Source organism: Leptosomus discolor, chromosome 2 (assembly GCF_034619465.1).
Source record: "Leptosomus discolor isolate bLepDis1 chromosome 2, bLepDis1.hap2, whole genome shotgun sequence".
Taxonomy (NCBI): domain Eukaryota; kingdom Metazoa; phylum Chordata; class Aves; order Leptosomiformes; family Leptosomidae; genus Leptosomus; species Leptosomus discolor.
In genome coordinates, this window is record NC_141392.1 from 22,476,572 (window position 1) to 22,603,650 (window position 127,079).

Below are 127,079 nucleotides of genomic sequence, written 5' to 3' on the forward strand. Positions count from 1 at the left end.
ACCAAATGTCATTTGATACTAAGGCAAAAGCCTTCTGAAGATCTAAGACTATTACATCTGGACAGTTCCCTTTATCAACCAAATTTGTAATCTCATCACAGAGCAAAATCAAGTTTGTTTGACAAGCCCTACTTTCCAAAAAAAAACCCAGATTGATTTGCCTTGTTGTATTCCCTTCTTTAATTCTTCAGAGAATGGGTCCTTTATGGAAATTTCTACAACATTGTCCTGGGTTGATGTTATATATCTTTTTCACTATGCTAGTGTTTTTACAACATTGGCAAGACGTTAGTACCCTCCGAGGCTGCTGGGTGGGCTGTGCTGCTCTGGAAGACAGAAAATGTTATTTCTTAGAAGCCAGACTCCCAGCATGTGCCTCAGAGCAGGGAAGCAAGGGATCCCATGGGAGGCAGTTTGAAGGGCAAAGGAGCTTAGGGCAGGTGACAGATGTTGAAGGACAGCATCCTCCAGGTGCAAGAATGGGCTGTCCTGATATTAAGGACTGTCTTGGTTTGAAAGACAGGTGTCTGTGGAGGAAGGCAGGAGCCTCCCTTGAAATGCAAAGTGCAACCCCCTTCCCTCCAAATTATTATAATTTTGAAATTAACAGGTCTTCAGGCAAAGATATGGGGAATAGGAATAACAGTTCTTTACTAATATATATATATACATATATAAAACAGAAGGCAGGGAAAAACAAACAACCCACTGGTTTACACTGACAGAGTCAGAAATACAACCTGACACCCACCCTGTTAGGGTGGCAGTAGCAGTCCGATAAGATGCTGGCTGCAGTCCTCCTGAAGTGATGGATGTAGTTCTGTTGAAGCAGTGATCAGGTAAAAGAGTCTGGTCTTCCTCCGAAGGTCCAGTGGTAGGTAGGTAGCTCTTGTCCTCTGGAACTCCAGTGGGGGGAAAAACTCCTCTGGGAATCCAGTGGAAGAAGGCTGCTAGGGTGTTCGAGATCTCAGTTTTTATTTAGCATGGACTGCTTGGCTCCTTCCCCCCCCCCCCCCCCCCCCGGGCGGAGCATCTCACAATGAGATGGGGAGTCGTGAGGCAGTTCCTTGATGGGCCATTAACAGGAGATAGCCCAGGAGGAGTTATCGATGGGTCAGGCGATAAGGCATTGTTGTGCCCATTGACAGCAGATAGTCCAGAGAGGGGAGGCAGGGAGCACCGCCCCACCTGGTCTCAACAGCTCCTGAAGATGGTAATAGAATACTTTTTTTTTTTTCCTTTTGGCACATTTTACACTGTAACCTAGGACAGGACCTACAGGACACCTCCCACCAAGGCACTAGGAGCCAAGTGGGAGAGCAGGCAGTGCTCTTTCTCTGCATCTCCTGATGAGTCCCTAGGCAGTAACTCCCCTTATGACTCCCAGAGATGGTTGCACCCTGGCCCATGGGGCTGATGGCTTTCTTGCAACAGTCCTGTTTGGAACTAGGGAAGGATATCATTCAGTGTTCCTTACCTCCCACTCTTCTTCCTCTGTGAGCTGGAGGCAATATTTTGCCACGTAGCCTACAAACTGGCACTCAGAAAGACAAACAAACACATCAGGAGACTGGTTTAGCTAGGCAGGGCAATCATGATCTGACCTGTTTCATGCTTACCAAAAATGGAAAGGTACTGAACTGAAACCAGTTGTTTTGTGAGATGTGTTTTAATAGCACCGAGCACCCAGAGGCTTTGGGCTGGTCTGGGGATGATGGGTGGTTACTGCAGTATAGGCAACTCATGCAACTACTCTTCAGTTTGTAGCTGTCCTTAGTTTCCTGAGGTGGGTGAACCAGAAAGACGCAGATGAAGGTGCTCAGTTTGATGGTAACAAAGGCATTAAATGCAGCTTCTTGCCATCTTTACCTTTGTTACCTGCTCAGAATAAACCAAGCCCAACACATTAACAGTGACAGCGGGAAGCCAGCCTGAAGGAGCTTCTAAGAGCTGTCAATAAAGCTTACCTTTTGTAATGCCTCACAGGTAATCTGCTCCCTCCCTGCCTGCTGGATGGTAAGACAGCAGCGAGAAGATCACAACATGTTCAAAAGAAATACCCCAATCAGTGCAGACTGCCCACCTGTCTGGTGTAAGACAGCTTTGAAAAGCAGTATAGGGAGGCTTGGTAAGTCTACACACCTCTCTGCTATTGTGTAGACTTCTTTAAGTTCATCTGCGACCATGTCTTTTTTTCCCAGCCTTCCCTGGAAATCCCTTGTTAACCTGACTTGTTCCAATATGCTATTTTGTCCACTTGTGATGTTCTCCTTTTGGATTACTTCACAAGCTACATAAAAAGCTGGCGTTGGGATAACACCTCCCAGGGCTGAGCAGAGAGGTTGCCTTCCTCACTGTGCTGGCAGTGTTTAAAAAGGTGAAGAAGGCCGATGTGCTTGAATGCGGCAGCTCAGATACTGATGGTAGGCGCAGCTGCTTCAGTGGAGCAGCTTCTCACTGCGCTTATTGTCTAGCCAACTTACAGGGGTGGAAACACGTTAGAAGGAGAGGGCCCGTCATACCTCAGCCGTGCCACTTAGACGAGAGGAGTTTGTGCCCCAGAGCTGCCTCTTCTCACAGGTGAGGATTGATGGTGGGGGCTCATCCTACATCAGTTAGAGGCAGCTAGATGTGGTGTGATGGAGGTCAGTGCAGAGTCCTCCCCAGTTAGATCTATTCAGCAAACAGGAGATGTCACAAGGAGCTAAGAAGCAGCAAAACTTCCCACAGGGTGTAGGGAGAAGCTGAGAGAGAGGAAAGGTACTTGACTGCAGAGGACACTGTGTCTGCAGGGTGAGACATAACCTGACTACGGTTGATTGCTCTCCACCACTGATGAATATGGCCTAAATTGCTGTTAGTTTACATTGATGATGCTGAGCTCGGTTTTAAAGACCTGTACATCATAACAAGTGGCAGCAGTAAACAACAGAGCTAGAGGACACATAAGCAGAAACCATGCTACCAAGAACAGCTGAAACTGGGACAGCTCCGAGGCACAGCTTGCCTCGGACCAGCTGTGCTCCCCTCCTCCTGCAGGAGCTGCAATGGCATGATTTGAGGCTGCTACCTCAGCCCAGGACATTAAAACCCATTTTCATTCTTGCTTGTGGATTTTACCAAAAATCGCAGATCAGCAATGGCTCCAGCCAGCTAGCCCTGTCATGTACCCATCTTCGTCCAGGCTTCATCCAAACCATTCTGATTTCTATGGTTCTTCCCTGGCCTCGTGTGATCTCTCACCCAGCAGAAAGCTGCCCTGTGTGAAGAGTGGAGCTGCGGGGAGGGGAACAGACTGGTGTTTGTGGGTAACACCTCCAAAGCCACTTGCCTTCAACCTCATTCATCTTTTGGACACAGTAACTGCAACTTTAGCCACCTTCCCCAAGACTAATTTAGGAAAGGAGCTGCAGGTGAATTAAAATTCCTTGACTGGCTTTTTTTTACAACTCCTGCCAAATCACTAGTCATCTCTGTTGTTAACTGCTTCGTGCCTGTCTTCAGCCAGCTTTTGTGGTCAAGTACAACAGAGCTGGGTGTCACCACCACAGGGAACACAGCTTTTCTCCTTAGCTCTCAGGCAGTGGGGGGAGGCCTGCAGCAGCCAAGCTGTGTTTTGTATTGATATCCACATTTATGTAGATATTTAGACGTCTGTAGTATTTATATTGTATCTGCCACCATGTGTGAGCAAATCTGGAGACTGTCCTTGCTTAGGAATGTCCCTCTTCCCCCCCACACATCTGACACAGCTCTTTACACTGCTGCCAATGCACAGTAGCTAATGTCTTCTGTCTTAAGTGTTTCATCTGCTTTAGTGACTCTGACACAGGGTCTGTTCCTTGCTATGTTCATGCATGGCAGTTCTTACAACCAGGATAGAATCCCAGCAGGACTCCAGCTAGCCTGTGTTACTGAAGATATTCCCACCACCTCACCTGGTGCCTGAGCCAGCTCCATTTGGCCCTTGTCTTCTCACAATATTTATCAGCCAAACATCCTTTTCATGTAGCGGGAACTGCTCACACAGGTCTCACTGGAGATGCAAAATTGATATAAATTTCCTCTAGGTGAGGCCTAGCTAATTAGTAGTGTCTCTTGGCATTAGAAAGGCATAGTTTAACCAAAACAACCACAGTTCTGCTTGCTTTTTTGGCAGAAAAACTGAGAAACTGGGTAGTGGAGCAAGTCCTTGACTGACTTTGCACAACCAGACCTTTATGACCTTTCATCAAAGAAAGGTGGGGGAATATGAGTTTGTTTGCAATGTGTTTTATTGTTTTTTACAGTGGAATTGGTTTGACTGGAAGTTTTCACAGCATGTTTGTTTATGTGTTGCATATGAGCAGTAAAAGAGAGGAGGAAAATTTCGGAGTGATGTTTTACAGCAGAGTCTGAGTGACTTTGGAGTCTGTTTTCCAGGTTCCTGAGACTGAGTACTAGAGCCTCAGGGGGTCTAAGTGTCAAAGGAGGCTACTATACACTTCTGGAAGTGCCTGCAAGAATGTTTGCAGCCCAGCTGGGCACCTCATCCAGGTAGGCTCTTGGAGGAATTCTTATGACTCTAATGTGCTTAGGAAGTGCTAAAAATACTGCTGTGAAGGGAGCTGCACCTGTAAGTCCCTGCAGCGAGAGCTGGTTGCTCTTCACTACAGGAACTGAGACAGGGGTGTTGTGGGTGTTTTTTGAATCATCCTCCTGAGGGGAAGGAGGCTTCCATTTCAAACTTGTTATTTCTGAAAAGTGTATCTGTGACTGGTGCCTCCAAGCCGTGTCTACAATGCTGAGATACTAAATCATTGAATCCATCACTATTTTGCTTTTCCTGTCTATTTAGAGGTAGATGTGGTCTCTATTAAACACATACACAGCATGGAGCACTCAAATCTTGGTGGGCACCTCTGTCCACACTCCCCTCTACTGGTCTAAGTTACTCGAGGGTTTTGCAGATTTTCATGCAGCTTGAAGTTTTGCGACAAAATCATGGTGAACTGTATGATTTCAAGTATCTAAACGTTGAAGATATTATCTGATACTGAGAACAGGATTATTTGGCAGCTCCAAGGTTGGAGAAAGTTTGGTGGAAGTTAGGGAAATAAGTTATTTTGACATGCTTTTGAGAAGTGTAACTTGGGCACAATGGAACACCATGTAGGTGACAGAGAAGCAATAGGTAAGGATGCAAAACCTTCTATTTTATTTCTATTTAAAGGATCCATAAAAGGCAATTTTGACAGTTCCTTTGCCATACCCTGCTTATTTTGTGCAGCATTTGCTGTTCGTTCATCTTCACTTCAACCTTTATCCTCAATAACTCAATTTCCCTTTGTCTTTTTTTTTTTTCCCCTTTAAGAAATAAAGCATGAAGGAATCAAGATAAAACCAAACCTTTTTGTCTCAGGAACTTTTGCAGCCACAAATTTTGTAAAAACATAACTACTTAATACTCCTTTAGCATTTTGAAATTAAAAAACCCCACAACCTAACAAGAGAGTCCCACTTGTAGCTTGAAATTGTTAGAAAATTAAATGCCACTTTTGGAGATATGTTTTCATCCAGTTTAAACTGCTCCATCAGAGTAAGAGAGATGCTAATTAGCAGGAGATGAAAAGCTCTGTCTCTGCATAAAACCATGTAATGCTGTTAGCTGAATTTTTAAACTTTGTACTTGTTTCATTGGCTAAAAATGCGTACATACGTATATATATACACGTACATATATACACGTACATATATACACAGAAAGAGAGACTGTTTCAAGAGAATAAATTAAATTCTCTGTAGCCTTATCACACTCAAACAAAACCTATGTGTCCTAGGAGATAAGAAGATTGCCTCCTATGACTGGATTTTTATGAAATATGGGGATGAATAGCCATTATCTTAAAGAGAAAAAAACACTTAGGACAAGTGCATGGAAAAAACCTGGATCATTTCAAAATCCTCTGAAAGTATGGGCTGTTTTAGCTTTGGAATTTGCAGCATTAAGGATATAAGGATGCTCAGAAGCTCCCTGCAGTTTTCACCACAGAGCTGATGGCTGGAGAGTAAGACAGTTCTCCCTATGTCTGATACTATATGGTTTACTCAAAATTCCTAGAGCCTCACTATTACATGGCTGTCTTTTTAACTTCCTTGTTTGTTTTTCCTATACAATGATACCTTGGGTGCTTAAGTGACCAAATCCAAACCCACAGACAAAGTGACGTTTCTTATTTCTATTAGAGTGGCGCGTGTTGCTCAGAGGTGGGTGTGCGGTAGAGCACCCATCCTGTGGGCTTGAGGTTGGCTGTACAAAGGCGAGAGACAAAAGGCAGGGAAGAGAGTAGGAACCAGAGTGCGGTGATTGCTATGCAGGGTTTTTAGCAGCAGGCCTGAGCTTACTTTGTCAATGCTCAGCGCTGCCTGACTTGTGCTAGTGCCTCATCCAAATCAAGACAACTTCAAAAAACCCTCTAATACTTCAGGTTGGTGGTGGGAGTGTGAAACTGATACAAGCACCACTGAGGCTCTCTGGAGTCTTTAAAGGCACTGAGGTGCTTGTCCCAAGGACAAAGTGCAGGCTGTGCCCTTCGTCATACTCATCCCCTCTCCTTTTTTCTTTTTATCCTCCAGAAAGCATAGCCCACAAAGCCTCCTCTTCATCCCTTCCTCAGGCTGGATGGCGGGAATTACTGCTTTGGCTTCCTCCCCAAATATGCTTCTTGCTACCTCTGTCTCACACGAGGGAAGGCACAGCAAGTGGAGCCTGTACATCCCCCTTCCTGGGGTCAATGAGAGATGACAGCAAATGGATTCCAGGCCATGAGCTCTTTGGCTGAGTAGGAGAAATGACCATCTAAAGACTGCTCAGTAGCAAATGACTTTCCATCTAAGTGGAAGCTGCTCAGGAAATAGTCTGTTTTCATAACAGGAACATTATTGTTCTGTCCAAAGAAGATAAAATACTGTTATTTAAAAAAAAAAAAACAAAACAAAACACCAGCCTCTGAAAACCAGTTGATGCACACTTGCACGGAGCAAACTATTTCTTGCCAGCACTTGTATCCTACAGGTATCATGGTTTGAGTGTTTGAGTATCCAAGCTCCACGCTGGTGCATTCAAAGCTTTCTTGCTGATGCAACCCACCTCAGCAGCAGTGGATAAAATCAACAACCACAAAGGAAGAAAGAAAAAAATAAATTCTGAAGAAAGGAACAAGGTATAGAAAAAGGCAGGAGATGCTGATATTTCAGGTCCTGCCTGTGTTTGAGCTTTTGAAAATTGTAAGGACTCAGTTGACACTCTACAAACAAAAGTACATTTCCCTTCACTCAATTTTAAAATTCTCCAGAGGTAACAAATGTTGCAAAAAGACAGTTCTTGGTATTAGTTCTATTGTACATGGTGAATGTATACTACACTCCCACGCTTGTGCAGAAAAATTGAACAGTCAGAGCAGAATCTAGTTATACATTCCAGATACATCTACTGCTTGGTTCAATGTATTCATTACCTGGTATTGTTCCGTAACCACTTTCATCAATAGACATGAACCACACAATATACAATAAAGGTAAATTGGTATTCATATGGTTATGCAGATTTGATAACTCCCTAAGCAAACCATCAATGGAAGTCTTCTGGAAGGGAGGAGTTTCCACATTTTTCAGCAGACTGGGTGCAGATGGTGTCAGAGTATTGCAAAGGAAACCCCATTCTCAGGAGAAGCTGGGAACCTGCTTTAGCTGTTGCTGTGACCCGTGGGTTTGGGTACAAAAAGCGTGGTTAGAAAGGGAGCCACTGAACTGTCCCATTCACCTGTGGATGATGGCTGTTCAGACAGCTTGCCCCATGGGCAGGTTGCAGTGCAAACCTGCAAAGAGCAGCCTTGCCCTAGGAGGTGTGGCAGACTACCTGCAAACCAGTGTGCAAGAGGGTCCCACCCTTGTGTGTTCGGTGTCTGATTCCACCGAGCCAGCCTGAGCACCTGTCCCAGGTGATCCGTGCAGCTGGGAAGCCTTTTGTAGCCACCGGCCTTTGCTGCAGTGCTGGGCCTGAGCCGGGGTCGGAAAAAAGGCCTAAATCTTTGGGTAACCTCAAGTCTGGTGGCCTCCTGGGGAAGAAACAATTACCATGAGAGATTTGGTGCTTATAAAGAACAGTGCCTGCCTGGAGTTTTGTTGTCAAAAACTTTTGCAAAAATGTAGGCTCTGAAGGAGCACCAAAATTGTGGAATAGTTTGCATTGGAAAGCTTTAAAGGCCATCTAGTCCAACCCCCTGAAATGAGCAGGGACATCTTTAGCCAGATCAGGTTGCCCAGAGCCCCGTCCAACCTGACCATGAATGTTTCTGGGGGTGGGGCATCTACCAGCTTTCTGGGCAACTTGTGCCAGTGTTTCACCACCCTCATTGTAAAAAATTTCTTCCTTATATCTAGTCTACATAAACCCTCTTTTAGTTTAAAACCATTACTCCTTGTCCTATCACAACAGGTCCTGCTAAAATGATTGCCCTCATCTTTCTTATAGGCCCCCTTTAAGTACTAAAAGGCTGCAATAAGGTCTCCCCAGAGCCTTCTCTTCTCCAGGCTGAGAAACCCCAACTCTCTCAGCCTGTCCTCACAGGAGAGGGGCTCCAGTCCTCTGATCATTTTTGTGGCCCTCCTCTGGACCCATTCCAACAGGTCCGTGTCTTTCTTGTACTGAGGACTCCAGAGCTGGACGCAGTACTCCAGGTGAGGTCTCACCAGAATGGAGCAGAGGGGGAGAAACACCTCCCTTGACCTGCTGGCCACACTTCTTTTGTTGCAGCCCAGGATATGGTTGGCCTTCTGGGCTGGGAGCGCACACTGCCGGCTCATATCCAGCTTTTTGTCCACCAGTACCCCCAAGTCCTTCTCAGCAGGGCTGCTCTCAATCCCTTCATCCCTGTATTGATCCCAGGGACTGCCCCAACCCAGGTGCAGGACCTTGCGCTTGGCATTGTTGAGCCTCATGAGGCTCGCACAGACCCAATTCTCAAGCTTGTCCAGTCCTTCTGGATGGCATCCCAGCCCTCAGGCATGTTGACTGCAGCACTCAGCTTGCTAGTGAATCATAGGAGAGGCATGCTGGGGGAAGACTGCTGCCCCTGCCTGGTTTTGGTTGCAAGGTGCATGCAGGAATTGTGGGCTGGCTGGTGTTACATGTTTCAAAGGTGGTATCTGGCCACAGCACCACTTTGATGGCATAGCAGAAGGTCCATGGTAACTTTTGGTAGACTGATGATAGACTGATGATAGCTATCTGTTGAGACAGACAAGCTGTTGGATGCTTATTTGGCCTTTCTTGGTCTAGAGCGGCAGCAAGCTGTAAGCCAAGACAGCTTGGGAACAATTGCTCTGAGTTTGTGCATCAGGTTTTGCCATGAGAAACATCTCATTAGACTTGTCTCATCCCTGCCTTAGCATCCAGGGCCCGCCTCTGCCCCAAGCATCACTGAACGGACAGGCAGCCTTGTGCCAGTGTCTGCATTTAGCCCATACCCAGGGCTAAACTATAACAGATGCTCTATCACCTGGACAACCCCTCACTAGCCAGAAAAGGGGAATCAGGAAAAGGAGACCAGACCTGTGGGTTGAAGTGAGCTGTGCTGTAGGTGTGTCTGGACCCCTCCTATGCACATTATAGCCTGTCTCCTAGCCCATCCCTGCTCCAGACAGGGCTCCCTGGAGGGACCCTTATCCTGATTCATCCCCTCACTGTGTCTGGGGCTGTTGATGGACCACCCCTGGCTCTGCTCAGTACGCTGAGACCTTGTGGGACTGTGCCCTGTTGGTGAGGCCATGGCCAGCGCTGGAGTCCCCCCCCCGGCTCCCCTGCTTGTGCTGCTCCCTGGCACCCACAAAGCCTGAAGCACAATGCCTGATGCACAAAGCCTGGCTGTCTTCCTGACACCAGTGGAGTGTCTCCCTCCAAGTGACCGGCTTGCCTGCCCCATTCTCTGCTCTGGGTCTGAAATGAGCTGAAGTGCCACTGGTGCGAGGGTATCTACAGCCCTGATTTACTGCTGAGGTAAAGAGACAAAATGACTGTCCAAGGGTTTCATGTGGATGTGACAGCAGAGCTAAAGATAAAAATAGATCTATAATTTCTGATATAATTACAAGAAATATCTGAATAGACCCCACAGAACATGAGATCATCCTTTCACCTTTGGCTAATGACAAAGGTAAGATATTATATTTCTTGGCAGAAGAGTTGACAAGACAGGAGTATACAGTTTTGATGGGTAGAGATACGTCTTCTTTTGCTGGGGCGTGAGCTGTGACAAACACCTGGAAGCTCTGAGATGGTTTACCCTGGAGGGTGGTGCAAGTATACAGACTTGACAAGAGTATTAACCTGATCCCAGGTTTTGGTGGCATCACGGGCTAGCACATGCCAAATTCATGTCAAAGTTCTGCAAATTCTTGTACAGTTTTGAACTACAACATTTTGCAACTCCAGCATTGTGTGTTGCATTTTGTGATGTTGAAGTAGGATGTACTAGGCAATGGAGAGGTCACACAGGGCAGAAAAACAGAATAGAAAAAAGGCTGCTGCCCCAGAACTGTCATTTAAGTCTGAGGCTGAAGCAGAATCAAGTTGTCATGGAGTCTGAACAGGCAGCTTTCCATCAGAGAATAATGTCCTTTCTGGAGAAGGCCCACAGGCCTGCTCTTAGATGAGTTTTGCCTGACATGGCTCTGTTCTCAGACTGCTTCAGGAGGGGAGTCTCCTTTTTTATACCAGTATCACTCCTCTCCCCATGTGCTGTTGCTTCTTGATCACAGCCCAGAGTCCTGTCTTGATATCTCTTCAGCCTTATACAGCAGCAGGATCCAGGCTCTCTGAAATCTGTCTGAACTTCAGGAGAGGTTGTACCAACTTTGGCCGTGTTTTCCAGTTTTCCCAAAAACTCCAGCTCCATCTGTTCTTCTCTCTTCTATCCCGATCTGTGCATCCCTGAATCCAGTGCCTGAGCCCAGCTCCTGCATCCCATTCCTGTCTCCTGCTGTGTCCAGCCTGGGACTGCCCCAGTGCCAGCCCTGCAGCGTCAGTGGTGATGTATCGTCATCAGGGTGGGGAGAGTTGCGTTCAGTATTGGTTTGGTATTGGTTTTATATATATTTGTATATATTTCATTATTTTCTTGGGTTTGTTATTATCTTATCTTTTATTGTTGTTTCATTAAAGCTGCTTTAGTTTTCTTTCCCAAACTATAATTGTCTCTCCCTTGGTCTCTCTCTCTCCCTTCCCCTTCTGGGTGGGGAGAGGCGTTAATAAAGAGCATCTGTCATTCGTTAGTGGCCGGCCCAGCCTCGACCCTTGACAGCCTTTGAAATAGTCCAATAGCTAGCAGAATAAGCTGCCTTTTTTGAAAACTGACAATGAAGTGTAGGAGCCCACACCATCAACTGAGTGACACTATTTCTACAGTATACTGTGCAATATGTCTTGGGTGCCATCTAAAACTGGGTACATTTCACAGGAGGCGTAGAGATGGGGGAAAGGAATGGATGCCTACCAGCTTTTATTCTTCTCATTCTGGATTCACATGTCCTCATCACACTTTCTGTCTTTATTTTCTCCTATATCTAGTCTTCTCACTACCCCCTGAAGTGCCATTCCTAGTCTCAGCTCTCATGACTGTTGTGGTAAAAGCATTACAGTCCATCCTGCCATGAATTGGGTCTGCTACAGCTTGGAGGAAGTCACAAGCGGGCCTTGTGCCTGCAGCTTCAGTGATGGAAGGGGACGGGCAGGGGCAGAGGAGCTAGCTGAGCACTCAGCTGCAGTGGTAACTTGCAGTCTGTAATGGGCTATGGTCATGAGAAGAGAGCTACAGAAAGCAAAAGTGATGCCAGCTTCACAATCCAAGCAGGGAAACAACAGGGAAAAGTATCACTCACTGAGTCAAATAATTTTATGACATTACAAAGTAATCAGAAAAGTGGGTCTCTGGCAAACAGTGTTTCTTAGGTAGGCTCGATGCATGCTGCATAGCTTCTCTTTGGAGTTTGTTTGTATTATTTCCTTTGTCTTGCCAGTACATCAGTGACTTTCAGCTTCTGCAGGAGCATTTCCACAGTTCTGTGGGAAGAAATCTGTATATATTTACATTTCCTTCATGGCAAAACAAACCAGGAGTCTGTCTTGCTCTGAAGAAGAGGCAACTGTTATTTTATTTCTCTTCATTAATACTGACAAGAACAAGAAGGACAGATCTGCAGCACTAACATAGCAACCATGAAAACTCCTGTCTTTTTCATTGTAATCCTTGTCAAAGAAATGGATTAATGCAATGCCATTTTCTGTTCTCGTTACAATTGTCAGAAGAATAAGTTTTTAATCCATCATGCATACTGCTAAGAGATAGTGGAGTGGCTGAGGACTCCTATTTGCTGTGGTCTGTAACTCGCCAGGCCACTGACCACCTTCAGTTGCCTCGCTGCGAGGAGAAAGGAGCCGGACAGAGCTCATGAGTGTTAAACAGCGACGTGTTAAACACACGGCACTGGGATGATGGTGGATTTGAGTCTAATTCAGGGCTGTCCCCAGCCCTGGAAGACAAAATCTTTCTCTCTTTCCCCTGTGGGGTGTATCCTTAAAGTTGTACTGGAGCAACTGTGGGGGCACAGTGCTGCCCTGAGTCACTGCAGTGCTGAGATGGGGTGGTCTTTTGGAGATGGATTCCCAGCTGTCCTGGCAGCACCCAAGGCCGGGAAATGTGGTGGAGCCCTGTAAAACCGTGGCTACTAGGAGAACATGAGCAGGGAATAAAGTGTTTACCATCTGTTCCGTAAAGAATTTGTGGACTGCTGTCTGAGATGCCAACACCACATGGTGTTGAGCTGTGGAATCCCTTATAGAGAGATATAAAGGCACCTCAAAGTTGACAGCTAGAAGAGAAAGACCAGTGCTCCGTTTTATTTCCTGGGTTCACATGTAGAAAGCCCATGCTTAACTGTGAACTCGACTGCAGGATCCTCCTCTCATCGCTGTCAGGTCCATTAGCAGTCCCTTGGCTTTGTTGCCGGCTCTTCTGGTTCCCTACCGGCACAAACTAGAAAGGAAACAGTGCAGTTCTCACCTCTTCAAGGCCTGACATAACCAGTAAAATGGGACAAACCTTTCTTCTTGTTGCCTGTGTTGAGGAGAATATATTTTTAGTGACACCAAAGGCTTTTGTGACTCTGTGATATTATTTTCCCTATTTTTTTAAATTTAAAGTAAATATTAATCAAAGCATTCAAAACCATTCTAGGTTTTATGGCATCAAAATACACCAAAAATAATTTCTAGTGGAGCTGGAATCCAGTTTTAATCTAAAAACCTTCCTTCATTCCAGACCAGACACAAAATTGCAATTTCAGTTGAAACCAAGTATTGTGGCTCACCTCAATTTATTTCCCAATACTTTTCATTCAGTGGTACCTATAGGAGGTCAAAAGAAGAGGGAGCCTTTGTGTAAGAGGATGCGGTTGGACCATCAGGTGGTGGGAGAGAAGGAGACCAAAGAGCACCTCAGCATAGCAGAGATGGACAGGTCCCTGCTGGGCCCCGGTGGAGCGCAGGCTCAAGTGCTGCGGGAGCTGGCAGATGGGCTTGTGCAGCCACTCCAAAAGGGAGCTGGGCCTGAGGGCTGGGAGAGAGTGACCAGCCCGTGGGCTGGTTGGGGGATGAAGTCAGATCAAGGGATATTTGGACATATAGATCAGTCTGGTCTTTCTTGTTAGGGGCACTGTACCTGCCTGATGCTAATGCCTCTGTCATCCAAGATTGCTTTCCCCTTTCTCTCCTTCTTCAATATTTTCCTTTTGATTGAGACTCCCTGCCATCAGACTTCCAATAGCATGCATTTCTTCCAATACACTGCTTGTCATGCTTCTTTTTGAAGCTCCTGTTAAGGATGTGACACTGTTCTGAACTTCTTTTTTTCTTTTGGGGGTGGGGGTTAATCATCAGAATTCAGATATCTGCTATTAAAATCTGTCAGACAACAAATGAATCTAGGTAATGAGATAAGACTGTCACTTTGTAGGAAATCAATGTCACGATGTTTCAGAAGCAAAATCCATTTACAATTACATTACAAGAAAGAATATATCTGGACCACTTATTTCAGTGTTGGTAATGCAAAACATTGCCCTCCTGAGACATGCAGCATCAAACACCAGGTATACAGCATGTGCAGAAGATGAATATGAGCACACATTTTAGGTTTGGAAGATACAGTGCTAGACTGCACTTCCCAAGAATTTTGGATGAAGACTTCCTGGGTTTTGTAGCTTACCAGTCACATTCAAAGTTTTAACTGGAAATGGTCCATGTTTCATCTGGACTTCTTACTTTGTCCCGTAACTACAGCAAGTTGCCAACTCCACTGTTCTGCAGAAATCTGCAGTTCTTGCAACAAATCCTCCATGAAAGCCGTTACGGTACCAGGCTGAAATACATTCCCCCAGCGAGGAACAGGATTTTCCAAAGCTGATTCTAAAAAGCACCATGTTAGGAGAAGCTGAATCCAGTGGGCTTAAAGACCCAAGGAGTTTCTCCTTACCAGTCTATTTGCCACTTTCCCAATTTGTGGGTGTCTCCACACAGCAAAACATACATCCCAAAGATGCAGACACACACAAAACGCAAGCAACTGGCCACACAGACTGGCACAAAGAACAGTGCCTTTACTGGCCCCCAGAAAACCATCAGCAGTACTCACATGAGCAACAAGAGAGCCCCACCTGTTCCCCCCTTCCCCTCCAGCTGATCAGGACTGAAGGCCACCAGTGGACACACACAGTTCCTCACTCTCCTCATCCACAGGCACATATGTATCAGCAGAAAACTCCAACCCCAGACGCTTACTCCATCCAGACTTCATGCCAAGATCATGAGTCTCACTTACCCCGTGTCCAGCCTTGGGTTTTCTAGTCTTCTACTCACTGACTAGTGGAGCTTGAAGTTTGCCAGTGAGACATGTACATATTCACATGCACTGAGACAGAGAAAGAAAAAAAATACGAATCAGGTTTAACATGAGGCCAGGCCACGCTGAAGTGCAGACGCAGGGCTCAGCCAGAAAAGCACACTGATCAGCAGCCTGTGTACACACAGCTGGACCCTTTTATCCCCTCTCCCACCCATTCTCCCATGTTTGTTCCTCCCCAGCTCACTCTGATCTCTCCTTTTCCTGCCTCTGGCCCTTCCCTTAAACATCCCATAATATTTTGCACATTCCTCTGATCTCTTTTTAAATGTCTGATAACAAGCTTTACACAATCCCACAAGCCTCCTGAAATGTCCCATTACAGGTTTGCTCTTTCCATGAGACCAACCCATGATAATCTTCTTCCCCCTTTTTTTGTGTTATCAGGCTCATGGCTGGGAATTTGGCACTAGGTTGGCCTTGGTCAAAAACCGTATTGGGAGTGTTAAAAATGTAGTAACAGTGATGGGAGAGTGCCTGGAAGCATTGCCTTGCACTGTTTCATTTATTATTCTGCCTATGTGGTCTCTGTACCTACAGCAGCCTGGGAGTTTCACCTCTCAGTCGAGCTGGAAGACAGCAGGTGTGGATGGCCACCAGAGAACTTCCCGGCACCACCAAAGGCAGCAGGCATGTTCCTGTGCCACTGTAAAACAGTGTAGCCCTGCTGAAATCATGGAGCAAGCTCTGGAGAAAACTGATGTGTCTTCAATAACCTCCACAGCATCTGGGCACCAAGCTGATCTGTGGTCTGGCTTGCCCTCTTGCCAAAGCTGCAGGGCAGAGGTAGTCCGGGTGGTGGTGGTCACCCATAGCCACCCAGCTTGCCTGTCCCTGCAGAAGGCCAAAGCATGTGTCATCAGCCACAAGGAGCAGGGTTCACAATCCTACAGCCAGTGAAAGGGCATGGTACAGCTCATTATTCCTAGGACACACTACTTTTTCCCTGCAGCACAATCTTTCTGACTAGTAGCGTGATTTTGGCTGGAGTCCCTCATCCCAGGGGCTGATGCGAGATGTTGTGCAATCTGGGATTCAATAGGTGGGTTTAGACAGGCTGAGCAAAGGCCGAAGTTGTGGCTCTTGACCTGCTGGGCACCAGCTGCCTCTGTCACCCAAACAGACTCAGTGTGCCGAGTGGAAAAAGTGTTTCTCTCCTTCCTGCCCTCAGGTGACAACCATCCTTCCCAAAAGTGACAACCATCTCAGGACATCCCCAGCTTCACAGCCCCTGGGTATCTATGGGTCAACAAGCACACTCCTCCAGCAAAGCTATCTTGACCTCAGTACAGACCATGGAGAATATGAACCTCAGAGGCGTCCTCAGGGGGGGCAAAAGTCCCAAATGCTGATGCTAAATCTCTGTCCTGACAATAAACCACAGTTCATCCACTTCTCCAGCAGCCTGTCTTGCTTTTCCAACCTTACAGTACAGCTTGCTCTTTCCCACATCCATCGAATTTAACTGCTTGAAATTCAGACACAGCTGACAGGAGGAGATGCTGTGCACATGGATCCCAGGCTTCCAGTTAATAACATAAATTGTTGCCGCCTCTCTGTCTTGCTGAGCAATCATGGTCAGAAAGCTATGAAAGGGATATAACTCTCCGCAAGCATACCCTTTGCAGAACCTGCCATTTAGGTTGTCCTGGTCTCCTAGTAGCTGTGGCAAAATAGTAGTAGATGGCTTATTTCAGCGCCATATGAGATGTTCTCAGTATCTTTTGTGCCAGCGTGTGATTTTTGCAAGTCACCTTTAAAGTTAAGCCTTAAGAATTGGATTTCTATTCTCCACCCACCTGCAAACCTACAGCTGTGAAACAGGCTGCAAAAAAATGCAAAAGCTTTGTTGGTTATTAGCCACGCTATCATGGGAGTCTAACAGCCTGGGTGAGGAACTGTTTGCCACTTCAGAGAGCAAGCACAACATTATTGCAATGGGCAGTAATTGCAGCAGCACCGAGCATGAGTCTGACCACCCCCTGCACTACTGCTGGCAATGAGGGAAGCTGCATCTTCAGGTGCTGATGCAGACAAAGTCCTGGCAAATGGCAGGGTGCAGGGAAGCATCTCATCTTTTCCCCAGCCTGATCTAGCGTATGCTGCCGGGCTGAAGCCTGGAGGAAAGGATTGCCATTTCACAGAAGGGAAGCTGAGGAAAGAGGAGGTGGGTCAGCCTCTACCCCTTGAGGTACTCACATTATTTTATCTTAGGGCATATTCACCAAGCACCCACCGTGCTCTGCCAAGCCAAGGTGACAGTGTATATTGGGTGCAGAGCAGCTGGGACCACTTGTGGTCTCTCCTGGGTGAGAGTGGCCCTGCACATTTGAGGCTTAAAATCAACTTCTTCCTGACAGTCCTAGTTATCTGGAGCCTCCTATTAAAGAGGCTTTGCTTTTAGCAGCTCTTGGAAAAGATTCTGTTGATTTGTTTTCTGTGAGCTACAGTGATCAGCACAAAGACCATACAACATTCAGAAGGAGTATAAAGTGGGTCTTCTTTGTGCCACATAGACTCATTGATTTAGCATAAGCACTAAGAAATATAGCTACTCCTCTGCAGCGACATTTTGGACCCATGCTTTGGCTTAATCTTTTTGGAGAATGTGCAGAATCATTAAAAAAAAAAAATAAAACAGACACAAACCCCATGATCAGTGCAAAGAGTTCAGTATCTTTGATGTAGGACGGACTCAAGGGAACTCAGCAAGATTAACCAATTCAGGGAGAAGACCCAGATCAGTTGTCACCATTCATGTCACTGTTGGAGGACCTAGCACATCCTCCCTGTTTCAGCAAATTGCTCTCAATGCCAACAGCCCATGTTCAGCACACCCTGTGTACCTTCTTAGCTCCAAATGGTGCTGTCTATTTTTCTACAAACATTCACAGCTTTCACACTTTCTTTGCCCAGGGCTTTGCACAGCAGCTGAATTTAGATCAGCTGACTGCCACCATCAGTAAGTCAAACTAACCACTGCTGTCCCCCTGGACTTCCCTGCTGTGAGCCTGAGGGCTGCAAGGGAGTCTCTTTGGGCCAGATGCTGATGTTTTTATTCACGGCCATTTCCTCTCCCCACAGCTTGCTGCAGGCACAGTGTAATACCCACTTCTGCTTCTGCATCTCCAAAAGCATGACTTGCTTACAGCCCAAATGAAACTTTGGGGTCTGCTTGTGCAGGAAAGTCTCACAGAAAGCTGAGTAAAGCCCTGCACAGGCTCATGCAAGCAAGCCGCCTTTCTCTTGGAAGGTAACTTGTAAAGATAACAGGATTTGCCTCTCTCTGTGAAACAACATGTGTCCCCAGTGCTGAATCTGCCTGCATTTAACTTCCCAGAACTGTGTCAGCATGCCCTCTGTTGTCAGAAGCGGTGTATTTGTCATCTGCAGATGCAGAACCATTTAGTTGTTAATGGAAACAATTTCTGCTTCCATGATGCTGATGTTCATCCAGCCATGTGCAGCCCGAGGCTCTCACAAAGCAACGCTCCTTCATGACTGCCCCAACAGAGCAGCACCCATGTGAACAGAAACACCCTCGGGAGTTTCCCAGCTACGCTTAATTAGTGCAGAGCAATGACCCAGAATTGCTTGCTGGGCTGAAGGTCTGCAGGGTCAGAGACCCACCCCTGTCTAAACAGTGTTTGCAATAGTGTCTCCATGCTCAGCTCCTGTCTGAACATCTCCTGGCCATCCTCTTACCCCAGGAATGTCTAGATGAATGGCTCTGTGTCACCCTCACTTCACCAGTGTGACTTCCAAATGCAATGTGAAAGCTGGAGATGCGCTAGATGTGAGTCAGGAGGCTGGTTTCCTTTCCCATGACCTCTCCAGAAAGAGAAAGGCAGGCACCTTTCAAGAACAAGCCACAGGAAGGGCATGAGTCTGGAGGCACACGTCCTCTCTCCACTAGTGATACCAGGATGCTCAGGGCAAGGCTTTATAAATAAGCACTAGAACAGGTCTGGGTTTAACATTTTACCATCAGTCACATCACTGGGGTTGTGGTCCCCTTCTGTTCCAGGAATTAAGTGTCTTTTTAGACCCACCATCCTAATGAGATGGAGTTGTCTAAGGACAATCATTATAGCCAGTTTCTCAGCCAGTGGAAACAGCAGCAATTCTCTGTGTGCCCCACTTCACCCTTGCTAAAGGGCTCATTTATGGCCCAAGCGAGTTGGAAGAGACTTCACATTCTCTTCCCCTTGGTTAAGTACTCCTCTTGAAAAGCAGGGTTAAGTGTTTACGAGCAGCATAAGACTTAAACTATTTCTCATATTCTACTACACTTTATGGCTTCCTGGACACAGCCAGAGACAGCAATAAAAGTAAGGACCCTACAGGAAGCATTCCTGCCAGCAGCAGAGACCATACATAGAATATTGTGCACGTACAGACACACACACTCACGCGGAGTCCAGCTGGTAAATTGCTAGTGCTGTCCCCGTGCTTTGGCATGGGACAAGTGACAGTCCCAGAAAACCCAACACATGGGGCTCACAGGATCCTGGGTGTCCCTCTGCACGAACCACTGCCAGAGAACAAAGAGGTGGAGCGTGGGGGAACGTGATTTGCAGATAAACACTTCTCTGAATTTCAGTGACGCCAGTGTGTACCCAACCACTGACATTTTAAGAGGCTCTATATAACTAGTGAGTAAAAATAACTTCTTTTAGGTCTATTACCATGAAAAATGGGAAGGGACTTTATTGACTGGTAATTAAAATCTTATCCCTTTTGGTAGCATATGGCAACCAAGGAACAGGCATTTTTGTTAAGAGTATAGAAGCCAAACTGCGCTAGCAATAACTGTGTTTTATCTTCCTGGGAATGCACAATAAAAGATTCAGATCTTATAGCTGAACTTTGTAAAAGGCTCCAGTAATCAAAATTCAGCACGGAATCTTATCAAACATTAATTTTAAAGCTGCTAATATTTAAAGACCTGCTTTTGTGTGTGTCATTTTTAGTCTGAGATGTTTTACTTGTCTCATTTTAATGATCTGATAGTGAAATAGAGATGAAAATGGAGATGAAAATTACCCAGAGTTTCTCTTGAACTTTGCTCAATGTGACTATCAAAAAGATGCTCTGTGCTGCATATGCATGTGGGTCGGAGTGATTTTTTGGGGTTTATTGTTCGCAGTATGGATAGATCAAAAGTTGAGAAAGAAAACTGCAGAAGGGATGGAAAAATTACAATAATAACTAGTGTTCCCAGTGCTATGCTCAGTTTGAATCAGGAAACTGTACATCAGTAAAAGCCTACTCCAAAGGCCATCCGTGACTATGCAAAGGCTCCTGCAGCATTGGAAGAGAAGGGGAAGGTCACAAACTGGGTTGAAGCCACTGCTTGTTGACGAGGCTTGGCCTTTCAGGATCTGAGTCTCATACCAGCTGTGCTTTTCAAGGCATCATTCAGCTGATCAGATGTCCTAAACCTTCACAGAGAGAAGGGTTTCATCCTGCTTTCCATCACCTACAGCTCCTCATGGCCTTATTGAGGAATGAATTCTGCCATGTTTAGCAAAAAAGAGAGTTCTCTGCAGCCATCTAATTTAAATGCTCCCAAATCCATTTTTACCTTTATTAAGCAAGCCTTTCCTAGGACACTGCCAGAAGAGTCCAGATCTTGCATTCATAAAGCTAAGCTATTGCTACCAATAAAAATAAATAGATGGCAATTACTAAGGAATTACATTTAGACCAAAAATGACTGAATTTATTACCCTGTGAATGTGTGCAGCATAAAATGCAGCAATACAGAAGTTGTAGGAGAAGAGGTGAGCAAAGAAACTTATCTTTCTTTTTAATGATGTAGCCAGGAACAAGTCAAGCTCAAATAATAACAGAAATCTGAAGCCATAAGTGAAGAGCGCCTCTAAGTACAGAGCTTGTGCACAGATTACAGAGCAGTTCAGCACGCAGTACAATGCAAATAGATCAGAGAAAACCATGCATTAAATGAGGACACCAGGCTGGGAAAGACTGTGGGGAGAGATGCCATCTGCTAAACTTTATGCTGTCCAGCCAACAGGCTTTAGGCAAAATCTACTGATGCTCTTTCCACTGGCGTACCCAGGCTTTGGCCGCGAAGCCTCGTTGCAAGTCAAAGCTCTTTGCATTGCCTGTTGAGTGTAATTCATGTGGGACACCCTTGAAGGGTGGACAAGATTATCAAGCACAAAAGTTCTTCCAGGGATATCTGGGTCCCTCCACTTCAGGAGGCAAAATCAACTGTCCTGGTGTAAAAGTGCTCTTGCACGTTTATCACTGTGTTTTTGCCTGTGGGCACTGTACTGTAACCAGTAATGTGAACCAAGCAGTGGCATGCTCCTGCATAGTACAGCCAAGACCATTTCCAGATCAGTAACTCCAGCTACTGACACTGGGTGGGTTCTTTTAATACAATGTTGCTAAAATACTGTAGAAATAATAATAAAAATTTTTAAAAAGAGCATCTAAAAGCTGGGAAATTTCAAATGACAGTTCCCACAAGTTATCTCTGAATTTGTACTTTCTGAAAATCTCACCTGGCTACTGTGGAAATATAAGGTAAATATTTCTCTAAAATGAAAATAGTTTCCTGGTTAGCAGTGGCAGTGCAATAGCTTACAAAAGACACTCTGAAAGAAAAATGAAGAACTGTCCTAAAACAAAGATTGCAGAGATTATCTCACATCTGCCCCTTTGACTGCCCTTGTGTCCTTCCACCTTATTCAATGGCCACATGACGCCATTTGCTGGAAAATGGTGACTTTCAATGAATTTAGCAAGCTCTGGCTCTGGCCCCCAGTTGGGAGTGGGAGATGCCTTTATCTTCACTGCCCAGCAGGTTCAAGAACAGTTTTCATTTTGTCCAGAACAAAAATTATTTTCCTGAAATATGGAGTTCAGGGGAGGAATTGGACAACCCATTAGTCACACTGCTCTGCTAACACTGTTGACAGCCTCCTCTGCCCTTGCTCCCACCCAGCTCATCCAGGGATGAGGCCCTGGGGGAGGCTGGTGTGCAGGTCTTCAGTGGATTTGTTAAATGTCCGCTGCTCAGCTTCCTCACCTTCTTGGTCCTGTTGGTCCTTTCTCTTCTAGATATATCTAACCCAAAATGGGCTCTGTCCTACGAGCACCACTGAAGAGATGCAGCACTCCCCACACATATACACAGGCTGACTGCTTGGTCCCCTTGTATTTAATGCCCTTGCATGAAGTCCCAAAATTCTCCTGCCATGGTGTCTGCAGGTTGTTAAAGACCTGTCCCCTTAATTTAAAGACTCTCAGTCCCTTGGCAATCAGTTTCAATGGTTGATTACTCTCACTTTTAAAAATCTACATCGTATTTCCGGGTTGACTTTTGCTGACTTCAATTTCCAGACACTGGGTATTACATTGTTTCCAATTAAGAAGCCCTCTAAAACCTCCTTTCCCTGGCAGTCATTTCGTCAGACTTCCTTTTGACACAGTAAATAGCCTTGCAGTCTTATTTAGGCACCACAACACAGCGGAGTCCCAGTCCTGGCCCTGCTCCTCCTTTAACTCCAGGAAAATATATGGCTCCCATTTGGCAAGGACTAGAGCAGAAAAGGCCACATGGAATACAAATTAACAACAAAACATGCTTTGTAATCAGGCTGTTACTTCTCTAAAAGCCCCTATTCTTACCTGATTATTGTGGGTTGTACAGAAATCATCTGTAAGGGAACACCTCCCACTGTTGCAATGTGAACACAGTGGGATGGGCATGAAAGTTCCCTACTGGCCTTTTCAGAGACATCCTGGGGTTTTGTGGGTTTTTTGGTTTGGTTTGGTCTGGTTGTTTTAAGAGGGAGAGAGACTTGCACGTGCTGTGAACACGGGTATGTTTCAGAAAGCAGGTGAGAACTGTGGTTTCCAAGAAGGCAGCCTGTATTGCCATGCGCCAGCCGAAGGTGATGCAAAGGTGCTTGGGTAGTCCAGTACTTTCCCTCCAGTCCCCAGGGCAGAACTGTACATCTTGCTCTCCCACAGGCGGGACACAAAGTGTGCATTTGAGGGGAGCATTCATACTCCTCTGACTACAATGCTGTTAAAGTCGCGTGCTGGGGATCTTTGTTCTGATGCCTTGTACATAGCCAAAGCCTTGAAGAAAGGCCTTATTCAAGGACTGTGGAGCTCTGGAACTGGAAAGGTATGACAACTTCTTCACATACCTAATGAAAAGTCTATATTTGGCTTAGGCTACATACAGACCAGCTTAAGCTGCTCTCCCCAAAAGTACCTCAAGCCACCTTGCTAACTTGACATAGTATAAACCCAGATATCTCTACCTCCTCCTGAACAGGACAACTTGAGACCCTGTTCCTAGTACTCCCCATTACACTGTGTTGAAGTGAGGTTTGAGGCCAGGGTCTGCAGCAGTGTGATCAGGATGTGTTTACAGACAAGGACCAACACGCATAGCAACCAAAAAAATCCTTGCTAGGAGTGCCATACACTGTTGAGTCAACCTGCAATGGTAATGCAGGCTCCAGATTTTCTTCCCTATGGGCTTATCTGCACCAACTCTATCCACATTCAAATTCTCTGGCTTTCCAAAGACTGTCAGAAAGACCTGCTGACCACATCCTGCAGGGTCAGGAGGATGGAAAGCTCTATTAGAGGCTTGTTTGTGTGGGCTTTCATGGCATCCCCACAGCCTGTGTCAGGGAGCAGCAAGAGTGGGGCTGTTCACTGAGAGAAGGGGAGCTGGGACCCCACGGTGATAGCAAGACAGGGCAGTGTCCTCACCAACCAGGGTGCAGTCTCACAGTGAGTAGGGCAGGTCCACTGACATTACCCAAGTCTAGTGATCCCCAGACAGGGCCGTGGTGAAGAGGCAGACTGACGGTCAAGCTGGGAACTCACATGAGCAAAGCAACACGATGGTCAGCAAGGTACAGGGCCAGGCATAGGCATATCTACAGCACAGCTCAGGCAAGAACCAGACCAAGGACCTGACTTTATGCAGGTCCGCAGCCAAGGAAATGAGATGCCAATGAGACTTTTTACTGTTCTTTCTCACATCTTGTTTTCCCAGTCTGACCCCAAGTTACAGCAGCACCAGATCACATCTGGCCTTAAGCATGGCAGCCAGACCCCTTGGAGGGCTAGGGGATGAGGCTGCAGATACCCCAAGCCATGATGAGGCCAAACAGCCAAATCCTGCTAAGACAGGCACCATGCAGCTCCACTGCTCCCCCTTCCGTAGGCGAGCTTGTGCACCAAACCTTTCAGGCCCTTATTGCACTGAGTGCCAGACATATACACTTATCGGACACAGCATTTCTCTAACCCTTTTCTTGCTGCTCTCCAGTGATCCAGCAAGGCATTCTTAGGAGAGCTGGCCTCCTTGCAAGAACACTGAGCTCAGAAGGCCCCCAGTTACACTCCAATTCTTCCTCCAGCGGTGACATCCTCTCTGCCCTGTGGATGCAACCTTCTGTGTGCAAAACTCCCTGTGTGCAAAACTATCCCTGCTTCCCCTGCTCCGCTGCAGCGCAACAGCTCACGCCCCTGCTCCTCCCTGAAGGATCAGAGCACTCGGAAAGAGGCAGAGCTGGGGAGAGCCCCTGGCTCTGACTTTCTTAGGGGAGAAAGAACAGGCTGGAGACACGGGCATAGAAAACATTCATCCTGTTTGCTCAGAGCACTATTGCAAACATTGCTTTCAGGCACAGTTGATCCTGGTTTGGTTTCCCAGCTGAGTGTGGAGAATTGCCTTTCCTCCTGCTTTGTTTTTTTGCAGTAGTTAGAACACATTGGCAGCACTTGCTGCTTGTCAGGTCACAGCTCACCTGATTCCAGGGTCAGGCTGGCCCCGGTGCCCACTTGGTTCCCCCTTTCCAGGGAATGCCCATTTCCACCAGGTTTATAATTCCTCCTAGCTTGGAGCCAGTGTTTGCCCAGTCTTTGTATTTCTCTAGGTCCCTTTTTTTCTTGTGTGGCCCTTGCTGGTGACAGTAACCCGCAGCTCTACCTTCCCTGACTCAGGAGGGAAGGGTCATTGTCAGTCTTCCCAACACAAGTGGTTGATGGCTTGGCTTCCCCCGGTTCTAGAGGACCTGAGTCAGGGATAGGGCCTACTGTCATGCCCCAGCACACATTTATTCCAGCCCAAGAGATATCCCTGACACACTGTCACACAGACACTTATATGCTGCCTGGGTATTGCTTGGGAGAAAGTTTTCAAGCCTGATCCCACATCAGGGCAATCAGCAGTTGTTGTTGATGTGTTCACGCTGTCTGCAACTGCTAATAACAGAGCTCAGGCCTCTGGACGGGGTTTTGTGTGTGATAGGACTGACACACAAGGCATCCCAGTAGTTTGACAGCTGGCTGCTCAATTCCCAAAAGCTCCTCAGTAATAGCTGCAGTTTCTGCACAACAAAAAGAAACAAATTCAGAACAAAGCAAAAAAATTTTCTGTTCACAAACACATACAAGAGCCCTTCATGAACTCACTTTTAGTACTCAGTTTCTTCTTCCATGTAGACTGATCTACAGAAGACAGACAATAAAATAGAATTAAATAGGTGCTGACTTACAGGTCACAGGCCCTGTAAATCCAGAGAAAGTCCTCCTAGTTACTGACTCTGGCTTTCTTGCAGGTCTGCAGGGTTTAGCAGTGTGGTCCCAGAGCTGAGGTCAGTCAGACACACCTAGATGTTAGAGATTATTTACCATTTTATGCTAATTAGATCTAAAGGAAGCTCTAGGATGGAAACTGCATTTGCATCAACAGGTGGTTCAGGTTCGGCTCAGCACCGAGTACTTTCCTGAACGATGCAGCTCCCATTCCATGCCTGGGAGTCCAGAGGGAAGGAAATGAACTTCTTTGCTTCTGGCTGAATCTCAAAAGGGTCTAGTCTTCTGTGCCAAAGTCTGCCTGCTCCAAGGTCAACACATGCCATCTTTCATCAACCCCAAGAGGGATCTCTGTCCCCAGTGCAGTATGGGGGCATGCAGGGTCCTGGACCCTCAGCCCCATTCAGAGCAGGAGTGCAGCTTACAGACTCAGTTCCATTCTACTCCACCTTTTACTTCTTACTCTGCTGTTTTACAAAGAAAAATACATTCACACAAGGGAGAAAAGATAAATATTCCCAGCTCTTCAGTGACACAACTGCTTCCCTGAGTTTTCATGCAAATGTCTTGGTTCCCTGGCTTTCTGAATAATGTCTTCCTATGAGTAAGTAGCCTTTGACAAGAGAGCATGTGTTCAAGTTAATTGACAAGGCCTCTCATTAGGCAAAGTCATGCACATTCTGTAGGATGAGGGTACCTGTGCAAAAGACATTTCTGTTTCCACAGGTCAAAGCTACTCTTGACTAAGCCTCCCCAATGCTTGTAAACCCACCCTGTAAATCTCCATGTTTGGGGTTTTTCTTTCTCTCCAACATATTACTGGACAAATTGTTAGCTATACCCTGCTGCCCTGCCAGTGGCAGATCCCTTATCTCTACTGTCCCTCAGCTTCACAGGGTATTAATTACGGACAACTCCTTTCTTCTCTCAGGATCTTCACCTCAGAGGCCTTTCACCTTAATGTGTACTGATCGCATCATAAGACAACACTCATTCAGTGCCTCAAACCCAGCTGGCACTCCCCTCACCACTTATCTTCAGTGCCAGGAGCCACAGCCATGACATTACCCTGAACCTGAGTTCCCTCTAAACAGCGTAAGTCCCACTTGCTGCCCACCCATCCCCTCTGTCAGCTGAGCACTGCTGGCACGAGCATGGTGAGAAAGAGACGGGGACCAAACCAGCAGTGTAACGCCGAGAGAAACTGCTGACTGGTAGAAGCGCCCCACGGCTGTCCCCGTCTCCTCTGGCTCCTTAGCATGCTGGGGTAGAGATGCTGGGCTGCCCAGCAGCAGGGAGAAAAGCAACCTCCCCAAGAGTCCAGGGGATTTTTCTCACACCTCAGTGTTCACTTGAAATTCTCCAGCTCCTTCCATCTTGCACAGAAACTCTGCCAGGTCTCAATCTCATTTTGCCTTGTTGCATTACTCATCCTGGCAATGGGTCTTCTCAGGCAGCTTGCGACAAAGTAATTATGTTCTGCAGTGAAAAGCTGTTTCTGACAGAGAAAGCCGCTCACTGATCTCCGCTGAAATTCTTATAGGCTGACATCCCACTGTCTCAGAAAGGTCAGCAGTCTGAAGAAAGAGAGAGATATGGGAAGACCTGATCACCACAGCTGCTTAGGAAGTTGAAGGGGGTGAGCTTCAAGGACGTCTGTTCACCTCCCGCAGCTTTGCTCCCACTGCCAGAGATGTCTCCTCACTTTTTAGCACCTTTCACCCTCAGACACAGCCCAGCAAAGCCAATTTGAAGGACCATAGGGCAACATCCCCACCACCGACACATGGGTTCCCACCACATTGGTCTTATACAGAAGAGACATCCTCGAGCCAGGGCAGGGGTGCTAGTCATAGACCTGGGAGAAAGCCATGGCGCTTGCCTGCACCCAGGGCACATACTGCAAAATGAGGTAGAACTAGGTGTGCTGGGAAACTGAGACAGCCCCAGAGGGAGATCAAAGCTAATACACAGCTTTACCCCTCCAGAGGGAGATCAAAGCTAATACACAGCTTTACCCCTTCCCACATGTGCTGCTCTTTCTCCACTAGCCTGCACACAGTGTGTCTTACCACAGCTCCCTTGATGCACTGTGGCAGCCCCACTTAATGGCAGCACAATCCAAAGCACTCCGGTTTTCTCTGATTTTATATTTCTGGTGGAAAACAAAAAGAAAAAAAAAGGTACCTGAAAAAGCTCATTTCACGGGAACATATTTTGGTATTGCAAAAAAACATTTTCCACAGAAAATGCCCAACTAGTGTCTCCAGCATGGCTAAATTCATTCTGCCAGTCTGCCACAGTGAGCAGCACTTGCTCCTTCCAAGAAAAGCGCAAAAAAACCCATAGGACCTGGAGACGAGTTAACCAAGCATCACATTGTTCCCTAACCACCACTGCTAAGCTCTAAGCTCACACAGTGCCCTGAAGCATGGAGACTACTGTCATTTCTGGATTCTTTTAAAACACTTAAGCACAGCTATTCCAGCCTTGTTAACTACCTGGTTTGCTTCATAGGCACTAACGAAGCAGGTGCCGTTCATAACTGGCATCCCAGGTGGAGCTGGTTTTGAGAACTCCCTTTTGTCTGCAGACAAGGGCCTTGAACATTTAGCTTAGTGCCAATGATCAAAAACTTGCTCAAACTCTTCTCCAACTCCCACTTCGATAGGCAGGACGACAGAGACAGTGTGAGCACCCCCCCAGTGCTCTTTCCCAAGGAAGGATGTTAATGTTGATTCACACACACCCCCTATACGCCCCAAACACCACGAGTGCAGAAACAACAGTTTTGCCATGTGAGCCATGCTTTTTTTCTTTTCTTTTTTTCTCAAGGCAGATTTCTCTCCATTACAGCTCTGTTGTGTTGTAAGGACAATCTTTTCTCTATTAAGCTGATTATCTGCTGTTAAAAGGAAAAAAGCTGAATGCAGGAAAATTCAGGCATTACCTTTCAGGAGAAGTGGAAGGGCAGGGATGTGAATTGCTGTGAAAGGGCTCTTGTTACATTCGGAAAGATAATTAAGCCCTGATTGATTCTTTACTTTTGTTGTGATAGAACAGGCTTAACTACCTTTTTCAGTGATGGATTTCAGTAGATAACCCTTGTGGGTCTTTTCTGCCTCTGTCAGAACTGCAGGGAGATGCAGAGTGGCTGGGAAGGGAGTGGGACTTCATTTGCTGCCCCAAGCCTGGGCACCCACATGTACCTCTCACGTGAGAGGGGTAGTGCAAAGCTATCCCTCTGCCTAGGATATCAATGTAATCGACCCTGCTCTGGTTGGCTTAAATTAGATTCAGGACACAATTTTCTGCTGTCTGTGGGGGAACACCTCCAACACCATCCTCCTAGCCCAGGGAGCATTTTGCAAGTGTCAGTGTTGCCAGCTGCATATGAAATCGTAGCTCAGCCCTCCCTCAAATCAGCTTATGGTTGCTCCTCATGGATCTAAAGCATCAGGTAAGGGCTGGCAGTGGCGGTAAAAGGGAACACAGCACAGCAGAGGCAGACTGGGGCTGTCAGATCCAAGTCACAGCAGTGCTGAGTACGTGGGTACCTGCCAGATAGAGACGCTCCATGGAGTTGTGAATGGGATTTCTAAACACAGCTAGAAAGCACAGATTTGTCTTCCTTCATACTGGGAGACCTGCATCGCGTGCTGCATTGCAGGCGCAGGCACACATTGCAGCACCAATATGCCTCACTCCGTCTTGTGCTTACTTTTTCGTGGCTTGTGCCAAGACTGAGCCTGCATATAGGAAACAGTGTGCATCTGAAAAGCAATCATTGACAGCTGCCAGCCTGAGACAGCCTCTCACTGCAACCCCTACTTTGGCCATCTGCATAGCTTTTTAGCAGCTCTGACCCTCTGCAGCTTCCCCACGTCCTTGCCCACAGGACACCGTGGCAAATACTTTCAAGGCATCCAGAGGCATGAGGTCAGTCAATTTTCCCCACAGAGAAGTGATCACGTTTAAAAATATGCAGAGTCAGTGCAGCACATGCTGCCTTTGGTGAACCCCTCTGCCCTAAGGGCAATTGTTCCTGCCAATCATCTTTTTGAGTGGGGTGTACAGCAGAGTACAGGGACCCTGCATTTCAACATCACTTCCCAACACCCTCTTCTTTTAAACCAGAGCACAACATTTGCTGTTCTTTTGTCAAATGCATCTGCCCTGTCTAGAGAGAATTCTTAAATATGAAGGTGAGCAGTAAGGATGCTAGCAGATGGGAAGTGAGTGCAAATAGAGTGGGGAACCCAGTAGAGGCCTGGACAAAGGACCGACTGGTCCCGAGTCCCCAAAACATGCTGCATCGTTTCCACAGGTCCAGGGCAGGATGGGTGAGTACACAATGCATTCATTTGCAAGGCATCTGGGAAGAGAAATACCAAATTGTCTGAAGCCACTCCTGCACCATATCCTTAGAGAACAAGAAGGAGCTTTCAGAGCCTCTCAGCCACTGCCTTAACACAGGTTTAGGGGCAAGACACAATAAATCCACATTTGTGCTTATGTGCATTCCCATGCAGAAGCACCTAGATGCAAAAATCAAAGCAGATCATGTTTCCCCTTTTTTCCAGCATTACCCAGCCCTGTTGAGGAGGTTATCATCACATAACCTCTCCCCTCTGCCACTGACACAATCCCTTCCTTCTTTGCAGAAGGCCTTTTTGCAGTGGCCCACTGCTTCCAGGGTGACATGAGGGGAGGAAAAGCAGCTGTAATCAGTGAACGTTGTAGAGACTTGCTAACTAATTTCAATTGCCCACTGTGGTAGCTGGTGACTGACAGAAAGAGTTCACAAGTCCATTTGGTGGGCATTTTCCACGGACCTCTTGTGCAACCCTAGTCCATTGCAGGGATCTCCAGCACTACTGGAACACAAGCAATTAGCCACACGAAGTGTCTGCCTAAGCCTATGGCTCTGCCCAGGCACTCTCCAATGTGATAAGAAAAAGATCTATTTAACTAGGCTGGTCTCCTTCAAACAGGCCCCCAGCCTGTGGCTGAGCCAGTGCTTCTCTCGGTCACCTCTCAAGCCTTAATTCATTTGCTAAGAGGTTTGCAGGGGCTCGCACAGATGTCTGACTTCACCCAGCACCATCTGCGGTGGGGAGGTAACAGAGAGGAGTGAGAAGCTACTGCATGCAGACCGTTGTTTGAGAAAGCAAAGTGCCATAGAGGCAAGAGCTGAACTGGCAGCGCTTCATCATTACTCATCTTTGGTTATGATCTTGTCACAAAGTCGGATCTACCTGGTGCCAGGTGCTGTAGAGAGCCCTGATGAGAGATGGCCATTAGCAAAACAACCAAAACAGAAAGTCAGTGGGGAAACTGAGGCAGGGAACATCTGCAGGGTCACCAGCCTCTCCTGGTTAGTAGTTCCCAGTGAAAATGTGGTCCCCAATTGGGACTGAGAACAAAGTGGTTTGAAATACTTTCAGGGTAGTTTAGGAGAACACTAATCCTCCCTTCTAGGCTGTGCTCCAAGAGAATGATCAAAGCTAAAGGGACCTTTGCTCTGGGCATCTGTATATCATGTTCCTACTAGAAAAGGAAGATTTGTTCTTACTAAGGTAGTCAGGCTCTAGCTGATTCAAGCAGCAAACTTTGGATGCTGCAGGATGAACAGCATCAGGATCTTAGCAAAACCTGTGTCTCCTTTCTCATTGCAGTGGTTGTAGAGAGGAGCAGGTTCGCCCTGGAAGTGGATTACTTCAAATCTTCAAATGGAGAGGGAGGGGTTGAGAGGTTTGTTTATCTCAAAATTCATAGAACAGCCCTAAGGTAAAATATGGAGGGGTCTTTACATACCCACCCCTTATAAATACCCCACAGTACAATCTATAGGCAATCTCTGCACACCAGCTAACAGAGCTCCTGACAGACTAAATAATGCCACAGTTGTGGTCCCCACCTCTGCCCTAACCCAGCCATTAATTTGGGTCCTCTTCTCTTCTCCTCTCTCGAAATGTGTGGTAACCAGATTATCCTCAAGCCTTCCAGCTCACATTCATATTTGATTGAAATTCATCAGTTCAAAAGTTACTGCTGGCAGAAAAACAGATGCTACTTCTGCAGTGGAGGCACAGGTGGGATGTGGGTGAGCTACAGAGCACCTGGCAGAAGAGACAAGGGAGCATAAGGAGACGAATTCCCCAGGTGAGGCCAACACACCAGTGCCAAACCTCCATTTCTCCTCTACATTCTAGTGCTACCAAGTACAGAGACCCATAATCCCAACTGTGGCCACCACTGCTGACTTAATGGTATGTAGGGACATGTGCTCTGAAACATTTTCTTCCTTCACTTGTACCTCATCAAACTTATTCAGCCACATTCCTGTGGCTTGTCCAGGTGACCCTGTACTGTAAAGCTGCCACTATAGGAGCTGCATGGTTTTCCACTTAGAAAAGACAAGCTGGCAAGGGGTTCCTGGGAAGGCAGAGAAGCACCTGAGTACTCACCTGAATTTTTTTATCCTGGTCCTTCTTCCTTAGACTGTCATTTCTCTGCACCCGACATATTTCATCAGCAAGTGCAGGTGTCCAGTGTGGAAGAAGACATCATGCCCACTTCTTTCACCTTTAAGGCTTAAAGTCTGCTGTTGCCACTCTGACAATAACACACATTTTCCCATGTACTAGTTTATCAAAAGCTGAAATGTGGCAATTTCTCTATTCAACCTGAGAGCCAAAAAAAATCATCCTCTTGCTCAGATCCTTCATTAAAGCAAAGCCAACTAAATCAGCTGCCCTGGGGATCAGACAAAGGCCTGGAAAATGTGAAAAAGACTAAAGGATAAAAAATCCCCACAACTATTGACACTGGTAAATGTGTCTTAATTAAAACTTTTGAAAGCACAATTCAAACACACTCTGGTCATCCTCCAAGTCCCTGCAAAAGTTAATGAGATGAATTTTTCTTACAGTCCCCATTGATCCATGAAGCATAAAACAGGAGTCAGAACTAAAAATGAAATATTGTGGGTGCAGGGGTAGATGCTGATTGCATTTACAGGAGTATAATTCCAACATGACCCCTTGCAGACCCCGCTGGCATTATTCCAGGAAGCCATGGTGGCAACTGCTGGGTTGCACTGTGTGGCCAAAGGTCTGCCTCAAACAATAGGAGCTAAAGGTGATGCTGAAGAAGTCCACCTCATGCACCAAATGTCATGAAAATCAGGTACTGTGGTTTTTGCGTCTTCAACAGAGAAGAGGATATCATTACATCTTTGATTTATGGATAATAAGAGTTGGGCGTTTTTTATTTTAATCCAAAAAGTTCCCACAGTTGCATACTGTTTCCAAAACCTCTAGTAACCCAAACAAAAAGTGAGAGAATGAACAGACTCTGCAAATTCCCTTGCAGAAAAGAGAGCAGACTTGGTATCCCACAACTTGCAATAAACATCCCCTACTCACACAAAAAAACCCCACAAGGGTTCTTCCTGTGTGCAAGTCTTTTAAGATCTATTTAACCCAGCCTAATGCAGAAAGATCACAAGCTTGATTTAGACTGGATCAGGGCTAGCTCTTTGCTCAAAGCAAATTCTCTGTTTACCCTGGGATAATCAGTGAGCCTTTCCTTGCCCACTTACTCCATCCTTTCCCTGTTCAGGATTTCTGCTCACACAGGAACTGCCACATAGTGGGAAATTTAGAGAGTGGAAACCGCCCCGCGGAGTACCCCGTGTGCCCAGTGCTGGCGTGGAGAAGGTGGTCTACACGTGCATTCCAGGGAAAGTGGGTGAAACTCCCATCAGTGACCCTAAGGGGGCTTCATCAAGAAGAGGCTCTGACTCATTTTCTAGGTTGGATGTCAGGAGAGACATCATGCTGCTCCATCTCCTCCCGCAGATGGATTTGGGGCACAGAGCAGCATCCCAGGAGATAGCACCTGGTTGGAATGAGCCATGGTAAAGGGACAACAGTCCCAGTCTCCAGTCACAGGTTCCTCCAAGGCATAACAATTCACAAAGAAAAATAAAAACTATTTGCATATTGTGGGCTTGGAGGAATTTGCTATTGTTTGTCAGTTATTGGGGGGAGTATTTTCGTGGGGGTTTTTAACATAATAGTACCTAGCACTATTAATACTACTGCTCATTAGTAAGTACTCTGTTACTTCCCAGGAGAAAAGAACTGGAGAAACTTCCTCAACAGATCATAAAAGGGACATTAGAAAAAGGAAAAGTTGATTTGGAAGAGCTGTAAATGAGAAATTTTATGGAAAGAAGGGGAGAGGCAGGAAAAACATGCCCTCCGCAGACACATGCTGCTTTGTTTAAGTCACTGTCTGGCTTTATAAACCCTGTTAAGAGTAAAACAGTGTTTTTCAGGAAAGAGCAGGTCCTAGAGCAGGTCCTGAGCTCCCCAGGAGAAAGTCTGTGGCAGCACAGCTGCCACTGCAGCAGGACAGCACAAGGCAGCACAAGCCAGGTTTGCATCAGACCACAAGTGCAGGTGCCTTGACAGCCAGAGCACGCTCCCCGCTGCCCCGGGGCACCAGCCACCAGCCACCCAAGAGCTGGTCCATCACAGGCAACCTCCTAGGCAAGAAGACAGCCCGAGGCATTGCTAGTTTTGGATGAGATTGAAATGCAGCTGCTGCTCCTGGGCTCTGTCCCCACTCCACTGGGGACAACTCTGCTCTGCGTGAGGTTTGCACTTGCCTTTGGCTTCTGTGCAGAGGAAGGGGCTCCACACACGGGCATCCCAATCTCCCCAGCACTCAGGTCAGAGGTACTGCAGCAGCAGCTGCTCGGGATGCTCTGTGGGTGCCTGGACCAGGCAGGTTGGGCTCCGGCACAGTGAATTACCTCCTGGTGCCCTCTAGTGCCAACAGCTAAGCAAGGTGGTCTTGCAACTCCGGCACTCGCAGCTTTTCTCCCACCCGACTCTGTGCACAACACCCTCTCTGCCTTCACTAAGCCATCGTCCCCGCTCAGACCAAACCCTGTCAAAGGGCTGCTAGTAGTGTCCCAAGGCGCTTGTTATAAGCAAGGAAAGAATCCCCTCAAATCCCTCACACTGGGCCCTTTTCAACTCAAATCAGAAGGTTGTGGGCTCACCAGTAAGCAAAGAGAGAAGAGACTGAGGTCCTACAGGAAGCTTGAACCCTTTTGGTGCATTATGTAGCAGGGTGACAAACAGGCTCTCGCAACACACAGGAGATGTGTTGGGATCTGGTGACAAGGGTCCCAACCACCCTTTCTTGTATGTTGGAGGACCTGACTGTAGGCTTATAAAGGCACTCCCCCAGAGACTCTCAGTGAGGTAGGAACTGTAGTGCTCAGTTCTTGAGGAGAAACAGAGGGCTGAAGATACCCAATTCAATCCCTACCTGTGCCACAGGTGAAGGACAGGCCACTGTGTGAGCTCAAGGAAAAAAAAAAGGGGGGGGGGAACCCCAATATGGTCCCTCTCATTCTCTCTCAATGTTTTCCAATGGTTTTGGAGTCTGATTCAGAAGCTCTGTGCAAGCAGGACTGATGATAAATGTCACTCACCATGCTTGCCCCCTTCCTTCTTGGCGGGACGTTTCAATAGAAGATTTACGTAATCCTTCCTGACAAGGAAACACTAAGATTACTTTCCTCCAGCTTCTTATGCACCACCCACACCGCCCTGCATTAGGATTTTCCTTCAGGCAGTAAGATGTCTTTGCTCAGAAAGGAGCACAGTTCATTGCTGGGGCAAGTGAAAGGCAACCATCACCTTCCTGCTCACCTGAAACAAATGCACATACACAGACTGAGATCCACTATGCTCAGCCCTTCAGCAAGACATCAGTTCACCTCCCAGTCTCCTGAATCTGGCAGCTGGTTATTTCAGGTGCATCACAAGGTCTGGCAACCAAGCCCTTACTGCAGACTTGCAAGCTTCTCAGCATGGGCCAACACTGCCTGGAGAGGACCTCTCTGGAAACAAAGTACTGACCCTGGGGAATCCAACCCCAGAGCTGAAAAGCTGTGTAAGCTATAGAGAGCCAAACTACCCTCTCCCTGTGTTGCTCTTTAGATAGCATCTAGAAAAAACCTCACCTCCTCCGAGCCTAACGCAGCCCTTTCCTGTTGTCAAAATACCTTTTGTAAATGTGGAGCACAGTGTTCTTCTCTGCCACTGAAACCAAAATCCTCCTCCTACTGGCTCTGCTTCACACGGCCCCCTTGGGTAGGTACCCCTAAAGTTTCCTCGTCTCCCTCACCCAAACCCCAAATCTCCACATCAGGGGAAGCAAGACACTGGGCCCATCTTCTCTGTCAGGCTTCTCCCCACACAGATACCCATATACAAGTCAAGAACTACATCCCAGGGCTCACTGCCCATTTCTTAGGCATTAAATTTCCCCATGAATCTTAAAGCACATGACTGTTCCTCTCCTCGCCTCCACACCACTTCCCAGTCTTACATCAGACATATCTGCCCATGCTTCTGCACAACCCCTGAGGATCCCAAAGCAAAAGTCCCCTATCTGATGCAGGACTGGTGTTGCTATCACCAAGCCAGAGCTTTGGGGATGGGCTTTGAGGTATGTGGTCATCATCAGGAGATGAAATCTGCATCAGAGCTGCGATGATTCAGGGGGTTTTAGGATGATCTTTTTCCTTTCCTCGCAGCCAATAAGAGCACTCAGAGAGGCACTTCTTCCCCTGCAGGAAGCGGGGCGGTCACTTCTCTTGCTGAAGGGCTCCTCTTCTGAAGCGGTAGAGATGGCAGCGAACTTCGCCTGCAGCTTCGCTGCACTTTGCTGTTTAGCACTCTGGAGCTTCACCAGGACTTCAGGTGGTAAGAGTGGAAAATATTTCCTTTTTCCCTTGTGCTTTAGGACCTATGAGTACTGGTTTCTAACGCACTAGTAACAGCCCTTCTCCAACTGCTGCCCATGCTGGCTCAGCACTGCAGGGTTCAGACTGCAGTTGAAAATCCAACTGCTTAAAAGACTTTCTCCCCTTGTAGTGAACCAGGTTATCCAGGGACATCATCCAAGGATTTTAAAGTCAACTTATGATTTTAACTTATCTGTCAGTGTTTAAACTCTGCATGACCTTGATTATTAAAACTAAAGACTGTAACAACTTGACTGCTAAGTACAGATGGGCACTTGAGTGCTGATTAGCTGACTTTTAATGAAACATTACTGTGTGTCATTTCTTTCTTTGCTGAGCAAGGAAACTCTTGATTGCAGCTGGCCTTAAATTTTTAGAACGGGAGCTGCAGACAGGAGTGTTTTCTCTCTGAAGGTTTTAATTCTACTTCAGTTTTACTGTGGCTCCTATACACAGAAAGCACTAATGCACTCAGGCACAGCATTTGGTTAGCTAGTAGCTTTTTGTCTCAGCTGCGGTTTCCTTTGGGGGTTGCAGAGGCATGCAGGAACTCTGCTGCGTTTAAAATGTAAAGATAAAGCCTAGCCTTGCTTCTAGTAATGGAGAGGAGGTTTTGAAAGCAACTCATGGGAAAAAAAAAAAAAGGCAACCTGTTGCAATCTGCCTATTTGCTTCACTGCCAGCTGGGAAAGAGCATCCAAGGATTGCTCTCTCATACTGCAGGAAGGTGGTCCCCAAATTATTCCTCTATGAGGAAAGCGCAAGAGAAAGCCTTTTAATACAACATTCAACTCTTCTCTACGAGAACAGCCCTCTCTTGCTTAATAACAGGCAGTTGCCTGTTAACTCAGAGCAAGAAAAGAATCTACCCTACTACCGACCCACAGAAGGCGGAGGAGGGCAGCCAGATTTTTCCCCTCTCTCTTCACATTTCCAAACCCAGAAGCAAGGACAGGGTCTGAAATACAAATACTCCGGCCCTAAGCATCTCCCTGTAGATAAGTAAGAATTATTTTCCCAGGTCATGAGATCACATCCTCAGGGCCTCTGAGCATTGTAGGTGCCTGGCCAAGTCATGCAGTGCCTCTGCTCCCACCCAGGCCTGGACAACAAGCATTTCACAAATACTGGTATGCCTAGAGCCCCACACTGTTATCTGATCCTCTGGGCCATTCTGCTTTTCTCCTGGAGTAGGGCCATCACCCTACACACATTCAACTTTTTATGGTAATGGCCCTCAAGGGCCAAGCTAGGGAATAAGCCATCAGAAAAGGTTGTGTTGAAGAAAATCAGAACTACAGGTGCCTCATACCAGAGAGTTTCTGGGTTCTGGAAATACAGTGGTGCAAACTATTCCAAACAACAAAAGTGATTTCAGACTAGTGCAAACGCCATACAGTGACCACCTTGAACGGGAACCAAAGCACATGACGAAAAACAAATCCTAGCCTTGAGGAATCTGGATGAAGTTCTTCCACAAGGGCTCAGTATACTTCATACCCGCTTTGCTCTGGTATGAATCATACTCAACACCAAGTTGCAATGGGTGAAGGAGGTAAAACGCCTGGTACCCCTTGGTGAAAGCTGGGGTGAAAATATGCCAGCCTACCACCTGCCTGTAACACGTGGTGTATTACCAGCCTGCTATCTGTCTACAACACATGGTCCAGCTTGCTAGACTGTGAGCCCACCTCTCCAGATGTTGCATTTCAGCAGCCTTGCCACATGTGACACTGCTGGATCTACCAGTCACTTCAGACTCTGACTCTTGCTTTGAGCAACACATTTCATAGTTTTCTTCCCATGCACGCAGTCTGATTTCAGCCTGCCTCACTCACCCTGCCACCCCATGCCTAAAAAAAGATGTCACCATGACTCAAGAGCTGTTGAGGGCTATTAAGCTGCAAAGGGATCTTGTGCTAAGACTGAAAAAGCCTGTGGTTATCTCCTCCTACTACAAGGGACAGTATCTGCTATCAACACCCCCAACACTGCCACAACTGACTTTCCAACAGGTGTAAGAGCATAGATTCAAGCAAAGTACTGTAGAGCAGCCGGAAGAGCCCAAGCCAGTGAACTGCTCTCAGCCTGGCCGTCTGTCTCAGTTGCCAGGTAAGCTCAGGAAAAGGTGGTTCCTATAAGCTATTTAGGTGGCATTGATGGCACAGGAAAAATTACGGCATCCCTTAGAAAGAGGACAGCTGGCCTTATGCACAAGGCCCAAATCAAGGCCCTGCTCTGCCTGAGGCTTCCCTTCTGACTTCAGGCAGGTCTTAGCATAGCCCTCTTAAATCACCTGTGGGTCCCACCACCTTAACCCCCAAGCAGAGTCCCTGTTCAGGACAAGAGGACAAACAGATGCTTTGGAAAGTCTTACCCATGAGCTGAGCACTGGATAATATGTGTTGCCTGAGAGATGCCTTCAGTCCTAGGCCGCATGGTCATGACTTTCTGCAGCTCTTGAATCCCACCCTTAGTGCAGTGGGAAAATATCATTCCATAGAGAACAGCCTCAGGACCTACAAGTGGATTCTGGGCTGTTAGGTGAAAAAACACTGCCAGGTTGCCTAGAACTGACTGCACACCTAGTCCCAACATAGTTCAGAGATGTGCGACAGGAAAGCTTGTCACCTCCACAGCAAGCACAAAGCCACTTGCAGAACATCTGCTCCCCTCAGACACATGGCCTGGGTCTCCCAGCTCTCACCTACAAGAAAACATGGGGGTCATGAAAGCAGCTGGGGTATCAGCCAGGTAGAGATGTGAATTTGAACATCCTTGGTTTGAGGAAGGACATGGAACTGAGTCTCTCCTTTGCAGGTCAACACTTTAATCCCCGAGCAGTGTTACAAGGGGGTGCAGCAATTACCACCTTGTGGGAGAGGATGTGAGAGTAACTAGGACACACATAAGCAACCCGAGAGCTGAATTTTTGCAGCCTCCTATGGTGATGATGGCATGTAATGCTGGCTTTGGTTTTGTTGTTTGTTGCTCTTTTGGGTTTTCTGGGGTTTTTTTTTTGTTTGGTGGTGTTTTTTTTTTTTTTAAAAATAAGACTCTGGATTAACAGGTTGCCCCTCTCTCTTCTACTCCAGTTTCTCAGTACAAACTAGCTTAAATACACAGTCTATGCTCTGTGCTCACTCAGCTGTTAGAGATCTAGCTGTCACAAAAAGCTGGAGGTGACAAAAAGCTTGACTTTTACAGCAAAATTAGTGTAAGCTCTGCATGCACATTTGTGTGCACACGCATACACAGGCTCACTGCCTACACACATACATGAACTCCAAGGGCTACCTCCTCCACTGGGAGGTCTTGGCATCAGCAGTGGCTGCACGGCAACTTGTGCAGGTTAAGGATTTTTTCCTCTTGTTTGTATTTCAGAAGCGGGAAAATGGAGAGGAAGGCAAATGTAAGGGCAAATGTAAGGGGGGGGGGGGGGGGGGGGCAGATAATGACATCAGCTGTAAGCTTTGAGCTTCTTTTAAATTACCGAAAAAAACAAATAGGGCATGAGGAAATTACCTACACAACCAAGTAAGAATATACAGTAATAAGGGCTGTGTGGAAAGGAGTGCTCCAACTTGAAAGCTCGTGGGTTCCCACTCCACAATCTCCATTTCCTACACACCTTGCTCCTCCACTCCATGGCTATGATAACAAGATGGTCTTTGGCATTTGGGTCAAGGGCAAGAGCACTTCAGCACCCACAGCAGTCCATTCTGCAGGACAGTGTGGAGCTAGTCCAAGTTCTGCCCCAGGCCCTTCCCTACCCAGCTGGAGAACAGGGACACCCTCTTCTTTATCAGCATGTAGAAGGAAGGTATCTCCCCCTCACCTTTATCTTGCCACCTAAATCCCCCTAAAATAAAAACCTCAGCTGCCATCAAAGCATTAAGGGTGGGTGGGAAAGACTTATGTCTGCAAGTTTTTTGGCGTGCCAACTAAGAGCAGCAGGGCTCTGCCAGCCAGTGTTTGATATGTTATCAAAATTAGACTGCACTCTGAGCAACAGTATCTAGCTTTATAACTGGATTCAAAGTTGGGCCTTCTATGAGCCAGTAGTCATACCAGAGACGTTCTAAATAATAATCATGATACCCTGGCTTCTTCTAAGTCAATCTGAGCTCTGCTACCACTTCTAGCAGTGTCTTTTTATGTCACTTCATTCCACAGGATTGTTTCACCATTTCAAACATACAAAGGAAAATTACTTTGTAATGGATGAGAGCAGAGCCCTTTTGAAGCACAAGTGTATTGGACAAGAAAGAAGGTTTAGCATTGGTTCAGAGGGCTGAAGCTCCCACCGTTTCAGGCACCTGATGTGCTTCGCATTCATGTTTTGTGTTGTTTCAGCTACATATGTGCCGCCACCTCATTCAACCATGAAACCTGGCTTCCCTGTCCCAATGAACACCGACAACCCTGGCGTTCGCAAGGCAGCTCGCTTTGGGGTTTACAAATATAACAACAGTTCCAATGACCTCTTTCTGTTTAAGGAATCACAAATAAACAAAGCCATGGTGCAGGTAAGTGGTATCACCACTTCTGGTGATCCTCCAAACCTTTTACCAATTGACCCTCCTACAGAGTACCCAAGACATGGGAGCCCTGATCCTCCTCAGGACTGTTATGCATGCCTAAAGATTAACAGCACATGTCCCTCTATCCCATTCAACTGCTTCACAGGAGGGCGCTGCCTCCCCCCCTAGTAATTCAACACAAAACACTTCAATCCACAACACCACACACAGTTCACGTATGTAGCACTTGATTCCTAGCCAAAACGTTGGCATCCTCTTCCCCTGCCCTTAATCTAAAAGGGGAAACTGCTTTCTCTAGGTTGTCAGAGGGCTGAAATACATGCTCCATGTGGAAATTGGACGCACCATCTGTGAGAAGAGGAAGCACTTCAACCTGGACAGCTGTCACTTCCAGAGGAAAAAAACCCTGCAACAGGTATGTGTCCAATTCCTTTGGGGTACACAGTAACTGCAGGTGATTCTTGGCTATCTCTATCTGTATAGTCACCTTCAGACCAGCTCTGCCATGTCCCCATAATGTACAAGCCTCCTCTGCACAAAGCCAGCTGGGGTGAGGCAGGGTTATCAGTATAAGCAGCGTAGTACCTGTCATGCATCAAGGGCCAGCTCCCATCTGCAAGGAGTTGAACCAGACACAGCCATCTAGGCCACATTCCTTGGTAACCAAAAGTGTGCAGAAATAGAGTAGGTGCTAAATAGAGAGATTTGGGGGGGGGCGGGCAGCGGTGGCGTGGGGTGGGCAGCAGCAGCGTGGGGAGTAATCCTTTCCCACTAAGACACGATTACTTAGCAAACAGTACTTTTCCTAGGATAAAAGGAGCAGACAAAAAGATGCTTTTCTCGCCTGCCCCATCATAGCCCACAATGCTGAGACCAACCAGCAGCCACATGAACTTTGTCACCAATTTCCCTTTTATTTTCAGATGCTGAGATGCTACTTTGAGGTCTGGATAATGCCTTGGTTAAATAAAGCATATGTCCCTGTTGCTCTCTGTCACTGACTCAAGTTTCCTCGACAGCTGGACTTACAGGGGATCTACTACCACGAGTTTTAATTTGCCTGGACTGTTGAGGCCAAAACTGAAGTGCAGAATGACTGTACAGAATTGCCACAGAGCTTTTCTCTCAAAGCACATTGTTTTCTCCCCAAGAAAGATGCTCAGAAGTGACAAAGAAAAGACCTGCCTTGACTGAATTTATTGCTATCCAGCTGTGTATCTGTTTTTCCAGTTTCCCAGTTGTGTATCTGTTTTTCTCATCTGCAGATGAGAGCATGTTGTCATTCATTCAATACAGAGCCACCCACACTCTGGCCAAATTTCCGAGCAGTGTGAACACACCCAGGAAGTTATGTTTGACTTGCTTTATTCTGTGATGAATCTTCACGCAGCTATGATGTAAACAAATCTAAACCACAGCACACGTGATTACAACACTGAAGGCAGCTTTACAACAATGGGATAGTTTGCCTGGAGACAGACAGACAGACAGACACACACACACACACACACACAAAAGGTCTTAAGTCTCCAGTGCTAGAGAAAAGGTTAGACGTAACTGTCAGGAACCTGTGAGGTAGAGTTATTCTTTCTTCAAGACAAGAGCCTGGATGAAGCTGTCTTGAAACACACCCAGAGCCCAGAAACAACACGGTCTTAACTAGTGCTTCTACTTTAATCAGAAGCTACTCTGTACTATGAAAGGGCATCATTGCATACGCCAAGACGAATAAACCAAATCATATTCCCAAAGCATATTTTTGCTGAGGTTAAACAACATAGTTTCACTCAGGTTAGTATAAGACATTCCAATTTCTGGCTGATCACAGCTTATATTCAAGTTTAGTAGAATGATGGTCTTCTCTAGGTGGGCATCTACCAGTCCTTCAGCCTTCACTCTGCATGGGCAGATTATTGGACCAAGGCCCTCATTTGGAAGGATTTGGGTAACTGCTCCCTTAAAACAGCAAAAAAAAGTCAGCCATACAAGACCAGCACTTATAAACAGATAGGGCCCTGACCTAAACTACAAAGAACACTTTCTTTCCATAAACAACCCTTTTCTTCTGATAGTTGTTGCCTTTCTGCAGCAATATTGCAACTCCTATGAGCAGTGACACCCCCACTTTCAGTCTTTATAATCACCTTTCAGTCAAGAAAGGCCAGTGAAGGGCTCCAGGCCAAGGTCCAGGGATCTTAAGACAGATGTACCTATTAACAGCATAGCTGAGGTCTCTGCTGCAAGTAATATCAAAGCAAAGGTTTGCAGGCTGGGCAAGCCTCAAGTTCTGCTTCAGAAACATCACTTGTGATGAGCAGGTGGCCCAGCAGCAGCTCAAATTCAGCACCCAGTGCTGGAGAGGCAGCTGTGCTGCATCTTATCTTTGCTGGAAAAATAAAGAAGTGCTCAAAAGAAACCTCCAGAAGGGCATGGATGGCTGTAGTGCGGTGCTACATTTATCCATCACACAAGCCACCACTGATAGTCTGATGCCAAAGACAAGGAAAAAGTAAGCCAACTATGGTGGCTTGAGTTGTCCACAAAGCAGGAAAGCCAAGCCACAGCTAAGTTTTTAAGAGGGCAAGAGGAGCCAGGAGGAGCTGCTCTCCAAATCTCAAAGGGGTTAGCAATAGTCTCAATCTCTTTTCCACTTCAGCTGGGTGCTTCACACAATGCCAAGGGCTTTCCACCAGGCTGTCAGCTCCAGACAGCCTGGGCCCAGAACAGGCCAGACAGATTCATGTTTCTTCCTTCAGCCAGAAAGACTGCCTGGTGCTCAGAAACAGACATCATCAGCCTTTGCACATGCTACAGTGGGGGTGAGAAGGCAGCACACAGTCAGATTAGGTCTGTGCAGATTCACACAGGCAGTAAGCACACCACAGTCTCCCACATGTGACCCTCGAAGCCCCTGGCATAAAGGGCTTCATCTCAAGTCTCCTCACCAAGTCAATACCCCATTTGTCAAAGAAACAGAAGTTAAAGCCAGGTGAACCCAGCATCAAGCAGGCTGACAAACCAAACATGCTCTTGCTACTCCCTGAAGAAAAATGCAGCAAGATTATTCAGACCTCTCTATCCAAACGGGCTTGTTTGGAAGCATGTTTTACATAAAACTGTTGCCAGCATTTACTGCAACACATATGAGCTCACTGCAACCAACACAGCAGGAAAGGAGAAAAGCACCTTCTGAGAAAGACAGATTAGCCTTATGTTTATAGCTGCAGCAAAGTGTTTACTGTAACATCACAATAAGAAAGGCACACTGGAATAGCAGTATCCATCATCCCCCCAGGCAGATAAAAAGAGTTATCATGAGCACCAAGGAAAGGAGCTGAGCTAAGCCAGCTGAGCCCTTTGTACCACTCCAGAGCACTTTGCTCAGGAAGGATTTGGGCAATTAAAGAGTCTTGCATCAGAAGGACACTGCTAGCACTGACCTAAAGTATCATTCAATCACAGTGACATGCAGCAGTCAAAAAGCCGATGTCTCTGCCCTCTGCATCTTTGCTAGAATTTACAACAAGGTTAACTGTTCACCAATTCACTCCAGGGAGTTCACACCCTCACAGAGCTTGCTGAGGCTCTTATATCTATTCCAGGCTACAAAGGCAATCAAATAAAAATATATTAAGGATAGGAGGGAAAGTTGTTCCTGCCAGCCCCAGATGCTGGAGAAAAAGGAATAATGCCAGCAGTGACATTAAGAGCTTCTGGGACAACCAAAGCTGGTGCTTCAGAGGTATGGGTTTGTGCAGGAGTGCTACAAACAAGCTGAAGGAGTGGCTACCTTCAGCTTCAGATCTCTCTCCGGTATGCTGGAAGCACTGGGCTCAATGCATGACATACTTGGCTCATCTGCTTGTAAGGGTACTTAGTCTCATCTGAACAAGAGTTCCTTCACAGTCTGCCACAGAGGGACTTGCTACACAGTGAGGAGACCTCCATGCACACACTGCTATTCAAACCAAGCTAGCCTGAGTTTTACCAGACCTTCACAGGGCCCAGTGATCCTCAGATCTGCATTTGCTCAAAAGTTTTACTATGCAATATTTCCTGTCACACTCCCACTTTTTAAATTGCATAGGAAACAAACAGCCTGCCACCAAAATATAAAGCATTGCTGACTGACAGACTTCCCGCTTCGCATTCTCTTCACATCAGCAGCTCCACATTAAGGACCTGAAAGGCCTTTCTATACCAGTTGTACCCCATTTCACAATCTGACTGACTTCCAGGACCCGCTGACAGCTGGGGGAAGTCATGCATGCAGCTGCACAGAACAAAGACAAGGTTTAACTGGCAGCAGCTAGACACAGAGACAGTGCTTCTGCTTGCTGGGAAGAAAAAAAGTTGTATATAGCTAACTACAATCACTTAATGATAAATTTTTCAGTCCCTACCTCAAAGCAAGCAGCAAAACCAATCTGCCCCATGTGCTAATTCTTTTACAGCACTCCGTTTTCTAAACAAGCTATATGAGAAGGTCCAAGTGCCAGCATCATCAGATCTCTGCTGTGATCACCAAGCAGACAGACCCAGAAGTTTAGGAGGTCATTATCTCATCAGCAAAGGTTACTGCCACAAAGCAGACTCAGATTCAAAGGAATCAGATTTACACCAAGGCTTTGCTATCACTTTCATCAGCTGTTTACACTGAGATACCAATCCTTGCATAAAAGTGTCAGGGGCATACATGAGCTATCTTCCATCAGCTCTACTATAGGAGAAGTTTGCTCCAGAAAAGGGACAGGGCAGTTAGCTGTGGAATAGCATTTTAAATAGCTTCAGCAAAACCTTCTTGATACTTGTGCCCTATAGAAACATCTGTTCCACCAAAGGAGCAAAACAAATCATGTCTTTAAAAACGCACAGCCATGATGTACTCCAGCTCAGTTCCTTTTCCTTACACTGTTTTACTGCAGGGCTTTACACTAAAGCAAAGATTTCCTCAAGCTCTTCAGGAGACAGGGCGCTGTTCTCACATATGCCACAGTCTGTCCCAAAAGAAGCTTGTGTAAGGCACAGGATGCACCCTCAGGCTCCTCTGGGAGTTGTGCAGAGAGGGTGTCCTCACTTCTTTAGGGAACCACAGCCCCTTTCTCCTGCCACCAAGAAACAACCTTGCCCTCACAAGATCGTCAGACACTGCTGGAAATGCTCCTGCCTCTTCCAGTGGGGCAATGTGTCCACAGTAAAGAAGAGCCAGCCTCAGAGCTGCAAAGGTGTCACGCTCCTGCACTGATACCATCAAGAGAAAAGACATAGCTGGGTTTTTTCCAAGCCTGACTTGTTCCAGCTTTCCCCATTGCTCAAGGCAGATGTGTCACCATCCATCTGAAACTGTAACATGCCATTGACTCACGCTTCTGTGGAAGTGGAATGAGCCTGTAAAAGCAGCCTTCACAAGAGCACCAAGAGGAGTTTATGCCAGTTTGTTCATTAAGCATTCGTTTGTAAGATGCCAGGCATCTTAATGCTGCTGCATTACTCTGGGAAGACTGAGGATTTGAGGAACTGTCCAGGACTAAAAGCACCTGAGCGTCTACGAAAATACTGTTCTTAAGCACCCCTTATACTGAGTAATGAAAGAGCTGTGTGTCAGTCAACCTGTTTCATCTGGCTTCTACAGCAGACCACCTCACTTCTGCATACAAAGGTTGGACTACCAGGATCCAGCACACCACCAAGAACAGGAGACACCACCATCTGAGCTCAGGAAAGGCACTCCTTTCAGCCTCTGCAGACTTCGGGTCTCCTTGGAGTATGCAGACCCATGTCATAAGATCCTTAAACTGCACGATGACACCTCTACCTGGTACGGCAGTTCCACCCTGGTCCCCCATCAATGTTGCATACTGGCCTCCTTTCAATTTTAGTGGCCATGGAGGCATCAGTAGTCTTGGGCCAGACATCCTTCTCACCAGGAAGTGTCAAACATACTGACATCCTAGACCTTGGTGCCTCACATGCCACCATCCCACTCTGGTTCAGGCTGAGCTTTAACTTACAGGGCCAAGCACAGCGCTGAGAAACATTGCAGACAAGTTTCAGGTCTATCAAAGTACAGGAGACAGCCAGATCACCTCCCTCTGAGAAAAAGACTGACCCATATTTATCTCCATAAAGCTCCAGCTAAAATGAAGCCTTAACTTTCTTATGACAAATGAAATACCAACGGCCTGGTTAAGCAGCCTGTAACCATGCAAAGTTTGCTGTTAGAATGATACTAAGTTGTGCCACCTACCATAGTTTACATTTGGTGCTCTACAGACCTCAGTGGTCTTTATGTATATTTTTTTAAAAAAAAAAAAAAAATTATTTTTTTTAAGGGGACTACTGACTGACTGGACCTGTACCCAGTGAACTCACTCTGTTTGTAGAGGCTGGACAGACAGGCTTTATTCATTCTGAGAAATAAAATTAAGAACTGCACACTCTGTCCAAAGGCTTAACCTTTAGACAAACTCATTTAGACTGACAGCTATTCAGCTACTTTCCAACAAAACACAGACAAGAACAATGAAAGATTTCTATCGCCCGAGGCAGACACAATGACAGGCAGGGCAAGACACCAGAAACTATAAAGACTTTTATGGACACAAATTCCTGCTTGCCTCTGAACCCTCCTCCCAGAATTCACCTCCTGCCCTCAGGACAGAGCCTGCTTTTTGTCTGCCTGCAGTTATTCCTAATGCGGCTGTAGCTAGAGGCCCACTCTTCACAACTGGAGAGGTCTGGCCAGCAAAGAACTCCCACCACCAGCCAGAAAGGAGAAGTAGTGACTGAACTCCCATGAGATGCCAGGACCAAGAAAGAACCCAAGTGCCCAAGACATCAGCTCAGCTTCCTCCATGCTACAGTGCTAGCATTCACCACTGACTGGCTAGATTTTACAGACAAGTTGCTCCCCATAGAAAGACTCTTGTGCCAACAGCTCCAACATCTTCATGGCATCCAGCCTCCTTTCCTGACTGTGGCACTTGGCAGAACAACCCTCTCTGATCTCAATCGCACAGGATTAAGAGAAGAGATCAGAAGGCAACAGCTCCAGTGCATAAGGGCATTAGCTATCTTCAGGTTAGGGGAAGCTGCTTCTGGGCTTCAGTTCTGCCATGATTAACCACTTCTAGTCTTCTTGCACCTGCCCCTGAGATACTTATGCCTGGCCACTGTCTGACAGTTTGGACTAGACCACTCAAAAGTCACACCAGACAAAGTCACACACTGCTAGATACCACTCAGATTTGGCGTTCCCTCTTCCCCTTCCCCAAGAAAAGCAAGTTATTCACATGACCTCTGGGTCTGCTGTACTTGCAACAGAGCTCAGAGAGAACTAAAAACTTTTTGGTGGGACTACGAGATCATCAGTGTACTAAGTCTCCAGCTGTGGCCAGGAAGGAGTGAAGGGGTGGAAGAGTAGAAGAAGGATCAGAACAAAAAAAACTCCCAAGAGACAACACTTCATACATCTTATCCCTCTTGAGCATCAGCAGCACTACAACTTATTTTCTTTCCCAATTCATAACTTCAGGGACAGTGTCTTAAAAGGGAATTAGTCACACAAAAGCCATCACATTTGGCATGCCAAAACAGCCACAGTCTACTTCACTATAAAAGACAGCGCAAGTTATTCAGATATTTTGACAAATGAGTCAGTAGAAGTAACTATACAATAACAGGTAAAGCTGTGCTTGCCCCAAGGCTGCCAAGGCACCAGCATGAAACAAGCCCCACAGACTTGCTTTTGCAAACCAAATTTAAGATCCCATTGAGTTCAACTCTCATATCCCACCAGAATGGGACAAATAGCTGCAAGGGCTGGCAGAGCAATGCTAAGCAGCTGCTGTTTAAACAGTCTGCCCTGTGCTGAGCTTTCCCAGAACGAGACATTGCAAGCGTGTCCCATTCCCAGCCCTTCTTCAGAGTTCCCCCAGCAACAAGTCTGTTCCCTCCCTACCCCAGACAGGTCACACCTCTCCAGCCTTTCAAACTTATCACAGTATCACTCCATCTCTGTCCACAAACTATTAAGAAGGGCTCAGCTGTACCAAAGGTCAGAGCCCACAGTAACTCATTTACTAGGCTTCTTCTGCCTCTTACTGAGCTCCCTCCCAAATCCAGGTAAAGCACCAGGTCAAGCAAAAGGGCTTGCAACCCCTGGCCTGTAGAGGAACAAGTCAGACTGATCCAGCAACCATCAGCTACTTGTCACAGGACTGCTGCAGCCTGGTAGTAACACAGATTAAGCTGACAGAAGCACTGACAGAAAAGAATCACTTTCATTTGTATATCCTTCCATTAGTAAAGACAAGCGCAGAAGGCTAGTGAAAGCAGATGACATTTTTAACATCCTCTTCCCCTTATCTTGTGCTTGTCATTATATATCAAGCAAATCTTGATCATTTCCTTTTCAAAGGTGAGGAAACTGAGCAATAGCATAAGCTTATGTTTGACTATCACCCAGTGGCAGAAAAAGAGAGCACAGCAAAGTCTTCAATCCCAAAGCACAAATCAATCCACTAAATCACACAGCTGCAGAAGTAACCCCTGTAGTTCAAGACACAAAACTGTTCATTTAAAATATTAACAGCACAGCCTCTCCTTTGTAGCAATTGATAGTAAATCCACAGAATGCTTTTCTAAGCAGAGTATCTGTTATCAAAAGAAGCAAATCATTTCCTCTGGAGATGTCCGAAAGCATCCATTCCAAGATTTTCCACTAAAGTCTTCCTCATCCACAATTACTAGATTTTACAGGGGCCCTTTCAGTCCACAGCCATCTTCAGACACCCACCTTCCCCAAAATTTTTGAAGATTCTTGAAGATTCCTGCAGATGGCCCTCTTCCCTCCCACATTTCTCAGGAATGGCCACCTACATAATGGAGACTTACAGGACCTAGTAAACACAGAGGAAATACTGCAGGTGACCCTTTTTTAACACTGAGGAAATACTAGAAGTGATCCTTTTTAAACCCACTGGAACTAGTCTTTAACAACATAGAAAATGCAACTTCCATTCATCATCTGACTACAATGCTATATAAAGAAACACAGGAGGCCACAGATAATGATCAAATTTGATTCTGCATGTTGATTAACAGTTAATTGTAGCATCTGATGTTGTTTACACAGGCTGGAATCGAAGAAACCCAAACAGTGTAACTAGATTTCTAGGCATGTTCTGGATGTTGCTGCCTCTACCACAGCACCACAGTATGACATTCGAACACGCGCTGTAATCACTCCTAAACAGGAGGTTCTAAAACAGAAATAAACACATGCAGGACATCCTCTTCAATCCAAATCATACACAGTTAGATTCCATACATCATAAATCCTTCCAGTGTAAGGAGACATACCATTGCATTAAAGTTGACAGATGATGTCTGTTTAAGATGACTCCAAATAGGGCTGGGCATGGAAAAGCAATGGATTTTCTTTAAGGAGCACATAACCAGATGACGATGCCCCACCATACTCCTCAGATATTAATAATTATGCATGCCAACTCCAAAGCAAGAGCAGTCAAACCAAGGAAGAGGACAGGTACAGCAAGCTGCACGTTTTCCTATAGCAACAGAACAGTGCTACTGCACGTTAAACAGACTGTCTTTTGCTTTTTGTCCTTGGTCACACACTGCCTCAAGCACATGCTTCCTTCATACATCTGGAGTATTATAGAAACATGGCACTTTATCATGGACGGATGGTTAAACATGCTGAAGATTAAGTCTGCAAATAAACGGAGACCGGAAGGAGCCCAGGTAAAGATATCCATTGTGCTCATGTGCCTCGCTAACATAAGCTACTGTCACTCCACTGGGATCATGAAAGCTTCTTCTGTAGGCTCCTGTCTCGCTAAGTTCAACAACAAGGCTATATTTGGGCACAAACTTTGTGACGGTTTCCTGACTCAGCAACTAAAAGAAAAAGAAAAGAAAAAAATCAAATTAACAACAAAAGGTTTTGTTCTCCACAGTTAAATTTCAGACACTTATACAGTCAAAGATCATTCCACACTCCTTGGAAGAAGCAGCTAAGAACATAAGCACTCATTTTGAGTAAACACTATTACACAGGCTTAACACAGTAACATCTGAAAAGCCAACTTTTTTTAAAAAAAAAAAAAAAAAAGAGAGACCAGACCAGCAGAAGCATATCTCCTCCAGCACTTCCAGTACTAAGCTGAAAGGATGTCCAGGCAGGAGACATCAGCTTGTTCTGGTGCAGTTGATGACAAGCAGCAGACATCATGCTCTGCTCCCCACAGCATCAGTTTGTTAAGGCTCCTGCACTGCAGGTCTTACAGCGACAGCACAGAGTTTGTTTAGCTGAAATGGCACTTCCATCCTAAACACTGCCTGTTGATTTTCTTTTTTTTTTTTAAGTACAGAAGTCTTTTCAAGTCTCTGCATTGTTTAAAAAGCATCATGCTGTTTCTTTAGCATCAGATATCCCTTACAAAATATATAATTCTTGTTCATCCTCATCCTAAAGGGAGGTGTGACATAACAACAGGCATGTTGAGTCAGAAAAAAGTGTCACCTAGCAGCATACATAACGTACACGCTGTCTCCTAGGATGCCTAGGGCAGTCATTAGAACAGGTCAGACTTCCCAAATGCTCTCCGGACACCTGGCAAAAAGTAGTTTAGGTACTTCAGGTATAAAGGTGAAGTCTTCTTGTATCCAAATGTAGATCCTGTGTTGCTGCATGGCTAGGGCAGAGATAGTCTCTTTTTCTTCCCTGACATCAAGATGGAAGGCAACTTAACAGATGTGTACCTGCTACTCAGAGAAGCAAATGTTAGTTTTATTACCTATGAATATATAAGGACTGTTCTACCTGGGAACAACCACAACAGTTTTAACCATGGTACTAAAAAAAAATTTTTTTTAATTCTTCCTGTGAAGAGGAAGAAATAGGACAAACAAATATTTATCACTTCTGTTCTTATACTAAATGTGATTTTTTTAAAAAAATCTTTTTTTTTTTTTTTTTTTTTACCTTAAATATCATCCTTTTAATCCATGGTTTTTCAGACAAGAAATCCAACAAAGAAAATCCAGGATTGGGCCGGACAGCTGACATAGCTACCCAATATCCTCCAGAGCTGCTTAACCTGATATTATCTGGAAGACCAGGCATATTTTCAACAAATGTATCTGCTCCACCTTTCATCAGCCCAGATACATAATACCTGAAAGTTATAGATGGCAGGATTAGGACATCTTAACTCAAGCAGTCTATGTAATAAATAAAAGTCCCAAAAAGAATTTACTTAAAATAAAAAGAATTTATTTTTTTCCTTATTTTGGTACATAGCACAGCCACATTCCTCTCCCCAGAAAAAGTCAGCTTACTCCACTACGCTCAAGGAGCCCCTGATGGAAAGATTATGCAGTCTAGTTGTTTACAGTGAAAGAAAATTAAAAAAAAAAAAAAATCAAGTATTGAGGAAGACCACCTCCTTTAGCATTGATAACTAGGCATGAATAAAGTGTAGGGTTTCTTTTGTCATTCAACTCATTTATTTAAACAATCTCTAAACAGAGAGCAATAATAATTTCAAATTTCAGCAAAGTCATACTCACCTCCTGATTCTAGCCATGGTTGTCTCCTGCACCAGGACAAAGTCTTCTGCAGGAGAGAGCTGGACACCGTTGGGAAACCTCAACCCCACCATTAGGACTTTCACTTCTTTTGTTATTGTGTCATATTCAAGCAGGCTAAAACCAAAGCATTATATATGGTTTTGAGTGAAGACAAACAACATTTATTCATCTTTGTTTCATTCTCCAGGCACTGTATCTTCTCTCACATGCACTTTACCCAAGTTAGAAAGGCAGTAGTGGGAGAAATACTAAGCCACTTGAGATTGGCAGCATTCAGCAAGGATTTAGGCTGAACATAATGCTAACACCTTCCCTTTTAAAACAGACGTTCCATGCAAGTCTTCTTGAATGAAAAAGAGGAATCTCATTTATTTTGCTGCAGGTCTCATTAGCAACATCCACACATTCTCTCACCTTCTTCTGGGCAGCGCAGTGTTTGCACAGGTGGTTCATAAAGAGAAAAAACTTGAAGATCAAGGAAGTGGTGAAGTCCATTCCTACAGCTGAGCTTACAATACGTGAAATGCCTTGGGGAACAAATACTTACCGCCCATCATCTGTGCCTTCCAGAATCAAGAATAAGTAGTCTCGTCTTTGCCACTTGCTACTGGAGTCAGTGAAGTAGATTTTCCTCCCATCCTGGGTCACTGTAAGATCATTCACAAATGACAACTTCTGACCTTCAATTAGTGTTTTGGTTGACACAAGCATTTTCATTTCACCTGGTTACAAAAAGAAGGAAAAAAAAAAAAAAGACACACAAGACAAGCTTTTGTATGTCTTGCCTTGGAAATGAGTTGGATACTAACATGAAATTAGCAGGCACTTCACATTTTTTTCCATTCATGTCTCTGTTAAATAATAAGGTTTTTGGTTGTAACAGAACAACTCAATGCTGAACGTGAATGACCAGGAGAAAATAATCCTCAGAAAAATTGAAACAGTAGATGGTTCCCTATTGATAAGTGCCCAACTTTTCATGTTTCTGAAGCTCATAGAAAACCAAGTGCAAACTCCAGTCCCAACCTTGTAGAAGGATGCAGACAGATCAATCACTACTCCCTCCTTCCCCATAAATCTGTAGGAACAAAGAGTAGTACTTTCTAAACATTAAAACATCTGCAGGTTCACTAAACTGCCCTGCCAGTCAGCTCTGCCACATTATCAGGCAAAATGAGGCCAAACCTCTAAAAATTAACCAAAATCTATTGAAGTCATCTTTGGGCAAGGGGTTTGGGTTTGTATGTTCGCTTGGTTTTGTCATCACTGAGTTAATATGGCAGTTGTCTGCCATCAAAAGGGGCGGACATTGATCATACCCTCCCAGAGCCACACAGTCTGAGCCCTTCAGTTACATCTCACCTAGCATTTGGCTAGCCTCCCTCTCTCCACCTGAAGCCAATTTGGAGATGTAAACTATTAGAAAATCAACCCTACATGAAAGCAAGTATTGCCTTCTGACAGCACAGCTCCTAAAACTGAGATCTGGCTACTCACTACAATGCCACAGTGCCTTTCTCAGCACTTGAACTTCAACCAAAATACATCTTTCCTCACTTTCCATAGATTGGGGTTACAGGGAACTTAAGAGCTCTTCACTAGTACACAGGGAGATCAAGGCAGAAACAAAAGTATAGCAAACTTGACGAAGTTTACATGACAGCAATTTCCCCCCCGCTTTATGAAAACTGAAACAGCTACATGGAGCTTTATTCATGGATTCCAAGGTACCAATTTTGACAACCTAAAGCATATATCACCAGAAGATAAGTCACTGGTAGCTCTGATCCAGACAGTCAGATAGAGAGGAGGTGATTGCTACAAGAAAATAAATACCAAGTTCTTGCATGGGATATTTCATTCGGACAGCTCCAAACCACTTTACAAAGGCAGCAGGCATTGTTTTGCCTGCAGTGTCTGGCAAAACCGCAAATGAAGCCCAGATTTGTCAGTGGAAGAGAACTTCTGAGCAGAGAAGTCATACCTGTACCAGGATTAACTTCATAGAGTCCATAATAAGCATCTGCCACAAAAAGGGTGTTATTTGGCCCCACTCTGATGCCAAGTGGTCTTCCACACGTTGGCTCATCTTCACGCGTTCCTTAGGAAACAATTTTAAAATGGTTTTCCAAATGGAAATAAATACAAGGCATTCAGGCTACCTACATAGGTCAAACTGTAGCTTAACAAAACTCCACAGCCAACACCACATACATTCATTAAAGAAATTATCTTTACTTTCCTAGGTGTTAGTGAAATAGATATCCCCATGTTTTCACCAGTCTAGAGATCATCATATATTTGCCAGGCTGGTAGCCAGCTAACAGCTGCCCTGAGTAAGGCTGAATGTCAGAAAATGGAATTCAAGTAAATACTTCTCATCAGAAAGAATCAGTTTTACTACAGGTTTCTTTTTCTTTTCTTTTTTAAATAAAAAATAAAATACATGCACATCTTGGACCTTCCTGTAAAGGTCCAATGCTGTCATGAAACAGCCGGTTTCTCAAGACACAGATACTGAACCATTTTATACAAGGAGGAAGGGGAATACTGCAAATCTGGAAAATTTGTCTGCTTTAGCCCTGACGAACTAAGAACTTCAAAACATCTGTAGTTTGAAAGATCAGCATGAGAAACTTCTGGAGAAGGTAGTCAGCTACAGCCTTTCCACTTCCCTCCCCAACTCCAGGAGGGCAAGACAGAAGTCTAGGCTCTCCAGTACCTCTTTGGCCCCAAAGAAATAGGGCAGCATAATCTTCCCACCTCTCCCAAGCTGTACAAGTCCAATGGAAGTGAGCAGTGGAAAGGTGATTCTTCATATCCATCCCAACCCACATTCACACCTAAGCAGCAGCTGGAAGTCCAGCTTCCTATCAGCTGGCAGCAGACTTCGTTAGCTGTCAACACCAAGGCTGTCCTACCTGTTAGGCAGCCAAAAGAGTGCTTCCAAATCAGTCCAGAGCCTAATCATGGGAACATCCACATAAAATTACATAGCTAAAATGATAAACGTGTCAATGTGAGCTACATAAAGACAGCAACAGTTCCTGCCCATAATTTCTGTCTAACTGGCAACCAGCTCAGGGCTGCAGAACCTCACGTGACCTTCTACATTGTTATCACAAACAAAGCCACCCACAGCCCCAAACACCAGCTAGGCTTCTCAGATTGCCCAGGCAGTACCAAGATGGGCAGCGTTAAGCTTCCCCACAGAAATAGTTCTATTTATTAACAGGCCACTACCAGTTTTTCTCACTTAGTTCCAGAAATCTCATTAAATGAAGCAAATAAATGGTTCAGAAAGAGGTGTGGAATTCAGCAAGAAATAACCACAATTTAGCAGTGAGAAAACAGAAATACCATGACCAATGGAAGATCTCTGCTAAAGCAGGTGCAGCCACTACGACCCCCCAGTGTACTTACAAACCGAGGCAGCAAATTAGTACAACAAGATGTAAGGCAAAATTCTGTAGATGGGTAAGGTGATATTTGTTTTCAAAAATCTCTAAATCAGTTGATCTTTCCCACTCACACATTATCTCAAAGTTCATTCACTCACACTCGTTTAGGAGTCCTCAGTTTTTATGGGGTGGCCCTTCACCTCAGAATCGTACTGATTTCAGCTTCCATAAATATTAGGCCAGGTTCTGCCCATTTTTTTCTTGTTTAGGATACGTGGTTTTTCTAGATGGACTAACAGGAAAAGGAATCTTATTTGTGATGCACTTCAACTTCATCTCCTCCCAGTGGTAAGACACAGTATCTTCTACCAACAAGTCATCCATGCTTCAGCCTTACGAGAGTGCAGGCCTTGTAGTCATGACATAAAAAACGCACATTCCTAAATTTTACTGCTGGAAACAGCATCCTTTGTTATCAAGAGCACCCCTTCCCATTCTTTTGGCCCTTGGTTCTGCTGCTCCTTCCAGTGCTTATATACATATTTCCACTCATACTTCATTCATACAAATATACTACTATTTCTGTTACAAATCTCTACAGAGGAAGATATGCACTTGCATGAGCAATCCAGACAGAACACCAGTTTAATCAACATAAGCCCTGACCCAGATGTTTTCAGGTACACTATGGTCAGGAGCTGTCACTCACCACAAGCACCATGGCCAATTCTGGCTATTGTTTGTATTTCCCCATCTTCAATTTTAACAATCTTCCCATCAGCTGTCCCAGTAAACAGCACATCTGCAAAAACAACCAGTGTGATTAGCTCAATCACAAAACTGTAGTGGCAAACATCCTTTTACATGATCCTTCTGCTATCATGAAGCAGAATTCACATTTAAGATTATAGTGAAGTAACAGTCGTCTTCAGTCGTAGCAAAAGAATAAAGAGGGAAGAGGAAAGATGAAAGCACAAGTATTTGGTTAGATTTCTTCCACACAAAAAGAAGAGAAAGGATTTAAGCCTTACGAGTTATGATGGTAGGATATGAAGCTTTTCACCCATAAGTGGTCCAAATCCTTGGTTAAAGGTGGACATAACCTAATGGCTAATCATTGGATTAATCCCTCTGGGAAAGTTTCTACATCATCATAAAAAGTGATCAGATGCTGTATCCATCTTACCACTCTTCAACAAAAGACTGACTAGATAAAACTTCTCAATCTGATACAGTCCACACAGGCAGCTGGACATCTGCCAATGCTCATGTTGTATCAGTTCTGGAGAAGAATTACAAAAACCATAGCAACTGAACAACCACACAAATCAAAAGCATTGCCAAATTCCTATATTCATGCCGAGGCATGTGATAGCGTAAGACAGAGTCAATGAATACAAACAACACACAAACTTCTCCATACAACCAAATTACATGAAAGACCGTTGGATTAGTAGAGGCCATTGCTTGGACTTTTCCATCTCCAGTTTAATTTAAATTTTAAGTTTGCTAACTAAAAAGGAATTAGAAGACTTCAACATTTATTCCTATAAAATTTATTCCCAGTCAGGTTGATTATTTCATCCATAGGTCAGTTGTCCCTTCCAGGAAGTTTTCCTTAAAGAGTTTCCAATAAGATTGACAAAGCTAGGTGACAGAAAAGAATTAGTGGCTTCAGGTAATCACTTTACACATTGTTAACAGAGATAGGTATAAAAAGCATAACCTGAAGAAGAATTTAACAGTAGTTTCTTGCTGGGTAAAATAATTTTTTAAAATACTTTATTAGTCGATATAGCAGAGGGGAAATAAGTTATATGGCTATTGAGCACCTCTTGTACTGAAGGATGTTTCAGTAAGGGCCTTGCTTGCAACTCCCACACACTTTCCTTTTCACATTAACAGAGTCAAGGACTCATGTCAAGACTAGTTTTTAGCCTTACCCCCCCTTCAGGAGGCACAGGGAACAACCCCTGCACAAAGCTGTTTTCTTACTAAGTGGGTATTATGCCATCACAAGTCTAGCCACCTCATTAAGAAACTGCTTGGAGGTGGCATGGGTTTGTGATTTGGGGAGAACACACACGCCAGAAAAGACAAGTGTAAGATGGCACCTGTAATGCATGCGGCAGCTTTAAAATGTAAACATGCTATTTATCAATTTGAGATTTTTTTTTCTGTCATATATAAAAAAAATTAACACCATAAAAATCATCTCCCTCAGAGGCAGTGAGCATTAATAGAATGGGTAGTCCAGTGTAAGTGTTAATTCCCAGTTCAGAGCTAGCCAAACGAAAAATGGGACCCCTTCCTCCAAACATAAGTAGCCCCTGACTACATTGCTGATGCAGTCCTGGAAGACAGAAATTTTTAATCTGGCAACAAGATTTATTTTATACTGGGGAAAGAGAAGGGCAGCAGTATATATTAGCCAGGTTTTGCTGTATAACACTTTTTTTTAAAAAAAGAAAAAAAAAAAAAAAGCCCTGCATATTCAAAATAACTTCCAGAATTTGTTACCCAAGAGATATATTGCTGAACAAACCCTTATCAATGGAGCAACATTTCAAGACCACTCTTTAAAAGCTTATTTTGTCAGTGCTTACCCCCAATATTGACAATGGACTCTGGCCCAACCAGCTGATTCTCCCATAACCGCTCAGCTTTTTGTAACTTGGTATTGGGCTCTAGCACACCCGTCAGGAGGGGAGGTTCCTTCAAACTGCAACAGAACACAGACCTCATGACCCTTTGCACAAATCTGCAAACACTCTCAAGCAACATGTTGGAGCATTTCTCTCCTAGTTTGCCAGCTCCTGCAAACCTGACCTACACTTTGCATACAGCATATTTCAAAAAAGAAAACACAGAAGACAAGCTAAAAAATTGACTCCTGTTCATCAAGGATCATAATTTTCTGGTTCTGTTAATCAGAACTGTTGCAGTTATGTGTTCCTAAGACTTATCTGGAAATCTATACAGCTTCGTGTCCAACAACATGTTCCCAGTTCACCTAGCTTATGCAAAGGCAAAGGATTTCTGCATTGCCACAATACAAAAGAATAACTGCTTTCTTACTCAGCTGAATGAGATGTTTGTGCAAAAATATTTTTGCTAAGTAGATCCATGCAAATTCCTAAGCAAAAAGGTTTTAAAATTTAAGAGCCTGGCATTTTTCAATACACTGAGATCTGACACTGTACAGCATTTTCATCACAGAGAAAAAAATAATTTTTAATTACTAATTAGCATACAACTAGAGAAAAAAGTGTTCTGGTAGTTTGAGCACTAGGACACACATGTATTCGTATCCATACTGAAACATATATTCTCGTTCATGACTTGAATGCATTCCCATAGAGAAATCCAACTCAAAGGAGCAAACTGCATATAAACCTAGAGGGTATTGAACTGAAATCTCAACATGACAAAATAAGGTCCAATCTTGCAAGCCCTTATTTACATAAATAGCCAGGCTCAAGCCAACTGGAGTTCCAACCATCTACAGAGATACAGGGAAGGGAAGTAGCAAGATATTTACAGAGCTACAACTTAAATACCAGGTTTCCAAAGCACCGGGCTTCGTAACCAGCCTTAACTGTGCTGACAAATTCAAATATGTTTCAGCCTCTTAGAAACACACAAAGCCACCTCAGTCTCCATGAGTTAAGCTATTGCTGCATATATGCCCAGGGTGGTAAGCTCATTAGGTGTTAATTCACAAGAGTATGCAAAAGCTCCCTAGGCCAAGTTTTGAAAGAATTTTTAATTTTTTTTTTTTTAAATAACTCCTTATATCACCATAAGCAAATGGCTTCTACCTGTAGAATATTAGAAAGACAAGGTTTCACTTAAAAACTTGCCCAGGTTCACAGAATCCAGGACCTATTTGTCACCAATCATGTTGCAACTCTACTGCTTATATGGTGAAAGTCATTACCATTTCTAGAGCTTTAGCGACTGGGGGAAAAGGTGTCAACTGAAATTGCAAACTATAAAAGCCATGACAATTGAGGAAAACAGGTTTACAACACAAATGATTCAGAAGGAAACAAAAACAACATACTTTTATCTGTCTGGTTACAGATACCAAACTTTCCTTTAAGTATGTATTACTGCAGTGGCAAAGCCAACTGAATGACTAGCTCCTGACCACAGATTTACAGCAGAGTTGTCTTCACGATGCTAACACAAATTCTTTTTCCATCCCTTCTTCCAGGCATTAGAGAGTTTCAGATGAGGATAACAGGCTTCAGACAAGGAACTCATTTGCTGGGAACTTTGGACAGTTGTGTTTGCAAGCAGAAAATAAATATTGTCCAAGGCAGGCTCACAGAGAAAGAGCTTAAATAAACCAGTTGCAGGAATTTCACATGGAGTTTCACAGATCACATCTGCTTTTTTCTCCCCCATCTTATTCCTCATTATTCCCAGTGGCTTACAGGAAAAACATCACTATTGGCAAGTGAGATTTCTATGTGTTCTTTCACTGAAGGGATTGATTCAGACAGCATCTACCTCCTTGAGCTTTTTCAAAGTATTTCATAAACATCACACAGAATCATCCTATCTATTGTAAAGACTGCAACCACTTCTGGCAATGAAGCTAAGCAACTAATTAAGAAGGTACAGCAATATAAGCCAGTGATTTGGGCAGGAAGAAGAGTTGTCCTAGTCTTGCAAAAGGGACTTTAAGAAATCTAAGCATGCAGAACACTGTAACCCTGTACTAGAATTAGACCAGGACCATGTAACAGGAAAAGCATTACAGACTTATCCTACTGGCTTTCAGAATTACTGTTCAGCTGCAATGTATTTCAGGGAATTAGGTTTTGTTAAACCCAACCACAGTAGAAAGCATTTCATTTATGATTTGCAATGAGGCAGCTTATGTCCAATAGCTTATTGGGAAGACTTGTAAGTACCACATTAACAGTTTCTCTCAACTCTAAAGATATTTATAGTGTTGCTGTTCCTTTCCATTAAGGAATTACTGAGTTGATCATAAATATTTATCAGACTGAACATTTTCATTTACTTCAAAGTGCCAAGAGCACTAAACAGCCTGACTCCACCCTATGCTAGCAGCCAAAAGCATTTCACACACAACTTCTCCCAACACAGATCACACCTTCTCACGTAGTTGATTAACTGTTACACTACGCATTTGATACAGACCTCTATTCAGATGTTTATGAATTCAGATAGGGCAGAAATCACCTAGCTGCACAGTTTTACGAGATCCTCTGGATGGTCGCATCCAGAGGGTAGTGGTCAATGGCCCAATGTCCAGAGGGAGATGGGTGACAAGTAGTGTCCCTCACGGTTCTGTGCTGGGACCAGTGCTGTTTAATATCTTCATCAATTATATAGACAGTGGGATCGAGTGCACCCTCAGCAAGTTTGTAGATGACACCAAGCTGAGTGGTACGGTTGACACACCTGAGGGACGGGATGCCATCCAGAGGGACCTGGACAAGCTGGAGAGGTGGGCCCTGTGAATTTCATGAGGTTCAACAAGGCCAAGTACAAGGTCCTGCACCTGGGCTGGGGTAATCCTCATAATCAACACAAACTGGGGGATGATTTGATAGAGAGCAGCCCTGCCAAGAAGGACTTGGGGGTACCAATGGATAAGAAGCTGGATATGAGCCAACAATGCGTGCTTGCAGCCCAGAAGGCCAATCACATCCTGGACTGTATGAAAAGAAGTGTGGCCAGCAGATCAAGAGAGGTGATTCTGCCCCTCTGCTCTGGTGAGACCCCACCTGGAGTACTGTGTCCAGCTCTCGAGCCCTCAATACAAGAAGGATATGGACCTGTTGGAGCAGGTCCAGAAGAGGGCCACAAAAATAATCAGGAGGCTGGAGCACCTCCCTTACGAGGACAAGCTGAGAGAGATGGGGTTGTTCAGCCCGGAGAAGAGAAGGCTCCAGGGACACCTTATAGTGGCCTTCCAGTACTTAAAGGGAGCCTACAAGAAAGCTGCGGAGGGACTGTTTACGATAGGATATGTAGCGATAGGATAAGAGGCAATGGTTTTAAACTAGAAACAGGTAGATTTAGATCGGATATTAGGAAGAAGTTCTTTACTGTAAGGGTGGTAAAGCACTGGAACAGTTTGCCCAGAGAGGTGGTGGAGGCCCCATCCCTGGAGACATTCAAGATCAGGCTTGATGGGGCTCTGGGCAACCTGATCTGGCTAAAGATGTCCCTGTTCACTGCAGGGGGGTCAGACTACATGACCTTTAAAGGTCCCTTCCAGCCCAATGTATTCTATGATTCTATGATCACCATATGGTTCTGCTGGTACAAAGCACCAAATCAACCCAGTCAGGTTATCCATTTCAATCTCCATCCTCAGATAACAGCTTCTCTTTGACAGAACTATAATAGCAGGGGTACAGCTTGGTCCTTAGTGAAAATGCAGTTCTTGTCTCACAGAAGGCAAGAGTGCATGTAAGTAATCACAAGCTCCACTGACAGCCTGGACAGCAGAAAATCATTTTCTAGATTAATGATCAAAGAAAGTAATTCAGCTCCTTCAATGATCAGTAATGACACAAAACTGCACAAGGTGGCTGAGAAACAGACTGGGTATGCGAAGCAAGTCATGGCAATGGATAACACTGCAATCATTCCCCAATTTCTTAATCCAGTTAGAACAACTTCACATGGTTGACTCTTGTTTGCCAAAAGAAAAAAAAACCCACACCAAAAAAAACCCAACAACAGAACACACACAAGAAGTTACGCTTCAATCACATTAATTTCAAAAAAAGCGCAACAATTTACCTTATAGGCTGAGGGTCTATAGGACAATCCAGTAGAACAGTTACTCCAAGCAGAGGCACAGTTAGAGATGCAGCCAAAGTCAAGAAGGTAACACGGAACACCTTGCTACTGTAAGTACTGCCAAAAGCAGAAAAAAAAATAGGATTAACATCCTAAGCTGTTTTAAGATACAATAGTCTTTAAAAGTTCTTTAACAGCCTATTTTCTTCACAAAACAAGCCAGATACTTTTGCCCAACCATCACCTTGAACAACTTTAAGGTTCATTTTGAACTCACTAGGATAAGAGAAAGGGATATTTATCCAGTCTCAGCATACTGCCATCATAAGAGGCAGAGTATTCTCATACACAGGTTTCAATGCTACAAGTTACAGCTAACTAAAAAAAAAAATAATAATAAATGAATGCTTGCTTAACAGTGTTCACCATCGGTTTGAAACTCAAGCCCCAGCACACAAAAGAAATATCTACTATTTACCTATCAAAACACAGAACAAAAAAGTAAAAAATGTTCTTCCACAGGAGAAAAACAGATTTCATTCTCAACAAGTTTAGAGGCATCAATCAGGCATTTACAGAGGAAAGCACAGAGCCACACTCAACAAATCCTAGCCTTGAACTGCAAAAGCAGCTCCCACAATTTTAGCTACTCTGAACCATTCACTAGCAGAGCCATCCAGTCTCCTTGCAGTATCTGTTAAATAAAAGGCAAACAGTGCCTGATGGCTCTGTATTAATCCTTGGCCCACTTCCACTGTTTTGTCCTTCATTAGCCAACCATCCAGACAGTATGAAATATGAACTTCTGCCCAGAGAACAAATATCACAACTGGGGAGCTAATGACATGTACTTGCAGTACTGGTATCAGCATCAAGGTAACTTTTGGGATTATCAGCTGGAACAGCAAGGACAGAACTAGGCCTGGATTTGGTCACTGCTTGCATGCACAATGCACAGAAGCTGGAATATTCATAATCCATCACAGCTCTTTCCTGATGGCACAACTGCTGCCAGCCCCTCTTCAGGCAGCAGACATAGGCGGTTAAGATGGAAGCCTGCCCCAGTTTCCCCAGCCCTGCACAGTACCCAACGGGCCATAGCAAGCTGCCATGAAAATCACCAGCTGCGCCGAGGTGACTGTTCCAAGGCTGCTGACAGCCTGCCATGACAAGAGGTGCCACTACTGCCACAGACAGTTCAGCTTGCTCCAAGAAGTTTTGTTAGCACTGCTGCTGTTGGTCACCAAACTTTCCCCAGCTCCCCCAAGGCACTCACCACCTGAGCCTACTTCCTTTCCACCAGCATGCCCAAGTATTCCTGCTCTCAGATATATATAAAAAAAATTAATTTTATGTCTCTCACTCAAGAGCGCAGCATTCCCATCATGAAATCCAGCAGTGTTACAGTACTACACCTGTCTCCATCTGAGCTGGACCAGGCTGGGAAGCTGCTTCAAACAAGCTTTCTCATCTGCACTGACCTCTTCATGCTTCCCAACAGCCAGACCGCCCTCGTAATTAATCAGAAGAATTCAGCACTTCCTGCTCTAACAGTAGGTGTTTCGAGGAAGCAACAACCTCCCAGTCTGTTTCCCCTTGGATTTGGCACCGAGAGTAGGTGATAGAGATATGAGGCAATCTCCCCAAGTTTACACAAAGACTTCAGCTGTCAGCCTCATCCTTCCACTGAAGGCTCAATACTGTAACATTTAAAGTACTGTCAGCAGACATCTCAGCATCTTTGCGACAGCTGAGAACAGCTCTTACGGAAGGAAGCAGATAAAGATGAATGAGAACTCATCTGCTACAGCCAATTTAATTAAAGCTCCTGAAAGCATGATTTAAGTAAAGGTCATATTTCTGATCCTCATCCAAACTTGCCAGGAAAAAGGCAGGCAGAATGGGGTGATAAGCAAACTCACACTTCAAGCCCGCAAACTGCATGACCTACTTTAGACACTGCTGAAACCACAAGAATTTAAATAAAACCCAAAAACTTAAAAAAATAAATTAAAAAGTCAGCTGCTCAGAATCCTTATAAAAGTAAACAAACAAAACATACCAAATATAGAATATTGACAACTTCAAGTTACTGATTGGTCACTGGAAAGAATCACTGAGTTAATGGTTCACCAACACTGATAAGCAAAACCGAAATCCTTAGCTAATTGTGTCTCTGATAATTAATCCTATATGGACTTCAGCCACAAATCTCAGTAATGCAACTTACCAGGACTCCAGCTATAACAGCAGCAATTTAGCTGTCACTAAGAACTAAAAAGAGAAGCCATTGCACCAGCTTTTGAAGACAGACAGTAGACTGGCAAGACAATACCATGAGCCATCCTAGCCCAGGAGTCCAGGTTGTCTCATCCTCTTGGCAGAGGAACTATTGGGGGGCCAGAAGGGAACGCAACTGTCGTGAAGAGTTTCTGCTATGGCTCCCAGCCAGAAAAAGGGCAGCCTCCAGAATTTCTTCCACTGGTTTCATGCAGGAGAGTCTCATGAGAACAGAACCTGTAGATACCGTGGATCATTGCCAGAGCCCTAGAAATTCAACTGATTTGAGCAAAGTTACTAAGAGAGGCTGAAGCCAGGAAGAGCAGCTTCTCAAGCTGAGAGATACTGATGCTCCCCTTCAAAAACAGGGGCTACGCATACAAGCCACCGTACACAGTCTTTCATTCTGATGACCCTGAAGAAGAGAGATAAGAATCTGCAAGGTGCTTGGATCAGAAGAGACATAACAGCTAGTGAACCAAAGCATTACAAGTTATCAACTACTTTGTTCAGTGGAAGGTAAAACAAATGCCACCACTTCCTTATTGCAGTTACTGCCTTTAGTTACAGTGAAGCTAATTTTTTATAAAAAAAAAATCCTGAACAGAAAATTGTAAATAGAATCTTCTTTAACTCAGCCACAAACAAACAGACCGTTTATAAGGTGATTCTATCTTGGAAATATATAGACTACAAACTGGAGATTATTATTTCCAAATATAAACAGACTAACCAAAATTATATGGGACTTAATCACACCCACAATAAATCTGTGCAAGCCACAATGGGATTAACTGTTATTTCTTGACTAGCAAGAGATAAACAGTACTTAAACTCACTGGAAACAAAAAGAAAACCACACAAAACACAACAGCCACAAATTAAACCTTTTTTTTCTGTTAAAAGTTCTTCCTGCGGCTCGGCAGAAGCAGGTGTGCAGGCCCTGCCCAAAACCGTCTTCCTCTCCCTCTCAGCCACCTCCAGCAGGAGCTGGAGCACTAGCAGTAGGGAGAAGCACCTACTGCAAAGCCGGGGTGCTAGGAGGCCGGGGGTCCCGCAGGCTGACACCCACGGGTGCCCCAGCATCAACCTGTGCTGCCCCGAAGCGAGGGGAACGGAGGCCTCGCTCCCCACGCCCGCGGCAGCCTCCTCAGCCACGGGGCAGTCATCCAGCCCCTTCCACCCGCTCTCACCCAGGACAGCCTCTCCCAGGGCTCTCTGACGCAGACCAGGGCCTCCCGCAGCCGGCTCACGCCAGGCCGGTGGAGCCTCTGCCCTCCCAGCACACTTCCAGCCGGATTTCCCTCAGGCCGGGCCCAACTCCAGGAGATCCAGGCCGGGACGGAGCCCCAGCAAACCCACCACGAACCGTCCTCGGCTCCCCGGCCAGACCGGGCCCTTCCCTCGGGTCAAGCCGAACACCCCCTCACACCGCCCAGGGCCGGCCCGCACTCTCGGCACCCCTCGCCCACCGCAGCCCGGCCCTCCGCAGAGGCCAGGCCTGTCCCACCCCCACGGTCACGGCAGGCCCCCGTCAAGAGGGACGGCGCCGGGTCCCACCTGCCCTCCTTGGCCTCTTGCGCCGGGCTGTCCTCGGTGATGACCTGCGGGCGGAACGGCCGGCGCTGCCGAAGGCCCTCCGCCTCATTCATGCTGCCGCCGCCGCGCACCGGCGCTCCCGGCCCCGCCCTCTCCACACGCCCCCCACGGCCCCGCCCCCGAGGCCGCGCCCCCTCGGGCGCCAGGCCACGCCTCCGCTCTTCCCTCAGGCGTGAGCCGCCCCCTTGCCGCGGCGGGCGCCCCGGTTCCTCGGGCACCGCTGGGACTGTCCCCGCCGCGGTGGGCAGTACGTGCTAATAGCTGTCCTGCTGCTACGGGGGTCTCAGCGAGCTCCACCGCGGCCTCTTGGGCGGCCTGGGGCTCCCGTGGGCAGGGCCGGGTGCCGCAGCCGTCCCTCCCCCGGGCGCGGCGAGCCCCAGGACCCGCAAGATGGCGCCAGGAAACCGCGAGGGAGGGAGCGAGGGAGGGAGGGGGTGCTTTTCACCGGAGAGGCGGGGGAAATAGTCTCCGGTGGGACGGGAAGGCAGAGGGCCGCCGGGGGCGCTCTGGGACGGGGAAGACAAAACCCTCACTGGCTCCGGGAGGCGGTTGTACGGGGGTGCGAGCCGGCGGAGCTGCCTGTCCCCCTCAGCGACTTGTGCGATCACGGGGTGACTTAACCCGGATGCGAGCGGTGGCACTCGCGCCCCCAGTCTTGGTCAGCCCGGGGTCTCCCAGAACGTCACCTTTGCTATTCTCTTGATCTTCTGGGTAACGCAATGTGCTAAGATTTTTCTGGCTTCTTTGCCTTGCTCAGGAGTAGCGGCGTTACAAGAAGGACCCTTTTCTCTCTGGGTTGAATTCAGGCGAGAGGTCCAGCAGCTGCAAAAGAGCTAAGCAGCACTGTTCCCTAAAGGCACCAGCTTTCCTGAACAACCATTTCACCCCGGGACCTTGTGAGAAGTATTCCACAACCTCTCCTCCCAGCTCTGCCGTGAGGCTACTGTCGTTCCTGGGGGTGCAGTGGGCTAAGGCACAGAGGAGTAAAGTAGCATCCCCAAGGTGCAATAGGTAAAAAAAGAAATTTAGTTGAGTCTTCTGCATGCCAGGTGCAGGATGAGCAATAAAAAGCACTGGGTTTCCACAATCCCAGCCTCAACAGACCAGAAAGCCAAAGTAAGCTTTGTCACTGCGGACACCAGCTACAGAGGAAAAGAAGCAATAGTGAAAAAGCTGCTGTGGCAGATCTTTCATTACCAATGTTTGTAGGCTGGTAATTTTGCAGAGCCGTGAACATTTCCACTCCAAAATGTGGTTACATCTCCAAATCCTTCTATCCAGGACAAAGCAGGGCTAGGCTCACTGCCATGAAATACATGCTGCACCTCTAGACTCAGCCAGAAAACAATTCCCTGTCCAGAACATTTTCAATCTGAAAAGGAATCCTCTGTTCCTGCTTAGTTTAAAGACACAAACTTGTTGCTGAAATCAGTTTCTGTGGCTTTAACTGGCCGCAGAGACAGCCCCTGAATCCAACTCTGTTAGGCTGCAAAACAATCTCCATTTCACCAATAAATTCTCAGTAAATAAATCAGGGCAGCTGCAGTAGCAAAACACAGGGGCACCTGCCTTTCTATTTGGCCCTTTCTGTGACTTGTCAGAGCCACTTGCCAGAGGGTTGCAAGAGCTGAGTGGCACTGGAAACTTTCCAGGAGCAGCTGCTGGAGGTAGCAGGAGAAGTGGCTAATGAGGATGTTCAGTGCCCATCCCTGCATTACAATATAGTGTTATCTGTGTGGTACGCAGAGGGTGAAACACGATCTTCCTCACTTATTAAAGGCACCCTGCAGAGGGTGTATTCCTGGCACTTACAAATGATCCACGGCACCTGGAAACAAATTTCTTCTCATCTGCTCTGTTCTGGGACAGCTACACATTCAGTTTCTGTACACAAGGCTGTCTCTCATGCTTCCCACACGCATCCTGTTTTCACTCCTTTTCTACTTGCGCACACCATGCACAAGACAAGATTAGTAGCTGAACCGTCCATATCACCTAATGGTAATTAATTGTTCCTACTAATTGTTCTCCATTTGCATCACACAGGAAAATGAGTGTAGAGTAGTGTGACCTCGTGGTTTATCCAAGACATACAGCTTACTGACATGCAAATGCCAGTTCTTCAACTTTTTGAGTTGTTTTGCAGTGGTAGTTTTCTGCAGTAACTCATTTCCTGTGAGCTACTGTTCAGAGGAAAGCAGCAAAGCAAAACAGCAGTTTGGACCACAAGATGACTCATCCTGATCTCAAACGCCTTTGCTGATCTTTGGTCAGTGCTGACAGACTAAAATAATCAGGATGGGCGGAAGCAAGTCCAAAGAACTGAAAAAGTCCCAAACGCTTTAGGGGATGGAAGACCGAACACCTATGATGCAAAGCCAACCCATCACACAGACAAAGATATTTCCTTTAATGAAAATACAAATACAGAGATCATTGAAGAAACTGGTTTTGGTCAAGGACAATAAATGTTTTTAAAGCGTGATTACAAGAAAACAAAATTAAATTAAATGCTTAACATTAGACTGTACAACACACACCTCATCTCTAGAAAGACAGACTTTCCCTTTCTAAAATTAAGAAAATTATGGTCTGCGTCTCCAGTGGGGAAAAAGGCACCACAACTGGGTCTCACTGGCAAAATTGAGTGGGGGAAAAAAAGCAAGCACATTTGTCCTTTGCAACAAACAGCAATAGGTAAAGTTGACTCTGGATCTCTTTTAATGAAGCTACAAAGGCAATCTGGCAAATAGCCCATACATTACTTATGGACACACCAAGGTTTAGAAGAATTCAGCAGTTCTGCTTTTCTAAACGAAGCAACCACCCCCAAGTTTGTCCCACGATCCCACTGTAAAGTATTCCATATATCATTATATGCATACATACATCATTACCTCCTTCACTGATTAGTGAAGATCAGCTCTTAAGACTGCAGGCCCGGGGTCCTTCACAAGCTACCTCCTTCCTGGCATTTCAAGAACTGAGGACACCAGTGCCAGTTCTGCAGGCCAAACCCCTCCCTGAACCGCAAGTGTCGGGGCGGGGAACGGGACTGCTGTGTGAGAAGCAGAAAGCACCATCACCACGCAGTAGTCTTGATGATCATGATGTCCAGGGAATAACAAAAATGCAAAGCTTGACTCAGGCTTGCACTGAAGATGCAACTACTGCAGTTGTTAGAGATCATGAGGAAAAAGAAGAAAGGGGGACTTCTCTGGCTGGAAAATGTCATCTGTTTGGCAAAGCTTTCTATGAGAAGCCTACCCAGTGAAGCACAGTATTCTTCTTTTTGTAAGAAGAACCAGTTCCAAGCCCTGCCTAGCTCTGTTTCTAGGAGTGCTATTAGATGAGCCGAGCGCGCGGCACTAGCTGCAAGAGCTGATGCTGGTAAACTTGCGTATGTGCAGTTTTACCCAGAGAAGTTGGGGCTGAGGCTGCCCAGCAGGACCTGTGTCCACTGCAGAACACCACGCAGGCACCACAGCAGCACCACACACTCTTTGAATACCCCAAGGGGAACTCTGAGCAGATGGACGTCCCAAGGACCACAGCTCAGCTGTGGAAATGTGCAAGGAAGAAAGAGAGCAGCCATTGTGGTACTGGATGGCAGGCACGTGCCACTCTCATCTTGCACATGCTGGTGACGTGATTTTAGTGAAGGTGCTTGTAAGGCTTCAGAAGTTCACAGTATGAGGCTTGTTTGTAACTACAGTCTATCCACACCATAGCTGACATGGCTGTGAATTTATTGGGGTACTGCAGCTACTTGGTCAGTCTGTAACCTCCCTGGCAGCTGTGGTCCCTAAGCCCAAGCAAGTGGAGACAACAGCGATGCCCATTCCCCTGAGTAGAGGCACTGTGTGACAAACATCTCAATGCATCAAAGCACATTGCTCCTCACATAGCTAGTCTTTGTGAGACAGTTCAGCTGAATTAGACCATGTGTCTGTGACCACTGGGTCACACCTTAGTATGGCAATTTCAGGTCAACAGGACAAGGAAATTCTATATCCGTAATACAGGAAATGCTTTCTTGACTAACAGGAAAGTGTGTAATCTTGTTCAAAAGTAATTTTTCTTCCTCCACACTGTATTTCAGACTGCATGGAGACAACTTGTTTAAACAAGGGAGCGTACTTTTTCTGTCAAAAGCATTAACTTCTGGCTGCTTCCCACTTGAAAATCATTTAAGGAAGTGTTTTGGGTTTTTTTTTTCTTCTGCAATGGCAACAGAGTATATATGTATTGTCTGTCTCCTAAAATATTAACATTCTGTCAACTCTATCAAACCTTCTGATCTTCGACTTCCCACAAAGTCCACAAGGTGTCTACTTACCTTAAGCAAAAAAGGATTTCAGTCAGAAGGATGGGAACTTTAATGAAGCATGATATTCCCTACTGTATTACCCAGTCCCTAGAGACATTTAAAATACATTTAAAAAAAAAAAAAAAAAGCAAATGCAGCCAGTGTACTCAGAGGAACTCTGGGATCGGTCTTTGACAACACATCATACTACAAGCAGCCTGCTTCCTCATTTGGTACCAGAATCTCTGCTGGCCAAAAAACTCACCATACCGCTCCCAGTCCTACAGGATCATCTAGCCATTTCCTTCCTTCTTTTCCTGACTCCAGCTAGGTGCACAATTGTCTTTCCAGTACACAGTCCCACTGGAAAAGGCAGTGCTGCTCCAGCTAAGTTCAGCAATAAGTCATTCCTCTAAAATTAGGGCAAAAATGGGCAATTTGCCAATTACTCAGGGGTTTAGCAGACCAAAACACACAGCTCCATTAAACCAAGCAGACTGCCATCAGAGAAAGACAGAGGGTGGACTGCAAGGTTTGATGGAGTGGCCCCAGCCACAGTGCTGGAATGGTGGTTAGCAGTCACTTATCTTAGGCAGGTCAAGATGGAGAAGCTCTGCCTGAGCCCTTGTGGCACACACTCCCGGGACCAGCACTGTACACACTACACTGGCGTACACCTTGAGCTTCTGCATGCAGGGAGAGGGGGAAAGAGTCCTCTACCATGCCTCCCTGGCATGCTCTGTGGTCCCTCCAACCACTCTGAACCCTTCAGCCAGCTTAAACCAAATTTAGCAGTGGCAGAAGTCTCAAAGGCATTCAGCACCTCCAGGCTTTTCCATGACCTTCACTGGCATAGTAGAGCACAGGAGACCTACTAGCAAATTCTTCTGAACAGCCCATATATAAGGAGTGCTTCAATCAAAATGTGTTCATGACAAAACGAGTCCAGAAATAAAACACTGAATACATTAGTTGCAATTTTGAAAGCATACGAAAGGCAAAGGTCATTGTTCCCTGCTATTCTGAGGTTGCTGGTCTGGAATGCTACCATTGCTTTCCAGAAGGCATCCAAGAGGCACTTCCTGCTTCTTTGCGGATAGTGCAATTTGTGGGTACCCACCTGACAACGCTTTGGAAGACCAGCACGGCAGCATGTGGAAGGAGTAGATGTGGTAGGGCGCCACTTGAAATTATAAGCTTTAAGTCATAATTAAGTCATTCTGACAGGAGAACCAATTTACCTCCATACCAAGTGGCTGTCTTCGTTGGAACAAACAAGATTACAGGCCATTTGGGAGTGGGCTTAAATAACCATTCCTTGGTCAGAAATCACACAGCCCAGCAAGTCACAATGAACCCTCCAGCACATTTCCCTCAGCTTCAAACCTCTCTTGACCACTTCAGGAGTTCGTTTCCCAGTGCTTCTCTGACAGACAGCAAGCAAACATGGTCCCTTTTCACAGCGACTTCAAGAAACAAAGGCACTACATAAAACACCAACTGGCAACAAAGATCTACCAGTTGTAGACCACCACTCCTAATATGAAGTGAACCACAATGGACAACATTGATCCAGTTGTTATCACCAATAACAAAGAGGACAGTTATTTTAAAAGCACAGCTGGTGATCCCAGTTTCTCAAGGCAGAATAAAAACATGTGGGACCAGACCCCTCCTACGCAACTGGCAATGCACTGACGACATGTAGGAGCCCAGCGTTAGGCTTTGTGGCTCAGTTTTGCAGCTGGAAGTGCTAGTGCTGGGTTGCCTAGGTGGGACACGAAAGGACACAGGCTCACCACCTCTGGCAAGCCCCAGGACATACAGTGGTAGAAACAAATCCTTAAGAGGAAAGCCAAAGGAGGTATTGGAACAACAGGGTAAAAACAAGAAAGAATTATCAGACTAGCCATGTCTTTCTCATTTCCCTAATAACACATGTGAAACATCTACTAGAACACCCAGCATTGCTGAAAAGGCACCACAGTTGCAGTGAAATACAACTACTTAAACTCAGATATCCAAGCTGAAGGAAAAACTGAAGAAGTGTATTCAAAGGCTTCTTTTAAAACAGCAAAAGTATTGTATAAAAACATTTCTCTGTACAGTAACATTAAAACGAGAAACATTAACGTCTGCATCTTGCTTCAGCTAGTATTAAATTTCATCATAGCTAATGGAAAGTACCAATGGCTGCTCTACAACAGCCCTAAAAGCAATGAAAGGCAGCTCACTGACTCTGCAAAATTGAAGATTGCTCCTAGCTCTGTGCATCTCAAAATACGTCGTGGAGTGGAAAATCTTGTTCCCCTTGAAGGGAACACAGGTTTTAAAAAAAAAACACCAAGAGAGACCTATGTCGTTTGGCTGGTTATTTGAGACCTTCCACGTTTCCAGAGGAGAGAGATTCCAGAGCTGCCTGTTATGAGCAACTCTTCTCCTTGTATTTCTGGTAAGCATCCAGTATCTCCTTGACAACAGCTGGATCATCAAGTGTGGTGACATCTCCCATGTTGCTTGATTGTTCAATGACTACTTTCCTCAGCAGCCTTCTCATGATCTTCCCTGATCGGGTTTTAGGAAGACGTTTCACCACCTGCAGAGAAAGGAACGACACACCTGTATTAGAACCTGGTCCCGCTGGAAACCACAAGGAAATCTGGCTGAACTGTCCTAAGCCTAGCACACTATCTCATGGCCACAGCTCCTTTGAGGCTCCCAGGAAATACTAGACCATTGAGCACACTAGTTTATGTCCAAGGAAAGGAGTATCACTAGCATCAATTCCTTGTGCTACAAATTTTATCCTTAAGTGGACTTTCTTCCCAGTTTACCCATTGCTGTATATCTCCAGGCTGGGTGCTGCAGGATGCACAGGTCTTTGGAGAATCATGTCCTGAATAAGCTGTTAACTATTGAACTAGAAAGCTAGTTACACTTGGAAACTCCGGCACTGATGATGGCACAGATTTCAGAGCATTACCAGAACAGACCGACATATTCCCCTTTATAGGGCCGGAACACAAAGCACACAATACTGCACACCAGCTACAGGGTCTCCTGCTCAAGGGATAACTCCCATCTCCTGATGTTTCTCTCTGCCTGATTATGTCAGCCTATCTGCCTTCCTTCATAACCAGAAGAATGATAAATGTCTTGGCTACGCTTCCTGCAAAGGACTTAGCAGCACATTCAAAGGCTTTAGCATAAACTTGAGCCTGGTAAAGAGTTCTCAGGCACTGAACAGAGATGCTAGCAGGTCTCACATTTTGCTAACATGATCAGGCCAGTAGGCTGCAAAACCCCAAAGCATTAACTAACATGCAAGGAAAGAGTTGTAGGACTTCTCTTCAGGACTAACCCCAAACACAGCGAAACAGAGGTGCTTCCTTGCAAACCTGCAAGTTCTGGAAGCTGCTCCAATCCACTGGGGATGTCCTGGGCTGTTCCAAGTGAATGAGCCACCCTTGCCTGCTCCTGTTGTCTTCTGTAACCCATGTCTTGGCATCCACCTTTCAAGTATGTGGCTAAACCAGAGCCCCTCAAAGAAGTGGTCTGGTCACTGCCTCCAAGCAGAGAGTGGAATGGATGCAGGCAGGCCTTGGGGAGCAGCTAAGGGGCAGTTTTGTGCACTCTCCCAAACACACAAGGGAGCTGCTGAAAGGTGAGGAGGCTTGAAACAGAGCCTGGAGTTCATCAGTGCTCCCAGGGCCAGGCTGAACAGCTGTCAGTTATGCAACAGAAACATACACTGCTCTGAGATCTGGGGTTGATGCTAATTATCAATGCAAAATAGCTGGGCAGTGGGAAGCGTCACTCTGCCTCTCAGTGACGCATTTCTCTACAGTTGGTGGGTTTTTATCTGATTCATTGCACAGGTCCACAGAGAGCGCTGCTACACTGCTTCCGCAAGGGGTCAGCTGAGGGCAAGAGCTGTACGGAGCACTAATGCTGCTGCATGGTGAACAGGAACATCAAGCACATCTTGACGTACAGGGTGGGTCTGGGGCTCCCCTTTGCCAGAGCTCTTGCTAAGCACAGTGCTCTCAACACTCTCTGTGCATCCCATTTAAAGGGTTGTTCAGTCCTTGGCCCAAATGGAGCAGCCTCACGGTAGCTGTAAAACATGCTCTGTCAACAGCCCCACTGAGAAGCTGCTCTGCAGGCTGGAGCAGCTGTAATATCACAGCCACCCTCTGGGTCACCGCTGATCCCCAGGCAAGGAGAAGGAGCACATGCAGACCACTACATCTGCCCTCCCCTACCTAGGGATCTCTCCAGCTAGTTTTCTTCCTCCTGTGCCCTGCCAGAGAGGGACCACAGCAGCACAGCAGGTAGGAAGATGAGGCTTGCTCAACGTGACCATTCCTGCTCCTGGTACCAGTTACAGTCTCCCACTTACCAGAATGTGGTCAGGCACAGCATATTTTGCTATCTTGGAAGCCACTATGGTTTTGAGCTCTTCTTTGACACGGTCTATATGAGCTGTCTCCTCCTTTAGCACTATGAAAGCAAAGGCGCCTGGAAGACAAATGAGTGGAAGCCACAAACCTCATATTAGATCCTGGCTGGCAAGACCATGGATGCTCATTCGAATGCCAAGGCAGGTTTCAAATCATTCCTATGTGCCATTTAGGGACTGCCAAAAAAGCCATAGATCCTGCTTACAAAAGGGAGTCAGACTCCAGCCCTCAAAAGATGGCCCAGCCTTGTCTTGGTGTCGATGTACCAGACTGATCTCGGTGACAATGACAACTCAACATAAATTACCAAAGTGTCACTGGGATCAAAATCTGGCCAAAGCAAATCAACTGTTCCCATTCTGTTCAAAGGACATCTCTGAGAACAATCCTTTTAAAGGAAGCTCTACCACAAACATAAACACTATGTGCAAAAACAGTTTAGGGAGTAATACCCGTACCCAGCTTAGGAACATGCAGTTGCTTTCATGGCTGTCTTTGCTTCTCGGGGCTGCAATGCCAGTCATCCTAAGGATAACTGCCCTCCCATTCCCCAGGCACCTCCTAACATGCAGCCCAGGTTAGAAATTAAGGGAAGTGTGCATAAGTGTCACGTCAGGACACTGCTTTTCACATACCTTCTCCTTTGATCTTGTGTGGATATCCAATCACAGCTGTCTCGGGGACCTCAGGGTGATCAGCCTTCACAAAAAGTGAAATAAAAATACACAGAGCATAACAACTGCTTCAAGCCCCGCAGAGTTTGTGCCAGTTGCTCTAGGAACAAAACACCTTGCCATATCTCACCCTTCCCTTGGCAGATCCTGCTGAAAGCACAACAGGAAAGCTGGATCCTGCCTTCCTACTGCATGGTCAGCTGGTGGCCACAGCCATGGCCACACCTCTGGGAGCAGCATTTACTCACTGGATTGGCCCTGCTTTCAAACACACAAACTTACATACACTGCTAAGCCCACTGCGCACCAAGCTGAATTCGCACCAGTTAGAAACCAGTTTTCTCTTTCTTTTTCTGTGCTCTTGTGTGTGCATGGCTATGGTCCCAAGTGGTGACTGGCCATGGCCAAATCACAAGCAAAACCAGTCCTGCATTGCTCTGTGCCACAAGGAACTGCTGCCAGCAGAGCAAAAGTGAAGCTGCCAACATCACAGTCCACATTTGACTGGTGTTTATAAGTGCCCAAAGTACACCAGAAGGCAGAAAGAATCAGGCTTCTTCTCCTTCTCAGAAGGGGCGAAGGGTTGTTTTGCCGAATGCATATTTTTATTATTATACTACACAACAGCGATTTATTTTGTCACACTTCATAGTTTAATTTAACATTCTTCTGCAGTAAGAAGACAATTTGGGTTTATAGACCAGAAGAAATCATATATCTGAATCCCACACCAAAGGCCGGATTATGCTATCTTAAATTAGATTAAAATATGAAAGAAAACATCACAGAGGAATCTAAGCATATAAATATATTTGCATATACCCATGCATACACATGCATAGAGTAGGAGAGGAACTGGATCCTGTATCTATGACCAGAAACCCACACAGACAAAAAAATTACTCACAGAGGAGAAAGTAGGATCCTGTGTGCCATGTGAACACAGCTCAGGTTTATCAAATGTTACATTTACGTGCCATTTGCAGGCAAGGCACATAGTATAGAAATAAATATTCAGGCCAAGGTTTGAAGATAAACGCTCTCAGGACTTTTCGGTTTTAGTTCCCTGAGATAATATTATTTTCTCTCAAAATGACAAGCTAGCTTTGCAGCTGACACGAATCAAGGTTGCTTCATATTTAGCACTGCTGACTTCTCAGGCATATTCAGCTAGTTTGGATGAGCAAGAACCACGGATTTGGGAAGTAGAGGTTAGCTGTTAGCAGAGGGGAAGGAACAAACAGGAGAGACAATCCCTTATGGAGACTCCACTAATATCCAAAATTACAACTGCAACAGCACAACATCACTGAGATGAAACGCAGCTCTGACAGCTCAACTGCAGGGACTGCCCACAGTATGACTCCTCCTTGATAAGGGAGCTGTTTCCTTCTGCACATTTGCTATTCATTATCCATCATCTGTGTGTATGCAGGGGCAGGGGCCTGAAGGCAAGAGACCCTGCACTTATTTAAATTCATAAAGCTTCTTTGAAAGGGCCACCCTGCCCCACAGATACACCCTGTCAAGGGACCTCTACCTGCTTGGAACTTACCATTGCATCTTCTATCTCTGCCGTCCCGAGCCTGTGTCCGCTGATGTTAATGACATCATCCATGCGCCCCGTTATCTGGTAATAGCCTCTCTTGGTCCTGTAAGCACCATCCCCTGTGAAGTAGTAACCTACAGCAGAGACATGGGTGGTCAGCACCAGGACGTGTGCCAGCCGATTGCTTTGGGCTCTGACGCAGAACAGACTATGCTCTAGGATGGTGAGTAGGGTAGAGTGGATGAGGCAGCTCGCAGGGCCTTGTAAGCTTAAAGCTGGGTGACCTGCCACACAGCATTTCCCACTTCCCTCTGCCATCCCCAACCTTTGTCTGCTCTGCCCGGGCTGTGCTGGCTCCTAGTAAGCACCTGAGCAGCACCAAGACAGTGGAGCTCAGATCTCTGCCAAGATGGGCAAAATCACGGTAGGCAATGAGCAGCAACCAGTGGCTGATGTCCTTGCAGTAAAACCAGGTCGAGCAACACAACACAACAGTGATGCTTTGCTGGATTTACAAAATCAAGGGCGGCTCTCTGATCGCCCTAGGCTTTACACGCTTACAGCAACTGTGTGTTTAGGCCTGGTGTGTACTAAGATAAAACCACTTCAAATGCCACTTGCCATCATGCCGTAGGCTATTGGTCAAACTCAGGTCTGCTGCCAGCTACACCTCAGCACTCCTGGAAAACTATAACTGCTCAGCTGAAAGGGAGCAGTTCTATTACATTTTGTACATGGGAACATTGCCAGTTTTTTTAATCGCTTACACTGGGACAGCTCCCTCCTTGCTAACTAATCTTTATTCAGATCCCAGATAACAGTCCCTCTCCAGCATGTGAGCATAGCAGAAACACCGCTATCAGATTAGCTGAAAAAAACCCAAACAACAAAACACTATAAGCATGGTGTTTGGAGGGTCTAAAACATTTGATGGAACTGAAAAAGACCCAGTGGTTCCAGGAAACTCCAGTGTCACTGAGGACACATCTTGTGACACAGATTGTTGGCTCTTTATCAATGCCATGTCCGCATCTAAATTGCTCCTGTGGCACTTCTGAGCAGCAGCAGGCAACTAGTTCTGTGAAATCTGAAGGTGGTTCTTGCCAGGACCCATTATTGGCTAATTTATGGACTTTCAGTCATGCCTCCTGCCCTTCCAAATCAATTAAAAAACTATCAACTAAATATCAACAAGATTTCATATGCAAACGCGTAGTAAATAATGAGGGACTATGGGCTCATTCAATTTCTTCCACCAGTTTCCCATTCTTATTTTCCAAGGCATTTTGTACATTTTGCAGGATTGTCTCTCTAATTCTTGTCTACCTCGTATCTTTCAAATCCCTTTCAGTTGCTCCCCTAAGTGAAGACAGTGGTCTTCTCCACCCTCCTACAAAAAATATTTCCCTGCCACTTCTAATTACTTGCCAGATACAACTTGACCATCTTTTAAAAAAGAGGGATCTAACACAGCCTCTGACAGCAGGGGCGAGATTCAGTGATGCAGGTGGTACTTTCCCATCCAATATGCCTATTTCCAAGTGAGACACAAATGGTGCCAAAGAAAAGGTATTTGGACTTTAAAATTTGGGCATCAAAATTTTCTAAAAAATACGTTCCCTTTTGACACTAGAAAGGTCAACACTATCTAAGACCATGCATGCTTGCAATACATGACACACAACCTCAAGCAACCAAGAGCTAGCTGGTACAGAAATACCACAAAGTGCTGCTGAAAACATTCAGTGTGCTTATACTGCAGTGCAAACTGCCTTCCCATGGCACTTTCCTTACCTGGGTAGGCTTTGAAATAGGCATCAACAAATCGCTGGTGATCTCCATAGATTGTTCTTGCCATGCCAGGCCATGGCTGGGCAATGCAGAGTGCACCGGACACATCATTGCCCTCTATAACCTTTCCCTGCAGGTTCAAGCATAGGAAGGATGATCAGGTGAACAAAGTAGGAATAGTAAGGGCTTCTGTGTCATTGATCTGGCAAGAATCACCCTGTTGCTCACTGCAGACTGTCAGCGGAGGGCCACAGGTGGAGAAAATGAATCCACTCATGGAGCTACTATGCACTGTCTGTATCATGCCTTCCTCACCCCTTGAGGCCAGCAGCACAGCAGAAAAGACTAAAAGAAAAGCGAGTCCTGTGATTCTCTGGAGGGCAATGCCAGCAAAGATGACAGCAAAGATGTGCTGAGCAGCCAGAGGATGCATGGAGTGAGGCTAGCAGGGAAATGCCTGGACCCCTGCCTTCCACTTTCACTTTTGTTAACTGCTGCATTCCCTTACCAAACTGTATAGGAGGAGATTACATGCTTTACTGTTTAACAGAGCGCTGGAGGGCAGGTGGGGATCGCTCCACACAGCTTCACAGACCAGCACCAGTTTCCTCATAGACACACGCATGCCTCATGCCTTGCATTTCCCTTGGAAAACTCCACCAGTCCCGTTGGCTGCTCCAGTCTTGCCACGTCACTGGATGTTGCATTCATTGCTCCAACTGTTCAGCTCCCTGGTTCCCGGGAGCTGTGTGACTTCTGACTTCTCTCATAAACGGAGGCAGCAGCTCTTAATCAGAAGCAGTGTAAGACCATAAAAGTCGTGCTGAAAATGTAAACACTCCTCTAGAGATTTGCAGCCAGCTTGCAATGCCCAGTTGGCAATCTGTACAGACGTTTGAGATACACTCAATATATAAACTGGTCACCTATTCTACCATTATAATGGAGAAACAAACATCCTTCCAGATCCTGTTCCTCTGCCATCAGAAAGGTGATTAAGGTGGAAACACACACCAGCTTTTCTTTTGGGCACCCAGCACAGCCTTAACTCACATTCTCATCCATCAGCACAGGTACAATCCCAAAAAAAGGTCTCATTGCCATAGCCGGAACAATCTCAGCTTTCTCCTCCGAAGGCCGTGGGGCAATGCAGATGCCACCTGTTTCTGGAAGAATAATGAAAAACAAAATATGTGGGGTCCACGCAAAGCTGGGTGAAAGCAGATGCCAGTTCTTAGTTAGATAAGAGAATAGCAAAGCCATCTTGCAAGAAAAAGCCACCGGGAAGGAATTACGCAGCACCAAGTAGGACAGCTATCTGAAAGCAGCACAGACCTGATAAATCAAGAGCTCTTTGTGAATACAAAACAGGTTTAAACATAGAACAAAGTCTGGGAAGCCAGGATGACACCACCAAGGCCTGTTCTGTCTACAGGGCACATTGCAGCAGGCAGAGAATGGAGACCTACAGGCAGGTGCCCCCTTGGTGAGCCTGGATCAAGAGCTACTCCTACTCCCTGTTTGCACAGTGCCTCATTCAGTGCTGGCTGCAAAAATCACTGCCCCCTGTGTACACTGGTGACAAACCACAGAGTGTGGCCAAGCAGCTGCCTCAGGGCAACGGCAGCTCCTCATGCCCCAGAGCATCAGGATGGCTGACAGTCCGGCTTAGCTCTTCAAAGGCTCAGAGGAGAGCAGTACACGGTTCTACAGCAGCTGGCTTTGCACAGGACAGCCTGCGGAACCTGCAGCTGCAGAACGCTGTCTGTTGCGTTCAACAACCTTCCCACAGCCCCATCCATGGCAAATCACTCAGGCACAGTGAAGACCCCATTGATTCAGCCCACATGCTCTGTTCCCTACATCTAGCCCTAAGCCAGCTCACAGATAAACCCATTCCTCCAGCTACCAACCAGCAACAAATACAGGCAGCTCTAACACACGCTTACACCCTTGCAGGTCCTTCTCACACTAACAGGGCTACCTGGTGGCAGGGGCACTACTCACCAGCCCATTTCTTACCCCAGAAGTGATTCCACAAGGGAAGTATAAGAATGTCAGGGGATTTATCTCCTGGTGCTGTTTTTACAGCTGGCTAAGGTTAGCATGAAAAGCACTTCAGGAGTCTGAGTTACTATTATTACAGAGCATGAGATTAACCCAGCCCTTACAGGCAGGTTGAGCTTATCTTCTCTTCAAAATTGAACCTTTTCATCATCCTTTTTAATTCCTGCTGGGATGAACATTAAATCAGAATCCAACCTTAATCAGATCTTTCTATTCTAAAACTAATCCAGAAACACAAAAGAGAAACAAAAACAAAGCAGCATTAGGCTTTTAGAAATACAGGTCTATAAATAAAGATATGTTCTGCCACTTGTGGAGCGCATTCCTCTGCCAGCTTTGCTGAGGTTGTGAAACCTGAAAACAGAGATTGGAAAGGCTGAATTTGACCCTGAATTTGCATCCAGCTGCCCTGACGTAGCTATGAGGGTCTCTCTGAGGAACCCTAAGCTTCAGACCTGCAGAAAATAGTTTCGCATGTGGCTTAGACCATATAAAATTATTTCACATTTCACTGATGGGCATGCATTCACTTCACATGTTTCTGTTTATTTTGAAAAGCTCATCTTGATTTTTTTCAGAAAAAGAAAAAAGCACCCCAGACACCTGCTGTTCTCTGTTTGCACAGACAAAACCAGTATCAGAGCAGGTAACCTGATTAAACTGATAGTTGCTCTTCCTAAGCCAGTACTCATTCTGAATACAGCACTGCAAGCTGTTTTGACATGGGTTTTGCCACATCCTACACATCCTGCAGCCAGCTACACAGAAGGCAGTAAAGTCACATTCTAGAAGGAGCTGCATGGTGGCCAGGGTGCTTTAAAAATTATCTGCATGTTCAAGTCCTATTTTAAACCGGTTTAAAAGCATCAATTTTAGGCACTGACAGATGACAGCTAGCAAGGCTTCGAGGCTCTACCTTGCCCTTATGAAGTCTGTCTCTTTAGAGGCAGAGCTGGCAGAAGAGAAAACGTGCTTCCACATTACCTGTGCCCATACTGTCACCATAGTGCAAATCAACCCAGACTTTAAGCAAGGATAGCAGAGTCTGAGCAGGGAGGATGATGCAGCGAAACAGGCTCCCCTCTGCCATGGGTAAATCATGTCTGGCAGCAGGGTAGAGTATGTACTCCCTGCTAGTGTTGTCTTCACCACCTTAGATAGATTGGACTGACTCCTTTGGGGGCAATCCATGTCAGAAACACTAGCCCAGTCTAAATTGCTGTAAGATGATGACAACAACAAAAGCTTTCAGGACCTATTCAGAGCTGTCTTTCAAACCCAGCTTTTGTTCACAGCTGCATAAAACAGCTGCACCTTTTATAAAACCAACGACAAAAGTAAAAACACCTAGTGTCTGTTCTGCACTGTGAAGAACTACACCTGAAACTCAAACACAGCTTTGATTCTATTACTGTCAATCACAGCACAGCACTACCTAACATTTTAACAGTAAGAGCCATAGCAATTTTTCATCTCTCTCTTCTGCACACACCAAACTGCTTAAATTGCTTCTTGTAATTGCTGTCTCACTCATTTGCTCATCCAAAGACTTCCAAGTGGATTCTTAAATCACCATTTGCTGATCTTTACGCCTACCAGGTTTTATTAGCTGGCAACACGTTGCTGCTTTGGAGAGCAACATACCGTAGAGGACACTGCATACAACAGCGCAATTAACAAGCTACACTGAAATTGCATACAAGAGATGACACTGCAGGACCACAATCAGCATCCATCAAACTGTTTCTGTGATCTCTTTCCACGCTCCCTTTACATTCAAATGGCATATATAATGTTTCCAAGATTAATTTGGCTTCCTTTTTATTGGAAGCATCAACTGTGGAGAAAGATTGATTCTACTTTCTAACAAAATCAATTTAATGAATATTTACCATTATATTATGCTTCCAGGAGCTGGTAACTGTTTACCTGCAAAACTATGCCTGGTTCACAGTAAGATCAAGCGCTCTGCACTTACAGACCATCCAGCAAATGTTCTTTAACCTCTCACCTAGCAGTTGTTACTCCAAAAACCCAGAAGAAATACAGTTTAATATAAGATCTAACCCTGTACTTCGGAGGAAATAGAAGACACTGCATGCACCAGTTAACTGAAGACAAACAAACAAAAAATGTTAGGGCAAAAAATGATTCTTCTCCACTCTGACACTGTACAGTAATCAACTGCTTCTCCAGGATGTTTTATTTCAAAGCAGTAAGGAGGAAACCATATAGCACCTAGCCAGTCAGCTTTCCGTCTGCTCAGCATGTGAGAGCCCAGATGGTTTAAGAGATCAGTACTTGAAGTAGATTGTAGTTAACATTGCTGCACCGAATTCTAGGTCGTTTTATTTCAAATCTGAAAATAAAAAGAGTCTGCAAGTCTGGTCTGGATTAAATGGAACTTGGTTGTGTGCCAGAAGCTAATTCATCACATCGAGATAGGCCACAGGGATCTGGAAGAGAGAGCCTGCTAGCAGGAATACAGATGAAATCAGGAGCAGCTAGACTGGAAAGGGAATGAATATTCTGCCCAATGGCAGCTAGAAATTTAAGGGTAGGGATGGCTTTTTTTCAGGAGAGGTAGAATGCCAGCAGCTTTGTTGCATCCTTTAAGTCCACAGCTCCATGGCAAACTGTGGTTCACAACTTGAGAAGGACATATTGCAAGACAACTTTAGCAACTCCTGAATGTTGCTGCCCAGAAGAGAGGACCAGGTACTGAGGAAGGAGCCGGGAAGGAGCTGAAGGACTCCAAGCACAGAGCTCCCACCAGGCAGCACCGCCCCAGCCAAAGTGCAGCGCTGTGGCCCCTCTCCACTGCCAGCCCAGGAGGGCAGGCGGCAGGGACCAGCTCTGCTCCAACTGGACAGGGATCTTTGAGAGGCAGTCACTCTGCCCAGCAGGTTGTAAATGGAAAAACAGCCTTAACTGATGCACATAGCTGGGCCAAGCACGTTGCCGAAACAGAAGCACATTCGTTTTTGAGGCATCAAATGTCCAGGACCAAAGCAACCACAGCACACTACTTCACTCCTGGGAGAAGCTGCTCCCAGGCAGCCCTGCTGGTTGACAGCCACTGTCCCCTACCCACCTGATGCACAGCCAGCAAGCCTCCACCCACTCCTTTCCAATCCACCAGAGCAGCTGCACTACATCCCTCTGACTACACAGCTCAGTTTTCCATCCTCCTCTGACCATTCCCAGGCAGGGAAACAAAGCACACCTAAGTACAGGTTGTGGCTATATGGTGCTATAAATGCCTTTTCATGATAAGACCATATCAAGGTGAGTACAGTTGGATAAATTATTGAAAATGAGGTTTCCAATTCAAGTTGCCTACTCCCAGCTTTGTCCAGAAATGCAATCTCTGCCTCCTGTTTCTAGAATGATTGGAGATTTTCTGGCATTCAAAATATTGAAGAATATTGAGAGGGGAAAAGAAAAAAATACCAACATTGCTATTGCTTTTACATGCTGTTACACTGCTATTACGTGCTGAAACTCCCCAGTGACTTTCAAAAGCTGATCGAAATGCCAGTAGTATTTTTCTGACAGACTCGTTGGATCAAATTGAAATGTACCAATCCCTCTCTACCCACCAGCAACATGTCAACGGCCAGGGCCCTCCACGCTCCCCGAGGATGCCTTTTACCTGTCTGCCACCATGTGTCCACGAGGGTGCAGCGCCCTTCTCCCACCACGTGGTAGAACCACTGCCAAGCTTCGTTGTTGATGGGCTCTCCCACTAGACCAAAATAAGAAAGGAAGCAGCCTGAGACCCAGGGGCTTGCCTTGCAGGCAGTTCGTTCTCCTTTCTGGTGCACCACATGCTGAATGCATGATCTTTAAGCAGAATGCTTACAGCACTGCTTCTGGGATGTGCAAAGGACTGCAATGCAGTCATGTAACTGAGAACTGACTTTTTCCAGAAAGACCAAAAGGCAAGCAACAAATATCACTGAGAGTAACTAATCAATGCAGGTCACATATAAGAACCTCTAGAATCCTAAATAACACAGGAAAATGCTGCTTGGGTCACCTAAGCCAGTAAATTTCAAAGTGATGTCATTTACCATTGGACAAATCTTTTTAGCAAAGAATATGATCCTGCAAAATAAGCTAGGAAAGCTCATCACACTAAGGTTCAATGGCTGCAACTTCAGTTTGTTTCTTCTTCTGCTGAGAAAAGATCTGAATAGCCAGGCAGGGAGCCTGCTTTATCATCTATTTTAACCACATCCCACCTGGTCAGCCGGGCTCCTCTGGTACCATCATTTCACCAGCTAGAAACCCCTGTCTATTTCAGATGAAGATTTCATGACCCTTACCTGATCCCAAGGTCTTCAAGGAAGATCTGTCATATTTCTTCACCCACTCTTCTCCGTAATTCAGCAGCAAGCGTATCGCTGTAGGTGCTCCATAAAACTGATTAATTTTCAACCTTTGTACCATTTCCCAGTAACGACCTGCAAAATCACAAACAGGCTTTTTAATCTGTCTAGCACTGACATACTTCTGCAAATGCTCAGCAGGAAGGTTAACAGCCAAAGCTAAAGCTGTGACTAATGTAAGCACAGAGCAATACCAATGGCAAATTTTTTTCTTTTTCCCCACCCTGGAAGCACAGATGCTCCTGAATGTCATAGACACATGTTACAAAGAAATGGAGCTTACCTCCCCTGAGCCGGGAGGTCACACTGGACAGGTTTCTAAATCTCCTTTGTCACACTGCCGTGTCTAGTCAAACCTTTGCCCACCACTTCCTCACCTGGGTCAGGGTACACTGGAGTGCTTTCAAACAGGACAGAGGTGGCTCCATTGCAGAGTGGTCCATACACAACATAGCTATGTCCCGTGATCCAACCAATGTCAGCCACACAGCCAAAAATATCGCCTTGCTGGTAGTCAAATACATACTGCGAAGATAAATGTAAGGCCAGCTGACTTTCTGTTGGCAGGTGCAATGAGCTTAAAGGTAAGCTGCTGGACTGACATCCAAGCGGGTGTAAGAAAGCACGCAGGGCAAGTGGAGCCAGGCACATAGGACACAGCTGCATAAAAGCCAGCCCAAGGTGAGGAAACAAGCCAGAGGGACCAGTACCAGGGTCCCCAGGCTCCTACTGCTTTTGTAAACATCCAGGGAGCATGGCTCTATCACCAGCTGCTGAGATTGGAGCAACAAAGCTATGACCAAAGCCCAGAGTCCTGGATACCTAAGGCTGCTTACTCCAGGCAGTCCACGTAGCAGAGCTGACCCTGAACTGCAGAGAAGCCTCAGAGGCTCAGACCCCTCACGAATATCAACAGGTTTCCATGAGAAAGCTGGAGAAACTGATAGTTGCCCACAAAACATTTTCTGAGAATTGTTCTTAGCTGCTCAGCTTCTCTATCAGTGTATTGCTTTTCAGATGCTACCCTCTCCCTGCTCATCAAATTCAAGATAAAGACTTTGGAGAACTCATTATCTTGTCTTGGTTATGGAAAATGCTTCCCACTGTAAATCTAACTCGTCTAATGTACAGTGAAGAGGTTCTGACTCATAAGGCAGAGTCAGTTTTATGTTTTAAATCAAAGAAAGTAGATCAGAACTAAAAGAAGACCCCATGAGTGTGTGACAAGTGTTACACATGAGTGTGTGAAGACCACAGAGGCCACACAAGTCAGCTGATCTCTCTACCTAGGAGAGTCAATTCTCACGTTACTTTTGCCTTTCCCTCTCAGTCTCTGAAGTACCTCTAAAGGCACCACAGCTGTATACAGTGCCTCCCTGCATGTCTGTACCAGGGTGCAGGATATACCTTCTGGACTAAGAAAGCGGTGCCTTGCAGATTACACTGTCACTTAGAAAAGCTGACGTAACAAACACCCTTCATGCAGAGAAGTCTGACACTTGCACATTCAAATCTTCTAAAAATTCAACTGTGTTAGCCTAAAGGAAGAAAACCTCTGCCTGAACCGTGTGTGATTACAAATAGGGTGATACCACTAAAACCAGACAGAGATCTTTCACCACAGTCCTCTCCACATTTCGCTGTTACCTTTTCATAGGCAGAGCTCAGACCCGAAGCTTCACGAAGCAGCGCCTTGACTTTTTTTTTTCCCCATGAGAAAGGAAGGATCACACAGAAAAGCAGCGCAAAGGTGCAACCACAGAGAATGAATGTAACTTTTGATCTTCAGACAAATGCTCTGTAAAGAGGTTATGTTAAGAGACCAGATCCTCTCTGAAATAAAAAAGGCCAGCATCCCACTACTGCAAAATACTACAGTAAAATCCACATTACCAATGCCAGTAAGACACTTACCAGAATCTCCTCAGCTGCATCACTTTAATGTTTGCAAATTCTGGCCTGCAACACTAGCACATTTTAAATCCAAAAGTAGCAGCATGGCAGTTTCCTTCCTTTCATAACTCTAGGCTTTCGTTTGCATAGTATTATATTCCTCAGGAACAAATCCTGAAGATTAATTACACATTCTCAGACATTTTTCAGTATGTTTACACCCAATAAACCAATTGGGCAGCAAACACAGAATACAGCACCCCTCATCGGTCCAAGTCCCTCTCATTTGTAGCGTCAGAAGGCAAGTGAACCTTTTCCAGAGGATCCAGCCAAGTTACCTTGTGCGTGAGAGCAGCATACAGCAGGTACCCGGCCTGGGTGTGAACAATTCCTTTGGGTTTCCCAGTACTACCTGAGGTATACAGCATAAAAAGCATGTCTTCGCTGTCCATGCTCTCTGGAGTGCATACAGAAGCTGCCTTGGCCATCTCCTAAGAAAAAAAAGATGGTAATGACAGAAAGACTTTAGCTATATGGAGCCAATGAATACTCCATCTGTAAGCATGTCAGCAGTGTCCAGAGAAAAGAACCACCATTGCTGTTGCCCCCTCACAAACATTCATGGATGTATCATAGGTTATATGTGCTCACCTAGTGGACAGGTTCCTGTGGACACATAGCACCAAGCCTTTCTACCAATACCTCTGGCTAGGCGCAGAAGTCAAGGGAAATTGGCCAGAAAAAATAACATTTCAGAAAAAAATGATAGGTCGTAGCTTACCCTTCAAGCCTTTGCAAGCTGCTGGTAGAAAATCAAAGCATGAACGGAAACTTGAACCACATTTGACAGCAGCAGCAAGGCAGGCTGGATACTATTCAGGACTTTCCTTTTCCTTTTAAAACTGCAGCGCTACAGATAAACTGTGTGTTTGTCTCCCTTGCTTGGCCCCAGCAGTGGGTGACTGTCCTGTCCATTCAATTCTCAAATTCTTACTGCTTCTACCCATGAGAAGGAGAGCACTTTACTCTCCTGCCTCTGTTCACATACTCCACTGTTTGGCCATGTGGGTGAGATCCTCTCCTCACCCCTATGGTCAGAACCACAGGAGGGGAGGATGCAATGTCTACTAGGTCAGAGAAAACTTTTGGTCCAGCTTGTGTGCACAGTCCAGCAGAGGAAGGGGAAATAATGTGCCTTGAGAGAGATGCTTGTAGTCACTGAACCTTGTAGCAGCAGGGTGCTCGTCTGCCCGGACTGCAGATTTTTCAAGTTAAGACTGAACATTTTTCTTATCAATGTACAAACTTGCAATAATCACTGTGTGTTCCAGATGCTCAACATACGGCTGTAAAAAAAAGCACAGCTGGCTTGTTTCTCTCAAGCTCTGTACTGTCCTAGATGAATAATGATTCTCGCAAGGGTTATTAGGTGCTCTTTGAAGGAATTTCTAGGTACTGCCTTTTCACAGGTATACACTGTAAAAATGCCGTATTTACAAGTGAACACTACCAACAGTAGGTCCAGTTGTTTCAAAGTGTCTGACAAACAAAGCTTAATAAAATATTAAGAGTTGATAGGGTCAGATATAATTCTTAGCCTCTGAGTTACAGCACTCCCACTCATCTCAGGAATTTATTGTGACATTTCAGCACTGCCAATTCAGGCTGACTCGCCAGTTTTTGAAACTAAGAGGGTCTTCTCATTTACTCCATTACAATGTGAGCTTAAATTTTGCACTAAGCCATTGCACAAGAGCTGGAAAGCACAACTGTTGTAAACATCAGCAATGACAGAGTTAACAGCATTAATGGTATAATTGTTGTTATGCTTCAGACCCTACAACTGACAATGGGCTAAGCTCAGCTCTTGGATCACCAAAGCACCTCAGGCTGTTTGCAGACTAAGGAAAATCGTCATAATGTGCTCTGTGGAGTGAGAAGGATTAAGACAATTTCCAAATAAAACCTGCCTTCTCTGTTCAACTTACCCTAGTAGTTGCTCCTATCTCATGTGACCAGCACAGGGACTCCTAAGTAATTATCTTGGCTGCAGATGGGTCATTTCCAGGCATTATGACAATGAGTAGTTTCTGTTTACTGCTGCCGGCAAACTGATAAAACTACTTCTGCCTGAGGCTGCCGTCCCATGAGTACGACCTAAACACATTAAAACGACGGCTGTTTTCTTCCCCAGGAAGCACAGGTTCCAAATATTCCCAAGCCATCACTGTCCTCCCATCGTGAGGTAACCACAACACTGTCCATAGGCTATATTAAGCCTCTCCAAGAACTTGATTATCGCTGCACTGCCTTTCAATAGTGTCCTGTCTGAGAGTGCATATGACAAACCATTAACAGAGTGTATGAACACAGTATAACAACAGCAATGGTATCAGTGCACTCTGGGTCTCAGGAAACACTCATTCCTTAAATCTCAGCACCATTTGCAAGACTACTAAAGTGGAGCAGCATACCCCCTGCCCACGCTGAGATGAATCAGACATAGATTGAGCTGCTTTGACTCACAATCCTAGCAGACTGTAAATACAGGCAAATCTTTTAAGGATGAAGATCCAGTTGCCATAAGGGGCATCTTCTCTTAGGAGGTCCAAAAGGCACAGATGGAGAGAAAGATGATCTAGCCAACACTCAGACCTAAAAGGAGTCATCCAGGGTGCCAGTGGGTGTCTGCAGAGCTAGGTGACTGCAGGGACGTACAGATGCTGTCACTGCAACATAGCTGGATCCATTAGCCTACCAGGATACTGTGGCAGCACGGGAAGAGCAGGCACACACTGAAAACCTGCTCCTGAGGCAGCAAAAAGGCCAGTCATTGCTGGCAGGTCTGGTGCCACTACAGTACCAAGCTGTAGTGCTGCAGCCACTTCATAGACTTTTAGCTCAGCACACGTACTGAAGGAAACTATGGAGACTGCCTGACCTCCTCTGGTTGCCGATTCCCAGTATAGCCTACAGCTGATCAAAGACCAAAGCCAAATACCAGAGCGTGTATGATCTACACATTCAGTAAGACTCTCTCGCACGTGTTCTGAACAGCCCTGCATCGGGTCTCTCAGAGATGTCAGTGTTAGCTGGTCCTTACATTTATTAGTGCACCATATTTCTCTCCCCCAGCACAGTAAACATCACACACTTCAAGAAACATAAGGGAAAACAGGCAAGGTTTAACAACACCAACATACCTCCTCAAGGGGAATATCACGGTCACCCATCTGGACTTTGTTATCTGTCCTCTGAGCCACAAAGACATGTTTGATGCTTGGACAGTTCTTCACAGCTTCATCCACAGTCGTTTTCAGCTCTATGATTCGTCCTCCCCTGACTCCCTGGTTGTAGGTGATAACTGCTTTGCATCCAGCTAAAAAGAGAAAGAATTAGCAGACATACCAGCCTGCTCCCATTACTTTTGGGGATGATACATAGGACAACATGTGTGACAAATACTTAGAACTTCTATCAGTCAAGAATAGCCAAGCGTCACCTACAAGAACACTTTAAAACCTGAGACCCACAGAGATTACGAGTAGCTGGAACCTCCATAGGTTATCTGGTCCATCTCCCCCACCCCGAAGCAGGGTCCACTCCAGCTAAACCATTTCTGACAGCTGTCAGTCCCATCCTCCTAAAACACTCCAATGGTAGCTATTCTACCCTGTCCCCACCAGTCCACTCCAGTGCCTATCATGAGCATGAGAAAGTCTCTCCCAATGTCTAGCCTAAATATCACTCACTGCAATTTAAATGCCTCCATTTCTGCCTAGCAAAGACGACACACAGAACAGTTTCTTCCCAGTTACCTGTGTTACAGTGAATATTGCTGCTTTAGCTTAACAGCTCACATACTGAAACCAGTGCAAGACTTCCTACAACCTTAGTGAACAAGTACCTTTGCCTCTCTCTCCTCCTCTCTCTCTGGGGATGCATCTAAGTGTCCACTGCAAACTGAAGTGAACAGCACCAAACTGAGCAGCCTCTCAGAGGTGTTACCCTGCTCTGAGACACTTTCAGCCTTCTGAAACTCACCCGTACCTTGAGAGGAAACCTACTGGAAGCCACAGCATGCAGCAGCACTCTGGCAGGGCACTTCAAATTGCACCATGCTACGTTATTACAGAGCTGTGGCTGCAGAAAAATGGCTCTTTAGCCCATCACCTCTACACAAGAGGCCAAAAGTGAGGGATAACTAAAATGTGTACTTACTCTCTACAGATTAACTCTACTAAAACAGAAAAAAAAGCAGGAAAATTGCTGTAAGACTTATTCCCTCGCACTAGCCATAAAGAAACTCATATGACTGCTAGGACATTAGCCACTTGCTGTTTTCTTCTGCTGCTGCTATTTTTAGCATTACTTTTTACCTAATAACACTACAAGTGCTTTGGGCTAAGAACAGCTCTGTCTGTTGGTACAACAGCTAACAGAGCAGGGGCAGGGTGCCAACACTTCCAGTGCTATACATAAATCACAGTATCACAATCAAGACCGCAGAATTAGCACTGAGCAGGAGTATCAAAGAAACACTGCAATTATACTGCAAAAGAACAAATCAGGCCCAACTCCTAAGCTCTGGTTTTCCCTCCAGCTTCACTGCTGTCTGGCAGCAACCCAGCGCAGACTGAACATTAAGTAATTTATAAAGTATTTTCAGGCCAGAGGATACTGAGCCTGCCACTAAGGAAAAGGCTCTTCACAGTACTTTGCAAAGGAGAGTGAACTGTCCCACCAGCTGAGAATGAACCTTTTCTCTTTCTGCCAAGAAAACACAGAATTGGGGTACGTCTTGCAGCACCATCCAAAGGGGTGTGTTCCCCGGTCTGCATCTACTTACAGTCTATGATCCTCCCAGCTAAGGACTCCGCGCTGAATCCAGCAAAGACCACAGTGTGAACGGCACCAATCCTGGCGCAAGCCAGCATGGCTGCCACAGACAAGGGAGACACGGACATATAGATGGCCACCTTGTCCCCTTTCTGTATCCCATATTTCTTCAGTGTGTTGGCAAGACGGCAAGTCAGATCCAGAAGTTCCCTGCAGCACAGAAGCAACATCGTCAAGTGACAGCAAAACCTGTTTTATGCGGGGGAGGAAAAAAAGGATGAACTTGAACCGAGAGAGGCATTGCGATCACCTCTGAACCTTGTCATCTCAGCAGTATAGGGCATGCCAGCTTTTCATCTTAAAGAAGGAAGGCCTGGGGTACGGTGAGAGCCAGACTGCTCCTGCCATTGGGGAGATAAGAAAAGGGGGACAGAGAGACACTAGCGAGCGAGAGCCACAGGCACTGCCTAGAGCTGCCATCCAGATTTTAGCCATCCTTAATGCTCCTACTAGCATCCTACAAGGCTTAGTCAGAAGTTACTGAGAACCCATGTAGGATAAACACAAGATGAAATGGAAGCATTGTCCAAAGACTCCCAGCACTGTTTACCTTGGGGAAATGCTGGAAGTGCTTCACAACTAGTAAGTTGTCTTTGAATTGCAAGGGTAAACAATGCATTTGCATGCATAAGGAAGAAAAGGAGAAGTCCTGAGACATTTGTGTGAGTGGCAGATTTCACAAGATTCTCATCAAAGCCAGATCACCCACAGCCCGAATTCCTCCCTTGTCACTTCACCCTGCTGTGCTGCAGAGCACAACCAGCTCGCAGAACAGAGACAGCATAGAGAAACTTGGGAACACCAAGAACAGGAACAAAGGCTCTTTTCACAGGGCTCGCTGCTGCGACATGCTGACTTAACAGCAGAAACGTTCCTCTAAGGAACGAAAAAGCTGTTCATGGGCAAGGCATGTACACTTACTCTGATGCCTGCACAGGCGATAATGCGACTGCAGGCATGCCTGGGACCAAGATACTGTCATGAACTGAACAGTTCTGTGTGCCTGCAGTGGAAAGGCTTTGAGAAGAAGACAGACACTGCACCAGGTGAGGAGTGGTCTCATGCCAAGGAAGGAGGTGACTCACATGAGGGACAGCAGAGCACTCCTTACTGGTGCCAATCATCAGCTCAGAGAAGACTCAAGGAGTCTGCCAGAAAGGAAAATTGTCCTCTGGGTTCGCTGAGTACTGAGGCCCAGAGGGGAGAGATATCTTCTACTCCCTAGCACACTCATCTTCAACCTGTCACCTGTGAACCCTTAGGTGTCTGTAAGCTACGCCACCAGGGACTCCAAAAACTGTTAACAAACAAATTAATTTGGGGGGTCTGCATTCCATAATAAGCTGTAAAGCATGAATCTACTAATGTATCCTTATCTCCCACAACTGGCCATAGCTGTGAAAAAACAAACAAATGAACAAAACCAGTTTTCAGCCACAAATAAAATGAAATGTTGTTTCTGGTCCATCAAAAATTGTTTTGTTTCTTTATTTAAACCAGTGCAAGTTGAAACAGGCAAAGCCCAAGTGCTCCACTTTGGAAATGTTGTAACAAAACCATGGGCTAAGAATAACTTGGCAACTTACTTCTTTAGGATAAAACTCCATCTGCACTGTGAAGGCAGTAAAGCGACTCAGCCATAGAGAAAGTAGAAGACAGATACAGTGATGGCTGGAGGGATGGGATACCACTTCCCCACCATTTTTTGGAAGATAAGGAAAACGAGCCTTGAATCCCAGCCACAGCACTTTGTGTTATTTATTTTATGACTATTTCTGTAGCATCAAGTAAATACACCACTCTTGAAGCACAGGAACCCAGAGAGAGATGGCCATACATGCTCAGTGCCTGCTCTCTGGCAGTAGCTGGCAACAGTTGCCACCGCAGAGAGACCACATCCCTGTAGAAAGCAGATATGGAGTGACTTTACCCCAAACTGGATTTCCTCCTAATCCCTTACAGCCAGAGATCAGTCTAAACTCTAAAGCACAATACTGAATACCTCTTCCCAAGCGCTTCATGGCCATGCATGTTCCTGCTATCAACGTAAGTGCACAGCCTGTTAGATGTAGTATTTTGGTTACTTATACTAGGTTCGTGAACTGAGCAACTCCATGCAATAAGGAATTCCCTCTCGACACTTCTTTTTTTGTGCCTTGTCCTTAAAGGCCACATTCTCCGGTTCAGAATTCATCCAATGCTGCATTAGAGAAAAATCTCAATGTGGATACATATTAAAGAGCCAAAACAAAACTAAGCTGCTCAACCGCAGAGCACAGGAAGTGAAATAAGCCCCAGACGGGCAGTTGTGAGAAAGCAAAGTAACACCCACTTATCTGTGATGGAAAACACCCAAGTGTTTTCAGAGCTGCAGCCTCTTTCTCCCGGACAGAAATGCCAGAAGAGGTCTGGCTAGGGTGTCCTTTCTGAGCAACTCTGCGGTTTCCTTGCTTATTCAGGACTAGGTGGCCAGGATGGCAGAAGCTCTCATTTTTTTTTTTATGATTAACCCCAATTTAACATTTGCTTAATGAGAATGGGTGAACAAGCTGATAGACAATAAGGACCAAGTCTTTACCCCCAGATCTATTTGCTTTGCCTTCTCCTTTGCACTCTGAATGGCTGAGATAGGAAGACCTTGGAGGTCCCTTAGAGGTGTAGCACATGGGGGAACAGACACAAAAGCAAAGAGAAGGTGAAGCCAAGAACTCCAACAAAGAATTCCACAAATTCCCGAGCATCAAGTGTGTCTTCTGTCTCCTGTACCAGCAACTCACACTTCTCTTCCAGTTTAAGAAAGGGAGTTAACAAAAATGCTGTGTCAGGAATCCTTCCCTTGACTCCCTCACTCCTTCACACAAGTTTTGCTATCTAACAGGCAGGTAATTTGTACATGCCAGCAGGTTATACATTTCCAGTACTTAACCTAGACACATCTCAGGATGGAATAAGCACCCTGCAGTGTCGCTGCCCTGCAGAACTGGGTGGGACAGACCTAACTGAACTGAGCAGAAGGAAACTACGGCCCTTACCCTCTCCACCTGCTACTGCTGCCAAGGTTGGTGTTGTAGTCCCTCCATCACACCAGGTTAGAAGAGCCAAGAGAAATTCTGGCCTCAAGCCCAGCACTGCCCCACCCTCGTTGCCACGCTGCGCCACGTTGCACCACGTTGCCAGTGAAGGACAGAGGGTCGCCAGCAGCTCAGAGCAGATGTGTTCTGCTTCTGCAAACCACAAGAAGAGGGAGAAAGGCAAAATCCCAAGCGATGCTCTCAGTGTTGCCACCTGCCTGCACTCCAAAGGATTTCAGTGCAGCCACCCAAGCAGATGGTGCAAAGCAGGTCACTACACTCAGCAGAGGCAGGCAGGACAACCACTGGAGATGGACATAGCCGTGGGGCACACAGAGGGTCCCAGGGTGCCCGGCTCCCTGTGTGCAAGCTGGGCAGACAACAGGAGGATCTCAGCAGAGCCACTGCAGGAGAAGGAAACATGCCACAAGAAAAGGAAGCACCCAGGCCCTCTGGACAGAGACAGTCGAGAACTGCAGAGTCAGTTCATGGCGCAACGGTCTGCAGATCCTCTGCAAAAGCAGATCGTAAGAGCTGAGAGCAAATAAGAGACCAAACCAGGCAGAGAACGCCACCCCAGTGGGTAAAGTATCAGGGTAGAGCTGAGAGAAGGGGAAGCAGCAATCAGTTGGAGGCAGGAGGTGAGGCTGTTTGCACAGGAGAAAGAACAGTATGTATAATGTGCTTTTAAAACAAAGCAAGCCAGGTGGATGGTAGGCACATTAATGAACACAGGCAGGGAAGGTGAAAAGTTATGACACATAGAGGAGATTCTGGACTTGCTTTCAGAAAATGTTATTTTTCAACTGAAAATGCAGATGAGTCCAACCCATTCATTGTACCCCAGGTGTGAGGGTAGATAGCTGCTGAACATGTATTTCATGTGAATTTACCCATCCCAACCCAGCACCTCCAGAACCAGAAGGAAGCACCATCTTACCCCAGTGACATGCCTGCTCACAATCCAGGTTACACTGACAGGCTTTAAACACCATGGACAAGAGCTCTGTGATGCGCCAGCTCTCCCCCTGTGCTAGCAGGAAACATGAGCAGGGAGAGGGTGGGTTGCACATAAATCCCTGCCCCCGCCACCACATTCGCAATGACCGTCTCATCGCAGAGCTGCTCTTGGGTTTGTTCTCCTGACCGGCAGCCCGCTGATTTCCATCAGCTTTGGAGCAAGCCCTTCATGTAGCCATTTAACATCACAACTTGATGGAAAAACATCTCCTTTCAGGGACAGAGCAGTCTGCTCCTGTTGTTTCCCCGCAGTCCTGTAACATGGTACTGCCATGGCAAGCAAACTGCCACTGGCTTTGTACCAAGTTTGCAAGGTTTTGGGAATGCAGCTTGTGATGCTCGCTCTGTCTGAGCTCTTCTTGACCTACCTGCAGCCTTGTTTCACCTGGTTTAGCTGTAACAGCAATTCTTCTAATTGACCACGTAACCATGACTAATTTTTTTTTTTTTATGCTTCTTTATCTTTTTGTGCCACCATCATGGGTTTACAACCCTGACATAATGAGGTAGTGTAAAGAAATACAGGCCTGGTATAATAAGAGGCCTCGAGAAGTGAAGGCACAGGACATGGCATAAAGGAGAACATGCATGGGACAACAAGGGATGGAGCACAGGCTGGCACTGGTCACCTCACACTGCAAACAATCAGTAAAAGAAATGCAGACCTGATGCTGGACAAAAGTGGTGTCAGTCATAACCAACAGGATCTCTTTCTTTCTTTTTCTGCAATAATTAGATCTTGACTAGTAATATTAGAATGTTAAGCGTTCAATTATACTAAGAATAAACTCCTGGCTCTCTGTATATAAGGTGTGCTTCCTTTTTGCCCATAAACAAGACTCTGAGTATCAACACTGCTCTGTTCTAGAGATTCACCACCCTTTATGCAAGCATCTCCTCAGCTATAACAGCATCACTTCTAAGCACAAGACATGCAAGGCTGGCCCTCCAGCAGAGCCAGCAGATCACCATTCAGGCCAGTACTTCTGTTTAATCTAACAGGCACAACACTTCTCTCCCTATCTTTGCAGCATCTCTGTCCAGAAACCACCAGACCATATTTCTCCCAGATCCCTCCCCAGACACAGTGGTACCTGTGTTTCCAAAGCCCATTGCTCAATGTCTGGAACAACAACTCCTGTAAAGGCCATCACCAACACACGGCATTTGTGCATTTCAGGGATGCCTGGCAGAAACATTTTTCCAAGAAGTCTAGTGCTATCTTTCGCCACAACAAGACAGCCTGCAGGTTTCTATAACAAAGGAAGCCAGCTCTTCTTACATCCAAAAAAATTACATCAAGACCTTCTTTGCGAAGCAGCTTTTTGCAAAGCATTTCTAGACACTTTCCTAATATTTTCAATGCTTTATATATGTGCCTGTTTAGGAGGCTCTGCAAGAGCCATGTTCTCTGATGTCTCAGCACTACAGCCAGGTTGAGTATTTCTTGCAGCAATCAGTTTATTTTCTGGAACCATAGTTTGGATCAGGCTAAAACTATCTGAAAATTCAGGTCAAGTGCCCCAAACAGGTTAGTGTACAAACAAACAAACCACCAAAAACCAGATCTGGGCATCTCTCAGCCCTACACCCTCATATCTCACCTCCTAGCTGTTGCTCTACATGAATTACTGTGGAGCAGCAGAGTTCAAAACCTGTCTCTATACCTTGCAATCACAGCACTGCAGGCACTGTCGTTTGAGATGTGGGTTCAAGTCCTCTGGGACACAGTAGGTCTCCACACCTATCCCTTCTTCCTGGGTCAACGTTCTGGCCACAAGGATAATGCACAAACCTATTCGACCCTCACTGCAGTTTCTGTGACAATGCCTCAGTTTAACCCTCCATTTCCCTCACTTTTGCTAAATAGAGAAAACATGTGTTTCCTTCTTCCACCAAAAGGAAAACTCAGCATTTTTTCCATTGTAGTGAGAATTACTGAAAAATATAAAGCTCAACACGAGGCTTTTTGGCTGTAGGTTCAATTGCTCAGACAAGCACAATTCTCCAGCCTCCCCGCAGACATCTCAAACCCAAGGCAAGGAAAACCCCTTGTGACCTTTTTCAGGTGAGAAAGTGAAAAGTCCCTGAGCTGCCTTGGATGGGGAAAGCCGAAAGCCTGAGCAAGACTTACCTGCAACTTCAAATTAGGAAGCCAACACTGGGAAGAAGGAAAAGAGTTTGCTGTCAAAGAGAAACACCTTCTGCATTGCACAGCCAGCTAAGTACCCACATGGCTTCCAGCTGCAGTCTCCACTGTGATCTCCAGTGCAACTTCAACCATTTCAGCTCAGGCTGAGGAACCACCATCTGTTGGTTTGTTAAAGGCATAGCTGTGATGCGACTAATGAAGATGTCCAACTGCTTCTCCCCCACCTACCTAGGACTCTATGAAAAGCTACCTGGGACCCTAATTTCTGTCCCCTCAGCTTCTGCTTTCTTCTCCCTACTTCGTACTTTGCATTTTGAACATTCCCTCTGCCCACAACATTTTCTGCACCCAAGTGAGCTCCTTTGTAAATTAAAATCCTTCCATTGAAACCCTGCTGCAACCCTTTGCAAAAAACAGGTTAGCTAATGTGTACTGCTGCCCACTTCACACAGCTCCCTTTGGCAACACCCATAGAATTTTGCAGTGCTAGGAAACACTGGCTCACAGGTGGCTAAACTGTAGAGACCATGGTAAACAAGGGAACAACCAGAGAGAATAAATAACCCCATGTCGGATGGGGGAGGTCTGCCATAACTTTAGCTGCTGTCTTTAACACTCCCTGTTGCTGAGCTTATAGAGGCTACAACCCAACAGCTCCAGCCACCAACTCCACCTGCTTATATGTCACTTGACAATATAGTGCCCTTCAAAACCCAGGCTTAGCAACATGTTGGGGAATTCCTCTGCAAGGTTTCAAAGCTCCTGGGCCCTGACAACATTCACAGAGCAGGGAAAAACACTCCCAGCTGAGCTGGACACTTCTGCCAATAAATTCAGCTGGCTGCTCACAGCAGCACACTCCTGTGGCTTAACTGCTACTTCGCCACTGCCCTACCAACGAGTTTATGGTGGTTTAGCCTCCAGAGCACCAGACGTCTTGATAACAGATTGGCATGATCTGCCCCTGCTTTGCTGACTGCAGCCACCAAATCCCAGGAGGGCTGCATGCCCTGTTGTCACAAAGCAGTAAAAAAACAAGTCTCCTGCCTTCCCATTCAAAATTGGAGTTAATCTGAAACTCAGCTGAATTCCTACTCAATAAAAATGAAACCCAGAGAGGGGAAAAAGCATAAGAAGGGCCAGGGAACATTTTTTCCCAAAAGGCTGAGTTGCATCAGCTGGAGAGACAGGACAAAACTCAGCAGTGAAAAAGACCATCACATCTAAGCTTGTAAGGGCAGCAATCATCACTCAAGCAAAACTGAAATGTTTCACCTATGGCTTTGTGTACCTTTGCCAATAAGGAGATGTTTGGATTCCTCCCCTAGCACAGTGCACTTGGGCTCAGCTGCGTAAACACAACCCACCTTGCTGACAAGCATGCATAGGGATGTAGGCTGACTGACAGCACGGCCCAACCAGCTCTTTGCCTGCTGCAAGCTAGGCAGTTAGTGGGGCAGCAAACGGAGGTGCTTTTTTCTCCCAAGGATCAGCAAGCTGGGACAGCACTTCCCAATGTAGCTGCATTTCTTGTCAATGCATGGCGGAAGCCCCACTGATTGAGGCTTTCCCCTTCCTCGGGGAGGAGGAAGCCTGTTCCAGCTCTTTTCCTGCACAGCCACGTGCTTCCTTTGCAGGCTGCAATGGGAAAGAGGCCAGCGCTCGGTTGATTTCTTGCCCCTGACAGCTCCCCAGAGGAGAAGGGAGAGCATCCACGCCAGCAGCCATGTGTTTCTTTGTGCCACCCAGGGCTTATCTATAAGGAGAAGAAGCTCACAGCAGCAAGCTTTGTAAAGCAGACAATGCAAAAAACTAGTGCCTTGTATGTCTCTGCACATAAGTGCTGGACACCTCCTAGCTGAGATTCCAGGACCTTCCTCAAAGCTGTTCCATAAGGCAGTGGCCAAACTAAAGTCTTTACCTTCCTAGTGCAGGACATTAAGGCTGCTGTCCTATTAACAGCCCATCCAGCTCTTAAGGAAAGGGGCACATCTCCTCTGCCACAGAAACCAGAGTTTGGGTCCTCCTGATACCCAGTATCCCTCTCATTCCCTTTGTATGCTGGGGCTGTCCTACACTGAGGCTGGCGTGCAGAGACCACCCTGCTACAGAAGTCTCTCGGAGGATTACTCAACCGGCACCGCAGCTTCTGGGCCACCTCTTTTTCTGATACGCTTTCCCTCACAAAACTGCTAGCTAAAACAAGGCACTACTGCAAAAAGTTTTCAACTAAGCTCAGCCTCAAAGGGAGGTCAGTGCCAACACACCTTGGAAAACCTTACTGCCCCGTTTAAAACCTTTAAAAATGCAGCCCAAAAATCACAGAAAAGGCAAAACTTTTCATTCTCTTCTTGCGTACACACCCATATAATATCACCGTTTTCAACAAAGCTATTCCTGACTTAATGAGATAAGCAGAGAACTGATTGACCTGTTTACCACATTGTAGGACCAAAGTCTCTTGAGAAACTGTGTCACTCAAATGCAGTCACATTCTCACTGAGAGTATCAGGCAGAAACAGGAACAGGGCTCTCAAATACAAACAGGAGTTTGAAAAGAGGTTGCCACCTTGTCTTTCTCTTATTTCTGGTTGCTAGTTACCGTATCTTTGTAAGGCTGTACAAAGAGGGATTCAGTTTCCAGATAGGGATTACTTGTCTTCAAGCCACAGCAATCACAAATGCATAGACTGAAAATACGCCGCCTTCCAAATATATTTTGGCACGGCCAAGGAAAAAACAATTCTGTTGGTGTTCAGAAAGGCCTTATACCTCCAGAGATCCCGAGAAGATGGTCTGAGGGTCTGGAGCAGCTCAGCATATTTCAAGTAGGGCAATCTAAGGGGAAGGCTAGAGTTGCTTTGAATGAGGCTGTGCTATCTGATGGGCTGCTCTCTGCCTCAGGTTAATCTGAGCACAATTCCCACCTCTGACCTACTCCCAGTTTCATGCGTGGGGCATACAGAGAACAGTAAAAGTACATACACCACCCCAAACTCTTGGAGAAACCTTCGATTCCATCTCCTTTTCTACCACCAGAATGGCAAAAGTAAAACTCCAAGCATTTAGCCAACCTATCCATTTGGTTACGACACACTTATATCATAGCATGCCTACACAGCCTGTTAAATAACAATACCAAGATAAAAACCATTCTACTTCTTCCACGGCTTTATATCAGGTAGTGTTTATTTCTGTTGCATGGAGCACTAACCTCTCAATGCTATTTGTACACCCACTCCTCCCTGCTGACCAGCTTCCTCACTCCAATGAATAATGTCTTCAGGAGCTTTAATAAACTCTGGAGGTGAACCAAACCACCAGAACCTATTTACACTCAAGAAGCTCCAGGAATCCCAACTATCAACAATTCATAGAAAACATTTTGTAGAAGAGACAGATGCCAGGACTTCCTATGTCTCCTCTGCTTTCTGATACAGCAGACCAAACATGTGGCTCCCTGAGATCCAGCAGATCAAACATCTGGCTCCCTAAAATACACACTGAAGAATGTACAAGTCTGGGAAATCTTTAACTCTCACTAAAGAGACAGACGATGTAAAAGGCATTTTTGCAGGCAGGCCCATCTCCTATATGAGGGCATACAGTAGGGAGGAGAGAAATATGCTTGAAAACTTCCATATTCTAACAAACCCTACAATCTATAGCAGCAATTACAACTTGGCATCACTCAAAGCAGCCTCAAGGCCGCTCTAAACTGCACTGACGATGGGGAAAAGGAACACAGGGAGCTTCAAATCCCCTCCAGCCAGGACTCAGTATCACACTATTGACCATCAACACGAGATATTTGCACCAATACATTTGCTGCTGTGCTGAAACTGAAAGCTGCTCACAGATATTTTCCCATGAACACTCCTAACAAGCAAAAAGAAAACTGGCAGATAAAAACATAAGCCAGGGAGTAAAAACCAAGCCTTTCTCTTCTAAAAGACCCCACTTTGAGAGAAGGAATCTACAGGCAGGCCTGATTAACACCATAACCAGAAGACAATGCCAGATCTCAATCTGAAATTTTCAGTAGCTGTCACTAACTTATATCGACTGTACCTTTTGCCCTGTAATATGTGTCTAAGATCAGGGAGCCCTCTCTATAAAGAATCCAAGGGAAGAATGTAATTTCTTGGTGGGAACATGCCTTCATTTTTCAGAAGCTATCTCATCATGACACCACAACCTAGCCACAGCACTGTGGTTGCGTGTCGTATGTGCTAGAGTACCTTGGAAAGAAGCAGAGTTTCACAGAGGTCCAATTTCAGAGCCGCAGCTCTTCTCCCGACCCCACCATGTTGCCAGGCATCGTAAAGCATTGTGACAAGGTCCCATACCTGTACGTGACATGCACTGCAGTGCCAGGCTCATCTCTCTCCCAAATCAAAGCCACTCTGTTCGGAGACTTTTCGACGTGTTGATCCAAGCAATTTACTGTAAGAAAACAAAGGTATAAACAAAGCCTGATCATACGCAAGATGCCCTGCAAGCTTAGCTTGGTCAAGCGTAACAGCAAGCTAGCATAAGACGAAACACCATTTGTTAGCTAGCCAGCCTCACGCTCATGTATAACACTGGAAGTGATGGAATTTGTAGCACTGGTAAAGCTGTCCTTTGCCATAGCTGTAGTATGCAAAAACTACAAATACTATACTTACAGCTGTGTTAAGAGATGGCATCCCCAAGAGGCCTCAGCTGATTCAGCTCAGCTTAGCTCCATGGGCTAAGCTTAAACCAGCCCAAATCTCTCCCCTGCTCCCAGCAGCACAAAGACAAGACACTCTTTTGATGTTTTTGCTCCCCAGAGCAGCATTTCGCTACATAAATCTGACAGACTGTCTTTTCCAGCTTGCATTTTTAGCACTACGTCGTCTGAATTTTCTAATTAAAGCTCACATGAAACATTTTTATTACAGAGTATAACAGAAGAGCTGAATCCGCTGAGATGGTTCCCAAAGTACGGCGATGACGGCACTGCTGAGTACAAGCAGCAGATAAGTCTCACAGCTGATAATTTTGTCATACCATAAACCAGCGTTACATAGTACAGCAAAGCGATAACCTTAATCCAACTCCCAGTGATGACAAGCAGCACAAGTGAAAATATCTAAAACTTTAGGATCTAGCGTAAACTCACAGACTACAGATATCTACACATTACCAGACAACTGGGAAAGACAAACATGTCTCAAGCTGTGTACTACACAGTTTTCCTAAAACATAAAGGTATAAAATTACCTTCTGAAGGCACATCTCTCCTCCCAACAACCTGAGGTAGAGAAAACCTGAACAACTATGTGAGATGTCCAAGCGGAACTTAGGGAGAGCACCCACCCTGAAGAAACTTACAGAGAATCCGCTCAAGAAACGTGCCTGCATGTTCAGCAGCAACTTGCCTGATGGTTAGAGATTAACCTTGTAAAGTATTCATTCCAAGCCTAAACTACGCTTACTTATTTCACTATAATCTTCCAAAGTTACTTTATTTCAATAGACAACTATTAAAAAACAGTCAGGCACACTGCTGTATATACCTCAGAGAAAACCCTTTAAAAAATTGCTGAGTTTCAGATACATTTCCTGGAAATATTAATACTGGTGGGGAAGGATTTCATTTTTCCAGATAAATTAAGTGCAACAAAAGCTGCCTATTGCTGTCACAATTTGTGAAATTTAAGTAAAATGCAGCTTGGGAGTCAGCTTTGGCAGTTCTGTGATCACAACTGATTTACACCACCACATGGAGGGTGGGAATGAGCTCCTAAGGGTGCACAGAGAGAGAAATCCCTCAGAATTCAGCATATTTCATTACAAGAACTGTCAATCTCAAAAAAAAAAGACAAAACGCTCTTCCACTGTTTAAGGTCTTTTATTTTTTAATGGAAATTCCTGCAGCAATTCTATAAAAATAAAGGCAGTAAAGCCATTTCTTAAGCCATCCTAACACAATACAGGAGGACAAAAGCTCTAATGGGGAATGCTTTAATCAGTTATACACTGGTTTCCTCTGCCCTCTGTCCATAGGTAACTGGATCTGCTGCGGCTTTGTCCGCGACCCTTAGCAACTCCCACCTCCAAGCTCATTGCAGCAACACCCTCACATATTGCACCACACTACAGTAAATCACATTAACAGGGATTCATTGCTGAAGCAGCATTTCTTGCTCATGAGCAGCTGTATTAGCCTTCAGACGGAATTTCTGTTGCAGCAAGCCCCACCTGAGCCAAGTGAGAGCTTTAGCTCTTTTCTTGGTAAGAACCAGCAGGCAAACCAGGGCCAAAGGCTATTATTGCCTTCCTGATCTTAGGCTTACAAGAGACTTTTTTCCTCATTTTACAAAATAGAATTTAGTGACCTTCCCCTTACTACTGTACCCTAATGGCTTCCCCATACATTTTCTTGCCTCCTCAACAATGATTGGAAACAATTCATTTCAGTAAGACATGTTCCTGAAAACCCAGTGCCCTGGTTGGAGGTGCAGTAATTTGTCAGGTTATTCTTCTGGGCAGGAGTAACAGTGCAATAAACGCTGAAGCACTGAAACTCACAGTTCCCCCAATCCTACCGCAAGGTCTCCCCAAGCAAAAAGCAGCAGATGACTCAGTTGCCTGTGGTCCAGCTGTCTTGGGAGTTGGGCACACAGGATGCTCTGGATCGGGGACCTGAATTATTGTCACGTTTCTGTAACCAGTGTTCAAATCAAGAGATCAAGGGGCAAAACCAGAGCCTCCTAGCAGAAAACCAGCCACTCAGCTGTGGCCAAGTAGCATCTTCATCGTGCTTTGAAAGAAGAAAACCAGCAACAGCAAAACTGTTTAATTCTGTGCATCTATGTTTCAGATGTCTATAATTTCTTTTTACCTATGCAAAGAAAACTAAGCAGCATTTAGTGCCCAGAGCCAAGACATGATCTAAAATCAGGCCCAGCAATATCTGGATTTCAGACACCCGACCCACAGGGGATCCAGAAGAAGGTGCTGATCCCACTCTACAGAGGAAAGAAACAGATCCCTGAAAGTCTCTGTGTTCAGCCAAGATCCTCCTTTCAACAGGAATCGATGAAAACAGAAGTCTGGCTAAAATCCCTCTGATTGCTGGGTGCTGGAAGCAGGGCAGTACGCACACCTCCAACAATTTGGGATCCACTGCTGGGAATCATCTCCTGGGAGGAGATGCTCCCCTATGTTCCCTCTCGGTGAGACCTGAGGAGGGTTTGCTCTTTCACTGCGAAAAAAAGTGGCCAGAGATGTTACAATTCCTGCACTACTGAACCGGCGATTCAAGCACTCTCCCAGGAACGGGAAAGGAAGGTAAGAAATGTACATCCCTGTTAAAAGACTTCAGCACCGAGTTGCACCCTAGATGGGGCTGGGGTGTACTCCCACGAGATGAAGCAGAGCCACAGCACAGAAGAGCTTCCAAGGCGGTTATGGCCACGAAGAAATTCAGAGGTAGTCAGGACTGTCACGGCAAATTATGGCAAATTTTTCTCTTCCTTCGGGTAAGTGGTGAAGTTGGACAAAAAGACCAAGCTCCTCGTTTAAGAGAGAAAAGAAGCTTTTTAAGAAGAAAAAGAAAACTGCAGCTTCCTCCGTAAAAGACTGTCGGTTCTCACCGTCTCCCACCTTTGGTCTTTCTTGGCGTCGGCGGCGCGGAGCCCACCATGGGACCAAGCAGCACCACCCTGCCGCGGGCGGCACAGCCGAGGACCGGGCACCCCCACCCCGGGGGCGCCGCACTCCAGCCGTCGGGGCTGCGGAGCCCCGGGCGGCCACCGGGGAAGACGCTCGGCCAGGCTCATACCCGGCGGCTTCCCATTTTCTCCCCGCTTCCCAGCATTGCGCAACGCCCGGCAGATTTTTCTCTGAGCGCCGCCCAACCGCAATCCTCGTTTCTTCCCCCCCAAAGAGGGGCGCTGGTGGAAACTACCCCAGCGGGAAACCTCCCGGCCAGCCCGAAGCGGGCAGCACCGGCGGGGCGGCCCCCGAGGGCGGCGGGGCGCGGGGGATGCGCGGGCCCGGGGACGCCTTACCCGAGACGTTGAGGCGGCCGCCGAGGAACCAGCGGGCGGCGCCGGCGGCCGGGCCGGCCTGGCAGGCCGTGTGGAAGGGGCTGTCCCAGCGCAGCGCCCCCCGCGCCACCTCCGCCCAGAACCCGGCGGGGTCGCGGGCCGCCCGCTCTTGCCAGACCCTGTACTCGCCGGGCGGCAGCGCGGCGGGGCCCCCCGCATCGCTGTAGCAGCGCCGGGTGGCGACCGGGACCTGTCCCGGCGGGAGCGGGCGGCTGAGGGCGCGCAGCACCCGCGCTCGGGCCGCCGCCACCGCCACCGCCATGGGGCACAGCCCTCCGCCGCCGTCGAGGCCGCGCCCGGCCCCGCCAGCCCCGGCGCCGCCCCCGGCCGCGGAACAGCCCTCGCCCGCCGGGAGAGACCGCCTGTGGGGAGGGGCTGCCCCCAGCCGGGCGGCTGCAGGAGCGCCCCGCGGCGCCCCGCGTCCACTCCACGGATGCGGGTGTGCCCCACGCCCCGAGACACCTCTGCATCCGCACGGCCCCGGGAGCACCCCCAGAGACACCCGTGCACCCGCACGGCTGCAGGATCGCCCCGCACCCAGGGACACCCCGTTGGACCCACAGGGCTCCTGGGAGCGCCCCCCACCCAGAGAGACACGCCTGCACCCTCACAGCCTTGGGAACACCCATAGCGCTCCACCCAGAGAGAGGCACCTACCCAAATCCGTCCCTGTGTCCTGGGAGCAACCCCCGCCGCACCCCCAGAGTCACCTGCAGAGATACCGCTGCAGGAAGCATCCCCCGCGCAGCCATGCAGCTGGAGGTGCACCCCTGCACGCACCCTCCTCACCACAGGCCCCGGTGCCCGGGTACAGCCATGCACTTTAACACACACAGCAACACTCAGCGCACACGCACACCGTCCTATCAACAACTGCTGTCCGTCACCACATGCCTGGACACTGACCACGACATCAGCACAGTGATGGCACGGTCCTCAAACGGCGTGCCCAGCCCTCGCACACAGACAGTGCTCGCGTACATGGGTAGGTGGTGAACACGTTGTGCCCTCCTGCAGTGCCACACATCATACGCCTGTCCCTTCTTCGCTCAAAATGAGGTGCACGTCCACTTTTTGCTTGGCAGCCCTGCGAGCATCGTCATCACCATGACGTGGAGCTCCTGGCTTTGGTGTCACAGCACTTCTTCATCTTAATTGCAGGACCAGATTTAACCCTGACTTTATAGTGCAAACCCTCAAAAATGAGCAGCTAGATTTTACAGCAGGTGACACAGAGCTTCTTCCCTGTGCATAGCAGGAGCCTCTTTGCTGGCATGAAGAAACTAATTCTTTTAGGCAGCCTCCCAGCACAGAGTATGAAAACTCATATTAGAGCGGGAAGGTCTGGGCATCCTTCAGAAGTGCCAAACTACCTGAGTGCCAACTGAACTCACTCCCTGAGTTTGGGCAGACAAAGCACATTTCATATTCAAGATTAAGACCAGGTTTTATCAGGATTTGGATTGCTGGCACTTCTGACATTTGCAGCTGTGTTTTATAGGTTACATACAAGAACAAATTACTCTTAACTTCCTTGTAAAGTTGGCATTACAACGCTGCTAGCATAGTTCGATATTGCTTCCTTGTGTTTTGAATGCCAGTGTTTCGGTTTGCCTAAGTGCTGTTACAAACAGCAGCACGTGTGCCACCTGGTGCCGGGCGGGAGTGTGGAGAGCTCTTCGGCTTGGTTTCCTTAAGGATTGCTCAAAAGTTTTCTATCGAAGATTACTTATATGCAAATCACTCCACCCCAGGATTTCAGAGGAATGCTTTTCACAAAACAAGCAAATGAGTTGTCAAAAAAACTAAGTGTGAATTTAAAATCTTTGGCCTGAAAACCTAGCCACTTGCGGACCTTGAAATCATCTCGGAAACCCTTCTCTGGTTTTCTTCCACATAAGGCTGATTTTCCTTTTCCACCAATTAGTTTTATTTTTCTCATGCTTCACTAGACCACCCCACACCCTCAAGTTCTGTCTTTTTCCACAAAGAAAGCCATGACCATGATTAACACAACTCAGATGTGCTCGAGTCTGGAGGCCACCCAATCACCCCATTCATCTGGGCTGCTGGGCAGGACAAGCACAACCCCAAATCTCCATTCTTGCCTCCAAGAGAGCTGAGGAGAGGAGAGATGAGTCCCTGAGATTTTGCCATGCTTGCTTGTCCTAGCTATGACTTTCTGGCATGAAAGCTGGTATCAGGCTGTTAACTTTTGAGAACCAAGGGGTGTTACAGCAATTCTCATCATGAAGTACTGTGCTTGAGTATGCCAGGGAAGGCTGGTGCTGGATAAAATACAGGTTATAGAATTGCCTCCTGCATTCACTGTGTCTCCATTAGGAAGACCCTCCAGGCATTACAGAGTCCAAATAGCAATGCTGGCATTACCAGCTCTGGAGAAGTCCAGTTACTGTGATCTGCAATTGTCACCTCCCTACGGCAGCTCCCAAAGGCTGGTGGCTGCCAGGGCAGAAATCATTCCCTGCTGCAGCCAGGTTCCCTGGCACGGCCTCCCGGTCCAGCCAGCCAACCTCACTGCCCTGCAAGAGATTTTAGCAGCTAACAGGCTCACCTGCTGAATAGCTGCAGCCCTTGGCATATATTAAGGGTCTGCTGTGTGGATATCATGGCGGGCACTGATGAACCAAGACAGTGGTGGTTTGAGTGCAGGGTGAGTTTGGCTGCAGATATCACAGCTGTAGCCAAAAAAAAATAATCAAAAACAAAAAAACCAAAAACCCCAACCTCCCACATCTTTCTACTCCTATTCTTACTGCTACCAGAAGTTAGTTATTGGCTTCGTCTTTGGTTCCTGCCAACATATACAAGACTTACTCAGTGTCGTGTGCAAGCCCTAAAGCTGAGCACAGGCAGAGGTGTTTGCAGGATGGGGACCTTTGACTGGAAGCACTCAGGCATAGGATTTTCATCGCTGCCAGGTTAAAGGGCACCTAGCACCCCAGCAAGCCTTGCTGGCTCTTCAACATCCATCTCTGGCCCACTAGAGATGAAGCCTCAGCCTTCAGCTGAAGCCGTCCTGGTTAGAGCTGGAGCTCCACCAGGCAGGCTAATCCCAGACACAGCTTACACACCACAGTAACTCTCCATGGGCTCATTTTGCATTTACCGCACAGACCACCTCTTGCTCTCTCTAGTGTAACAGTCTGGAGAGCACAAGTCCTGTGCCACCAAGGAGAGAGAGAATATCAGAGGATTTCTTCTTGTGGCCCTCTCCCAGGCACAGCTACCCTATGGGCTGCACATCAACACCCTCTGACTGCTTTGCTTTGCCTTTGTATCTTTTCTGTCAACATAGGTATTTGACATGAGTTATGTTTCCCAATTGCTTGTCTCCCTATTTTTCCCTTAATGGCCTAAAAAGGACAGTAAGAAGATTGTGAAATTCATGATTGCCACTTGGTTATCACTGTTCTGCTGCTAATCATACTTTCCGGCATTCTTCCCACATGGCATGCACACAGCTGATATCTGGCTCCACAAAGAAAGGCAGGGCCAGGCAAAAACATCATTTTAGAACCATGTACACACTGGTCTGTGTTAGAAATCTTCCCAAGTCACAATTAACCCAGATTTTAATGAAACTTTTGATCATTTTCAGCTACATTTGGGCCTGCAGATGAAATTGGACATGTTCCCAGATGGCTGTTCCAGTGGGTTTGTGGGCCCATTTAGCTCCATCTGCAGAGGAGAAGGCTCAGAGGCAGGTTTAGAGCAAGGATGAAATAAAGCTAAAACACAGTGTTCAGGTACTACTTTAACTCAGTGGCAGAGATCAGCATGGACCTTGGGTCCCATACAACAGGAGCTACAGCAGGTTTGAAGGAGCAGGGTACTCGAGCTGGGACGTGAATCTTTGCCAGATCTAGCCACACCTGAAATAAAGGTCTGAACAGTGTGAAAAATAAAAGATTCCCCGCACTTCCATTTATGAATGTGGAATAAATGCCCAGTGAGGGAGAAAAACAATACTTAGAAATATCCAGATAACTAAAATGCTTTTAGTCAGATGTAAAGAAACTAAAAAACATCTCTAGCATTGTAACGCCACCTGGAAAACATTTAACTCAAGAGAGTGCACATGGCACTGCTCAGAGACCAGTACCTAGTGCAGCGTCGGCTTCCTTCCCCTCTAGAGGACCACTTGCCGCCACTGATACGATATTGCACTGGGGCAGTCAGTAGCAAAAGAGATCATTGCTTCTCCTGGGTATCCTTCCCTACTAGTGCCCACACTCTCCATCACACTTGGCATTAGCCTGGCCAGGCCATCAGTTGTCCCATCCTCAAGAGTTTCCTGCTCAAGGCTCACTTTCAGACCAAAGGGATTCAGTGCTGTGGTTGATACTGATTAATACTGGACTTTCCTTGCCATTTGGCTCCTCTCCTGCACCAGCACAATCTGCGCTGTTTTTTTTATGTGCTTTGTTCTAGAAAGACCTTGCTGATGAACCTCCCCATCATCCTGGCTTCCTCTTGGGCAGGACTTGGGGCTGCCTACCCTGAGGGGGGACTGAAGGCTTCAGCTCCAAACTCTTCCATCACCTCCAGCTTGGTACCGATGCTCTGGGCTAAGTGTTCACATGTGGCAGAGGCCTACTCATGGGCAGACAGTTGCTTGGCAGAAACAACTGAAAAAGTTAGGAAGCCTCCAGCTGTCGCTTGACTTCCACTTCAGCTCATCAAGTGATATTGCCTTCTCCTTTCAATTAAGTTGAAAGAGTCACAAGTTGCAACATAAACCTCATTGCATGAAAAACTGCTTTCCTAGGAGAGGGGCGGAGCATCCCAGAGAGGCTGTGGTCTCTGCATCCCTGTAGATCTTCCAAACTGGCCTGGACAAATAAGTCCCTGTTCTAATTCTGAAGTTAGACCAGCCAGGGCCTGGTATCGCAGTACCCAAGCAAGGAGGATGCAGCAGTGGTAGCCAGGTTCCACCAAGAGCTCAAGTCATCAGGCAAGTTCGTGGTGATGAGGCAGGTGTGAGGTCAAGCCAGGTCATCAGTCTACAGACCAGGATCAGGTCCAGTGATGGTAGCCTGTCTCAGACACTGGGCAGGCTTATACTGACAAGACAGCTTCAAGTTCAAGCCAGGAAGTTCCATCCACAGGTCAGGGTGCATGGACAGGTACAGCTGTGACTGAGCTGGAAATCAACACAGCAATGCTCAGGCAGGAACTGAAGACTAAGCTGAAATGGAGATCATGGATCTCATGGGCAGGGTGTGGGTAGAGCCCCCAGTGAGGTTGATAAGGGCCATTAGGTCTTACCAGTGCACTCAGCACCATGACAGTGTCTTCTAATCCAACTCTGCTGCTTGGCCTGTGCTTGGTGTACACCAGCCCTCTGAAAAAGGGGTCTGAAGGGCGCCAAGAAGTGTGTAAGAGGGCCTTCTCGGGAGACGACAGCTCCCTCACCTTATTTTTTTTTTTTTTTTGTCTGCTTCCCTTGAGCCTTCTCAAACCCAGCACCAGGAGTCAGTGCTTGAGGACACAAGTGGTGGGGACTTGACTTGCAGCACAGAAAGCTCATGTGGCAATTGTCAATCATCTGTCAATCAGAGACCTAGAATGACAGGGGCCTGGGTGTGAGGATGCAACTGCCTGTGAAGGGTTGTGTTACACCCTGGGACTTGCAGGATGAGCTGCTGCAGGGCTGAAGACTCGCTGGAGTCTCTGCAGGATGCTTTCGCTGAGCAAGCACAAGGCCACCTCCAGCCAGCGGAGGAACATCACAGCGGCCTGGTGGCTGGGGGTGGCCATGGTTGTGGTGAATCTGCCTTTGCACAGACATGTCTGCAGGGATGTCAATCTTCATAGCATATCCCCACGGCTACCACCCTGGCCCCAAGGGGCTGCTTTGGGAGGCAGAAGAGTCCTGGATAAAAGATACATCCCACAAGGGAGTGGGGAGCACTGCAGCCCTGTGGAAGCTGGTGTGACATCCCACACGTGAGATTAGATGGGAACCTCCAGCTAGGGACCGACAACAGTTTGGAGGACCCTTGTGGTGACAGGGAGAAGGCACGGGTGTGTTGCAAGTCTGCAGAGAGGGTCTGGGAGCAGTGTCCCTTGTGGTGTGTTGCATGAACATCTACAGGGCACGGGATAGTGCACATCCACAGTTTGGGGCACAGGTATGAGGCACAGCTGGGGATATGGGCGATTTGCAGCGCACATCTGGGATGAAAGGGAACAAGAAAGTACAACCGTGTGCACTGCACAGCACATCTGTAGGAGCCACATGCTTATCTGCGCTCCACATACAACATGAGTATGGGTGAGCTGGAGCATGGAGAATGGCACATCCCTGGAGCAGGAGCACAGCTGTGTACCTGAGGTGGGGGAACAGGGCACTGCCCGGGAACAGGCGCACTGCTCGGCTGCGTGCAGGGAGAGGCTCACTTGTGTGAGCCGTTTCTGCGTGTGGTGCAGTTTTGGTAGCGCTGGTGCTGCGCCCAGCTGTGGGCTGTTGAGTCTGTTCCTGGCCCTGTGTAGATGGAAGCAGTGCTGGTCCTGGCAGTGCAGTGTCCGGCCCAGTACTGGTGGTGCTGGTCCCAGGCCCAGTGCAGTGTCCAGCCCAGATTACGGTGGTGCTGGCACTGGCAGTGCAGTGTAGCACACCAGTCCCTTGCTGGCGGTGCTAGAGCTGGTCTTGGCCCCAGAGCACTGGAGTAAAAAACCCCAGGCCAGCAGTACTGGGGTGGACTCCACTGCCAGCTCAGGGCAGTGCCAGCCCCACGCTGGTGACACTGCCAGTCCCAGTGCAGATGGGCTGACCCTGGCCATGGTCCCAACAGTGCAGTGCCCAGCTCCATGCTGAAGATGCTTGTGATAGTCCCAGGCCCTGTGGGACAGTCCTGATGAGACAGTCCCAGGACCAGTGTGCTGGTCCTGGTCAAAACACAGCACCTGGGCACTGTGCAGTCAGTGCCAGCACTGGTCCCAGTCCCCGTGCAGTGCCCGGCCGCATGCTGGTGGTAGTGCTGGTCCCAGTGTCCTGGCCGTGCAGTTCCTATTCGCATGCTCGTTGTGCTGGTCCCAGTCCCCTGGCCGTGCAGTTCCTAGCCGCATGCTGGTGGTGCCGGTCCCAGTCTCCTGGCCGTGCAGTGCTCAGCCGCATGCTGGTGATGCCAGTGCTGATCCCAGCAGAGACGAGCCTTGCACCAGTCCCCACCCTGGCAATGCCGGTGATCGTGCCGGCCCCGATTCCAGGGCGGTGCTGTGCCGTGTCCAGCCCCACGGCGGTGCAGTGCTCGAGACCCGGTGTCCCGGCGCGCTGCGGTGCCCAGCCCCGTGTGCCGACAGTGCGGTGACCGGTGCCGGTAGCGGTGCGGCGTCCAGTCCCACGCCGGGGCTAGTTCCTGGTTGCTGGGGGCGGCGGGGCGGGCCCGGGGCGGGCCCGGCCGGGCGGGGGCGGCCCGCGGGTGATGTCAGGCTGATGCTGTCGGTGCGGCGCGCGGTGCATTGTGGGCGAATCCCGCCGCCCGCCGCGGCTCCGAGGGGGAGGATGCGCCCGGGGCCGGCCCGCCCCACAGCCGCAGCCGCAGCGCGCCGGGCCGGCGGCACCGAGCCCGGCGAGCCGCACTGAGGGGCGCGGGGCATGCGCTGCCCACGCCGGCCGCAGCGGGAGGCGCCGGCGGCGGCAGGGCCAGGTGAGCCGGGCCGGGCCGGGCCGGGCCGCGGCTGCCGTTGCGGTCATTGGCGAGAAAGGGGACATCCCGCTGGCGGCTGGGGAGGTGTGGGGCCGCGGGCCGCACCGGGCCGAGCCGGGCCAGGGGCCGCTCCGCTCCGGGGCTGCGCGCGGGGCACTATGGGAACTGTAGTTCGTTCCTCCGCCCAGTGCCGGCTGCGGAAGAGGAAGGGTCCCGCGCAGAGGACTCGGGTTCCCAGCATGGCCGCGGGGCCGGGCGGACCTGAATCGGAGTGACGGGCGGGCCCCGCCAATAAGAAGGCGGGCCGGGGTGGGGCGAACCATCTGCCGAGAGGGGCGGTGGGGGGGGGGGTGGGGGGGGGCGGCGTGCCGGCAGCTGCAGTGCAGGGGCGGACGCGGCCACCTCCTCGGCGGGGGGAGGCGGGGCGGCCCGAGGTGAGGGGCAGGGCGGGGGGTGCCCGGGGCGGCGGCGGCTCCCCCTCCCCGCTCTCCGCCGCCTCCTGCCCGGGCCGGCGGGTGCCGGGGCTCGGGGCGAGGCCCGGGGGGGTCCGCCGGGGGAGGGGCGGGCGGTGGCCTCTCAGGGGCGCGGGCGGCGGCAGCGTCGTGTGGGGCCTGAGCGGGCGTGTCCCGGCCCCCGGCGCCTTGAAAAGCTCCGCCGAGGAGGGAATGGCCCCGCCGGGTGGTGCTAGGTGGCTCCGTTGCCCGGCCGGCCGGCCGGCCGGCCCGCCCTCGGTGTCGGGGTGGGGGCTGAGGTGCGAAGGCAGTGGGTGCGAAGGGTGGCCAGGCCGGGGCCTACGGGAACGTGTCAGGTGAACCCACGGAGATGTCGGTTCTTTCAGCGAGGTCAGGCTGGTGCCCAGGGCGAGGGGACCAGCGTCCTTCCAGGTGTCACTGGGTGCCTGTTTAACTGAATGCGAGATAGCTAGCCCGTTCTGTAGGGGCTCTTGGGGAGGGAGCATTTTCGTTGTGCTGATTTGGGATAACTCTTTGGCGCTGAGCTTTGAGGTGGGAGGCTGAGAGTTTCTTCTCATCACCTTTTGCGGGATGGGAGATTTTACTCCTGTGTGCGCTGCCGTGTCTTCTGCAGCTTTTTAGCTTCGAGTCTCCTGCCATTGTGTATTGCTCGTGGAGCCCAAGTTTGCATTCGTGAATGTGACTATAGGCATTACGCTTTCCCTGCATACCGGGAGAGGAGATGTCCAGTGTCTGATCAGGTACCCTGTCTGACCCACTGAGAACTTTCAAGACGAACACCATGACCTTGAAGTGCATCTTGTATTTAATGAGGAACCACTATGCTATATGAAGCACTGGAGTGACACTGCCACTGCATCAGCGTTGCTGAACTACTTGCATGCCAAGTTCAAGGCCCCCTGTGGGTTTTTTTGAGGGGGGAGGTTTCAATACCTGTCGGTATCATGTTTCTGAGCTGTCCCAAACCAGATGGATATTAAAACCTGTCTTCTATATTTTTGAATTTCCTTGGGCTTGCTAGGAGGAAGTATAGACAATTTGATTGGTAGAAGGAAAGGTTTTCTAATCTTACCATTGCACATTAATTTCTTTATATTCCTTGTACTGTCACTGAAAATGCTACCTCTTAGCAACAAAGTTTTCAGTAAGTTGTAACAGAGATTTTCAGCCCGAGACCTTTTTCTTTGTATGAGTGAAATTTAACTTCATGTTGTACGTGAAATAGGGTGTGCTAATGCTCCCTCGACACTAATGCTTGTAGGTGCTGTGCCTATACAGGTGCTGACTAAAGAGCAGTGTGTATCAGTACTGTCTCGCTAGTTACTCACAACATTCCAGATTATCAGCTCACGAATGCTCATGAATGGTGTGTGCGGTGTCCACTGCTGTTACTTTTGTGTTCCGTGTGCTTTCGCATGCTTTATGATGATCTCATTCCTTCAGGAATGCGCAAAGTTCACCTTCTCTGACTGGCAAAGAAAAATGCTGGAATTACCATTCTGTTGTAGGACAATTTTATCAGGATCAGTCTTGGAGATACCTGCCTAACCTTTTTTTTTTTTTTTTCTTGGAATAGTTAGCAAAAGGAAAGTCGGATGCCCAACAATGCTCTTGGTCCTCCAGAAAGTAGTGTCTCTGGTATTAGCAAATCCATTTCACCAGCTCCCAGGGTTGGTGTTAATGAAGTGGCGCTTGTGACCTATGTTTAGATTTCCTTCCCCTTGCCTCTCCATTCCAACCCCAACGTTTGGTGGCAAAGGCAACTGTATCTCTACACTGCAACAGGCAGCATGGAGCGAGCTCTCCTCCGACGGCAGCAGTGTATACTCGTTTTCCAAAGCAGGAGTGATCAGAGTGATCCAGGGAGAGACGAATTCCTCTTTCTTCTTTGCTTTTCATGCTGAGATCCCTTAGTGCTCTTTCTTGCCCTCTCCTATAGAAAGATTGCCACATCACTTTATAGCTTATTAGGTAACCCACTACACTCTTGTGGGTCTTGCTGTGGGCTCACCTCTTCAATTGTGTCCTGTCAGTTTTCTGCCTTGGTCTTATTTATGTATGTATGAATGTGCAGGAATGGCTCCTCGTGCTGGGAAGGTCCTAGATTAGATTCATTTGCTGAAGCTCCATAATGACTTTACAGTAACATTGGTTCGCTTGGGAAACAGAGGAGAAGACAGAAAATAGGGCCTTGTAGAGGAATATGTCTCTATAAAGTCCTCAGGGGCTTTGTAAACTGTTGCCTTATTTTTAAGGGTTTGTTGGCTTTGTTGTTATCTTCTCCTTTGAACACTGCAAGGCACAGCTCAATATTTGCTGGAGTCATTGTGGAAGCATTTGCTAAAAGGGTGTTTAAGCTCTGCTAGTTTACTAAGATACAGAATGGGCATGACTAGTGCTTCCCCCTCCTTCTTCCATCAAAAATAACCAAAAAGTGGGTATTCGTCTGAAACATCCTGAAATCCCCTTAAATGTTGTTGTGGGACACCATCTAATTGGAATAAATGTTAAGATTGCTTTTGGAGAGAGGAATAAGAAAGGCTAGCTATGAGGCCTCCATCCCTAGGGCACAGGAAGAATGGGAGAATCTGTTGGACTTCTATTGAAGCATTGGAAAGGAGAGGTAGGAGGTGAGGGAGATGATGTGATTTTTTTACACCATGCTTCTGAACCTGACTTGAGACTCCCTTCTCTGTAGGAGTCTCACCAGCTACAAACTGGGCAATGGCAGTTCTCCATGTCATGCGGGACCAATTCTTGGTCTTCTCCACAACAGTGCCCACACACAGCCTGTGTATCTCACTGTTGAGACCCGTGACAGTTATCCCAGAAAATATGGGAAATAATCTAGCAATAGCAATGTGACTTGGAACTCAATGTGTCAAGTGTTTTTTTCACATGAACTCTTCTATTTTTTGGAGACCAGCAGATACATCAACATATTAGACTTGAAGGGGGTGGGGGGAGGGAAAGCCACACTAGGACTCTCAGTCCCTTTTGGTCTTACCCACTTCCACATTGCTTTCCATTAAGTCTTCTTCACTACTCAAGAGCTGTTTCCATGGGAAAGGGTCTTCTTTGTAGTTGAGAAGGGAGATGTCGACAGCATGATGGACTGTAGATGTAATCAAATAAGATGTGCTTGGAAACCCTTTCCTTTTGGTGTCAAGCCATGTCATCTTCAATTTGGTGAACAACATGAAAGGAACAAACTGCAGATCATGGGCTGACTCCAGCCTTATAGGCGCAACAGGGAGCAGAGAGAATGCTTGTGAGTGCAGATCTCTTCTTCTCTGGAGATACGGGGCTGCCTAGCCTTAAAAAAAGAGATCTAGTGTCAGCCGTGACAGATGGAAGCAGATTCCTTGCTGTCCGTGTGACAGCAAATGTTAGGAGGCTCACCGTCAGCCCGGAGGCTGTACATGTGGAAAGCTGTGGTGGCCTACCAATCAGGTATGAAAAGATTGCAAAAGGGATAAGGAGAAGTTGATGTCTAGTGAAAAGGTTTTGATTATAGGATTATAAACCCAACTGCTCAGGCCAAAACCCCATATTGCTCCAGTCCTTTTTCTACTAGTGACCAAGAGATGATGCTGAAGAAAAGGCTAAGAGGATACGTATAACATGCTTGCCCTAGATATACCCTTCTTGGTGTTGCGGTCTGCAGGTTTTCAGTCTTTCTGAATAATTTTGTATGTACACAAGGTGTGTCGTTCCGCTGGAAACAACACTCCATTGTGAAACCTAGCTATGCATTCCTGGATGTTTTTCTCTCTTTTAGCCAGTTGCTAGTTTTAGAGAAACTTCAGTTTTATCCTGGGACATCTTAATTTTTAAGACCTTTGGTCTAGTACCACACCAGAAGGTTTTGGCTATCCAGAGACATTGTTATTGGTGAGATGGCCCTATCTGTGTTCTGGTTGAGCCTTCCTAAAAGCACCTAGCCTTTCCTAATAGGTCTATAAATCACGAATTCTCCGCGCTGCCTGCTGGTTAGTTTTATCTTTCATTTTCAGTTTTCTGAACATGTCTGGTACAGAAGGAAGCCTCTCTGATTTTCCAGATCCTCTGCAGAGCTTTTTAAAATAAACAATAACCAAAAATCCTTGGCATCTTCTTTTTTTATCTTTTCCCTACTCAGTATTTCTATTTCATCCAAATGGCTGGCCTCTGGTCAGGTTATGTGTGGAAAATGTGAAGTTTTTATCTGTAGAGATTTCCTTCATCTCTTTAAGATCATCAAGAAAAAAATACATTTAACTTGGAAGAATTTGTGCGGTTTTCTTCTTTTGTGCGTATCTGCTATTTTTCAAAAGATATTTTGTTTGTACAACAATTCAGTTAGAATTAAAATCAAAGAATTTAAAGCACCAAGCAGAAGCTGCACTGGCCAAAGACTTTTTTTTTTTTTTTCAGGTGATATGTTTCTGTTCTTTCTTAACAAAGTTGAGGTACTGTTGAATTATAAAGTTACTATTTAAAATTTCATCTTGATGACATAGCCTAATCTCCATGAGGAAACTGAAGTTCCCCATTGTTGCCTGTTTCCTAAAGGCACAGCCCATCTGTTCTCCTATGGCAAATCACCGTTGCTGCTTTATTCTGGACCGATGGGGTAGTTTTACTACTACATTTTTTCCATTTAGGCTTGATACAATTCATTTATCTATTTCCTTTGAGTCTATGTTTTTTTCTGTAGTATGTAGTACTGTTCCTCCCCTTGAATGACCTGGCCTTTTTCTGTGTACCTTGTTCCCTGGAGCGCTGGAGAATGCTACTCTCTTCAGGTTCCTGGGGTACATGTTACCTCCATGTTTTCCTTTGAATCCATGCATCCTAGTTCCCCTCCTTACTTCTGAGACCTATTTCATCTGTTTGGTTTCTTGGGTCCCATTTAAATATCACATACCTCCAAAACTGCTCTTTTGGGTGTATGGGGGAGTGGTGGTGTTCTCAAATTCTGCCTATTTTTTCCCTACCCTGCATCAGAAGTTATAGAACTTGGGGTTTCATCCAGGCTATCATTCTTGGCCTTTATACTATTGAAAGCCATACAGATCATGCTTGCCAGCTTCTCCATGAGGTGATCTAGAGATGGCTGTTCTGGATTAGACCACCTGGTGCATTACCTGTGACTGACCAACACTGAATGCCCAGGCAGGAGCTGGAGGCTGGAGCTGGTGGGCAGTGCCACTTTCCTGGAGTGCACTCTCAGTGCTCGATCACTTTCAGTTCAGTGATTTTTTTGTTTGTTTGTTTTTTCCAGAGATTTTTGTCATAATTTTCAGTTGTCCTCCTCTGGCTGGGTTTTCTTGTTTTGTTTTCCTTAGTTGTTTTTTCCTATGTATTTGCCCAGTTCTTTGGACTCAGTGTAAATGCTATCCTGCACTGTCCTTGCAGCAGGACGTTGCACAACTCCTCTGTGCTTTACATTTGTTTCAGACATGCCACCTGCTACAGTTGCGAGCTGCCGCTTCCTTGACGCGTTGGAAAAAGCAGTGAACAGTTATTTCTTGTTCACCTTCTCCATGCGGAACTTGGTTGTGTAGACCCCAGTCATACTGCACCTCAAACTGTTGTTCATTGTAGAATCTGCCACTCTTGCAACTGACTGGCAGGTTGCTGCACTGTCCTTTCACCTCGCAAATTATTCTGAGTTGCCTCTGCAGCCTTCCTTTCCCTCTGCCCAGTGGGTGGGTATTCCTGGTGCAAGAGGATGGGATACCACCATCTGGTGAGGAGGTTTCACCAACAGGATCACTGCTAGTCACCCTCAGACCTATTGCCACAAGGTGTTTCCGCCCCCTTGGTAGAAGCATAGTCTGAAGGTAGGAGTGTATCTGAAGTTATTCTCTTCTCCCCCCCCTGCAAACCTTGATTTGTGCTGTTCATCCATCCCTAACATGTAAAAGCAATACACTGCTTCTGAGGACCATGAGATGCACGTACATCTGTTCTGAGGTAGGTAGCTGTACATGCAGCACTTGGAACGGATTACAGCTGTCTCACCTTTCTGCTGCACTGCTGCCTGCGTCCCAGCTTCCAGCCTTTTCAGGGGTAGTGGAAGGCAGTCAGTAGGTAGTTCTGTTGTTTCCCTCTTGTTTTAGCATTTCTTCTATTTCACTTCCGCAGTTAGGGACAAGGATCTTCGTAGTCTTCTTGATGTGTAGCTTAAATTGTTGATACATGTTATGCTCACTCAAACAAGGGGATGGTGTAGCTGTCTTATACTTTTACCTTCATATCAGCGTCAGCGCAGTGCTCCTTTTGATTGGACACTCCATTAAAGTGTGTGTTTTGTTCCCCTCATGTCATGAAGAAAAACTTGCTTGTTCCTTGCTGAAGTACCTCAGTCAGAGAAGAAGTCACCTTGTGACATTGTGTTAGAAGACTTACAGCTTTGTGGTTTAATTATGTCTTGAATTATTTAAACAGACTCTAGCTGCATTAGATTCTAAAATTTACTAGTTTAGGGCTTATGCAAGTAAGTTATCGAAACTAACTGGTTTCTTTAAATTTTGCTTTCCTTGAAAAAAAGTTGGCCTCAGGCAGAGTTACTCCACTGCTTTTAAGCAAAGTGGATGAATCCTGTGATCTCATGGAAGGCTGAGGGCTTCCTGCTGTGGAGACCAACATGGAGCACAGCTTGACTGAAGCTGAAATGGATCTGAGGTACTGCTCCTCCATTGTGCTGGCATTTGACTGACCCAACAATGAACCCGTTCAACCTTATTTATTAGGAAGAGGAATAGTTTTTCCTGCTTGTACAAGTCACTGAACTGGCCCATGGGGAATCCTGCGTGCAGGAGTTTAGAGCTGGCAGAAGAGTGGGGAACTGTTTCTCTTCGTTGCAGGTAGGTATACAGATGGGCTAACCAGGAACATGGAGCTGTGGATGCAGGATCAGCGTCTGTTTGTAGGCTTTATGGAGGAGAGACTGTAGGTAATGCAGTGTAACAGTACTTCCATTGATTCTCAACTTTCATTCACTAGTGTCTAAGTACCCAAAAATGTGATTTTTGTTTTTGACATTGGTTTTGATTTTGGTAAAATTTGCAGTAGCAAAAGCATGCCCTTTTAAAGGTGCCCAGTCTTGATCAGAAAAGAGTAAGAGGTGCCTTGATCTGAAAAGAGCCAAGAGATCTAGAATCCACCATCTCCCTTGTTCTAGGTCCTGTCCTTAAGGAAAACTCCCATGAAAAACTAATTGGCAGTTGTCAGGCTTCATTTCTGCCAGAAGAAGAGCTAGAATGGGAGGGCCCTTCAGTTTCTCAAATTTTCATCATAGGGAGGTACTTCTTAAAGGACGTTCATTTGCTTTACAGTGTGCCTTTTGAATAAGATGCATGTGTTTTAAAGAGTTTAGTTTTCAGGGGACTGGAAGGCATCTTTCAGCCTTTAGTCAACTCCAGCTTTTTTAGTGACCATGAGGCATGGATTCTGGCCCTTTACTGGATTCTGCTCTCTCTCCCCCATGGTAGGCAAGGACAGAATTGCTTCCCTCTTTTCTGCTTCTCTCTGTAGCAATGCTGTGCTCTGTATGCATGACCTGTATGACTTATTCATAGATGTCTGAGCATGAGTTCGGGTGTATTAAGACGCATTTTTGCAGAAGATGCACTTTTTCTTTCTGCTGTTCTCCATGTCTAGAAAGAATCAGGAGCTGTTGCTTATCAAGCAGAGATGAGGCTTAAGGGGCTTTTTCCATTGAGCAACAGGGGAAAAAAAAAAAAAAAGAAAATGTAGAAGGTGCAAATACAAAGGGCAAGTAGTCAAGTATTTTCTTATTCTTGTGACAGTTGATGTAGGGGAAATGGCAGGAGGCATTTGGGTTCTAGGACTCAGGGCTATCCCTCCTCGTAGGTCTCTCCAGCCTATTTTCAAGTTTGATGGCAACTCAGAAGCTGTGTTTTTTGGTGTTGTTGCTTCTTTTGTGAAACAGATTTTCTTCAACCTTGCTGCCTGTGTTTCCGATTGTGATGAAATGATACACATTTTATCCCTCTCCAAACATCCTGGGCTGGACTTGAACCAGTAATTGTTCTGTCTGTGGAGTATTATTAGAAGTGTTTGCTGGTGGCCAGCTTATTCTGGCAAGTTCAGCACAGAATGCGCAGTTACCCATTTGGGGTTGAGATCAGTTTGAAAAATTGTAATGAGCTTTGGCCAGCTCAGGTACAAAATTTAGTTTTCCATTACATTATTACAGCTAGGAATAGAATTTAAATTATTTTTTCATTCAAATATGACATAAGGTTTATGATGCTTTTTTATAGAAACAAATTCTGACCATCTGTGTTCTGTAATAGGAAATACTCAGGATCCAGTTACCTGGCATAGTATGGGCAAATCAAGGATTGAAATAGAAATATGGTTTATTACAATGAATCTGCCCTGAAGAACATATTTTGAAGATTTTTTTTTTTTTTTAATTTTTTTTCATCCTGAGACTAATATTCAAAGGATTTTTCTGTCAAGCACAACGAGCTGGTGTAAGATCCGATAGCAGAATGAGAAGACACGTGCTGAAGTCATAGAACTGCGTAACAGATAGGAAAACTTACAGATGGGAGATGATTATGTGCATGGGCTGGGAGAATGCAAGTAATTACTGACAGTTGTGGACTAGATGGCATTGTTGACACATGTGGAAATGGCTTATATAGAGGCAGTCCAGACCAGCTTGTAAAACTTCCATAATCTTAGTAACACCATTTCTCCTTGGAAACTGACTCACACAGCAGCGCAGAAAGAAATTGAACAGACCGTGCTTCCATATACCAGAGTTTTTGTCTGTCTAGGACGATCAGGCATAGAGAGAAACAGGTGCAGGCCACAGCAATTACCTGCTTTGATGCTATTATTTTCTTTAATATCTTTAGATATTAACTACAAAGGAAAGAAATTCCTCTAGAACTGTAGATCCTTCAAATAACAATGAAATTTCAGCTTCCAATGTAAAACCAAGTTTTGCATCTCTGGGGACTTTGAGAAAAAGCTCAGGGAACCGTTGAATATGGTTGAGAATGCACTGGGATTTCCCAAGGGTGAAAGAAAAAGTGGGTCAGCCATGAGGACATCACCTTCGGGCAAGTCACCAGCTGTCTGCAAACTAAAAAATGGTGAGGCTGCAGATCAGAGAATGAAACTGTAGATTTCCAGGGGGCAGAGGAAGGTTGAATGTGCTCCCCTGAGAATGCTCCAGCTAGGGGGGAGAGTGCCTTACAAAAATGTGGAAAATGGTTACAGAAGGGCTGTAGAGAGATGATTTAAGTGACTAACAATTGGCATGATAAAATGTTTTTGTGAGTCCCAAGAAATCTCTTCTGTCTAATTACAAACAGAATCTCTGCTGTAATCAGCAGTGGGCTTGAAAGCTGCAAAAATTTTGTCCCACTTAATCTCATTTAGTCTGATAGGACGTATCAGTGCAGCAAGTGGCAGTTACCTCACTTATGCTAATTGTTATTAAATTTCCAACAGTGCTTGGCAACATGAAGTCTACGTGGCAAATCTATAAATACGTGATTTTCCCCTCCAAAATACACTATCTTCCAGAATTTGAATCAAAATACCAAATCTCTGATCAGGAACTTGTTTTTATGTTCCTAACCTCTAAATAGTTTTTTGACAAGTTTATTTAATCCTTGATAGTTTTGGTGACTGTGTCTGTCATAAAATTATTTGAATGGGTAAGATGAGCACCATTTTCCCTGGAATGGAGGTTTAAAAAGGTTGATCGTGGGCTGTGGGCCTTTTAATAACCTAGTATAATAGGTTATATGCAAGACCATTTTGCAAAAGATGTTATCAGTTTGCTGTATGGCTGAGTTGGTTATTCAAGATAAAATACTGTTCTCCAAAAATAAGGACTCGAGGGGAGGTACTGTTGACCACAGCTATACAAAGCAACTTGGAGTGGCCGCGTTTGAAGGAACATGAGTAACAGGCTCCCCACAGAAGCACTCTACAGGGAGAAGGGAGAGGACATGCATAGGAGGGACATTTTGCATTAGCTAAGGATTAATTAAAGAAACTGGTCCAGGATCAGTTGATGAAAACATACCTCAGTGTGGTGTTTCTGGTGGTGTCAGGTGTAGATTGAGGAGGCTGATACCATAAGTATAACCTCTGCTTAGTTATTGCTTTAATTCAGATTTTTTTTTTGGCTACCAGCAGAATTCTCAAGCTTTACAACTAGTAATCTGTATTGACTTTGCAAGTAGATATAGTTAAGCTGCAGTTAAATGTTTATTGTAAGGAGACCATAATGTTTGCCTGTTAAATTAGTAATATCATTAGGTTAAGCTAGTAATGATATTAGAGAGATTTCCTGGTGTTTGGTTTAATTTTCTGGTTGGATCAAAATTGGAGCAACTGTCAGAGCTTCCTCTTAAAACTCTCCTGCTCCCCATTTGTTTTAGCTTTGCTGCTGAAATGTTGTTGGAGAGGATTAAGATCACATAAACTGCCAGTAGTGCAGGCGTGCTTATCTGGTGTGCATTCCTAATGATTTGTTGTCATAATTAACTGTGTTGATGCTCCCTGTAGATAGGTGGTTTTGGCACAGAAATCACTGGTGTGTCTGACTGCTCTGTAATGTATGGGAATACAGTCTCTGTCAGTATGAAATTATGTGTTTGGGAGTTTTTTTGTTTTGTTTAGGTCTTATGCTGTTACTTGTAAGTCACTGTGCAGGCAATAGTACATTCAGTTGGCTGTGCAACCAAGTAGCCATAATAATGCTGTCAAGGTGCATCTGTTAACATATTTAATATATTTATGTGAGTTCTGTTTAGTGCAACCTCCTGTGAGCAGAGAATCTGGACCTGTCTGTCTTGATTGCAGCTTTTTTGGGGGTGTTTTTGTTTGTTTGTTAATTTTTGTTTTTCCCAGTTGTAGCTGCATCACTCTTTAATGGTCATAAACCTTTCAAAGGTGAAAATCAATCCCAGTATCTTGCAACCTCACCTTTAGATGTTTTGTTTTTTACAGAAATGAAAAGCTGTGAATAGCAAATCCGGAATTTCTAAGGCTGCTGCCTTTGCATGCCTATGAGAAGAGTATGTCACAGAGGAGACTTTAAGCCGCAGCTAAGCAGGGTTTGCTACAGCAGAGGCAGGCAATGAAGGAAGATAAGTGTCTTCAAGGAACAATTCAGGATCTTTTGAGCACCCCCTGTCAGACCTATCCTAACAGCCTATGACTTGTTTTTGATTGCTGTTTCAAGTTCAGCAGTGGGTATGATGTATTCCAGGGTTGAGGGGCTGTTAGTCCAGTGCACTGTATTTTTTTTTTTTTTAAATCAACTTGTTTTCTGTACTGTCACACACATGTCTACCCTAATAACAGAATACTAGTGTGTGGTTCATCTTATTTATATGAAGATTTAAGGGGATTTTCTGTTTGTTTTAATGGGAGGGATTTAATTTTTGTAATTGGTATTGTGTGTTGGAAGCAGCTGATGATTGTAAAACAGTGAGGGACAATGAAAGTGTGCAGTTAATGCTGCCATTAACTGAGCCCCAGTTCTGCTCAGTTGCACTTGGAAACTCCACCGTTTTTCTTTCTTACTTCTGAGCACTCTGTCATACTTACTGTGTTCTCCTCTTATTCCCCACCCCATCTGTTTCATTTTGGCTGGTAAAGTTCATGCTGGGAACAGCTAAGTTATGCATAGATTCTATTTACAACTTTTGTTTGTTCTTCCCATGCAAGTATTGGACAGGAAGATTGATCAGATTTCTAGCCTGCAGTTTTCTGGGGTTACTTCTTTTGTTTTTGCAGATGTCCAGCTTTGTCTCACCTAAAAAGCTGTAGTTTGCATCAGCTTTCTAAAACACCATTGGGCTCTGCTCTGAAGGTGGATCCCATGTTCATGGTGGGGAATT

The 127,079-nt window shown here is 46.3% G+C and overlaps 3 protein-coding genes across 3 annotated transcripts; 1 reads left to right on the forward strand and 2 right to left on the reverse strand.

Moving 5' to 3' along the window:
* The first annotated feature begins 36,290 nt into the window (after positions 1-36,290).
* CST7 (cystatin F) lies at positions 36,291-42,209 on the forward strand. Its single transcript, XM_009949903.2, has 4 exons — positions 36,291-36,394; positions 40,792-40,964; positions 41,278-41,394; positions 41,903-42,209. Exons 1-4 carry the CDS (start codon positions 36,319-36,321, stop codon positions 41,978-41,980), a joined length of 444 nt encoding a protein of 147 aa, XP_009948205.1. The 5' UTR covers positions 36,291-36,318; the 3' UTR covers positions 41,981-42,209.
* An 8,484-nt stretch (positions 42,210-50,693) lies between these two features.
* On the reverse strand, positions 50,694-66,726 carry APMAP (adipocyte plasma membrane associated protein). Its single transcript, XM_086460772.1, has 9 exons — positions 66,635-66,726; positions 62,795-62,911; positions 58,606-58,721; positions 56,709-56,801; positions 54,583-54,699; positions 53,146-53,320; positions 52,578-52,712; positions 51,991-52,183; positions 50,694-50,903 (listed from the first exon to the last, which is right to left on the reverse strand). Exons 1-9 carry the CDS (start codon positions 66,724-66,726, stop codon positions 50,694-50,696), a joined length of 1,248 nt encoding a protein of 415 aa, XP_086316898.1.
* A 6,678-nt stretch (positions 66,727-73,404) lies between these two features.
* On the reverse strand, positions 73,405-107,301 carry ACSS1 (acyl-CoA synthetase short chain family member 1). The gene is made up of 14 exons (XM_086460371.1): positions 107,001-107,301; positions 103,305-103,401; positions 92,663-92,862; positions 91,017-91,192; positions 88,152-88,304; positions 86,298-86,445; positions 85,858-85,995; positions 85,182-85,274; positions 80,513-80,625; positions 79,463-79,589; positions 77,675-77,802; positions 76,081-76,144; positions 75,385-75,503; positions 73,405-73,578 (listed from the first exon to the last, which is right to left on the reverse strand). Exons 1-14 carry the CDS (start codon positions 107,299-107,301, stop codon positions 73,405-73,407), a joined length of 2,031 nt encoding a protein of 676 aa, XP_086316497.1.
* Positions 107,302-127,079: the final 19,778 nt, after the last annotated feature.

Bases quoted from the DNA above. Each gene is read 5' to 3' on its own strand.
- CST7 (XM_009949903.2), top strand. From the start codon at position 36,319: ATGGCAGCGAACTTCGCCTGCAGCTTCGCTGCACTTTGCTGTTTAGCA. The intron at 36,395-40,791 runs GTAAGAGTGGAA...GTGTTGTTTCAG, and splicing joins CTTCACCAGGACTTCAGGTG to CTACATATGTGCCGCCACCT. The intron at 41,395-41,902 runs GTATGTGTCCAA...TTTTATTTTCAG, and splicing joins GGAAAAAAACCCTGCAACAG to ATGCTGAGATGCTACTTTGA.
- APMAP (XM_086460772.1), bottom strand. From the start codon at position 66,726: ATGAATGAGGCGGAGGGCCTTCGGCAGCGCCGGCCGTTCCGCCCGCAG. The intron at 58,722-62,794 runs GTAAATTGTTGC...GTTCTGTTGCAG, and splicing joins ATAGACCCTCAGCCTATAAG to TTTGAAGGAACCTCCCCTCC. The intron at 54,700-56,708 runs GTGAGTGACAGC...TTGTTTCCTAAG, and splicing joins AATTGGCCATGGTGCTTGTG to GAACGCGTGAAGATGAGCCA.
- ACSS1 (XM_086460371.1), bottom strand. From the start codon at position 107,301: ATGGCGGTGGCGGTGGCGGCGGCCCGAGCGCGGGTGCTGCGCGCCCTC. The intron at 103,402-107,000 runs GTAAGGCGTCCC...GTTTTCTTACAG, and splicing joins CGGCCGCCTCAACGTCTCGG to TAAATTGCTTGGATCAACAC. The intron at 85,996-86,297 runs GTGAGGAAGTGG...GTGATTTTGCAG, and splicing joins TCCAGTGTACCCTGACCCAG to GTCGTTACTGGGAAATGGTA.